This window comes from Aphelocoma coerulescens, chromosome 1A (assembly GCF_041296385.1).
Source record: "Aphelocoma coerulescens isolate FSJ_1873_10779 chromosome 1A, UR_Acoe_1.0, whole genome shotgun sequence".
Lineage (NCBI taxonomy): Eukaryota > Metazoa > Chordata > Aves > Passeriformes > Corvidae > Aphelocoma > Aphelocoma coerulescens.
Window position 1 is genome coordinate 23023839 of NC_091014.1, and position 111009 is coordinate 23134847.

The following is a 111009-nucleotide window of genomic DNA, read 5'->3' on the forward strand; positions in this document are numbered from 1 at the left end:
CACAATTTAAGGGGTTTTTTATGATTAACGCCATATTTCTGATTAGGAATTCCCACAAAGAAATATCAGTTTATAGGTTATGAAACATACATGTATTTATCCTGGTATGTCTAGGACATATTGGCCAGTGGAGCCTTGACTTGCAGTCAGCTGTGTTGGGTTCACTGGGTACTCTATGCTCAGGCCATTCTTGCAGGCACCAGTCATCTGGGGTATCCTTCTATCAGGGGCCTGGCCTAGATGCCTAGAAATTTTTCACAAGCGACTAAATTAATATTTTTCATCCTGGTCAAAATTTCTGGCAAAACCCCAGAAGTTATGTCTCAGAAAGCTACATCAAGAGTAGCCCTACTGAGGGCAGAAGGAGGAATTAAGCCTCCTGTTAAACCTTCTATGTGTCCCAGACTAGTAATTTTCACTTTTTCCATTTGCTCCAGTGAATCTGTCATGAAGAAGACCAGACACACAGAGGACTGATATAGCTGCCTTTGGAAGTGGAATTCACATCTCTGACTCAGAAGTGAGGTTTCATATGACAATGACATAGAGCAAATAAGGAGAAATTCTGAAGAACAGGGAGAGCCAGTTTAGGGGGGAAGACAGAAGCATACTGGAGCTGAGCTTTGGTTTTTGTGAATGTGTGTGTGATAACCAGCATATCTCCCAAATAACAGGCTGCCCAGAGTTGTTGGGGCTGCTCCATCCCTAGAAGTGTTCAAGGCCAAGCGTTCAAGGAGATGGCTTTGAGAAACGTGGTCCAGTGGAAGGTGTCCCCGCCCATGGTTAGGGGGTTGGAACTAAATGATCTTTAAGATCCCTTCCAACCCAATCAGTTGATGATTGTGGATTTAGCTAAATGGATTATGCCCTACGTAAACCCGACATCCACCAACTGAAATATCTTCTTAGTTGGGAGGGTTTGTATTTTTTTCTTTCCTCAAGATGGAAGGGATGGTAGAAAAACAAAAGGAGTTTGGTAGAACTCCAAAAGGGAGTTTTGTGAATTAAATATTCTTTAAATTTATTCTGTCAGATTTTTTTTTCCTCTAAATGTGCAGAAGCATACTGTGCAGTGAGTGCATGACAGCATGACTGAGGGCAAGTCTGTTCAAGCACTATCTGCCACAACTCTGAAGAAACCATAATTAAAGTTACAATATTTCTTAACCAAGGGGATATACTGCTTATTTCCTGGTTTGTTTGCACATCAAAATCTACTTTTTGCTTAAAAGGGCCTACCTAAAGTCCCTTAAATTTTGCCAAGCCTTGAAATATGCACACACAGAAGTTGTACCTGGGAGCAAACGCTTTGCAAAAATACCTAAAAATAATCATTTAGATGTTTGAAGAATTTTATATAGAACCATGATCTTTAATGTGTGAACTATGCTACAACACTTTGGATGAATGTGACCTGACATAAGTAATTAAAGTTTCCTATAATAAATTCTAACATTATTAACTGGAAGTTAGATATTTACCCAGTCTGTGGTATCTCTCTTCATTCTTCCTGTGTTTCTATGAAAAACTTAATTCTCATACTTAGAGGAACATAATCCATGTAATCTATAAAAACACAAACCACTTTTCCAGCTAAATGCTTCAATCATGGAGCATTAATAAACTCACAGAACTGAAACAGAGAACACATCAACTCATAATTCCAAAATCTGTGCAGAGGAATGCCAAAAGAACAGATTTTAAAGCAATTACAGAAGATAATTTAAACAAAGTCCTAGCAATGGACTTTAACAGTCAAATTTATACCTAGGTAGGTTACTTTAAAAGCCATTTTCTTCCATGTTTACCCTTTGTGAACCCTTCATTTATGCAAACAGGCCTGAAGGCAAAAAGAAGAAAAAAATTGCTGTGATTTGTGGCACTGTTTTGTTCAGCGGAAATACTTCTCTGGAAACACATTTACTCCACTGGTTAGGAAAGGAACAGAAATTCCAGAATCCTGCTTCATTATTTCTTAAAATTTCCTTCCCAAATCTCTAATATATGAATGCAAATATAAAACCACATTACGTACATCATTTTCTCGATCTCAGAGTAGAAAATGAGAAATGGCTATTTTATTTTTAGAGTGTTTTTCAAAAAGGATTTTGCCAGTATGTTAATTCTACCCAATAAACTAGAATGTTTAACTCTGGCTAATGAGAAGAGCAAAGTGAAGAGAAGCAAGGAAGGTATGTATTTACTAGTTTATCCTTTATTGAGGAAGTAGTCCAAGTTCGTGCTCTGGAGCTGGCTGCACAAAAGAGTTTCCAAAGATACCCTGACACATGAAGTCCAAACACATCTCTACATTATATCCATGGCTGAGCAACAGCCTCAGCATCATGTCACCATTCAAAGGATATCAAATGCACTGGGGAAATGCATATCATTAAGCAACAAAATTAGCAGTTGACATCTGCTCCATAAGATAGGAATAGCTTTACAATTCCATGGCTGTCAGCTCTCACTGCCACACAAACACATTTTAAAGGATCCTTGTTTGCATTTGCTCCTGCTTTGAGCAATATTCCGGTGCAAAGAATCTCACTGTTAGAAACAGCACAGTAAAGTGCAGTTTTCCTTCCATCCATCCTTCCTTCACATCGTAAGTATCTGAAGTTACGTGTTCGGTCAAGAGAGTGCTGACATCCAAACCATTTTCAATGACGAGCTCTAGAAACTGGTTCTGGCCATCTAGAGCTGAGTGAGCTGTTTGGGTTGTGGCTGCAATAAGATACTTCTTGGCCCTAAAAAAACAGTGAACAAAACTAGGCAGGTGTAATTTCCTTGCATGAGGAAAATAACCCTCATCCAGCTATACTCTGAATTACCAGCTAGACATTTTACAAAAGATCAAAACACAGGAACACCAGTTTTGAGCACTGTCAAATAGGATGTTGTGTTTAAGTTGTTTCAGTGGTTTTCACTTAATTCTAAGGAGAGTGTTTTGCATTTTGCTTTGATTATGCTAAAAATAGAAGTTTATTAAATCTAATCTAACACAGGTATTTCTAAAATATAAATTTATATAAATATGTTTCCAAGTTTACCACAGCCATCTCTGATGTGAGCTTGTGCCACATTTTTTCTTAGAGAAAATGTAAAGTCCAAGCTCATACTCACAGGTAATGCCCCCCACAAGCCCCTTTGTGTATGGGAAGCAGTCCTGCCTCATTAGGCACATTGCCACTTCCTCCATATTCCAAAAGCAGAGCTGTGCAGCCTAGACTACGTCCTCCAGCTGTTTTAAACAGTACTGATGCACAATCATCCGCTAAGGTCTTGACATCTCCACCCCAAAGGAGGACACAGAACTTATATTTATATCCAAAGTGATTTGTAAATCATCATAAAAACAACCCCAGAGTACTTTCCTCCTTATTATCAGATATATTTAAGTTAAAACTTTACTAAAACAAGAAATATTTTTTGTGGCAAATATAAAACTTGAAGGCAAAATAAGAGGTGTACAGATACAAGTTCAAGTGCTCACCTGAGTGGGCTCTGCTTTGACTGTAAGAATGGCAACTGAGGACTTTCAAACTGGCATATTTCAAAAACACTTCATTAATTAATACCAATATAATTCCATATGTGGAAGGAAAGATAGGAGGGAAGGAGGGATGGAGTGAGGAGAAACATAGAAGGGCAAGAAGGGCATGTAAAGAGAAATACAGAAGGGCAAGAAAGGCATGTATAGCAATTTCTCCTTGACTGAATTGCTTTCAACTCTGCCACTCCTCTCACATGCATTATGGAAAAATGGAAGCATCACTCCAGTCTAGCAAAAACACTCACCTGTGCTTCCTTTCCTTCTAGCTCATTTCCTCTTTCTTTCCTTTTCCATAATCACCTGAAAGACCTCATCAGTCAAGCAAGATGTATGCCAGTGCAGAGGTGTAGTTGCCCTTCCCTGACTACATAGGGTTATGATTAAGATGCTCCAGCACATCACAGTGACCACATTCAGCCGTAACCCCTAAAGGTGTTACTCAATATTCACCCTTAATGTTCACATTTCCATCATTTGTCAGAAGATCAACAATGTCTGTGCATCCCTGTTTTGCAGCTTCATGCATTGCTGAGCAATGTTTTACACACATCTTGTGAGTTTTCTAAGCTTTTCTAAGCTTTATAAAAGCTTTTCCTCATGTTTCTATAAGAGGAAATTAAAAAGACTTCCAGTCCTAGAAATATGAGAATCCAATATATGGTAAATAAACAGTAATGTCATCTGCTTGGGAAATCAAGGTACTCCAAAACGAGCTCAAAACTGCCTCAGTCTGGAGCATAGAAGGCAAAAGCCACTTTGATTCTGAGAATGCAGAAGCAGGTATATCACAAGGAAAGCAAAAATTAAAATCACATAGTATTCAAATATGGTCCTTACTTTAAAGTTGTTGCAAACATTACAGCGTCCCAGGAAAATTCCACTTGTGACTTTCATTCTCACCTTGCAGCTCAAATCCTAGTGTGCACTCTGTCATTGTCATCAACCAAAGTACTGTTGACATGTGCCACACTTAAAGGCCATATTCTGTTGTTTTGAGGCTCCATGGTTTTCATGGATAACTACTCTTGCAAATTATTTACATATTAAATAGTGATGCTGAGTAATAGTCTTATTTTACTTCTGAAAAGAATGAACTTCTGCTTTGGAATAGCAGATCACTCACTGGTGGAGCAGATGAGAGAGATCAGCACCATAGGGTTAGAAAATATAACTTTTGTGAATGTCCCATTATATAAGAAGGTTTTCAAGAGGCAACAGTCTTCATAATTACCCACAACTGCTTTGAAGTATAATATGACCAAATGTACCTGAAAGCCCAGATCATCCCACTAGACACATACTTCTTCAGCATTTACATTTCTACTAAAGAGACCTCTCATCAGAGTTTTAAAATTAAAAGGAGTAACTAAATCATGAGCATCATCTAATAAGTGTTAAGCACCTGATCCTGTATTTCACTGAAACTACACTTGAAATGTATGATGTACAGCAATATCTACATCCACATTTTCAGTGCTAAGCGACAGAAAAACACAAAAAGCATCACATAAAAAATAAACTGATGACAGACCTCACTTTCAGGAGTTTATACTGTATAGAGAAACATTTAGGAAACTAAATTCTCATTATAAGGGGAAAGACCTTTTTCAGCAGCTCTAATTAACTCTTTGCAGGATTCATTAAAAGCAATGGCTGAAAATAGCTGAAGTTTCATGGACTTACAATTATTGAAAATAACTGAAAGCAAGAAATTTCAGAAGAACACCTTATAAATGCCTCAGGGCCTTAAAATGGTAATACAGTATTTGCATTGGATGAAAGTTAATAAAAAGTTAGATAACTGAATATTTCAATAGTGATAATTGCATTACATTACATTTTCTCATATTAATTTCACAGATTTATTCTCTTCAGAATCATGAAGATATTTTGACATTTAACAGAAACTGGAAGCTAATATAGCTAAATTACTCATGTACAGTAAAACTCACTTAAGTCTACCAATAGCATAAAATCTTCCAAAGGAATCATCTTTCTTTAGAGTGGGGTATTACAGTGCAGTTGAAACTTGTTTGCAGCACAAGAGGGGGGGAGGGAAATGAGATGAGAGGTTTTTCAAAGTATCTGCCTACTCCTCAAGAAACCATCTGATAAAACCAAAAATCTCCACTAACCTCCAGAAAAAGTACATTCCAGTTAAAACAATGGCTTATTCTTGTATTCTACTTGTACTATAAGATGGTTGAATAGGACCAGGTTGATAAAGGTAGCACCTGACCATACAGAGAAAGTACCTTGAATAAAAAAATTGGTCCCCTTTTCTTAGCAGCAGCTCAGCAATCACCTAAAACATAAGGAGCATCTTAAAGATCAGCTGAGTGATCACCTGAAGCATGATGAGTGCTGAACAGAATGCTGGGTACATTTCACCAGGTGTTGGGCATTTAGTTTCATCTAAAGTAATGACCAGCATTTAAACCACACAAGGCAACAGGAGTGATGGGTTGGGTATTGAACAGAGAAGAAGTGCTGTTAGTCACGTTGCTTAAACCCAGACAGAGAAGGCAGTTACCAAGAAGAAGTGGAGTTTCTCCTTTGTAATTTATGATACTGGGATAAACACCCTTTTCCAGGATCATTTGCACATTTTTCGCACAGCTAGTTTTTGCTGCCAAAGTTAATGCTATTTTTCCATTGCATGTTTTGTATTCCCATGTTGATTCATAAGATGCTAGAGGTAAGAGAGTGAAAAAAGAAAAACCAAAATTAAAGCACAAGGCTGTTAACACATACACATATACCAGAAATCCTTAAATGCTAAGTTTTTATGAAAAGTACTTGTAATTATGTTTACCTAACAAGTACTGCCAAGCGCAATGAATGCTGAATAGTAATTTTTGCTTTGTCTGTACAAGTTTCTGAACAAAGTGTTAAAAATGGTCCAAGTTATTTGCTGGTGTAAATTGATGCAACTTTTCCAAACCCAGAAAATTTGCCTGAACGTTTAAACAACATAAGCAAGAGGCTTCATGGAGGACTTGGTCATACTTTTTTAGTAAATAGTTCTAGCCTGTTGGTGTCTTCATTGTTCTCAGTTTCTTTGCTGTTCCCCTTATCTTATGGGCTATTTTAACCTTACTTGCCATCTAAAGTGATTTCAAGTATTTGTGGAATTGGTCGAGCTGCAGCCTCAGGCAGTGGAAGCCACTCTCTTTGATCAGTTTCCTCCAAAGCACATGTCAGGTTCACAAGCTCTTGAAGCCCAGATACTTGACCTCAGAAACTCTACAGATAAACATGATGCAGTTGAAAAAATAATATGCCGAAAGCTCAGATTTGCAAAGGGACTATTTTATTTTAGTTGTTTTACCTTGTTTCATGGATGTTACAATTTTCCTATTGTTCTCACCAGGTGATACAAAGGGTCTCATCACATGTCATTAATTATCACTTTTAATGGTCCTTAATATGTTAAAACCCCCCAAAGCAAACCACACTCACAAATATTGCTTTATCTTTATACTGCCAAGGCACAGTCTATTAAAGAAGACAAAGGACTTTGGACTCTGCACTACTGCAGTTGTGAAGTTTAATGGACATTCACAGGAGCTCGGTGCAGAAGGTCAGGTGATGGTCAAGCCATGCCAGCTATTATTTTCAAGGTGTGAGAGTCACTGAAATGCTCAGTGGATTAACAACAGAGTATGCCAAACCTTTTAACTATAGTCATCAACTTAAATTCAGTCTGCTCGTATCACCAGCTGTAACTGTGACTTATGTTCACCATGCTTTTTCCTCATGATGTCACATCAACCAACCATCTTACTAGTAAATTCTCATTTTAACTGGAAGGTCAGGAATGTCACTCTTTACAACACCTTCTAGGTTTTTGAAGTGTAAAATGCAGTCTGTTTCTATTATAAAACACACAGAAGGAAAAAAGCTTTCAGTTAATATATGCATAGCCATACAAACCTAGGTTTTTCCAAATGAGTTTTGGGTTTTGATAGTTTCTCTGATTCAATGTTAGTGGCTTAACACATTTGTCCTGTTGAATCAGGGTTTTTTTAAAATTTTAAACTACTGCTCCCACAGTTTGTGCAGTCAATGTGCTCTTTCTACCACACTGAACACTTATCATCCTCAAAGTGTTGAACAAATATTAAACAATTATACTAAGTCCCTGTTGTATGGTTTTCACAGAGGGATGATTGTTCTAGTCATTCCGCAAATAGAGAAGGAACATTGGAAATGCTATTTGGAAGAAATCTTCTGAAACTTATTTTCAAGGGGAAATATTCATCAAGTTTCTTTTTAGACTAGTTTCTGCATTGCTCTTGTAAGCAGTAAGTCACTCAAAGTACCACAGCCAATATTATAATCCCATCTGCAAATACCTTACTACTTAGTATATTATGATAAAGCTTGCAAACCAAAATTAAATTAGTAAGGGCTTACAGTCAGATTGACTCAGAAACTAAAGGTCTCTTGGATTCAAATTCCCACATAATACAGTTTCTCACCTCTTTCAGTGTGTACTGGAACCATGGCCTGGGTTTTTAACTTCAAGGAAAGAAATCTGAAGGAAAATGTTAAAAATCTCTACTTGAATCCCATTTTCTCTGAAGGAAAAAATATTCAACTTTGGTCTTGAGTGCTATCTCTGAACACAAAAAAAGGAGTCCAAGAATAACAAAAGAACATTCACAAACACATTTTCATTTGGGGCTTAGAAGAACTTTTAGAAGACCTTTTTGTTGTTCATAAAGGACAAGCTTTTCTGAAGGTTTTCTGCTCCTTCCTATTGTGTCCATAGTCAACGTTATAGCATAACATGCTAAAAAAAGATTTAACACATAAGTTAGACTGATGAACTATTCATCACAATGTGGACACATGTATCACTCTCCCTCATCTCTTGTGGGCAATGCACTCCATTGATAGGCAGGAGAATTCTGAGGCAAGGTTCTTTTATGCATTTTTCCTCTCATTTTCATTAACACTTCTCTAATTCTGATGGCACCTTAAAGCTTCCATCATTTAACTCACACTCTTGTTATGTACACTCATAAACCTTTTAGAGAGCAAAGATAAAACCTCTCCTGGACTAACAGTTTCAGAAGTATACATCAATGAACATAACTACAACCTCAGCCTGCCATCAGCTACAAGGAAAGTACATTTTAGAATACATTAATATTTTGTTAGCAGCTAAGAGGTGCTCCTAATGAAACAGCTAATTTACATAAGATAATTTATTAAGGAAAAAATATGTAACATTCATAATCTCATTTCCTCCACAACAGCTTTAAGACAAAAGTTACCTTCCCTTTTTTCATACCTTCCATTTTGAAAACCCTCCACTTGAAGGCTTTGTGCCACTGATAAAGCTTTTTTTAATGAATCATGATCCCCCTATTGGATCCACATGGATGGACCTCCATGCAAGCCCTACTAAGTTGCTGTCCTTAGGAGAGTCGAGAATTATTATATTACAGCCCCATCACATCATACTTACCCCAGAGCCTGAACCAAGAAGGTTCACAAAGATCTATACAGGCCTTAGATCAGACCCTCACACTGCAAACTCTCTGAAAAAAGTCAGTTTAGTGTATTACAAAATCTTTTTAACAATGTACGGCCACATACGGTCTAGTCCTGCCAGATGACCAATACCTTCGCAACACCAGTGTTTCCAAGAAGAGTTAAGAACACTAAGCAAGATAGTTGTTTAGTAATAAAATCCTTTTATTTTCATTAAAATGTATTTCCTTTCTACCATTCCTTTCTCTCAAAAGATCAGAGGAATAAATCAGTTCAGAGGCCATCACAGAAAATTTTCTCTGGTCGTGCAGTTTCCATACCCATGTGGTCAGCTTTCTCCTGCTTTCCTATACTCCCCTGACTGATTATGCCACAGGCATCATAAAGCTCTTGAACACAAACTTAACCAGAAAGGTATCAGGTGAGCAATGTTTCAGAATTGCTGTGCGTACTCTTTTCCAATCGTCTTATCCCACAAAAATTCATATACTGTGAAATGAGAAAGCTGGTAAGGTAGCAAGTCACTGTGACAGGGTAGAGTAGGTGTACCACAAACAGCTCCCCAGAGCACAAGTGCTGGACACACTGCCAAGGGTCTGTCTACACACGCTTCGAGAGCCTGATCTGCTATATCACTGCTGGTAATACACTGTGCTGAGGTGACAAGGTCTGACCAAAGCATGGATGTTCCACAAGGATCACAGGGGAACATAACAGCGTGGCTGGTACACTGAGCAGCAACAGAAACATCCCTGCTACATTACGTGATGTGGCAATGAAAAGGCTAAAAAGCTCAGCAGGAAAATCTTCTTCCATTCACCCATGGCAGTTTCTCAATTGCCAGACCCACACACTAGATCACAGGAAACAACTGCAAATCCTTATTCTAAATGAGTTTTAGTTTTTTATATTACAAAGAATATTTTCATTAAACAACATTTTGAGTAGCCTGGTAATTTTCTTATATTTTTTTATGTTCATACCTGAAAAACTAGATATTACTTCTTGATGTTTTACTTAGAAAAAATATTTTCTCTCTAAGTTACTCTTTTTTCATTAGTAAAAAATATTAACTACTTGCTAATGATGGGAGTTGCATCCTTCCTTGGAAAGAAGTGTATCAACTATTCATTGCTTTTAAACACAAAGTTATGTGAGAGTTAATGTTATTCTAATTTCTTATCCTTAAAATAAACTAGACAATCTTAGCATTACTCTATAAATAGAAGGCCCTTAGGCATGCACAGAGGTTATTCACAGCAACAAAATAATTACTAGCAATCTAAATTTGGACTCAGTCTCTTAATTATTACATTTTTAAACTATTTTTCTTTTAGTCTAATTGGCGAGCATACCACAGTCTCACTATTTCAACCCATTATCTTGCCAGTGTTACTCTGGGGCCTGCATTTTGAACAGCCAGGACTGGTGCCCTGCAAGCTGAGGTGTCCTGTGATACTTCTAAAATTAAATACGCAGTTGCTAGATAAATTAAGGTCTGACCTTGTACAACTGTAACATAAGCAGACTCGACCCTCAGGAAAGTATTACACATGACTTCTCTAAAATCTCATCAAATGTAACACGAGGTCTGGGGGTACAAGAAGATTATCTGTGCCCCCATTGGTTAAACAACTCCCATTAAGAAAACTAATGACTTGCCAATTATTCTCAAGCACTACGTTAACAAAATATGGGGGCATATTTACATAAATCACAACAAATTTGAGAAGATTTAGCCTTTAACTAATTGCAGACCCCACCATATTACATCACCAAAAACTGATCTCTCTCTCTGAGGCTGACATGATGGAAAGCTTTAGAGATACCATGACAGACAATTACAGTACTTATTTAACTAGTTTAATAACTTGAAACTGGGCAAAGAAGCAGGAGGCATGGTACCACAGACAGCAGGGATGAAAATACAGAATAACCCCAGAGCATGATCAAGAACAGCAGTACCCAGCAAGCTAAACCCAGGCATGGGGTAAGGAAGAAGCTGGAAACATCACTGATTCAAAACCTCGGTCATGTTCTGGTTTTAACCACTTTAACTAATTAGTTACCATCTTTACCATAATGAACAGACAGTAAGGGTACACAACAAACTGAAAAAAACCTCCAAACTTCCAACTTCTCTTTAATTATTCTAATGAAATTAAATTTTACACTGTGAACTCTTCCGTGACTCTCGATTCACTTGCATTTATAGAACCATAAAAGTGTAAGCTTAACTAAGGCACTACATGCATTTCAATCTTTGAACACAAGATCAACAAAAACATTTAATGATAATAAATAATATTGACTGCAACTCTTTTGCCAGTGTGACCTAAAAGTGGCGTGCCCCTAAAAAAACCCAGTTTAACAGAAGCAGATAGAAACAATTCTGAGATCCTGCTCTACTGTTGGCTAAGAGATGATATGAACAGAAATATATTCTTATCTAATTAAAAAATAAAAAATACATATTTATAATACATATAAAGAACACAAATTTTTAATTACTTACCTTCAGTCCTTTCATTTCCTTTACATAACCAGGACACCATCAGAATTAGTACATATCGACATTACAGACATGGTATTGGTTTGATTTTCAGATATTTTTAATAACATTATGCAGTCTGCATAAAGTGCCTGATTCCACTCTTACATAATCACTAGATATAAATCCATCAATTATGTTTCATACTGAATAAATAGAAGAGTTTTGCCCAGATACCAAATCATATGGCAATTTGAAATAAAATACCCTGAGACAAATTCATTGGTGAGAAAAACATGGGATGAAGAGCTACAGCAAGGCATTCCTAGGGTGCCTACATACTGAATATTAACAGACAGGATAGTACTCCTAACAGAATCCCCAGTGTAAAACAGATAATAAATAAAATGAAATATTGTCTGGGTGGTTTGGAGGGGTTTTTTTGGTTTGTTTTCAAAGCCAGGGACTTGATTGTACACTGATAATACTTTGTAGTTTTCAGCTTTGTTATGTTTTAAAATAAATCATGTATTGAAACAGGGTTTGACCAATTTGGAGAATTTCTCACAGTACCACTCTGGGATTGATTTCATGAACATTTTCATCAACACGGCCTACTGTTTTTCACCCTTTGTTAGGATGTGGCAAGGACTCCTACGTGCTTAGGCTGTCTAAACAGTCACTCAAAACTACTGTTTGAACGATGCTGTCTTAAAAGATCACCAGGCACAGAACAATTTGTGCTGTGGTCTGTTAGTGTGGTCAGGAGAGAGATCATCTGATTGGACCATCAGAGACAAGGGGAAAATACAGGGCTGATCCAAAAAAGAAAAGGGAGAAACTTTTTAAGACTGTCATTTTGCAAAGAGAAAGAACTTCAGTACCTTGGAAAGAAACTTCAGCTCTTTCCAGCGCAATTGCAAAGAACGCAGAAGTGGGGAAACACAAACCCCGAATTCTGATGTAAACTATATTAACCACTTTGGTTTAGTTGCAGATTGGTGGAAGTGCATGTTTCCCCAAAGGACTGGCATCCAGGCAGAACTCAAGGACATTCTGAAACTCGGTCTGTTCAGTTTGCTTACCAGTTATGGGAAAGAGGAGCTCAAGAGCAGGGCAAAGGAATTAGAAAAAGTTTGTCCAGAGTAAGATATAAACTTACAAGGTATTACTCACTACGCAAAACTCACCCATTAAGTTAGCAACTAAGCATAAGACTTAATAGAGGACCAACTGCATCTTCAAATTAACATCCTGTTCACCTCCACCAGTAACTTGAACTGTCTTTTCACTGCTACTTTGTCCCGTTGTCTCTTATCTCAAGGCCCAAAATTAAGTTCTGTATGTTCTATTTTCTGTCTGTTTCTGTTTCAGGGCGGTTTTTGTTTACTGAGCGGTCCCATCACCGCCGACGCACCGCTCCGCGCGCAGCGCTGCCAGCGCCCGCCCTTCCCCACAGCGACAATCGCGCGCCGGCCCGCGCCGCTGCGGCGCATGCGCAGCCCGGCGCCCTCCGCTGCGTCCTCTGAGGGCGCCGCGAGCGCGGCCATGGCGGGGGCGCTGCGGAAGGTGAGGCACCGCCGGGGGCCTTGAGCCGTGTCCAGGTCCCGCTGCTGCGCGGGGTCGTCCTTTCTGGGGAGAGGGCAGGGGGTGTACGAGCCGCGGGGTGAGAGCGAGCGGGGCACCCTGCAAGGGAAAGGCCGAGGGCGGCGCAGGGCCCGGGTCCCCTCCCCGGTCCCCGGGGGCGGCGGGCTCGCGGTGTGGGGCGGCAGGAGGCGAGGGCACCGGAGCTGCCTCAGCAGTCACTTGGTGGGCATCGGGCACAGCATCGCCAGGCGGTCGGAGGAGGGGATTGTCCCGTTCTGCTCTGCACTGGGGCGGCCTCACCTTGAGTATTGTGTGCCGTTGTCGTCATCGCGATTTGAGAAAGATACTAAGCTATTAGCATACAAAGGTGGGCAAGAAAGATGGTGAAGGGCCTGTAGGGGAAGCCCTATGAGGAGCGGCGGAGGCCCTTGGTCTGTTCAGCCTGGAGCAGGCCGAGGGGGCACCTCATGGCACTCTACAACTTCTTCATGAGGAGAAGACGAGGGGCAGACACTGATCTCTGTGGTCACCAGTGACAGGACCTCAGGAAATGGGCTGAAGTTCTGTCAAGGGAGGTATAGTTTGGATATTATGAAAAGTTCTTCACCCAGAGGGTGGTTGGGCACTGGAACAGGCTCCCCAGGGAAGTGGTCACAGCACCAGCCTGACAGAGTTCAGGAAGCGTTTGGACAATGCTCTCAGGCACACGGTGTGACGCTTGGAGATGGTGCTGTGCAGGGCAGGAGTTGGGCTGGATGATACTTGTGGGTCCCTTTCAACTCAGGATGTTCTATGATTCTGATTCTGGTAAGGTGAGCTGCTCCCTCTTGGAGCACTGGAACTCTGGGATAATGGGGATATGGCAGGAGGCAGGGCTGGTGTTACAGAATGGTCCCTGTCAGGTATATATTGAGTCAAAACAAAATAATGAGTGTGGAAATGATGTTTAGGTGTGTTAAGTATGTTTATGCTCTCTCTGCAGACCACTGGACTTGTAGGATTGGCTGTAGCTGAGAACCCTCATGAGGTATGTCATGCATCTTGTTCTGTACTAATGGAAACTGTCAGTGAGATCTAAGGTTTTTGTGATGTGCTTGCATGTGTAGGTCTGCTGTGTATCTTAATCTGGTGCTAGCTTAATTAAACTAGTGAAACTGTCCACAGTGATAAAGGTTTAATGCGTGTCGTTGTGAGTTATTTTATGAACCAATATTTGATTTCTTTCATCAGTAATGCCAAAACAAAGAACTCTTTAAATTCAGTTCTTCATAAATATAATTCCTACTTCACAGGCAAAAAGATTTTTGCTGCTTTTCTACATGGTGTACCCAAGCACTGAAATAACTTATACTAAAGGGATAGCCTGATCTTAGATGATCGAAGCCAGCCATGTGGTGCAAAGTGATGTCAAGGCCCTGTGATGGCAAGCAGTGCTGAGATGGGAATTCAGTGGTACTCAGGAACTGCGTTAGGTGGTTCTTGTAGCAATATGTGGCTTTCTTTTTGCCTCCTCAGGCTCAGTAGTGTATGTTTGCCACATCGTGCTTATTCAGAAGGCATTAGCTTTGAAAGAACTTCAGTAAAGAACTTCAGTTCTCCACTCTGAAATTTCTTATTATACAACAGTTGTGTTTCAAAAATGCTTTTGACTCCAATACTTAAGAATGTTGTCAAAAAGAACCATTGATAAAATCACTACTGTTGGGTAAAAATTATTCCAGCTCAGTCTACAGCCTTGTCAGACACCTGCTGGGTGAGCTTACATTTCAGTTTTTTCAGTGACTTAAAGCCAAGAGTAAAGTACTAGACAATGCTTTAGTTGAAGCTCAGATTCTTTGCTAGTCTTCTTTTTGTTTCCTATTTTTTCTTCCTTGTATTTCTTTTAGTATTCTGCTTCTATTTCATATTGTTCCAATAGGATATCTGTTCCTTGTCAGTTAGACACAATTACCCGGTCCAAAAGTGTCAGTTTATTCACCACAATATGTCCTTTATCCCTGCATTTAAATCCAGCACTAAAAGATTCAGGTTTAATTTAAATCTGTTTGTTACTCAGAACTTTGCATCAGCATGAGGAGAAGTGACAAAAAAACCTCCATTATAATCTCTTTGTATCTTCCTCAGGTAAATTTTCAGAATCTGATGGGTTAGACATGAATTTGCCTCTTTTTGTTTTTTTTAAGAGCACTTTACAGCCTATATTGTTTTTTCATTTTGCATCAAATGTGTTCAGAATGCAACTGTCTTTTTCCTTTTTTTTTTACTTTGAGGAATGTAATGGTAATTTTTCAGTCCTGATAAATCCCTGTTTCACCCAAGATGGAGTTCAGTGGCTCAGACTTAATTCTTAGTTAATCTTACACTTCTGGATTGAATACCATATTTTGTGTATAAATAGTAGCTTAGTAGGTTTAGTAGGACAAGAAGTGAAATAACTGTAGTTGTGTATTTTAACCATGTCTTGTGATCACTTCAGCGCCTGCGAATACTGTACACAAAAATCCTTGGTGTCCTGCAAAACATTCCCAAAGATGCAGCTTATAGGAAATACACCGAGCAGATTGTAAACGAGCGATTTGATTTGGTGAAAAAAGTAAGTGCAGTGTTATTTCATTATAAGGCACATAAAAAAATTCCATAGGATGAGAAAAATGATTTTTGGAGCGCCTGGCTGTTTCTCAGGTGCACATGTAACTTCCTGCTATCAATTCAGAAACAATTGAAGTATCGAGGTTTATTTTTGTTATTGACTGGGATATTTTGATGGCATATTTAAAGGAATTGTTAATTTCCTGCTGATGATCTGTGAGAATTAGAAGCAAACTTTTTTTTTTTTTGAAAGATTCATAGAAAATTGGTAATTTTCACACACTTGCACACTTGAGGGGAAGCCGTACGAGGAGTGACTGAGCCTGTTCAGTCTGGAGCAGAGGAGACTGAGGGGAGACCTCATTGTGGTCCTCAACATTCTCAGCAAGGGGAAGTGGAAGAGCAGGGACTCATCTCTGGTGACCAGTGACAGGACCCAAGGGAACAGCATGAAGCTGTATCAGGAGAGGTCTAGGTTTGCTATTATAAAAATGTATGTGCTCAGGCCAATGCAGTATCTTAGAACAATCCTTGCGTTCAGTATTTAAAACCGCTTTTTGTTATATTAAGCTGTGCAGTACTGGTTTTGTGTATTTAAGATAATAATTAAAAAGTTGCATATGATTCTATAAAAATCTAAGAACAAGACTTTTTTCCAAGATATAAACTAAAGCCGTTACCTGCTAATACTTCTTTGGATTCATTAAATAGCATTCATTCTTTGTATTTATCATTGAGGGTTTGATGTTTGCTTTTCAGTAACAAATGAGTGTGAGATTTCTTTGATAGTGTAAAATTATATAAGCCAGCTAATTTGATAGTAGTTCTGAGAAAGACTGGAGTGTGATCTGGTTAAAATACTGTTTTCATGCTTTTTATGGGCTTTCTACTTCTCACTAAAACATTTTATTGTATGTATTTGAACACACAGGAGACCGATGTGCAAAAACTACAGGACAAACTGAATAGTGGTCAGATAGAAGAAGTCATTGTACAGGTAATGAGTGGAAATTTAAGACGAAGTACAAATGTAGAGGTGTTTTTTAGTGTTCCTTTTGCTGAGCTTCTGTACAGAAAATTGGCAGTTTTGTGTATCTTCCTTTGCTGCAAAACAAACAGTCAAACAGAAAAAAAAAAAACCCTGAAAACTAACTTTCCTGTCGTGATTGGGATGGCCATGCTAAAACTTCAAAAATTTACCAGTGTTTCTTGTATTATGCTTATAGATATGCATGTATACCTACATTGCTTCTTACAGAGTCTAAATTGGTGAAAAGGGCAGAAGAGCATTGAAAAACATTGGGGCATAATCCAAACAGAGTTGAAAATACCATGAAGTTGTCATTGGGAATGTCTTGCTGAACAGACTGTCTGTTTGGGGGTGATGCAATTTTTTTTAAAAAACAAACCCCAAAAATATTACAGTTCCTTAGATATTTATAGGTGAAATTTGTGGTAGTCTGTGATCATGGTAGATAATGACATCACTTAGGTAATTAACTGAAATAGAGGTAATTTAATATTTTGGCAATTGTATAGAATTTAAGACTTTGTGTGTGGTGTTTATTAACAGGCTGAAAATGAGCTGTCCCTGGCAAGAAAAATGATACAGTGGAAACCGTGGGAGCCTCTAGTTGAAGAACCTCCTTCTGACCAGTGGAGATGGCCAATATAATTTTCAAAATGGTGTAACCACTTGAAAGTAAAGAAGAAAAAATGAATTATTAATCTATTGTTACTGACAGTTGTCTTTAAATTAAAGATAATCACTTCATTAAAATATATTTTGTCCACTTAATATTTAGCAATCTAAAGACTGCTGCCAATTTCTTGCAAAAATGGTTTTAAGAAAATTCTTTGTGGCATTTCTACAACTTTTGGTTTATTTAATTTTTCGTATTTTAACAGGGTATTTGTGCCTTATGCTGAATTATTTTTATAATCTGTATTTGTAAGTTAAAAATACAGACATTGCAGGCCACTTGAAATCAAAATCCAGGTTGAAGAAAATATGATGACACTGTCCCGCCTTTGGTTGTGTATTTTTGCTTACCCCCTGACAGGGTCTTTATGGCCATGCAGATACTTGTGATGAGGGCTCTAATGCTTCCCAAAAATAACAGGTTTTTAGGTTTCAGCTGAATCCCTGTCCGGAACTGGCTGACCTTGCTGCCCACATAACTAAACACGATTTCTGACTTGCGGAAGGTACTGGGAAGATTGGAGAGGTGAGGGGGAGAAAGAAGACTACTACTCAAAAGTGATGGCAGCACTGGTTTCTTGTTAGCAGGTAGGTTACCATACTTGGCGTAACACCTGTGGCACAGGCTTTAGTACTGGGATCCTACGAAGTCTTTGTGTAGACTTGTGTTGGTGTATTGTTGATTTCACATCCTGAGTGTTAAGTGTTGCAGTAAATGGGGTGACATCAAGCTGGCTACTGGTCACTAGTTGGGTCCCACAGGGCTCCATCTTAGGCCCAGTGCTCTTCAGTACCTTCATTCATGACTTAGGTGCAGGACAGGAAGGGATACTAAGTAAGTTTGCTGATGACACTACTTTGAGAGGAGCTATTGTCTCCCTCGAGGCAGAGAGGCCTTGCAGAGAGACCTCAACAGATTAGAGAGATGGGCAATCACCGACCATATGAAGTTAAAGAGAGACAAGTGCTGGATTCTGCACCTGGGGTGGGGCAACCCTGGATATGCGGACAGATTGAGGAATGATATACTGGAAAGCAGAGCTGCAGAAAGGGACCTGGGGGTCCTGGTCAATGACAAGTTGAATTTGAGTCAGCAGTGCCCTGGCAGCCAGGAGGGCCAGGCTTGTCCTGGGTGCATCAGGCACAGCATCGCCAGCCAGGCAAGGGAGGGGATTGTCCCTCTCTGCTCTGCCCTGGGGCAGCCTCACCTCGAGTGCTGAGGGCAGGTTTGGGTGCCACAAGAAGGAAAGCTTTTAGAGTGTCCAGAGGAGGGCAGGGAAGATGGTGAAGGGCCTTGAGGGGAAGCTGTACGAGGAGTGACTGAGCCTGTTCAGTCTGGAGCAGAGGAGACTGAGGGGAGACCTCATTGTGGTCTTCAACATTCTCAGCAAGGGGAAGTGGAAGAGCAGGGACTCATCTCTGGTGACCAGTGACAGGACCCAAGGGAACAGCATGAAGCTGTATCAGGAGAGGTCTAGGTTTGCTATTACAAAAAGGTTTTTCGGAGGGTGGTTGAGCACTGAGATTAGCTCAGTTGGTTAAAGTATGGGGCTAATCACACCAAGGATGTGGGTTCAGTCCCTGGATGGGCCATTCATTTCAGAGTTGGACTTGATGATCCTTGCAGGTCCCTTTCAATTCAGAATATTCTGTGATCCAGGAACTCAGGATATTCTATGGTTCTTTTGAAAGCTTTTGTTCAGAGATTTAAGCTTATAAATCCCAGTTAAAATACCCAAACTAGATCTAAGGGTACTGTGCAGGTTTGCCTTTAGTGATGTTTTTTTCAAGACCATTAGTAACATTCCTGCAAGTTTAAAGACAGGAATATAGCTACATCACAAAAATCTGCAGTTTAATAAGCATTTATATATGCACTACTTACATTACACAACATACTTGGTCATGGCTGTTTTTTCATAGTTTTTAGGCCTATACATTTACCTGTGACATCATTATTATAAATTATTAATTACAGATTTATATAATATTTCTTGCAATGGTATTGGGGGAGTAGGTCAGTAGAAGAGAAAAACAGTATTCCCAGGGAATTCACTCCAGAAACGTTTTTTTCATATTTAGCATTGGGTTTTTTTTTCCCCCAACTATTATTACAACAATTACAGAAATTTTTAGATTCTGAAAATTGAAAAAGTGCAAAATACTTTGTTTCATTGTTTGGTTTTGAAGGATTTTTCAGTCTTGACGAAGGTAGAAGCTGGTCTTTACCTAAGTAAAACCACTAGATGGCATTCCAGAAGAGGACTTTGATAAAGTTAACAAACAATTTTCACGTGAGAAATATTAAGGCATTACAGACTTGAATGAGGGCCAGTGCTGTCACATGAGTAATGCAAATCAATGGATTTAGGTAATAAGTATTGAGCTGACCTGAGAGGAATCAAAACAAATAAAAAAAACCCCCAAAGTCTAGTATGAATGATACTGGCATGAAATACTGGAGGGGGAAGGAAAGTTGCCAGAATATGGTAGCAACTACTGGAATTCCTTCTACTCTTCCATAACAGACATTTGCTGAACTCTCTTCTTTTTCAGTTATTTTCTCCACTTCTTAAGATGTATCTGTCATGTGATTTAAAACAGCTCTCCTATAAGCTCATTAATTGTGCTCCAGGGGAGAGGAAGGTTTTTTTCTTGGCCCACTGCTGCTGAAATTCGATACATGGCCTTTAAAACTGAGTTTCACTGATAAAAGCATACTCTTATCTTCTCCCTTTCACAAATGCACATCTGTGTCCTCCATACAGGTCCTAATTTATTCCAAGAGGAATATGCTAGCAAGGCATAATTTGAAGGCTGACTAATGATTTTGCTTGTTTTTCTCCTTTAATTGTTGGAAATACATGATGATGCAAAGGATTTTATCATCTGTTGTAATATGGTAAGGTAAATCATTGCAAGCTTTAGAGTTAACAAACTTTAGATCTTTATGAGATCATCTGCTTGAAGTCATGGGAGTAAAAAATTATTTTATCTGCAAGGATGGGACGTGTTAGAGACAGAGCCTGTTACACTAGAAAAACAACTTTCCCATCGCCAGAGCAGAGCAAGTAGTGAGGTTTTTGTCATTCTGAACCTGCCATCTGTGCTGCTTAACCTATCCTGAGTGGCAGTGTTCTGAACCCAAAACCAAAACCAATAGGACATGAGTGAAAGCTGCTTTTTATTATTATTTTAATATTCAAAGCTTATATGCTGTTGCAATGATTCTTCATTTTTTTCCTAATGAAACTTGGAAATCAGTTTGAATGTTTAATCGGCTATATAACAGTGACAAAGTGACACAAATGACAGTATCTTTCTATAGGATTAATGGTGATCCTATTCTGGGAGTTCAAACCCCATGTTAGAAAAAAACAGCATTAGCAGTGGTAATGGGAAATTTCTGTAGTTTAGATGGGAAACAGGCCCATGATCAAATGCCTAACAATGTCTTGGAAACATGGTAACAGTGACCATGGCACACAATTACTGAGAATCCATATAAATTCAATGCCTGCTGTAATGCTTTGTTCAGGATTCTCCTGGAATTGCAACACAGAACTTGTGTATTTCACGTCTGAAAGTTGTGTGACTGTGTCCCCTCAGTTTTCTTGTAGCATGCTGAAACATTTGCAGGAGTTGGCACCTCAAACACCAGGAAATTCGATTTCATACGGTTTTCATTCTCATCTGCCTGTCTTTAATTTCCACTTAACAGCCTCAGTCCTCACAGCACAGAACCTCCAGGGAGCAGCACTATTCGGCACAACCCATGTCACGGGTACGCACTGCCACACAGCTCGGAAGTGACCGTGTGTGGTACGAGGGCTGGCAACACTCACACGCAACACCCCTTCTCGATATCCAACAGTTCTGGGGGGTTAGTACAACTTCTGCTACTGTCTACAGTATACGGATATGAGGAAAAACAGTGTTTTCATACATTAGGGTCGCTGTGGGCTGGTAAGAGCTCATCATCGCCCTGCTCAGGGTCACAGCGTAGGCACGGCCACTGCGGGTGTGCCAGCACTGGGGCCGCTCCAGGCCGCCAGCACGGGTTCGTGCAGCTGCTGTGGGGCTGGAAGGAACCAGGGGCGTTGCTCGTCCTTCAGCACCGCTTCCCTTTCCCTCCCCTCCCGGCCCTTCCCGTCCCTGGTGCGTTTCCAGTCAGCACAGCGCGGCCCGGCCCCGCTCCCCAGTGCGCACGCTCGCGCTGCCCGGCCGCCCGGCCCGGTTGCCGTGGCTACCGCGCCGCCGCCGGGGCGAGCAGTGCCCGCCCGGAGCGCCGCCGGGCCGCGAGGTGCCGCGGGGGCAGGGGCGGGGGCGGGAGGCTGCGCGGGTCCCACCCGTGCCCCGAGCGGCGGCCGCACGTCCGGCCCCGGTGCGCACCGGGCCAGGGGCCGCCCGGGCGGCTTGGCACCGCCCGGCAGCCGGGCTCCCGCCGGCAGCTGCGTCCCGGGTCGTGCGGGTTTGGTTGTGGCTTTTTATGTTCAGGAGTGTGGGCTTAGGACTCTTCCAGCCTGTGTCATTTCGGTGGCAGCTCGGAAAACCGTAAAGGTGTGCTGCCTCTGGGTAATGACCCCTTGGACCATCCCGTTCTATAGGCAGAGGACGAGAGGTAAAAAGAACTGTGCTGGCTACCTGCCTTGGAGTATTACGTTTGGTAAACACCAGCCAGAAGTGTTTTCTGTTTGGTGCAAGCAAAGGTCTCATGCTGTTCTCAATAGGCCTTTTGGGAATAGATACAGGAAAAGCTTTTCAGGACAGTTTAAGTGACCCACAATTCTAGTAGTACAAATGTATCAGTATGCAATTTTTAATAGACCCTGTGATTATTCTTGCAGAAAGGTTAAAAGTGTGCAACTGATGCTTTAGGAAATGGAAGATGCATCAGATAGTGGCTTTGAAGTTGTTACATCAGAAGGGTCAGGTGCAGAGCAATCACCTGCATTCTCACAAGGAAAAGCTCCAGTTAGCACATCACCTGAGATCACATCTCCTGTTACCAATGAGAATTACTGTACCTTATCTGAAATAAGAAATTCAGAAAGGGAAGAACAAACTTCTCAAAATTCAGTACTAACAGAGAATACAGCAAATGGGACAGAGACAGGTAAAGAAGTTGTTAAAATGTTGGGCAGTATTAAAGAGGTATTTTTTCAATTTGGTTATAGCTTCTTGCAACCCTAGACACCCTCATTCTGTTTATGCTTGCTGGGATTTGGTCCTGAAGTAGCTTTTTAAATTCTCATATAAAACATACTCTAAAGGTAAGAAATGTATTCTTTATCTCAGGCTGTACTAGTCATTTATAGATGGCATTTTAAAGAATGATCCTTATTTCCAGAAATGTGTATGAGTAGGTATACATATTTTGCATGTGCATTTAAATTAACGGTTCAGACTACATCACAGAAATCACCTTACTATTTTACCTTTCTTCGATTCCTCTGTAGCTTACCTGCCACCCTTCTTTATCCTTGTCTTTCTCCTGCAGTTCCCCAAAAGCTCCGTGATTTCCTACACCTGTTCCTGAGTGTTTTGAGTGTCTTCGGTCACTTCCTCTTCCCAATACAGGACCCCGTTTCCTTATTCTTCAGAGCAGAAGGCAGCATATCCTGTTCAGCACATGAGCACAGTGAATAACAGTTCCTAGTGTGGACCTGCTGACTACCTTCCTCTTGGCTGGGTTGCACTTGGATGCTCTCATTCTGAGTAGCTGGCTAGGAATGTCTTTAGTGACATTACATTAGATACCTCCTTTAAAATTGTATGATAATACTATTTCAGCTTTCAAATAGACTGTCTTTCCAGCTGAAAAAACTATGATTATGCTGTGTTGCAGTGCTATAATAAAATCATCCTGGGGTAAACTTGAACGAGTTATTTATTTGTTTGTTTTGAGAAGCTTCTCAGGAATGAATTTTGGTTTTATTTTTAGCAAGCATGATTGAGGATAATGAAACACTTAGGAAGACTGATGAAACTGTCCAATCTGAAAATTTGGAACGTTTTCCTAGAGAAGTCATTCAACAGGATTACCACATGCCTGATGTCATAACTGTCAGAGTACAAACAGGTAAATGCTGGTTTTGCATATTGATACATATATAATTATGGTCTAATCTAGGTGTGTTACTGAAAGAAACAATATTTCTATTTTGGAACTTCCATTTTAACAGATTCGGATTCATTTCAAGAAGTAGTTGTAAAAATTGAAAGACATACCTATAATAAACCTTTTCTGGGTGGATTTAGGAACATGTCAACAGGAGTGGAATTTCATAATGCAGGATCACAAACAAAACCCAAAAGACGACCTGACAAAGGAATTCAGTTATTTTGTAAGGAAACACAGGTAAAGGCTTTGTAGTGTCTTTTTAGGATGTGGTTTTTGCCAAATGGAATAGACTGCTTACACTATTTCTGATAGGAAAGAGGAAGTAAATCCGAAATAAATGTGCAAATGAAAGTACTTAGTGGACAAATATCATTAGTCTTGTGATTTTTATTACAACTAGCTAATTTTGCCACTTACTGTAATGAGGAAAAATATCTGTGTGTATTTTCTTCTAATCTGACATGCATTTTTTTCCCCAGACAGTTGTGGAAAAAAATAAGCAACAACAAACAAGAAATACAACATCGACACAGATGACTAAAATTGGCCTTTATGTGTCAAACATGACTGACAAACTAATAACTCCTGGAAAGTATTTTACAGCGGAGGAATACCATAAACGTAGACTTGAAGCAGTAAGTCCTTATCTGTTTGAAATTCTCTGTAAAGCAATGTATTGTGAAGGTTATCTGAATATTTAATGCGTGTTCAGAGTGTTCAAAGATTGAATTTAAAAGGGAACTGTAAAATGTCTTCTTATGCTCATCTTTTGTAATCTTTCAGATAAAGGGGAAGTGTGTTTGCTCTGTGGTTCTAGTGACATTTGATACCTTGCAATCTCTTAAATATTAAGAATTCTGAATTTATTGTTTTCTGTCTTACAGTGACAGTTAAGTTTCCATGTAGAGCATTAAGGATTGAAACAGGCTTGTTCCTACAACAAAGATCCCCGTGATCTTTGTGGAAGAACCTAAGCTACACGCTTAATGTATGACCTGAAATAGACAGAGTATTGGGTTAGGATTTAGGAGATCTGCATTCAGCTTTTGAGTTTTATGTTGTTTGTCTGTTTGGTTGGGTTTTTTTATCAGACTTGGCAGGTTACCTTGGGCAAACTGATCCGTTTTGGATTCTTTTCAAGCTCCCTGCTTTGACACTAAGGTAGAAACGGGCTGTTCAAACACAGGCAATGGGTCTGTGGGGTTTTCTGGTGCACTGAGTTGCCTCATGAAGGTAATTCAGGTTATAGATTCTGCATATTCCTTGTGCAGAGGATGCTATTGAGGCATTTCACATTGCCTTTTTGGAAACCATGTATTCCATGGCTGCACAGCTAACTCAAGTATGCCCTAAATGGTGTTAGGTGAGGTACTACTTTGTAAATGCTCTAGTTATTAATTTGATTGCTGGAAATAGTCTGAATCCAACTGGATAGAGAAACAGTTGATTACCCAAGTGTCTAAGTAGAATAATTGTATTAGTAATTGTATTGGCATGGTTGGCAAGATCTTTGAAATTTTCTGGGTAGACGTTTTCTGTAAGAACTTCTTAAATCAGCCATTTTTAGCTGACGGCAATGAGCATCTTGTAGAAATGGAACCCAAGCAGGGAATCATTTCCTCAGGACTACCAATATGTTTTACTGTGGTCTTTAGTGACACTTACTGAAATCTGTAGTGTATCTATTGGTAACTTATTATGTACAGTGGAGAGATGTCAGCTTGGTGTTGGTTCATGTTGATGGATTTGCACAGTGCAGTATAGGTCCATCTTGAAATACTATTTGAAGGCATATTCAAGAGAAGTTTTAGATTAAAATATTACCAGAGACAGTGTAACTGTATTAGTATGATTTTCTGCTTGATAGCTTTCAATGCTGGACAATGCTTAGTATCTCATGGTATTGATCTGAGTAAACTGCTTGTAGTTCAAGTGCTAACTCAGCCAGCAGAAGATGAGGCTTGGGAAGGTAGCTGATTTAATTTTCTTTTTTCATTTCTGTCATAACAGCATTAGTAATTTCACTTTCATTATTTGTTCATAAATAAAATGCAGTTGATTTTGTGTTGATTTTTGTATCTAGAAATTTAAAAGAAATTTTGCAAATGTGTCTACATTCCCACTATGTAAATTGGTAGTAAGATAAGGAAAAGAATAAAAGCAGTACATGGCAAAAGACATTTTTAAGAGGAGATTTGAAAAAGAAAAATGGGTATTTAAATATAGTTTATATTTTGATTTGATTATTTGAACCTAGTTTATTCACTGTACTCACTGGTTAAACTCCTGCAGTTACATAACTGAGTAATCATACTAGTGCTTAAACTACTAGTACATGACTGATTTTGTAACAAATTAGTTTCACTACAAGACAAATCTAAGAAAATGTAGTTAGGGAGCTGGAGAACAGAACAGTTAAGAATAAGATACTATGCTACAAAATACTATGCTGTTTTGTTTTAAATTCATGATTCTTTGGTATTGTATCACATATAGGTAATAGTATTACAGAAATATTTCCGTCGTTGGCATGCTATAAATTTAGCACAAAATCTGATGGAACAAAAGAGGTTAAGGCTGGCACGGGAGGCACAAGAAGAATTACAGAAAAAAAGGGAGAAAGAAGAAAAATTGAGAAGGGAATATGAGAAAAAACTGAATCCTAAAACAAAAGAAGACTTTGAGCTACTGTACCATGACTTGGAATGTAAGTTTTCTTAAAGGGAAATCCTTAAAGCAACAAAATAGTACCGTTTATTTAAAACAAACTTACATTTTTTATAGATATTTCCATGATTTTTTTTTTCACTTACAGTGGAATTTGTTTCATTTTAAAATAATTATTTTACTTTCATGTGTTACTAGAAACAGAAAAAAGGCTTTGATGCTCTGCAAGCACTGTTCAGCAATAACTAAACATCCCTGTGTCATCTACATCCAGCACCTTACAAGCTACTATGAGGAGAAATTAACTCTAGCCCAGCCAAAACTAGTACACCTTTTTTGGAAAAAACTGGCTTGTAGAATAGTGCTATTTGGCAGTTTTATTAACATTTTTTATTTATGTCTAAAGTTAAGGTCATCTAGAAGAACAAAAAGGGTGTTTTTTAGATCAGAGTTACTTTGATTTTTTACTCTACGTTTAGGACACTGAAAACAATTCTGTGAAGCAATTAGTATTAAGATCCATAATTCATAATTTGCTATAGACTTTTTTATAATGGATTAAATTTTTGCACAGAATTTTACAACATATGACAGAAGTTACTCCTTTTGTCTTAGTTGTCTTCTACTGATGCTTTTTCTCCTTTCTAGTTCATTCCATGTTTCCCAAAACTGTGTTGTCAAAAAATCTCTTAGGAGTTCTGCAGGACGTTCAGAAAGTCATACATTCCCTATTCTTGGAGTAGATGATGTCTAATACAGGCAAGCACCTCTAAACTTTTCCCAAAAAATAATGTGAATACTGCAGATAATTGAGATAAAACCTTACAGGAAACTAATGGTGCAAATTAAACAAAAAAACTTAAGAGTTTGGAAAAATAAAAACAGTCAAAAGCTATGGACTCATACGAGCATATAAGAAACAGCAAGACAAATTTTGGTTTTTCACAATGTCTCTTTTAAAGCCAGAGGTTTGTACTGTGACTTGTAACAACTCCTTTGTTGTCTAGGCTACAGTGCTGTATGGTCTAGCTCTTTTATAGTTTGGCTGTTTTTGTCCCTGTAGCAGAACTGACCTAATGGATTACCTACTTCATTGCAAAGCCACCTTCTCCAACTTAAACCATCTCAGCTCTTTCTTCAGTGGTAAATGGAGCATAAATTTGGTGGCATGTGTTATTCATAGAGCTTAGGATCACGATTCAAGAATTCCCAAGTTATACACTAATCTTTTAATGCTGTCATACTTTGTGTGGCATTGAAAAAATTGCTTTGTCTGAATTAATAAATGATTTATAAATATCACTGTTCGTGACAAATGTAAAAATTACTGCTTGTCTTAAACTTTGCAGTTGTTGGAATGGCATCTTCATGAGATTTGTGGTTTGTTTAACCCCCTCTTTTTCTTTGTAGATAGTTTGCTTTTCACCTCCCAAGAATCAAGCCCTTTTAAAGGTGTATCTAAATAATCAAAAGCCAAGGTACTCAGATAGTATTTTTTTCCTTGCAACTTATGAGAAGTCTTACTATTTGGCATCTGATTTCCTGCAATACTTTCTTCGAGAAGGTGTTTCCAGACTAATGTGCTATCAGATGTATGATCCACTTCTTTTTATTTTTTTTTTTAAGTATGAGGAGTCTTACTTGCAATAAAAACAACCAAGTACCTATAAGCTATGGAAGAGTGCTGATCTCCGTGATACTTTTAGAGTTGAAACTTATGGTTATGCAAGTCTCTCTTACTTAATTTAATGACTTTGGATTCACAATTAATAAAACTTTCAGCTAAGCATGTTCAGGAATTTCATATCTAGGCAACCTGAAAAAAACATGTGCCACTTCAAAGCAGAACGAATTCCAGTATTTGAGGGGTTTTTAATATTTTGTTAAATATAATGGTCTGGTATCAATCTCACTATTCAGTTTTTGTTAACTGGTGTTGACTAGTTGCTGCTCTACGTGGAGATTTGCAGTCATGCTCTTCTTTTTAATAAAGCTTAATGATTCTAGGAAGTTGAGGGGTTTTTTCCTACCTACATCTGAAACAACTTTACATTCTTATAGTGCCAACAGTTTACACAAGCTAAATCATTGTGACAGTAATAAAATTCAGCCTATTGTCCTCCAGGGATCTGTGAAGGTTATTGCTGCAATCACAACAGGGTTACTATTACAGGGTCAGCCAGTACAAGCAATTCCTGGTGGTACAAAAGTTTGTCTGTTGCCTATATAGTGCAAAGATCTATCTATATATTCAGCATGTCTGCATAGGTATTTATTATTTATTTGAAAAGTATGAACTATTTTATTTTATAAAAACTAGAATAAAAATTGTAATAAGTAAAATCCCTGCCTATAGAACAGATAATCTAAGAGGAGTGTTTTAACTTAGTTGCATGTATAAGGGGAATCAAGAGGTGAGTATCTGTGGTGAGTGACAGCTTCTTCATTTCTGAAAGTATAAAATTGCTTACTATATTTATTGGCTCCACCTTAGAAGTTGCTGCCTCCTTCAGGCATAATAAAGCTTCATGTAAATTAATTCTACATAATTATGTTGTTTGCTGAATTGACTTTATTTAAAAAATATATTTTTGGGTTCTCAGAACTTGTCAGACAAATGTCATATTACAGCCTGGAGAGCCTTAAGGAAATGAATTGAAATATTTTAAAATGGAAAACGTAAGTTATTGTAGATAAGAAGCCACAGGCAGAAAATAAGCCTTCCTCCTTTCCCTCCTCCTGCTTCTAATCTTACCAGATCCAGGATGCTACAGGCTTTTTCAGTGCATCACATATTGGATTGTTTTCTTTTGTGCTGGGTTTTGCTTTTGCATAACTGTTCTGCAATGATAACAACACTTCGAGGTATTATTCAGGAATGTTGAAGTTTTGGATCTTACAAAATTTCCTACAAAACTCCAGAGGTATTTGAACTGGATCAGACTCTTCAGAGAAGCCAAGAACTGTTACAGGATATGCAAAGGCAGTAAACACAGTTTGATTTTACAGACTTCTCTAAAGCCATGTAGTCTGTGTACGGGCAGTGTAAGTGTCAGGGGGTCAGATTATTACACAGCATGTACTGATCCATGTGCTGCCCTTATGACCATCCTGTGGCTTCTTCTGCGGCCACTTTCTCCCACTTAGGGTTATGTTGTAGAAGAGGAAAAAGAGCGTAAGGCAATGACTGTCTAGTTATTAATGTATATTCATCTGCCTTGGATGGCAAAAGGTGATACCACTGCAATATCCAGTGTAAGACCTGGAGTGCTAAATGTGACTGTCAGTCAGGTTTTATCTCGGTTTTGGAGGACTTCAAGCTTCTTTAGATTTTACTAATTTATGCAGGGAGAAGCAGTAATATTCTCAGCACGGAGTACTAGTGGTACCACAGTTAAGAAGCAGCCATTTCATCACACATTTCCACAGGAGCTAAATTCTTTTTCTCACATAGAGCTCCTTTTTCTCCTACTCATCCTTAATTTTGGAGTACAAATTGGCAGTCTGGAATCCATGTACACACACATACTCTCACAGAACATCTGTATAATTTACATTCCTTTCTAGGCCATCTCGCATGTATTGAAAATAACCATAACAATCAATGGCCTAAAATGGAAACTGGCTTTTAGTGAATATTGAGGGAAAAGTCAATTATGTTGTTTCTTAAATATGAAAGCAGAAGTTTTGCTGGAAATTGTCTTGTAGAAAATACCCCAAATATTTGTGTCTGCAGTGTGGATGCAGGAGGAGACTGCGCGAATTAACAGAACTCTCAGCGGAGCTGAGAGGAAGGCAGCACTTTGTGCACTTCTGGAAGAAGAGACAGAGCTCATTGCCTGCATTGGGATGCACAAACTAAATGCCAATGTGGAGAATCAACAAAAAGCAATACTGCAACTTCTGGGTAAGGTCAGTAATTAGGCTGATCATAAAGAATACCAAAGTACAGGAACATAAAATACACCTGCAAAGTACAAAAAGTAACTTTCGTGGTTTTTAACAGTTAATAATGTGAATGCTAGTTTTATAAATATCCAAATTATGTTGTTGTTCATGTCAATACAATTCAGTAGATTTCTTTTTCCAAGCTGAGAATTTCATAGCTCTCAGACTGACTGAAGGTTGAACAGTGCATCATTAAGACTGTTAAATATAAAAATATAAACAATAAATATAATAAATTATAATAGTATAAATATGTTATCCTTCAGGAAGTAAATCTGTCATTAATTTCCCAACTGAGCACAGGCCTCTGGTCATTGTATGTCTGTCTTTAAAGAAAGCATTTATTCTGTTTTCATTTATAAAGAAGAATTTGAATCTGATGTTGAACTCAGTTATTAAATCACTAACTTTAGTTCCCTTAGAATTTCACCTTGAGATTTCATTCTTTTATAATCTTGAGGATGATATCTCAGGTAAGCGTTGTTACTAAAAAATAAGCATTTCTTCATTCACAAAGATGATTTTAAATGACATTAAATTCAATGGTATCTTAATGTAAAATACAAAAAACCTTGTCCTTTTAGGCAGACATCCACCAATTCGAAAAAAGTAATAGTTTATTTTCTGTCTGTTTTCAAAGTATGTGACATGATTGTGAAAAGAAATACTGCCACAGAAATGATCTTTAGCTATCTAATTTTTTTATTATTATTTTAAAGTTTTGACTATTAAGTGCTCAAAAGTAAAAATGGCAGTTTTGTCCAAAAGAGGCTTTTTTCATTATTTTTATTACTGGTGCAGGGGAACCATACTGTAAGTGTGAATTGATAAAATATATTACATTTCTAATTATGAACAAATTGCTTATCTGAAATGTTGGTGGAACTATTACCACATTTATTGCTGTGGTGTGATTGTTTTCTGTTTTACTACTTTCATGAATGAAAATCCTCAGAAAACTAAATAATTAGGAATATTTTCAGAGCCTTGAATCATTCCTATGTTTAATGTTTGCTTCTATTACTTACAATCTATTCTGTTATCTTCTAAGAAAAAGAAACTTAGAACAGTCAAAGCAAATATATTTCTCTCTTAACTGACTCTGTCATTACTTCTCCCATGAGGATGATTTCCAATGTCCTACCCTGAACAGATTACTTCCAGCACATATTCTGACAAAAACCGTACAATTCTCTTACATCTAAAATCAGAAGCAAAGTACGAGAATTCTCAGTGACAGTTGATGTTTGGCGATTCAGGAGATGCATCAGAGACAACAGATATTCTGTCTTTCCAAACAGTGGACATTTTTCTGAAGCAGTTACTACTAATTTATTTATTCCTATTTTAAATGTATACATTATGTTTTTCATGAAAGAGGCTGTATTCTTTTAACATTTAAAATCTAATAAGCTTCTGAACTAGTGTAACTTTTCATGGTTTTTTATCATGTCAGCTGTAGGATTTTGAGTGTTATTCTAAACTGTTGACATAGACAGCAGCCTAACTCAGAGGTAGAAAAAGTAAAAATTTCTGCATTTTTAAAAAAGATAAAATAATTTTGTAAATCTCAAAATTAGATGGATGGTTTGCTATGACTGTAACAGTGCAATTTAAGCACTTTAAATGATAGTATGAAATTTATTGTTGAGTGTTTGATTAGGGATTATTTAGTTTTTTTCTTGAACTTTGAGCTGGTAATGTTGATCTGGATACTTGCCAGTTAAAGCTGGAATAACATCTTTCACATCTGAAGACTGCAAGCTGCAATGGCCAGTGTGGTATGAAACTTGCTTCTCCATGGAAACCTTTGTTCCCTTCTTTGCTACTTTAAGCATGTACCTCCACAGGCATGTGTGCTCTTACAAAGGTTGCTACTGGTTGTTTGTGCACTGTGTGCTAAGGGGTTCTTCTTTATGCTGAGCTCGTTCTTCTTCTGCATTTGTACTTTGGAGATGAAGTATTTGATTAAGCTTTTATGCAGCAATCGTATTTTCTTAAAGAAATTTGTGTAATTATTAACTGTCACTCAGTTCATACCCTTCACGCTTTGTACTATTTCTGCACACATCCTATGGATTTTTCTTTATTTTACTTACCTTTTTCTCTCTGTCTGTGGCAGTGTGTTTCTCTCCTCAGGCACTTAGTTTAGTAGCCTTGCTTTCTGAAGTAATACAGATAAAAGGGTTATTGTAAATTCCACAGCACTGCCAGCAGACTAAAAGACAAGAAAAAGCTGGCAGAAGATCTCAAAGTTTTAGTTTTTCACATGTCAGTATGGAGAACAGAAAAACAGTCCTGAATCACAGACGACTTGTGATTCCTTCTTTTTTCCATAAAAAGCTGCATATTTTTTTTTACATTTGGAAATGTTTTAAAGTAACACCCAGTTATGATAAGGTAGTAAGAAAAAATACAGAAGTTACGGATATATCTTCGAAGAATTAATTATAACACAATTGGTCTGTGTTAAGGGTCATTTGCAGAACAGGATACCAAGACTGCTTGCACATATTCGGTTTGCAAAGTTATCAGAAGAATCTAATTTTACTGACTATTTCCTAGGCTATACTCTGGCCATTGATTCTTCCTAGCATAAGCAAATGACCTTTCTGTGTTACTGTAAGTGATTTCACTGAAGAGGATCAAGTGTGGGTACTGAATTAACTACTACATGGAAAACAGCAGTTTGTCCCAGTCTAACATACAAAGGATCGACAGCATGATAGACAGCTTCTGAGTTGGTCTGAATTTTATTATTTGCAAAATGTGGGGGTTATTTTGTTGTTGTTTTGTTTTGGGTTTTTTTTAAGAATTTTTAGTCTTGTACAAAGATAGTAAAAAAAAATGAAGATACAGTAGAATGCTTCCTATTTATGGCAGAGAGAAAATTGCCTCACTCTAGTTTTGCAGAAATTCCAAGATTTCACTAAGGAATGAAGTTTGCTGTTTTGGGTTTTTTAGCTAATGTCTGGTTTTGCTATTGCATTTCTTAATTTTGGCTCTGAAATGTGACCTCTGGTTAACAGTATCGCCTTTAATTAGAGTTCTACCCCCCCCCCCCGATAGTGTAATTAAATATCAGTAAGTTGGTGTTAAATCCTTTTTAAAATTATTTTGTCTTTATTTTTCCCTACCTAACTTTATTTAAAAGTGAGGAAAAGTCTGTTTTGATTGTGGTGGTAACTAATGATTCCTCTTCTAGTTATTTAATATTCTTGGTATTTTTATTACTTATCACCATAGCAAGCCTATTTTGTCAAAATAATGATTGTCAATGCTGGGGTCATGTCCAGAAAACTACTAGGCATGTGAATGCTGCATGAAGGGTTGCTGTTGTTAGCGCACACTGAGACTGCGAGGTAAAGTCTGTGAGTGTTAGTGAACACTTAAGTTCCAAATATAGTGCAAGAGAATAATTAATACACAAAAAGAGGTTTCTCCCCATTAAGAAAAGGAAATGGAATTAAGTAACGATGGGGAGAAGCTTTTCAAAACTCTTTTTCTATTGGAATTGGATACCTATCTCCTTATGTAACAGTGTGATTTGCAACCAAAACCAGTCTTCTGGAAAGAAGAGAATGGTTGGACCTTTCAGGCCTGGTGGCACAGATGACATCGTGTAACCTCCTACTGTCTGGAAAAGTTAAAGATGTGCAAAGAGATAATTGAAGCATAAAGCATATGGCATGTGGTTAAGTTAGCAGACAAGAACCTAGGTGAAGTTTCTGATAAACTGTAAACACTTACCTTGCCCTAGCTCTAACAAAGTGTATTCCTTCTATCCGTCTCTGCAACTAGCATAAATAGAACAGTTCCCTGGAGATATTTTTTACTGCAGTAGACTTTAAGGTCTTAAATTTGCAATCTTTACACAGTCAACAGATCTATTGATTTTTACTGATATTTTGAAGGGATTTATTTCTGCAAAGTGAAATACAGAGCAAATGTATTCTAACACTACTGTCAGTAAATTCACTTGAAAGGAGTAGAGCATTTCCCTGTAGGAGAATATTATTTGCTTTTAATATCCTGTAAGTCGAAATGTTCATGACCCGTGGCTTTAAATAAAGTGAAAACCATTCCTTACAATTGAATGCTTGCTTTGGTGGAAGAGGTGCTATATCAATATTGACAATAGAATTAGCCTTTTGCATTCACATTAAGTCCCTATTTGCTCTGATGAAATTTGATGTAACATAATGCAATTGTTCAGCTGGTGGTCAGATTTTAATAGCTCAGAGTTCTACAAATTGTTTCTGAAGTGTGCACAACCTAGGAGGTGGAAAGCATTTGATGGAAAAATCACTGAAATGGATACACAGAACACGCTCCGTGGCAAAGAACTACTTGAAATCTACCGCAGCATTAGCACAAAGGACATCCCAAAAGATGAGAGAACATCTGTGCTGTTAACACTCAAATGTACAGTGAAGGTAAGTTTTAGTTTCCTATTTATTTTTAGCTTGAAGCTGTACTTTCCAAAGATGCTGTCACTTAATTATGTTGACACACAAGCAATGCTCCTGCTGGCAGACAAGTGCCATGATGATGGGCTGGCAGCAAGACAGCGCCGTGTACTACCTGGTGTGAGAGTGTACTTTACATTCCAGACACACTCTAAATTCGCGTTTCACTTTGTCACGTGCGTATTTGTCTTCAAGTCATGTTAGAATTTTAACCCCATGATTTTAGACTTCTTTGTATATTGATACATAATACAATTTTAGTACAAAGTTTACTACTTAATAGCAACCTTATGAGAACCATGGCAGAGATGTATGTGGAGATTACCATTTATTTTTTCTCAGTTCCTTGAAATACCTGTTTAGAACCTTATCTATCTGTCGGTTTGGATTACCAGTTTTATGGGTAGCAAATACTGATTTTTTTCTTCTTCTCTTTGCCCCTCACTCCCTGCCCCCACTCTTGCTGCCAGTGTTCCCAATGAATTAGAAGCTGGTTGCATTTTTTTAAAGTCTTTTATATTGGTTTTATTTATTTATTCATGTACAAAAGGAATGAGTTTCAAGGTCCTTTCAGGATGATACTGTTGACATCAGCCTAGAATAGAATGCTGCTTCCTGGTCTTATTTAAACAAACAAACATCTTGCTGTTTGTTTTAGTAGTGCCAGTATTTGATTTAAAGTCACTATGGCATTGAGAGGACTTCTGGTTTATGATCTCTTGCCAATCTTAATACAAGTCAGTATTGCTGTAGTGAACAAGCGAATTTCTGTTATTAGCACTGTCTTTTACCTGAGAAATCACTGAACTCATTCACCTCTTACGTCTCTCTCTCTCTGGCAAATCTCCTGCCAAGCATTTGAAATACTGAAGTGACTAACTTCCAGGCCTACTGTCAGAGTCCCCCATGCCTTTTTTGTGGTGGATTTTTTGTGTTTACTTGTGGTATTTTTTTAAAACCCATCCACATTACACCTTCAATCTCACAGCCAAAGGAAGCTTCTTAGGGAAGTAATTCCTTGGGTTTTTGAAGACTTAAAATTTTGCACTTGTTGTGTACCTCTGCTAAGCATCTTTTAGTGCTTCCAGGCTTCCAGTTCCTCACAGCTTTAGTATACATATACAGGCCCCTTAAAACAGAATCTGTAAGCATTCTCACTTTTGGAGTTCTTTACAGTTGTTTCATTGGAGATTGTTTCCCTGAGACACTAATGGGTTCTGTGAACACGTTCTTACATTAACTTACAGAGGTAGGAATGGTAACGGGCATAGAATCCATAGTTTGCTTTCATATCTGCATTGAATGATTTTGTTTGTTTGCTTCTTTATTGTTGTGGAGTTTATTTTCCTTTTTTTTTTTTCAGGAACATGAATGTAAATTAACACAGGAAATAGTGTCATTAATTGACAGGGAAATTGATCTTATGTCAAGAGAGGTGAAAGAATGCAACTTGGAAGGACTGAGGAAAAGAATTTGTACATTATTTCTTCAGTATATTAAAATTCCAGAGTTTAACCCTGAAGTTGCTGGGTTCCTTAAGGTATTATTCTTATTTTGCAGCCTTACATTGTGGCCACTGAATTAAGGAGAAGGGGAATGGAAAACATTGAAAGCTTTTTTATTTTACATTTTGCTGTAGAATTGGTGGAGGAGTTCCTCAAGAAGTAAAATGTAGCAAGTATATAGGCTTCAGACAAATAAATAAATTTATTTAGTTATATTAGGAAGCATGGGGAATAGACATGGTTATAAGCACCTGACAAAGTGACTGGTAGCACTAAAAGAGCCCAGGAGCTCTTGTGTCTGAAGTAACAACTCTGAAAGTTGTAAATGGTAGATCTTATAGGATGGTATCAGCAAAGCAGTACCAATATACTGAGAGAACAATTCATGTTTTTTCTACTGGTCAAGAGGCAGCATGCCATGCATCCAGAAAGGAAGAACATTGCCCATGACAATGTCTAGTGAGCTTGCACCTAAGCCTTCTGTTGTAGAATCAGTTGCTATTGTGTGTGAAGAAGATGTAGTTAGTTTTGTGTGATTGTTTTTCTTTTCTGACTACACATTACAAATAAAAATATGATTCAGTATCACATGTTCCTGCTTTAAGTAGCAATGTCTATTTTTCATCTATCAGAAGAGCATTCCTCATACAGTGGTCAGTGTTACCTCAGGAGTAGAGAACCTGTCAGATTTAGATGCAGATGTTAGATTTAGAACCAACTAACCATTAATTTTACACTAGGTTTGTTAGCAGATATATCATAGCAGAGACTAAAGATTATCAGACTGCTCAAACTATCCAGTTACAGACTTGGTCCCTCTGCACAGACTATATTATATTCTTTCCAGAACCCATGAAGGAATATGGGGATGAGGAAGTCTCTGTCAAGTTCTGTTTATTTTCTTCCCCTGTGTTGTTTCTGGACATGTGGGTCTGATGATTTTGTATTCTTATGCCAGAATATTAATATGCCCATGATCTCAGAGTTTTATATTTGACATAAAGGGCAGATTCTACATGAAAAATTAAATGCAAAGAATTTAGTTTCTGTGTTCTCTCTGTTGTCATCTTTCCAGAATAACTGACAATCTGCATACATAAAAGCACCAGGAAGAGCACTGGAACATAATGTTTAGGATCTTCATATAGCTTAAAAATGAATTGACTGATTTATATAACTGATTTTAACAAATGCAGTAAGAAAATACAGTGACTTTTGGTATCCTATCTAAGAAAAATCACAACACTATTGGGTATTTTAAAATAAATACTTCTAGCTTTTACATATTAAAATACTTGCATGAAGATATGGAAAATGTATCCTGACAGAGTTAGAGTGACATACAAGTAATACAAAGATACCTTGTGGTAAATGAACTCTCTTTTTTTTAATTTTTAGGTTCCACAAGATCCCTTAAAGCTTTATAAAAATGTTTACTTCTGTCATAGCTGCGAAAATTACTTACCATCTACTGAGTTTCCCATTCCTGCAAATTCCTACACCATTGGCAGATGTCGCTTATGTTACCAGCTTGATAATGAGGCTCGGAAACGAGAAGCATATTTCAAGTACAGACTTATACTAGAAAATCTCAGAAAGTCTGAAGTTGATTATCAGGATGATACTAAAATTGTTTTCTTAGTTCAGGTACTGTTGGAAAGAGCTTTGCTACTCACAGTAACCAGTGGCTTTGACTGTATGTCCTTTGTTTTGTGTATGTTGTTGATAGGTTGAGAAAAGGGCTAAAAGCTGCAACTTCTTCCTGTGATATGTGATGTTCCACACCATAAAGCAGCAGCCTTTAAGCTCTTGAAGCATAGATGTACTTTTAGAGGTGGTTTGCAAGCTATATATCGAAAGAAATCTAGCTGATGGGTCAAACAATCAGATGTTCCAACAGCTATGCTAAAAGTATGTATATGTATGTCAAAATGCTCTTTTAGCCAAGTGATCATATGACATGTGCATAGAATTTCTTTTTTACCCAAAGCTTTATTTGGATTTTTACATGGGTGCAAGACTTGTAGAATAAAACACGCTTCTTCCTTTCTAACCCTGTCTTTCATTTCAGCTTCCAGATATGCAGTACCTGATTGAGAACATATGGAACTCACAGTCAGCTCTCAGTGCCTGCAGTGACCTGTATGAGTTGGTTATGATCAGGTGGGATAAGCAGCATGAGTGGTCTCCATGGAACACTATTCTCCTCACTAAAGAAGAGGCAGATGCACATCTTAAGCTGTGTAACCTTCAGAAGGTAAAATTCAGTGGGCTTAATTTTTTACATTATTTTGTTAAGTTTTAATAGAATCCTGTGACTAATTATGTTGGGCCAAATTTAGTCATTACACTTGTCCATGTTTAAATTGGCTCATTGTGACTATTTAAATGATCCAAGGCATCTGGCATGTACAGCTCATTCTGTGTACCTGAACTCTGGCCCCAGTTCTCCCTCCTGAAATGCAAGAAGCTAAGTGGCCTCGTCCGTGCTGCCTGCTGAGAACAGTGCCCCGCAGGCGCCCTTCCCTCAGAGCAGATCGCACAAGAGCTAGCCTGGATGAAAAGCACACTAAAGACTAACCACAAATACTGTGACAACTGCGTGCCTGTGCTCTTGCACATGCTCTGGCCTCATTAGTTTCTGGTCTTCTAAATTTCTCATCAAATAGAAGAATGGTTCTTTGTCTAGAACATATCCATTTGTCATCATAAAATTTGTCACTAATTTCTTACATAGATGTCAGCTAAGTATCCCTTACAATGTAACCTTAGACATTGCAATTAAGCAGTAAAAACATAATTTCTCTTCTGAATTCAAAACACTCATCATCATAACTGTATTTTTACACCAATCCCCCCAAATTCCATATTTAAACATGGTAGTCTCTGAAATATCTCTCCACTGAACATCATGTATCAAGAGTATTTTTGTAAGGCATGGGGGAATCCTGTGAGTTGTGTTTGTCCTGCAGTTAATAATGGATTATTAAGCCTTTCAGCTCCAGGTTATTGATTTATGTAAGTAGTGATCTACAGTCATTGTTGCCTAGTGTTCTTTTGTTCAGGGTGTTCTTAATTCAATTTTTAACTCTACATGTGTGCATCAGAAATGCAGCTTCAGCTGTTATGTATTGCCCTTCTTTTTGGAATTCTTAAGAGGATGTGATAACTGACAGAGCAAATTAATTGCTCTCTTTAAACATTTGCTTTATGGATGAAATACATCAGGGAATTCTAAAGGTGAAAGGAATTCTGCCATCCATTGTATTTTGTGTGTGATTTCCCAGCTTGTGTCTTCAAGCAGACGTGTTTAACTGAGCTTTAGCTTTAGAAGGTAAAATCAGTTTCAAGCTGGAAATCCCTTTATTGACTCCTCTGACTCACTGTGAGTCAACAAGGCTATTCAGACCATCTGAATCTAGTGATGCTCCTCAGCATCCATAAATTTCTGTTACCAGCATTATGGCAGGCAAAGATCCTGATTAAGCACTTCTCTGGTTTGATGCCATGAGTCTGGATGTCATAGTCAAAGAAATGCCATTAACTTAATTAGGTCCAGAGCTTCAGTGGATGGGGGAGCTAGGTCAAAACAGGTAAGCTACACAAGCCTACCTAAAAATCATGAGCTATTTTCTTTAGCTCTTGCAGCAAAAATAGAAGTGAACTAGCTGTAGTGAAGAGTCACCTTTCTTCACTGGTAATGACCAAATCTTTGTTTCAAAAAAAAAAAAAAAAAAAAAGGAAAGAGTGTGAAATAAGGAAAATGAGGCAAACATAGAATGTTGTAATTTGAATCAAAGTTTCTCATTCACTGAAACAAAAAAGGCATCTCAAGACATTTATTTAATAGCAATTATTTGTAATGATGGCTACAGCAACAGCAAAGGGTTTTTTCAACTAAATATTTTGGTTATTTATTCCATCATCCAAACTACTACTAATCACTAGGAATTTGGGAAAATGTCCCACTGCATGCAAATGCTCACTGAAATACTTGCTGCCATGATAAGTTGTAAATAATGACTCTGATTCTTATCAAGGAATGCCCCTACAGTCTTCACCTTGCAAATGTTGATATCTAAGCATTGCCTTACTTAATTTTCAAATGTAAGTACAAATGTTCTTACCTGAAAAAAAGAAATAAATAAGCTTTATCGTGAATGGATAAAAAATGTTATTCTGGTTTTAAAACATGACTAATATTTCATAAGGAGCAATTTCACTACTGGGCCATAAGACAGTAGTATAGAATTACAAAATATTTCATTATGTGTATATATAAATAAATTATCTGCCTTAGTTTATTAAAGGGTCACTATTTGTAATGTATAAAGTATGTCAAAATGTTTATAATGTCTGACATATGAAGCAAAACATAGATTTCTAGATATTTTAATTGAATTTATGGGATTTGAATTTATTTTTCTTTTCAGGCTTATGAAGCTCCATTTATTTACAAAATAAAACAAAAGCATATCTGGGCACAAAACTACTTTGCTCAGTTTCCTGCGATGTCATCATTTTTGCATAGAAGTAACAATCAGGCTAATGCAAATTCCTGCAAAAAACATAATTCTTCGAAGTTAAAGAAGTGAACTAAATTCCAAGGTTTTAAAGAAATACACTTTTTCATCAGCACCTTAATTGTATTACAGAGATCAGAATAAACTTCTGAGGATAAAATAATTTGATCTCAATCAGTTAATGTAACTGCATTTCAAGTTTTGTAACCTCATTTAAAACACAAATAAAATGTTGTTAAAGAGCTTTGCTAAATTCTCAATTTTTAGAGCAACGATTGTTTTTCTGTGTATTCCTGCATTGCTTGAAGCATTCTGTCCATAGTGTAATATTCCTGTTAGGAAAATTCTGTTAATTCTTTGTCACCCTTTAATTAGAAAATTAATACTATAGCACTGTATTAAATTAATTTTTCTTGTGTTAAGCACATAAGGCAGAAATCCCCTCAAACCATGGATTCCTACAGAACAACAGAATAGATATACCTTTGCAGATATAGCTGCTTTGCCCTGCAAACATTTGTGCAAAAGAGTAACTTTACTTTTTGTAGCTTGATGTTCACAGTGGAACTACCAGCATGTAATTACTGTATCCAAGGTCTTGAAATTATTGTAATTATTATAATTTATCACTCATTATAATAAATTATAATGAATATTATTTATCATAATTTGTAGTACACATTTCAGACTGTTTGAAATATGTTTACTTTTGAGGAGTTTGTATTATTTGAAGAAGTAAATTCTCTCTATAGCTAAAAAAGTTTATGTTTGATCATAGTTACAGAGAAAAACATGATATGGTGTAAATTCAAAAATCCAACAGAAAATTGCAAGGTTCTTCTTGAAACCTCTGTTACAGATGTGGTTTTGACCCAGCCTTTTGCTCTGACAAATGAAACTGTATAGGAAAAAGCAGTAGCATTTACAAAGAGAATAAGCACATATTTGGCACGAAACAGCTGAAAACTGGATTGACTCCCTCAAAAGAATATGAACTGTAGAACCAGTACCTGGATGACCAGTGCATTTTAACATCAGTGGAACCTTTCTATTGATTTTACCATTAAATTCAGAATTTTAGTTTAATTAAATTCTAGATTTTAGTTTAGTAATGAATTAAATTGTAGAATTAGTTAATTGTAGAATTCTACTAATTGTAGAATTGCAGCACATGAGCATTCCAGTTGACTTATGTGCTTTCTGACATCTGAGCCTTAGGATAGGAATGGCTGCTAAGTCTGAACTTCCTCCAGTGATAAAAGGAGTTTTGAAGTAAATTATGGGTTGAATGGCAATGAGTCACATAGAATCTGCCTCTTTATAGATTTGTTTCCTTTCTTTTTAAGCAGATTTTAAAAAAATGTAATTTACAAGTCCAGAAGGATGATTTAAATAAAACAGTAAGGAAATAGTTCAAAAAATATGAAAAGGTGGTAGTCCATTGATTTCAATGCAATGCAGTGTTGGAGGTTTTTGGAATCCTAGAATCATTTTGGTTGCAAGGACCATTAAAATCGAGCCCAGCCATTAACCTGACACTGCCAAGTCCACCATTAGATTCATGGTTTAAGTTCCACATCTATATGGCTTTTAAATACCTCCAGGGATGGTGACTCCACCACTCCCCTGGGCAGCCTCTTCCAATGCTTGACTACCCTTTCAGTGAAGAATTTTTTCCTATTATTCAACATAAATCTCCTCTGGTGCAACTTGAGACCATCTCCTCCTGTTGCTCTAGACCCTTCACCAGCTTCACTGCCCTTCTCTGGACATGCTCCAGCATCTCCATCTCTTTCTTTAGTGAGGGGCCAAAAACTGTATTCAAGGTGCAGTTTAATAGTGAACAGCATTTGAGGTGTGACCTCACCAGTGCCAAGTACAGAAGGACAATCACTTCCCTAGTCCTGCTGGCCACACTATTTCTGATAGGATGCCATTGGCCTTCTTGGCCACCTGGGCACACGCTGGCACCCCCAGGTCTTTTTCCACTAGGCAGCTTTCCAGCCACTCTGCCCCCAGCCTGTAGTGCTGACTGGAGTTGTTCTGACAAAAAGGCAGGACCCAGCACTTCACTTTGTTGATCTTCCTACATCTGGCTTCAGTCCATTGATCCAGCCTGTCCAGATCCCTCTGCAGAGCCTTCCTACCCTCTGTCAGATCAACACTCCTGCCCAGCCTGTTGTCTGCAAACTGATGGAGGGTGCCCTCGATCCCCTCATCCAAATCATCGGTAAAGACATTTAACAGAACTGGCCCCAGTACTGAGCCCTGGGGAACACCACTGACTGTCTGCCAGCGGGATGTAAACTCCACTCACCACCACCATTAGCTCTTTCCTGGTAGTGCTGTTTAGCCACACTGTGAAAATTTTGTGTAAATAGTTAAAAATTTGTGCTGGAATTACAGTGAGTTGGATGCTTGACTAATATTTGGGACATGTCTTTCAGCAAAATAAGTGCCTTGTAACTAATGTCATCCTTCAAATCAGTGTCCAAAAATGGCATTTGAAAGCATAGAAATGGAAAGTTTTAGGACATGTTGTATGGAAAGAGAGCTGTTGCAAGATAGAAAAAGTATTTTCAATACTTAGAATAGCTGAGGTATTTGTTAGGGCAAAGCCAAGTAAAACCAACATAACTGAAATAGTATATATTTTTTTTAAATGTATCATAATGGAAATTAGCATAAAAACCTTCATGTTAGTGGTCTTTAGCTGCTAATTTTGATTATTATAAATGTTTTGTTGATATTGTTACTGAATTTAAAACCAATTATTTTTTACAACTTTTTGTCCATAGCATTTATAACTGTACTGCATTTTGAGAAGGAATTAATTCTAAATTTTCTCTAATAGTTACTGTATTGATTCACCTCTATATGTAGCTTATATATGACATTTAAAAAGGTACTGGACAAGTATGAAGAATGAAAATGTTCTCTGTGTCAGACAGTGAAGAATACTGGGAAAGCTAGCTGAAAATATCAGTCAGAGTAAAAATACTCCATTTCTAGGAGAAGTAATTGCATTTTATCAGGAAAAGAAAACTGTTCAGCTAAAGGATTAGACCTGCCTAAGTTTCTAATAAAACTGAGTAAATTCTTTAAAAGCACAGCTGATCATCTTTGCTTGTTAGAGTTACTCAATAGATGGTTTTAGAATCTGTTGGTAAAATGGCCTTTTGGAGCACAGAGCCTTCCAGGATAATGAGAACAAATGACTGCAAAGTGTCAGTACCTCTTCAAAGAACAGAATGTGAGGTGAAATCCTAACCTCCATTCACTTCTGATAAGTGGCTGAAGTGATAAGCTTATCAAGTCTCTTAAATCATAGCTTAGAGGTTGAGCTCATGAGGAATCCATACTCCTGAAACACTCCGGAAGGGCTGATTAGAGTTGCTGGGATTGACTCAGTTCTTTCCCAAAGACTCTCCCTCCCAGGTAAAGGGGATCAGCCTGAATGGTGTGTAAGGTTCCTTCTGCACTAGTAAACACACAAGGCCAATCAACAACTTCTCTTACTTCACAGGATTCTTGTGAGCAGGAGTTTTCGAGCATGAATCAAAATTTGCCTTCTCCCCCCCCACCTCCAAGACCACTGGCAATCCATTTCCAGAGGGAAAGGTTCTAGCTTTCTTCCCAGATGTACAAGTGATTAGTATGGTAAGGAAACACGTGTTTTACCTCCCCTCTATCAAGATGAAAATCCATGCTTTTTTCAGGATGTAAATTTTCCTCTTTATATCTCAAAGGAGGAAGAACTCAAGAGTAATTTTCTCCACTTCCTTGCCCCAAAAAGATGTCCAAATGAGCAAAGTATTAGGTCTCTTCATAGATAATAAAATTATTGCAAACAGTGATAAAGCAAGATTCTAAATTAAATATGTGAGGGTAGCAAAGTAGTTGCTGATTCCCATTTGGCATATGGAAAATACATTTTCAATAGGAAATTACACTAATAGTAACTGAGATAAAAACCAAAATCATTGTCTTGGGTTCTTTTAATTATTATTTATTTTTAAAGAGCTTAAATTTAAATAAGCCTATTAGCTGAGCTGGGAGAAGTTCTTTAATATGCTGCTGTAGTACCATGTTAGCTCCCAAACCTGTTGCCTAAGGATGAAATTTGCATGCAAAATTGATGGGAGTTATTTTTGTCACCTATATATAGATAGTGCTCCTAGTTTATCTTGTAAAGTGTCCTTATCCCAACAGTCATCTCTGGCATGTCTTGCAGGCCTAAATTTACCTTCATCATTCACACTTCTTTTTTAATCCAAATTTTTTACATCAGGAATGTAGAATTCTGGAGTTGAGAGTTTTGGTGAGGTTTGTTTGTTTGTTTAAAGAGCATTGGCAAAAGACATTAGGCTTCCATCATCTTCATCTTTTCTCTCCAATTATTTTTTATGAGTCCCATCTTTCAACTTCAGCAGGATAAGAAATACAGATGATATGTGATAGGCATACAATTGTAAAAGATAGCATGTAAAAATGGGTAGGAGTAGAATGTAAATACAAAGTATGTCAATATTACAGCTGCTTTTAATAAAATTTATTTAGTTAACTGGGGATGCATAGTAATAGAGATATTTCCTTCTTAACTGCCATTTCATAATGATTTCACCGTAGTTTGATTTTCAGTATTTCAAATCTGTTTTGCATTTAAAAAAATCTTCATAATAAAGCAATTCTAAACCTGGACTCAAGATCACACATGAATTTTCAAGGAAAAAGCCCCGTGGAAATGCAACAGTAAATTGTGTGTGCTTTTGTGTATGCCAACAGACATTAATAAAAAGTGGCCTTAGGTTCCTGCTCACAGATAAAAGAACCACTTTGATCTTGTCTTATCGTAAATAAATGAAAGAAAAGAATATTTTTGTTAAAATCTCTTTGCAATAGGTATATTTTTTCTTACCATTTGGCAAAAAAACACCCTTTATTTTTAGGAGTGAAGAAAAAGAAGGAGAAAATATATGCAGATATATTTGTGAGCTAAATTTACTTAGTGAGGCAAATTAAAATCCCACTCAATAGGTTCTCCTCATTCCTTTTTTTTTCAAAGCTTTCTTCACTTCAGTTTTTCCCAAGCTGTGGTTTGTGGAAAAATATTAAAAAGGAAAAGTCAGTTTGTTTTCAGCTAAAAGTTTGTTCATAAGTGATACGGTAATCTGAGAGAAAACAATCTGGTTTTGTTTCAAGAAGTTTTAAGACTGTTTCTGTAGGGAATGCATGTATTCAGAGAATAGAGAGTATACCCACCAACTGTGCATCTCACTTGTGTGTGTTGGAAGCTTGTAACAGGGAAGAAACGGCGAAGCTCAGTATGTGATGACGGGGCCGATGGTGATCAGAGCACGTACGGAGACTGGGTGGAGTCCTGTGGTTTGTGTTGCCACGGCCATGGGGAGGAACAGGAAGTGAGGCTAGAAATCATCTGCTCATGTTCTACTTGTTGCCCAGAAATGTTTTGTACAAACCAAGTACACCTCCTACCAGGAAATATTCCATGCAACACAACAGCACAGAATGGTGGGTTTGACCCCAATCCCACTGACAGTGCTTTGCACAATAGTGGTTAATAAGGTATAAAATGTACCTCAATTTTGTACCTCACTGGGGAATGAGAATTTGACAAAAAATTTTAAGGGACAGGTGGACAGGTTTGTTTTTCTTGCCCTCCACAAAAAGGGCATCTTTTGGTAAGTCTTGGGCCCTCAGTTATGCTGAGTATTGACCTGGGAAATTAAACTTGTGATTGCAGTCTTACTATTAATGCTATATATTCTGCAGCTACTGCATTTGTCACCAGCAATCCCAAATAACCATATAGGCTGCATTCAATAAACCATGTGATTTGTGAACCCAACTGGCTCTTCTGAATGTGACCAGGCCTGCAGACTATTTGTGCATCTGACGTAGGACCTAGGGTGATGTTCTTGCAACAGTGTGTGAATCGGTTAGTGCGTCAAATACTGTCTGCAAAACTTTCTGCAAAACTGAGTTTTGTTGGAAATTCTGTGATTCACTTATTCTGCCTAGGTACTTCTGTTTCTACCTCTGTCTTTGTGGTCTGGTTTGCTGTCTTAACTGTACAAACCCCTAAACAGATGAACAAACACTGGCTTGGTAAAGAGAAGAGGTAGGATTTCTAATATAGCTCTGAGGAGCAGAGGAAAAAGTACAGCTAAAGAGTTAAATTCTGTGTTATGTAAAAGTAGCATGGAGAAGAAAAGGAACATGACAATGTTTTATTGCTGTCTTCAAAATTATTAGTGTTTTTGTCCCAGAAATCTGATTTCAGATTGAGTTGATGAACAAATTCCCTTATGTTAGGCAACCACACTATAACAATATACTGTAAGTTAAGGCAAATAGATTTAACTGATCCAGCTACACGTGCTCAGATTCAGACACACGCCTTCTGACCTCTGTTAGTGTCTTTTTGTACAATTTTCATTGTGCTTCCTTATTTTTCTCTTATCACAACTCGTTATAACAGAGCTCAGAACTTCTTTTGTGTATGATCTCTAATGTCCTGTTCTGATGGTGAGGAGGCATTTGTGCCCAGAGCTAAACACGTGCTGAGACTGCTGCTGCCTAATGTAGTCACAAGGTGTAGGAACAGCTCAGTGTTTGGCAGGCACAAAAAAGTGTGTCAGGGCAATTTGCTTCCTGGCATGAAGGAATTTTCTAAGACTATTTTGATCTTGCATGAGACTTGTGAAATACTGAAGTCATGTCACATTCTGAAGTGATTATAATTTGCCCCTGACTTTAGATATTTTTGATTTCTGGGATAGCATCACTGCATGCTAAAGATAGCTTAACAATTCTGTGTTTCAGTGGCTCTGAACGTGCCATTTTCTCTCCTCTCTTCCTTCTTGCTGGAATCTGCAGTTTGTTGCAGATTTCAAACCTGTCAACACCCAAATGTGTGACGCCAGATCTCAATACATGTGAAAAACTAAGCCGAGGGACATGATAATATGTAGCAGGGGAAGAAGATAGAAGTTCTGCAGAATACATTTTGTACAGTACAGAAAACTTTTCTGTAAACTCCATTTTGAAGTTGTATAACTCTGTTATCAGCCTGCCTCGGACAGGAGTTTGGACTTCACGACTCTCCCCTGCACTTGAAGGTTAGAGGAAACTGTCAGTGCTTTCACTGCAGAGAGTTTTACGAGCTGCTTAAACCACAAACCTGAAAGCATTAAAAACACGAGTGACTCCCAAGTTCAAGTGAAGGAAGTTCACGTTTTGAACCCCCCCCCCCGCTGTCGGAGAGCAGCGCCAGCCGCAGCCTGGCTGAAGGCGGCCAGCAGCAGCCCGGGCGGGAAGTGCAGCTGTGCACACGCTCGGACTCTCCCGCTGCAGCTGCAGTTCCGCTGCCCTCGCCTGGAGCCATGACACGGCTCTGCCCTGCTGCTCCAGCCCCGCTGCTGTGCACCCTTGCTGTGCTGCTCAAAACCTCCCTGGCAGTGGATCATGTGCCGATGCTGCTTTGGTCAACTCAGAGGTAAGAAACCGAACAAAAGTATCCCTGCTTATGCTACTGCTCTGCGTGTGTGTGCACAGAATGTATTGTGCCATCGATGGTGGTAAATCAGCTCTGGGCAACGAAATTGTCCAATAAATAAATTTGCACCTTGGCCATCAAACAAGCCAACAGATGATTTTACCCGTTTTGATTTATAATTTTAGTGTTCTACATTCAGCAGAAGGAAGTAAATAAATTCTGTAATCTAAAAATCTGAAGTAGATGTGCTTTATTCACCCTAAGGCATCTTTGAAGTCCACTGTTAGAGATGATGTTGACTTAAAGCCACAACATAAGGCAGTGACACAAAAAAAGGAGCTGACCAAAAACTGTGTGGCAGTTTTTTAAGTCTTGCATTTCCTAACTTCTGAACCCTGGCTTTTCACTTTAATGTTCTTTTTAATACAGGTTCTGAAATACACTGCTGTATGTATATGCATCACTTGTTAGAAACAACTGCAGTCTTGACAGATCCAGAGACACATGAAATTCAGGGGTTTGCATATACTTATGAAACAGGACTTTGAAGCTGTCTTGAAAGAACCAGATGTAGACCTCTTCTGTCCAACCAGGAATTTTATTCATGCTCACTTTAAGGATTTTGTACCATTACTTGGGATTTCCAGAAATATGGCAGGTTGGGCAATGCGGTAGTTTCAGGTGGATACTGGATATGAAAAGTTTTCAGAAAACTATGGGTCACTTACTTTCCACCTTTGCCATGATGTTTACTCATCTTTTATGCATTTCCAGAACCTGAAACTCTGCATATAGAAATCTGCAAGTTTTAAAAAAAGTTTGATTTTGTAGCTTTCACTTTTTTTCCCCCTGAAAGAAAAAAAAATGGATGTTTCAATGTCAAAGCATTTTTATATTCAAAATACTTAGTGATTCACCATTATATAAGACAGGCACATATATGAGTATTAACCCCTGTATTTAAAAGCAAAGTAAATGTTGGAAAGCACTGTTCTTAGGTTAAAAGTGATCCTAAGCATCCAAGAAAACATCAGTGCTTCCTTTGTCCTACTTCCTGGTTTATATAGAAAACACACCTGCTGCAAATATAAACAAGATCTTACCATTAAATCCCATGTCATAAAAGTAAACTTTCCATCAAGATGCAATTAACTCCCTGTTCTACTGCAGATTTTTCTGGTTTATACAAATCTATGGCAAGAAAATCTGTATACTGGACTGGTAAACAGTTTCATGTTTCCAGAAATAGAACCTTTTATGGAAGAAGTGTTCCTCCTGCCATGATATTTGCATTTTGAAAGGGGAAGTTCTTGTGGGGCCAAAATTAGTTCTGGTGAAGGTCAATGAAGCAACTGAAAAGAATGTCTTTGTTATTTTATAAAATAAAGTAACACTAACAGCAAGTTGGTTGCTAACCCTTAACTCTGTGCTTTACATCTTGGTGCTTCACAGAGATGCAACGTTTGCAGTGTGTGTTCTACAGGCCTATGAAATTTGGAAACTACTATTAAGAGTTTTTGGAAACTACAGAATTGCAGCAATTACCAATGGATTTCTGTCTACTCCATAGGAACATATCCCACTGGTTTAAAAGTTCAGCTGTTCATTAATCAACAGAAATTGCCATTCACTGATCTATCACCCTTTCCCAGGGTATCTGTTAGGATTTGCCATTGAATAGTTGAAGGATACTGCATTTTGTTGTAATTTAGAACTAGCCAGAGTTTTCCAAGCCATTATCTCAGGACAGCTGTATTAGGGAATGTAACACTTTAAAGTCTCTCTTATGCATTATTACTGTACTGTAATCATGGTATTAAAGATAATGATAGATGCCAGATAGAGATGAAACCTGCAGCTGACAAACAGATGCAGTGCACAAAGCAAAGGGAAGTGTGGTATCAGTTCTTACAGAGACATTAGTAAATCAAATACCTCTTTCCTCTAGAGAGAAAAATGCAGATCCCTACTTGGAGAAAAGTGTGTGTTTTTTAAAACACAACATTCTTTCTCAATTTAACTAGGGAATAACTCAGTATGTCATACTGTCCTGTTTTTCACAAAAGAATACATCACTGAATATATTTCAAATAACTTTGGTGTGGAAAAGTTGACCTTTATTCTAAATCAGCCTTTAAGCTAATATTCCCTGGTTGGTTTTTTGAAGCAGTAAAGATTGAGAGGCTCTTCTTGCATATGATACATACACAGAAGAAATTTGATTTAGCCATTTTGAACCAATATTCAGAGGAATTTCTTTCCCTCCACAGATAAAGAAAAGGAGTTTGAGGAAATAAATTCGTTAAAATTAGCTTTTGTGATTGCCCCCTCATGTGTTTGTTTTAGGAATGATTTTTTTGCCTCCAGTATTTTAAAATATATTACTTCCTTTTTTTTTTTTAGTGCTGTGCTTATATATGGAAAATAATCCTTTTCTGGCAAACCGAGATTATAAGTGACTTTGAGAAGATGTTAATGCCTTTGCACTGTTTCCTAAACTACAAGGACTTTACTGAAAAATCTGCTGAAAGAAGGTGTAACATAAAAGGGAAAAATTTTTTAGCTGTAATTTTATTGGATGCCTATGGAGACAGTGTGTGCCAGCATGAATGCCAGTTTGCTTCTGCTGTGAAGGGGAAAATCTGGTTTCTTAGATGGTAATCACAAGGTGACTGATAGAGACAACTGATAAGAATAACTTGTAGGAGTTCCAAAGCCAGCTACAAAGCAAAAATGTAAGGTCATGAGTTAGAGTGATAGAAGTCTTGTTATCTTCCCATCAGCCTTTCTGGTGGGTTCAGATACAGGAAGTCTTGAAATCTTTTCTTCCATCAAACCTAATTGCTCAAATTCCAGAAAGAATACTGTTCAGGGAAGAATCTGTATGCTTAGTGTCAGAGCAGTGGGTTATAAGAATGAAGCAAAATACCAAGCTAAGCTTGCTTTCCTCACTCTCTTTAGTGCATTGTTGGATGGTTGGAGGAAAGAGAGAGCAGTTGAGTTTTAAGTTTCCTCAAACTTAAAGCTTCCATGAGATTCCTTAAACCTGTGTGGCCCTGCACACACATTAAAGCACATACATCAGCAGAGATACTTGTCATTTTGAGCCCTGATGGTTCTGTGGCGGGGAGTCCAATGCACTTGGCACAGGGATGAGTGTACGAGGCTGGGTGTCTTGGGACACAGGGTTTTGTGTGAGCAGTTGATAACAGCAATCAGTATGTGTGCCGGCCTACTGCCGGCTTCACACCGTGCCATCCGTCACTGAGGTGAGCAGTGCAGTGCGATGAGCTGGGTGACTGCTCAGGGAAGCACATCATCAGTGTATCTGTGACCTGTGGCACTCACAGATCTCCATTTCACCTTGCACTTCACAGTAAAGCACCCAGTAAAACATACTGACTGGGCAAGGAAGCTGGTGGGGGGCTGGAGCACAAGTCTTGTGAGGGGTGGCTGAGGGAGCTGGGCACGTTTCGCCTGGAGAAAAGGGGGCTGAGGTGAGACCTTATTGGTGTCTGCAACTCCCTGAAAGGAGGTTGTAGCCAGGAGTGGGTTGGTCTCTTCTCACAACTAGCAAGTGTGTGGATAAGAGGAAATAGCCTCAAGTTGCACCAGGGGAAGTTTGGGTTGGATCTTAGGAAAAATTTCTTCACTGCAAGTGTAGTCAGGCATTGGAACAGGGAAGTGGTTGAGTCAACTGGAAATGTTCTAAAATCACATGGATGTGGCACTTAGGCACATGGTTTAGAGGTGGACGTGGCAGTGCTGGATGGATGGTTGGACTTGATTTTAGAGGTCTTTTCCAGCCTAAATATTTCTATGGTTCTACTTCCTGTCTGAACCACACTGAGAATGTTGTTGCGCTGAGCGGACAGCAACAGCCCCCTCAGGGAAGGATGTAGCCTTCCCAGCTGCCATGCACAGGGCTCACCAGACTGTTTAAAAGAAGCAAAATAAATGCATGCATGATATTGTGAATATAAGTATTAGGCAAATGCTGCATTCTAATAGAATTATTAACCAACTGATGTAGATGTTTTTTATGATGATGAAGTTACTAAAGTTTACTGCTTGAAAGTTAAAAAGTGTCACAAAGGGTTTTTTCAAGGTTAGATAGATAGCAAGAACTGCTTCAAGGAACAGGGAATTTCTTAGAAGCAAGTATGCTTTAAAAGAGGATCATTAAACTTCTGAGATTTTGAGTTCACAGCAAAAGCCTTTACCATTGTGGTGCTGCAGATAATTTCATTTTGTTTGATGTGCTTTCTGTTACCTTTTATTCTTAATTGCAAGTCCCCAAAGCTCTCAAAAGCTTCATTTTTTCTTCTAAGATTAGGTATGAAATGGATTAATTTAGTTATTTTTAAAAGAAATATACTAAGATATTCAGTGTCATTTTCTTTCCCACAAGCCATTTTTCATCATCTCTTAATTTGATCTATCTGCTTTTCCTTTAATATCGTTAGTATTTTGGTGTGGCCATGCAAGGCAAAAAGTCAGTATGAAAGTCAGTTCCTGAAGAGTCATTTCAGAATCTTAGGGACTTTCTGTGTTTTCAAATCTATTCATTTTAAAGATTGTATTTAATTTTTTTGAAATGGTGAGGTTTGTCTTCTCTGAAAAGTTGAGGCATGCCTGTTACAATTTCTGAATTATGTTCATAAATATATGTTAATGTGGTTTTCCAAGCAAAAATTAACAAAGAAGTGAAGATGCTGAGTAAAACTAAGAAAATATCAGATAATTTCACCAATAAAACCCCATTTTGTTCCTCTCAGCAAGATTTATTTCTAAAGCTTAAAAAGTGACAGGCAAAAGGTCTACTAGAATTTAATTTTCACATCTGCAGCATGTTGTCCTGAAGGAGCCGTCCACATAAGGAGTTTGCTCTAACACTTTCCCAAACCCCAGAGTCTGAAGTGAGAAAGGTATCACCTGGTGCTGCAGGACTGTGCTGGTTTTATCTCTGCCATGGGTGCAGTTTGAGGTTTTCGATTCACTTTCAGCAATCTTCATTGGAATTAACAGGGAAGACTTGGAGTGCAATATAGATTTTCTTTATCCAAAAAACAACATTGAACCCCACCTATGTGTTCATTAACCCTGTTCTGCCTCCATCTTAAAGGACTGCAGAGGTTGTTCTCATTCATAAAAGCTTACTGTGCAAGGGTCATTTGCAAATTGCTTTGGGTTAGAAAATTTAATTTGTATCTCAACTTGATCAAGTTGCAGTCATATAATAGCTGATGCTAGAGCACACAACAATTGCCTATATCCAAGTCTTTGTAATTAGAACCAGTTAGAGTGTCTGGAATACCTGTTTTCTCAGGCTTTAGCAACTGATGTGTACCTGGGTAAAGGTGGGAGATTATGCATCAAGGTCATGGTTTTCCATAGACAGTTTTCATTAGTCAAAACACCAAGGATACAAATGTTCATAAACATTTTCATCCATATAGACCTGTGTTGTGTACTGTTAAAATCCCAATGAGGTATTGAAAGAATAATGCCACCTCTTGTTTTGCCTGTTTTCTGTAGCAGCAAAACTAAATAGATGAATTATTTCTCTGTCCCGTCCTCATAGTGAGAGGTTCACAAAAGAGTGTAAGCTGGGTGCCTTGAGTCCTTCCATTCAGAAGAACTCCTGCTGCTGGGAAGGTGGCTTTTCTAAGCAGCTTCTGTAGAATGATTCCTTCATCATGAAAACCTTAGGAGAAAACTTACTTACAATAGCACTGAAAGGACACTTCTACTAACAAATATTTTATAAAAAAATACTACTTGATGACAACTTGTGATCTAGTCTGAGTTCTACTCCTCTTGACCTTCATCTACCAGCACTGCAAAGTGTTTTGGGAGTTAGGATGCCCTCTGGGAATTCTCTCTGGATGTTTTCAACATATTCTTCTTCATTATACTTAGCAAGTAACTTTTTTTGGAAAGATGCAACTCTGCTGTTGTACAGAAACAAGAAAATAGAGAGACACATTAGCTCTATTATTTCTTAGTGTAACACAGTCAATTTGATGTGTAACACAGGCATAAGTGGGCAAGTTCTTTTTCTCTTGAGTAGAATGAAAGTAAACTGAACTGCAAAGTTGATCTTAAACTAGAAATGATGATTTCATTACCTGCTGCTGCATATTTAAAGACAGAAGAGGTATCATCATTGGCAGCAAATTTTACAGAAAAGGAAATTATTCCTTTATAGATCTCAGTGGAATCCAGGCCCTGCTGTGCACGAAGGACACGTTGTCTCAGCACAGGAGCTGACGGAATTCTTGCAACCTCTTTTTACCCAGAACTCCAGAAACCTCGTCTTGTTCCTGCAAGACAGGGTACGTAAACCATTTTTTTTTCTCACCAATACTGAGCACGAGTCTGTACCTAAATGAGATGCCATGGCTCCTTCTCACCAACCTACTCTCTTTGTTTTTCAGCTTAGCATAGATGATTTCACATACTTCAGTGAATCCTATGGCAACAAGAATCCGTTTCAAAATGTTCAGGCAAGCATTTATCTCTTTTATTTCTTTATGTGCAGTATCTAAAAAGAGAAGTAAAAAGAAAAATAAAGATGTAAGAAAGATGCAAATAGAAAATAATTGGGAGAAGGAAACTGAGTTGCAGAAGTTTTCCTATTTAAATTTTTGAGATTATTCCGGTTTAAGCTGGTGTGTTAAAGGAAATCTACTGAGTGTGCAGATATGTGCTTTGTAGCTATTATATTTTTAAAGACTGAGTTGTCAAAATTGTTCATAACTGACAAAATTGTTCTTAAATATGATGCAATTTTCTATTGTAAAAAACAATATAAACTTCAAGACTAGCACCCCAAAATTCTGTTTTGAAGCCATAGGAAGAAAAGAAGTTATAGGAACCAATCATTTTTGTCTTATTTTCAGAATTTAATACCTATTTTGTTTCCACAGAAATTGAAGCTCATTTAGGGAGTTAACTGTTTTATATTTGTATTAATATATCACTAGATGCTGTATTGCCTTAATCTTGATGAAAAAAATAATGCTAGTTGATTAATTTGAAATAAATTCCAGGCACAGAATTTAAGATGGAATCCTCCTGAGTCAGTCAACAGCTTCAAATTCTGTCCTCACTGAGGTTTATGGATTTTGTTCACAGCATCTATGGCTGTACATGACAGTTTATGGAAATGTAATTAGACAAAATGTTCACTTATGGAAGTCATAAAGACATTCCTGGAGGCAGGAACAGAACTATTACTAATGCAAATGGTATCAGAGCACACAAGGAAGTGTAAATTCCCAAGCACCACACAGCAAGCACTATATGTAATTAAATACATAAATATTCACATATTACCCCTCTCTACATCTATACTAAGAACCTCACATCTTCCTTGTATGACTGGAACTGGAGATATTAGTCTCTTTGTCATATAACAGCGTTTTAACACTGATGCTGGAAGAGAAAAAATTATTCAGAGTATCTATATGGGTTTTCTGAGGAATGAATGGGAGTCACAATCATCTCCACTGTAAGGATCACTGGTTGTGTCTGCAGGCACAGTTCTTCTCTGCTGTGCCTTATCTTCTCAGGGTTTAACATCTCTGCAGTGCTGTGTCTGGGGCAAATTTTTGTTGCTGCCTAACTACAAAACCGGTTTAATTTCAGAAGCTGTTTGAAATGCATTGCAATGCATGATACTGCAAGTTCCTAATAATGTGGTAGTCTTATTTAAGTAGGCCCTGGATGTTTAAGAGGAGGGATATAAAAGTATTTAACACATTCTTTTTTTGCCTTGTAATCAGGACTCTGTCAGCACTGTATATAGAGATTAAAGGCTTTAAAGTCTAGAGATGAGTCCAGAGACTGATGGGTTTAGAAATCAGCTGGTGTACAAGGGGATTTGGGACCTAGTGAGGGCTGGTGAGGAGGTCCTCAGCTAAACAGAATGTCATGTTTAAGTAAATCTTTGTCTGTACCTGGCAGGTCAAAGATTTATACCCCAGTTTTTAACAATCTGAATAAATGTAATCAACTGTTTTCTTTCTGACCTTGCCTCTGTTCCCTCTCTGTCTTGGAGCTGAGAAATCTTTCCTTTTTATGGCTTCTTTAAAACTGAAAAGTTTATTTTTGCAAATTGCTCACCTTAACTACAGCACTTCCTACATTTGTTCTGTTGGATTTGGCAGTCTTAATGCTTTTCTAGTGTAGTTTGATGGAGGTGAGGTGCTGTAACATGAGTGAAAGAAAATGAGATGTATAAATTACATACTTCTTTTTCAGCTAGATGCCCATAGGGAGAGTTTTGTCAATATCTATTGCATAGGGTTTAGTTCTTAGGGCCAGAAAAGGAACTTTATAATCATCCATATGGATGTAACAGAGTCTACAAAAAATTTCTCAGTTGCTATCATATTACTTGAACTCCACTTGAGATACTTTGAGTAAGAAATCAATTCTTAATCAGTATATGAAAGATTGCAATAATATTTACACAACACAGGACAAAGTGAAAGTCAGGTCTGAATTTTCTCACTGGGGAAAGTAGAATCTTTGATGTTACATGATCACAAGTTTTTTACCTACACAGTCCATATTATACAAATGATTGGTGAAGTTATAATAAATTTTCCATTGCTCTCAAGCATCCTCCTTATGAACTTCAGAAATCAAACTTATTCATAAACCTAAGCTGGAGATTTCATTTAGAATGTATAAGTGCATGTAGCAGCATGTGTACTACAAGAAGAAAGCGTTATTTGAAAAAGAGTTATAGGCTTGTAAACCCCAGAAAGATTTGCAGATATTAGATTTGTTCAGCTGCATTAGCAGCTGTTCTGAATTTTTGGTATGAATGAGTTTGCATGCAATGAAAGAGTCTTATTTCTAGTTAATACAAAAGGAATCTTATAGGTAGATCATTTATCTTGAACTTTCAAACAACTTCTAAATTAAACAAAAAAATACAAAGATTAGCATTTGGGGAACTTTGTCAAGCAGTCACCTACCCTACCAACTATTTTTCTTTAATATTAGTTTTGGTTTTCCCCAGACAGTGCTCAGCTCCTTAGAACTGCAGTGTGTTGTTAACACACTCCAATTAGTGGCCAGCTGTGCAGCTACATAATTATGACTGTAAGTCATTGCCATTTTTGGTCTGATAACTCCATCCTATCCTCACTCAGTGGTCATAGACTGAGCAGTACTGTTTAGTCACGTGTGATACAGAGGTTCTAAAAAAGTTTTGATTGTCTTTATTTTCTCTCTTTTAGTTTTATTATATTATTTCTTGACAAGGGAACATGGCCAGAGCTGCATAATAATCAAGATAACAGTTCATAGATTTATTCAGTGATATGATGTTTTGTTCTCCAGCCTTTTCTAAAATATTATTAATATTTAATTTTTTCAATCCTAATCAGTATCAGCTTCTGAATTACCATTTTCAAAGAGCTGTTGTAATTCTCAAAGTTTCATTACTGAAGGGTAACACTCAGTTCTGAGTCTATTACCTATTATTGTGTATGTAAAATCAGGTTTGTTTTTCTGTCACCCTGTACTGCGCTAAAATCAATTTACATTTAATCTTACCAGTTATTCAGTTGCCCAAGACGTTGTACCAGAAGCTGCTTCTGTGGTTCATCAGTCAGCCACTGCCTTTACTAACTTGAATAATTTGGCATAATGAGCAAGTTTCATTAGCTCAATATATATCTTTTTATCAGATAGTTTAGGAGCATATGGAACAGAACAGACCCTAGTGCAGTAACAGGTACTTTTTTACCACTTTCTTGCTAAATCTTTACCTATCCTTTAGCTACCTTCATGTGAAGACAGCCTCTCTCTCGCCAAAGCAGCTTAGTTTCTTCAGTAGTCCTTACCTCAAGACTCTGCCAAATGCCTTGTGTGGGTTCAAGTAGACCCTCTAGACCTCCCTTTTGTACATGCCTGTTGATTCCTTTGGATATTTTCAGCGGAATTGTGAGGCAGAACTTTACTGTGAAAGCTACATCAGGTATTTTCCCCGATATAGTCCTTCCTCATTGTTTTAGTCTGTATTTTATTCTTTGGAATGCTTCCTCCCATTCTTGGACTTCAGGTTTGCTTCTCCACAGTCCCTTGGATCTGTCTGTAACCCTCAGAAAAAAAAATTGGGTGTCATGTTTCCCACTGTACAGTACAGCATGGAGCTATTATTGTTCAACAATAACTCCTGTAGCTGCAACACTGTTTATCAGGTAAAGTACATCAGATCAATTTTCATTAAAATTATAGCTTACAGCTTTATGTGTACATTTGACAGCAACAGCTACAGTGTAAAAGTTTGTGGGATAGATAATAATTGGAAAGTGAAAATTAAACCTTCCCCTTCCTTTTCCCCTTCCTCTCTCTCCCTGTCCCACTCCTGTTCCTAGCTACTGTGTGCTGCTTTCCTTTAGCAGAATGCAAAATCAGATGTTTTTCAATATCCTCTTCATACTCCACCCCCTTTTGGAGTTTTCGTGTCTTGAACAAGCATGGTAGCTGAAATCCTGAAATGTGTAAAGCAGCATATGAGTATTGTAAAGAAAAGTGCACAGCTGCCAAATGGCAAGAAGAACAAAGCAGAGGCAAGGGATCAGATTGCCTACCTGAGGCTAGTGAATTGATACCCAGCTGTGTCTACCCTTCACATGAAAAACAGCTGAATACCAGGGGCTGGAAGCTGAGACAGATGGCAGTGCAGCACTGGCTAGGAGCAGAGGCACAATTCAGATATTAGTCAGTGATACACTTTATATCTTATTATACATTAAATGAGTAATGTGCTTAATATATATCCTTGGATGAAGTGGCTGTTGCCATTCTGGCTACTGCTATGGGACAAGGGATTAAAATATTGAAAATAAAATCATTGAATTGCTTAGAATTTCAGGTCTAAATTCAAATCTATAAACAAATCAAAATGAAATGTTTCATCTTTCTCTTCCCGGAGGTGCTAAAAACACTACTCAAAGACCTGTACACAAGATCAATGCTTTCTGCTCTATTTTAATTTCTGCAATTATTTTTCTATCAGTCTGGAAAATCAGACAATGCTGCATAATCCTCCCTTATGAGCATTTATAGAAATGTGAAAGTACCTATAGCCTTTGCCTAAGAAGGAAAACATGAGCAATTAGAAAGAAACAGAGCAGGTCAGAAAAGTGGTAATCAGGTGAAGAACAGACAAAAAGGAAAAAAGGAATAGTAGGAGAAAAGTGTTAGGATCACTGTAATTCTTATGTTTTATTTTCTCTCCTTTGTATAGTTGAAGGGAGCAATGATAAAGCATCTTTGGTTGGCACCTGGCATCAGGCCAGGGTCAACCCACCACAATGTCAAATATGGGCTGCATTAATTTTGATCATTTCCAAATCTTCATCTAGCATTTTGTTTCCCCAAATATTTCAAGTTAATTTTATTATCAAGAAAAATGCTTGGAAAGATGTTTTTTGACTATGCAAGTTCCAAACTTTTAGAATGAGAATGTTTTTAAATTCATTTCACTCAAGTATCTTTACCAGAAATTCAGCTATCAGAATTTTTAATAACGTGAAAGATACCCTGATGCTTTATCTGAACTAATTCAGCCTGAGCTTTATAATTTGTACTTTGAGTATAAAGATGGAAAGTTTAGGACATGAATTTTTTTTGTGTTTGTCTGGAGGCTCTGTAGAGCCTGAAATCTGCAGCTTTCTTTAATTAATTGTTACAAATTAAACACTTTCCTGTACCATGTGCTGTACCACCAGGATGTACACAAATGCAGGGTGTTTATTATGCAAAATATGACTCCTAACTGAATGGAGCTGCTGGAACTGGAGGTGTCTGACATTGATCTTTCTTACCTCCAAAGGCATTTAGTTAGACAGTCATCTGAGCTTTGCTTCTGGCAGTGTTCATAACCACTACTTAGCTTGAGAACTTCTACATCATCTGTCTCTCCTCTTCCATCACACGTGGAAAGGACAGTAAAAATTTGGTATTACTGAGTACTTTAAGCTTGCTGCAAGAAAGTTCAGGAGCAGCCTGCAGCCACCATCAGGCTGTGAAAATTCACGTGCTGTTTACTGTGGTGGTTCTTCGCCTTGAATATTAAATTAAGGATACATTAAAAAAACGTTGTGTTTAATTATTAACCAGCTAAATATTAAGCAAGTCAATAAACTGTTCATAAATTTGTTACAGGAAATTCTTCAGTCTTCTCCTTCATCTTTAGTTTTGCCAGCTGTTGACTGCAAGGCTACCAAGTATCTCCTGAGCGTTCTTCAAGAATCAAGAGATTGGAGGTTGACACATGTAACTAATCTCAATGTTTCTCAGCTGGAAGTGAATGCATCTAACCCAAACTTACTGGTGGTTCAGCTACAACCACTTGCCAGGTAGGAGCTTATCCCGAAGAAGAACTGACCCACATGTGTGTGTGATTTTTAGAGCTTTTGAGAATGTCGGTTGTATTCAGGAAATTCGAAAAAACAAAGTGGAAGCTTGTAGGGCTGTCAAAATTGTTTCTCTTACAAGGATGAATTCAGTGTTTTTCAAAGTCCCCTGATAAGCTTACCAGGTGTAATAGATGAATTATGTTGGGAAGGGCGTCAGGCATTCCTATTTTGTCTGCCTCATTATATGAGAACAAAGGGGCAGCTAATAAAACTAAATGGCAACACACTTTTTAGCAGAAAGGCTCAATTACTTTACTCAACACATGATTAACCTGCAGAATTAATTGCTAGAAGGCATTCCAGGAGTCAAAAATACTGGCAGGATAAATAAGCAAGCAAATAAACCTACAGACAAACCTGAAGCTGATAAAGAGCCTGATTTTCCATCACTGTAGAAGAAAGAGGAGGGCTATAGTTCTTCATGTTTCCAGCTCTATGAGGACTGTGACCTAAGAGAGATAGGGAGAGACTGTTCCTTCAGGTGAATGTATATTTAGAAAATACAAGGCATGGTTGCTCAGCTTCTTCTACTTACTCTTCTTCCCAGCCTGTTGCTTGCTTGGGCTTTTGTACGTCGGTGTAAGGGGCAGATATCAACGTGTCCTGAAGAAATGCAATTCTAGCTGTCATGTCATTACACAAAAAGAGGCATGATGATGACTATTTTAAGGAGCTCCTCTACAAATGTTAAACAATGGGCCAACACCAAATGAAAAAACAGCTTCCCAGAGACTCATCAAAATAGTGTCAGCAGTATGGCTTCTCTGCTGCCTAAGTAGTTTGAGGGGTTTAAGAATCAGCTGAAGATGTGGTCCTTGTATTTTTAATGGCTTTGCAGAAGAAAAGGGTCATTAAGAGGAGATGAAAGAATGGCAGAGGGATTGACAGTAATCCTTTTATCAGTCAGTATCTTCATACACTTGATTCACATCATTCTTGCCTAGAAAAGATTTTTAATTATTTCTCTCCCTCTTTTTCTCTAGTGGTTTAAAAGAGATTTCCACCCTGGAAGCAATTGCTGAAAATGGTAAGTAATATTACCTAGATATAACTAACATTTCATCACTTGTGTTTTCACTTGAGTAGGGTGTATTCTCTACTCTCTTACAACTACTATTTAAAGGTTATTATCCCACTCCTCTTCTACAGTATTTTTAAGATGTGGTTGTCTTAGTGTTGGGATACTAAGTGTCTGATTAAAAATCCACGTGGGTATAGCTCTGTGACTTGAAATGTCATGATAATTCACTTCTGCTTCAGGCCTGAGCCTTTGCTCATTCTCTGAGCCCAAACCCTGCATCTCTGTACAACTTGAGCTGCCTCCCTCAATCTCACCTTGCAGACTGGCAGCTGGAGGTGCCAGGCTCTTCTGGCAAATCCGAGGCCTTGGTCTCAACAAAGGGTGTCTGTGTGAATAGGAAATGTTTTTCTAATCTTTATAAAATAATACTGATGGCCTTCTTTGCCTTTGGTACAGTCTTTTATTGGTTTTGCAGTTTTAATAAACACTACTTGTTGAATCTCTCCATATAAGACTATAAAAAACTTCTCTTGCCTAGCATCTGGTTGAAAAAGAGGTGCCATACACAAAAATGGCACTGAGAGGTATCTCACTGCAGAGCTTTCACTTACTACTCCAAATTAGAAATTGAATTATAAAGGGCAAATCACCGAAGTGGTAGTTTGGGGGGTTTACAGTGTAGTGGGCTGATAATTAAATAGTGTTTTTAGTGCCTATGACTGTTTCTGCTCACAACTGGGGTTATAAAATCAGAAGCAGATTTGAAAATCAGGGGAAAATACCTTAGTACTGAAATCAGTTTTGTATCCTTTTCTCTTTGTTTTTGCACTAGTCCAAAATGAGTTGAGTTTTATACTAAAAGCAAGCAGTTGGATTTTCATCTCTGAATTGCAGAGGAGTTATTTTGTCTTCTTTTCTTTTCCCCGGAGCATATTGGATAGCTGAGACTTGATTTAATGTTGGTCTTGGCTGAACAGCAGCTTTTTCTTTATGGGACATTTCTTTCATCAGCTGCATGGATTCAAGAATAAGCTTCCCAAGCCCTGGGATCATAGTATCATAGAATATGCTGAGTTGGAAGGGACCCATTGGGATAACTGAGTCCATCCTGGCCCTGCACAGGACACCCCAAGAATCACACCATTTGCTTGACAGTGTTCTTCAAATGCTTCTTGAACTCTGTCAGGTTTGGTCCTCAGCCATTTCTCTGCGGAGCTGTTCCAGTGCTCTGGGTAGAAAATGTTTTCCTAATATCCAACTTAAACCTCCCCTGACTCAGTTTCCTGCCATTCGTTGAGTCCTGTCACTGGTCACGAGTGATGAGGTCAGTGTCTGCTCCTCCTCTTCCCCTCACGAGGAAGTTGTAACTGCAATGAGGTCTCCCCTCAGCTTCCTCTTCTCCAGGCTGAACAGACCAAGTGATCTCAGCTGCTCCTCATAAGGCTCCCCTTCAGAACCTTCACCATCCTTGTTGCCTTCTTTGGATGGTTTTTAATTGCTTAATGTCGTTTCTATATCGTGGCACCCAAACCTGCCCCCAGCCCTCGAGGTGAGGCCGCCCCAGTGCAGAGCAGAGAGGGACAATCCCCTCTCTTGCCAGGCTGGTGATGCTGTGCCTGACACACCCCAGGACAGGGCTGGCCCTCCTGGCTGCCAGGGAGCACTGTAGACTCATGCAACTGTTGTCTCAGGCCACTTTGTTTGGGAAAGCAAAGTTAACAGGTGACCTGCGGGAGGCTGGAAGGAAAGGTATGCCAGCTTTTTGGTTAATATCAACTAGATGTTAATCAGGAAGGAGGTGTGTGGATTAGGGAAGACACGCCACTTTGCAGGGCCAGGTACAAAACCTGCACTACTGTTCCCATGTAGGCACCTAATTTAGACGCTTTAAAATATGGTGGGCAATCTTTTCTTTGGAGGATTTGAAAATACTTCATAAGAAAGGCAGAGTTCTGATCACAGGCAAACAAGAATCTATATCAATTCTGTTGTCATAAGGATGTTCACAGAAGCTTCTCTGGAAGAAGGAATTACCTCTAGAACCTTCCCAAAGGCAAGAGTTGTAGATGTTACTGGTAACTATAGTTACATGTAGCTTCTTTCTGAAGGGAAATGCAAATAACATGTTATTTCAGAAAGCTGTTGGTTGCTTTAATAAAAGAAAACCCAAAGTCAATCTCTGCATTTTTATATGCATTGGTTTTTTTTTTTTTGTTCTGCATATTTTTGCTAAGGCTGAGGAGAATTTCCAAAATATTTGAAACCAGAATACAAAATCTACATTATATAATGCCTTGGATCTCCACAACCAATGTAATTATGGCAGTAGTTTTTAGGCAGCTTTTTTTCTGAGTAAGTACATTTCGTATAGTAGATTCTCTTAGCAATAATTCTTAGTAGGAAACTTCACATAGCTGTGATTCTTGACTGGTATGAGGAAATCAATTCAGTTGAAACCCTACAGGAAAGAAAAGTATTTTCATTCTTAAAAAAGCCAAACATTTTACTCAGCCAGGACACCATAATTACAGTAAATAGAACTGGTTAAAAAGGGTAATAATATAAAGTCTTATTTTCAGCACATGCAAATAAAACACAATTTCTGTAAAGTATAACCTCGAAATCTGAGAAGTTTGTATGTCCAGGTTATAAAATATCCATCCATCAGGCTAGTATGTGAATGAGAAGTGGGAAGGCCAGAAAGAGTAAATGTGAGTCTGCTTGCTTGCTTCTCGAGCAGTCCCAATAACACCACTAGTAAAGGTTCATGATTCACAGCTGTTATGCTCCTTATAAGCAGATGTTCATGTTTCTGCATAAATTTTGGAAGTGTTTATCAGTTGGAAGTGTTTATTGTAACTGCCTGTGGTTTCAGAACTAGAGGAGCATCTTTTGTAGAGGCGTATTTGGACCTCTTTGAAAGGTTGTCTCTTCCTTATCTGACTTTTCCTTCCTTTTTCTGAAATATTCCACCATATTTCTCCTTTGGCCTCCAAAGTAATCAACAGGAAGATTTTCTGTGTCCTGTTGGGGGTGCTGAAGAAGGCTTTAAATCCACAGAAGGCAAAAGAAATACTGCTACCAGTATTACACATATCATGCCCCACACTAAACACCATGTTTTGAGTGTTTTTTCTCAGTGGTAGTTACGTGTATTTTGTAATTCAAAGAATAATACTGCTTAAATTTTATTATTTACTTATTGACTGGTCACTTGACTAACAGATTAAGAGATCCTGTTCACATCTCTTAAGTGATTTCTTCTGCTCTTGCTTTTAATTCCCTAAAGTTCAAACCTTAGGGTATGTTTTCCATTGTTTTACTTTTCAGTTTCAAAATCCCTCCTTTTTCTGAATTGTTGTATTTTTTTTATATTATCTCAATGAAACTGTGCATTTTTCAAGACACTGAGCATGTCTTATCCCATTTGTACCTATATGGAATGAGCACTTAAGTTGCTTGAGTAGACTGAATAAGCTTAAACATCTAGCTCATTACTTCTCCAACTACTGTAGAATTTTAGCTTTTTGATCTTGCAGAGTTTGTTGAATTATACGTGTTTCTATTTACAGACAAAATAATTGGAAGAGTGACCATGGATCTGCAGGAACGAGGGGTTCATTTTTCAGTAATTTATACTGCAGTGAGACCTTCAAGGGTGAGTAATCTGCAGTGCCTAGAACTGTCAGATTTTTATCATCCAACAACTTAATGTTTACAGAAGAACTCTGTAGATTATTTTCAAGATTATACAGGCAGGCAATCTATATTATATGAGGTTTTGACCAGAACTGATTGCATGAATTTTCATATATGATACCTATATCACATAACTATTGAAGTTTTACTATTCTAGGAGGCTATAAATCTGCCTTTGTCTGTAGAACTTATTACTGATTTTAAGAACTGTAAATTAATTTTTTTTTCAGTTTAGCTCTAGTGGTTTTGTAGTGAGTTCTATGTGGAACATTATCAAGCTTCCTAGTGTGGCAGGTTAGTATAGACAGAGGGTTATTAATTAACTGAAGGCTACTAAAGTATCCATTTTAAAATTGATTGGTTCAATTTCTTTTAATCAATACTTGGTATTTACAACTGCAAGGTAAAATTTTCACCCTTGCTTATAGTCAGAATATAATTTATAGATCGCATCATATCACATTAACAGTAAGCAGCAATGCAGAATAGTTATTTATGCAGAGTTATCTTTTTGTATGACATACAGGTTGCAATCAAAAAGTATTCAATTTTTAATTTTAATGTGAATAAATGGAAGACAGTCCTGCCTTGGGGAAAACAAAATAGTTTCCATTAAGAAGAGAAACATTTGAAACATTAGGGCTGAATCCTAAAAAAGGCAACTTTGAGAGAAATATGTCTATCTGTTTCAGCGTTAACACATCTGAGCTCCTAACATGATAATAGAATCACAGAATCATTAAGTTTGGCAAAGACCTCCAAGATCATTGAGTCCAACCTTTGACTGATCACCACCCTGTCAACTAAACCATAGCACTATGTGCCACATCCAGTAATTTCTTGAACACCTCCAGGGATGGTGACTCCACCACCTCCCTGGGCAGTCTATTTCAATGCTTGACACCCCAATCAATGAAGAAATTCTTCCAGATGTCCAACCTGAACCTCTCCTGGTGCAGCTTGAGGCCATTTCCTCTTGTCCTATTGCTGGTTGCCTGGAAGAAGAGGCTGACCCCCCACCTGGATACAGCCTCCTTTCAGGCAGTTGTAGAGTGATAAGGTCCCCCCCTAGCCTCCTCCTCTCGTGGCTGAACAACCCTAGCTCCCTTAGCCACTCCTCATGTGACTCGCTCTTTAGACCCTTCACCAGCTCCATCACCCTTCTCTAGACTCTCTCTAGCCCCTCAATGTCTTTCTTGTTGTGAGAGGCCCAAAACTGGACACAGCCCTCGAGGTGTGACCTCACCAGTGCTGAGTACAGGGAGACAATCGCTGCTCTAGTCCTGCTGGCCACACTGTTGCTGATACAGGCCAGGATGCCATTGGCCTTCTTGGCCACCTGGGCACACACTGGCTCATGTTCGCCTCCAGGTCCTTTTTACTCACATAGATTTGTGAGTGTCCAAGTGGTACAGTGGGTCACTAACTGCTTCCTCTTGGATTGCAGGGTTCTATTTTGCTCCCAGTCGCCGTCTACCAGCTCAGGGCGCAGGTTGCCCTGAGGATAACCGGTCTTGCTGTTTAAGACTGAGGCAAAGAAAGTATGAGTACCTCGGCCTTTTCCTCATCCTTGGTTACAAAGTTCCCTCCCCTTCCCCACATCCAAGGATAAAGATTTTCCTTAGCTCTCCTTTTGTTGTTAATTTATTTATAAAAACACTTACTATCTCTCACAGCAGTTGCCAGATTGAGTTCTAACTGAGTTTTGGCCTTTTTAATTTTCTGTCTACGTGACCTAATGACACCCTTGTACTCTCCCTGAATTGCCTGCTCCTTTTTGCAAAGGTCATCAACTCTTTTTTTTTTTTTCTCTCATTTCCTGTTCAGCAGGTCGGTCTTCTTCTCCCACTGACTCGGTCTTCTTCTCCCACTGACTCATCTTTTGGCACATGAGGATTGCCTGATTCTGTGCTTTTAAGATTTCTTTCTTAAAGTATGTCTAGCTTTCCTGGACTCCTTTGTTATCAAGGACTGTCCAAAGTAGAGGTTTTGTTGACCCCCTTCCTCCCTTCACCAAGAATCGAAAATTCTGTCATTTTGGGGTCACTTTGCCCAAGACAGCCTCCAACCACCAAATCTCCCACCAGCCCTTCTCTGTTCGTAAACAGCAGGTCTAGCAGGGTACCATCCCTGGTAGGCTCACTCACCAGCTGTGTCAGGAATTTGTCTTCCTCACACTCCAGGAGCCTCCTAGACTGCCTCTTCACTGTGTCGAGTTTCCAGGAGACATCTGGCAAGTTAAAGTCTACCACAAGAACAACGGCTAGCGATCATGAAACATCAGCCAGTTGCTTAGAGAACATTTCACCTGCCTTTCCTTGGTTTAGGCAACAGGAAAGACATTTGTGCAATTGTCTAGATCTAGCATGAGAAATGCTGACAGGATCTTGAGAGGCTGGAAGGTTTTCAGGAGGGAGCACAATGAAAAATGCACTTCTATTCTTATCACAAGAATAAAACCAAGAAAACCTGTGTTCAGTGGATATGGAGGAAAGTTCCTTTATCTTATCTGAAAGAAGAGTAGGAGGCCACATAAATGGACTTCATAAATGCTCTTTAAGCCAGTAGTGGGTGAGCCCCTCAAAGGTGTTCTGTGTTTATTCAAAAGTAGTATGGGTTCTTGCATGGAGGCAGAATTTTGAACCTCTGACTATCCAACAAGGTGATCACAATAGTCCCTTCAGGCTCTGGGACAAAGGCTAATTCTACTGAAGAAAAACGAGAACTTTCTTCAGAAATTCACCCTGTGAAATTCATTTCCAGAGACTGGATTTTGAACACCAAACTTAGAATAAAAAACATTACCATGAGGAGGCAAGCTCACATTGATATTCTGTGTACTGTGTGCTTTTGTGGCAAAGGACAGAATATTTGTCCAGAGCATGTGATCTGCCTTTTTTTCTATTTCATTTTTTAACAAAGATCCAAAATAAAAATTACTTAGTTATTGTGGCTCTTTACTGTTTGAAATCAAAGGTGCATGGGCATTCTTAGCTGAAAATTGCATTTAGAACAATTGGAATGAAAAATATTTTTAATTAATGAAAGAATTGGAATTCAGAGAAGGAATTTTTTGATAAATTTTAGAAGTTTTTTGAATTTTAAATCTATGCATATTTCAACAGTCTTTCTAAATTAAAGTAACTTAGTTTGAACAGCTGAAGCACTTCTAAATAATTAAAGCAATGTATTTTAAGATGTTCTACATTTTTAAAATACAAGCAATTTAAACTTCTCTCGATTGTATAAATTCAATACTGTATAAAAACATTTGAAGCATTTTGTCCCCTCACAATAACTTTAAATTATTTCAGTGCATTCAAGGTTATCAACTTCTGTACAGAGCTATAAAAGGCAAAGCAGAATGTACTTCTGAGGGTTCATGACTGTGTATTAGCATGTAACCTCTCCTTGGTATGTATTGCAGATCTTTGGCTGTGCTTGAACTGCAGAAGGTATGAACTGTTTCATAACCATAAGTGAAAGTACTAACTCCCTTTGCTTAAACCATAAAGACTATATTGCATGATCTAGAAGTTACAGAATCACTCCCCAGTGATAGCCAAGATCAATATATATAAGAAGTAAAAGGCTTTAATCATGCTGAGAATGATTTTCAAATGCACTATGTAAACTCTATAGCTATCATTCACTATGGAAGATTTGCCTTTACTAGTAGCCTTATTCTTAGTGATGAAGGAAATTGGCTTTAGATATTACACTTAAAAAAAAAAGGTAATCTCCTTCTAGTTACGTAAGTTAATTTTGTACAGTGAAGGTCCCAAAAAAACGGTGGTTTTGGGATGCTTCTCTTCTGAAAGGTCTACCTACTTGCTCTTGGGCTATTTGTGGCTTAATAGCATCACAGTGATATATTCGTTTGTTTTTCCATTGCCTCAAGCATAGAAAAAGAAATGTGAGAAATGCATGTATTGGAAAAGGTTCCAGGCTGGTACTGGCTTCAGAGAAAGTGAATTAATGAGCAAAACTCAGCTATGATTGAGCGTCTTTTCTTGATGAGCAAGAGCTGTTTAGTTTAGTCAGTGCAGACACAGATACCTTTAGGCTATCATAATTATCAGTTCATTACCCCAGTGCATGATGGAGATTTGTTCAGGCTGGCTCTCGTTCTGTTCCAGTTTCAGCATGATTGGAGGGCTAGAGCATCTCTTCTATGAGGAAAGGCTAAGGGAACTGGGATTGTTCAGCCTGGGGAAGAGAAAGCTACAGGGTGAACTAATTGCTGGCCTTCCAGTACCTGAAGGGAAGCTACAGGAAAGCTGGAGAGAGACTTTTTACAACAACATGTGGTTATAGGACAAAGGGGAATGGTTTTAAACTGAAAGATCGTAGGTTTAGATTCGATATTAGGAAGAAATTCTTTGCTGTGAGGGTGGTGAGACACCAGAACAGGCTGATGCCTCATCCCTGGAAGTGTTCAAGGCCAGGCTGGATGGGACCCTTAGCAACCTGCTCTAGTAGAAGGTGTCCCTGCCCATGGCAAGGGGCTTGGAACTAAATGGTCTTTAATGTGCCTTTCAATTCAAGACATTCTATGATTCTATGATTTGAAGCTGGAAGACAGAATTAAGACTCTGAATGAGACACCACTTGGTGACCTACCCGAAATGTATTCACTAACCGGTTGATGATTCCTCCCACCATCTCATAAAGGAGCTGCCTTCCTCCAACAAAGCAACTGCTGAGTCTTGTGGCTCTTGTCCTCAAATGCTTTACCTTGTAGGTCTAGCTGAGTTGGGATCTCTCTGGCTGAGAGAGAGATTTGTATCACCTAATTCAAGTGAAGTGATATCTATAGTGAAGTGAAGGCAAGTGAAGTCTATATGTCTGCATCTGAAGTCATCAGCCAGGGTTCTCTTTACAATCAAGTACTTTTTAGGGTATGATCCTTTTGACTGTTTAGTAGGGGACCACTGCAGGATGAGATGAAATGCACCCTTAAAGGCAGTCATCATGCTTAGGTTAGATCTTGACATGTACATATAGTCAGACAGCTCTCACTCAACATTTCTCATATTTTTTTCCATTAAAAACCAGAAACTTTTCCCAAGATGTCAGGAGTGTCCAGCCAGGGTTTTCCTTCCCTTTGAAAATAATTTGATAGCTTATTTTTCTTCATGAGAACCAAACCCCCTGCAGTCCTTGTTCTACTCTTTCATCAGGAGTTCTCATGAATATGTGAATTTCTGTGTTCTTGGGGAGTTTGATCAAGGTCACCTCTCTACTTGTGCTTTCTTCTGGTTAGTTTTTTGGCTTATGGTTGTGATGCATAATTTTACGTTGCTGTTGTAACTGGAGAGGTTAAAAAGGCTGCTGTGATTTAAAGACACATACGCTTCAAATCATAAATCTCATCAAGTTCCCCATACTTCCGATCCTCATAGGTGTCCCTGTAACATTTTTACTAGATTTCTTCTGAAACTGCAAGACAGTTTTACAGTTGTTATCTTTTCCCAGTGAGATTGAATGCTGAGGGACCACATATTGCTAAAAGGAAATTTATGGCTTCATCCCAGCTGATACTCACTTTGTTGACTCCACTCTTTAGAGATGCATTGTGAAATGCTGTTTAAATTTTCTGTATTGCCATTTTCAGAGAGCTTCAGTTATGATCAGCTTTGGACTCCTTCATTCTACAGGCTGTCTGCTCTGGTTGGTGTTTCTGTATGTTGAGTCTTTGATACCACTCAGAGCCAAGCAGTATGAGTTATAGGAACTTCATACGGCTAGAAGTAACACTGGAATCTGTCGCACAGGTGGTTACTTTTGAAACTTAAAAAATGTCTCTTGGAGGTATCCTCAGGTGCTACTGATATGGACCCCAGCTGAAAAGAATATGGAAAGTTTTTATCTGCTTTGACAAGTGCTTGTGGTTATGTTTACTTTGTTTCTGCCTTCTATCTAACGCATTTTTAAAAATGCATCGTATTTTGCTGTTGCATCTTCCACTTACATCCAGCTCCCCTCTGTTTTGTTGACTATTCAGTTTAGCACTCTGAGGAGACTAAACGCTGCAACAGCCACCCTGCTGACTTCACAGCTTCTGGCTAATGGAATGCTTTATGACCATTTAATATACTCAAACATTATATAACATGAGGTTGCCGTGAATAAAACATTAGAAAAATGCTTATAATGCCATTTCAGGAGTTGGGGTGTAGATTAAATATCCTCACACATCCTTGAATACAGGAATTGCTTTTTTCATTTAGTCTTGTATTTTTATATTTGAAGGAGCAACTGTAGTTTGACATAGCATAATAAAGCATCAGTGCTTCCAGCCTAAAAGAAGAAGTAAAAGGAATTCCTCATCCATTGGTCCTCTTCTCTCCCCACTTAATGAATGGCATTATAATAAAACATAAACTTTAACGTAGATGAAGAATGTACATTTAATTATTTCCTAGCTAACTCAGTTTTGAGAATTTTTTTCTGACACAGAGTATTTTTAAATAACTACAAAAGAACTGCTTAAGGCAGGTTGAAGCCAGTTAGTTGTCACTCTAGATGAACAAACATTTAGCTAAATTAGTTTCCAAATTGAATGATAAAGATGTGAGAGATGCGTGTTAGCAATTCTGTATGATTCATTCCATGTGTTAGTGGGGAATTCAGAGAAATAACTGAAAACTAGTGTTTTACCTTTAAGTCTAGACTTTGCACCAGGGTGAGTTAAGATGTACTTACTTTAAACATTTTTACAGATTTAGCTTAAATTATATATATATATATATATATATAATGTTTATGCACTTCAGTGCTGAATGAGAGGCAGCATGGAACTAAGCTATTATTTTTATATGATCAGGACAGTTTTGTTATTTTCAAATGCTAAGTTTTTAAGGCATAGATGAAACCTGTACAGATGTTCCATATAGATCAAATTAGAAAGTTGTATTTATTTTGCATTTTAAGCTAAGGACCAGGAAAACTGAGGTGTAGGAGTGGGATGGTAGAGAAGGATACAGGTGAGGATGAAATGTTTCTTACAAAAAAACCGCAGAAACTGGTAAAATATAAGTATAAAAATTGTGATGAGTATTCTAGAAGTTACGGTCATATATAAGCAGAGGTAATAAATGTAATCACGCAAAATGAAATTAAGGTATATGGGTAAAATAGGATAGAATAAATGGAATGTATAACTGTAAAAAAGTGTATTTATATGACGTTGTTTAGGCATGCTAAACACTTTCTGGAAGGAAAATGCCTGGGTAAAAAAAGTGCTGGAGTGACAGAATAGAGCTGTAAAGGACTATGTTGTGTCTTGAAGGAACTTTGGATTCCAGGAGACAAAGATAAATATTCTGAGAATTCTGGAGACCTATTCTAAGAAGAGTGTTTGAAGACTGAGGCTGAACACAGCATCCAAGTGATATGTCTTTAACAAAAGGATTAAAATAATCCATCTATCTGTGATTTGATAACTTGTCCAATAATCTGCACTAATTATGTTGACTGACACTGTTTATATCTGGAATACAAACTGTTTTAACACAACATATTAAAAGGGCAAACTGTATCAAAAAAGGATTTTCCCCCACACCTTCCTCCCCACATGGAAACATCCCAAACTGTGTCATAATTAACAGAGTGAAAGAGGTGAGGCTATTAAAAGTAATAGTCGTGCTTCAAAAAGCATAGTACTGTACGATACAGAAAATTAAAAGGAATATAAATTCTTGCAAATTTAGTGTAATATAGGGCAGACCTAAAGAGATTCAGAGGAATGGGCACAAGACCCAAAAACTATTCATAAAAGCTCATCAGACAGGAATTCGTTCAGAGAGCACTGGATCTAATAAAAAAGAGGAGCTCAGATAAGTGAGTGACAATGCAAAGCCAAATGTCCTGTGTGTTGATCATTGCTGTGGTAGAACATAGAGAAGTTCTCACTTCAAGCACTTTGTCAATAGTCATTGAGCCTCAAAACATTTTGCTGCTACTCAGCTGGCATTAGAAGAGATTTCAGAATAGATCAATAAAATTAATAGTGTCATATCATCAAGGTCATGTATTATTCACCTAAGTTTAAACTAAGAAACTGCCAAACTTTCATCATGATTTCTAATGTGCAATTTTTGAATTACACATTTATAATATATATGAAAATTATAAAATAGTTTAGCTTTCATCCTAGAGGAGCAGGTTCTTTCAAGTGTGAGATGGGGCTTGAGAACAAGCTCCTTATGTCTGGAGCAATACAACCAGGAAACCTACCTTCCATACTGACAAAAATGGTTGAAACTGTAGTTATAAATATGTGGAAGAAAATACAGTGTGGTTTCAGTGTTCTCCAAGAGGCGTAAGATGTGCAAGTAAAAGTGACTGTGTTGCTAGAGTAAAAAGGGTAAAAAAGTAGAATTATTTGGTAACAGGAATAAAAAATTTAAAGGTAGGAAGGAAAGGATTAAAATAAAGGATTCATATCCACAGTGGGGAGTATTTGCCAGTGGGATTCTGTGGGGATTGATGTTGATGCTTGTGCTGTTCAGCAGAGTCATTAGTATGGAAAGGGGGCTGAAATCCAAAGGTGCCAAAGTTTGCTGATGTGGTGATAAAAAGACAGACACAATCCAGTCTAAGGAAAAGTTACATGTAAGGAAAACCTTAAATATACATATTATGCTGTAGTGAGTGGCTGCTGTTTCTCAGAAGAGGGATTGCAGTACAAATGTGGGTAGATCTCTTAGAACATCCCAGCAGTCAGCAGTTGGATGAATAGCAAGCAGAGTGCTACCCACCATTTGGAAAGGAGAAGGGCAAAGCAGCACACATCAGCTCACTAAGCCCTTGGTGAGTGCAAGTCTGCCAGTGGAATGGCACATGTGGTTCACCCCATCTCCAAAGGATACAGTAAAGCTAAAAGATTAAAACATTTCAGCTAGGAAAAGTGAGGGAAATTCAAGAGGGAAATAATAAGTAAAGCCACCAATTACATGGACAGGCTGAACAGGAAATATTACTCATTTTCTCTGGAAAATATCCATGGCAATCACCACTCAGACCATAACATGGGAATTTAGGGGAAGTAAATTCCTTTAAAGAAAAAAGTCAACTATTTTTGAATGACAAAAGCACACAGATTTCAGTGATTACATAAACTAACTAATGGAAGAAAGGCAGGAAAGATGGATGGAAAGAAGATCCTATTACCTGTGTTGATTTGAATGCAACCTTCAGCCTTGAAGCTTTCTAACTCAAAGATTACAGAAGTCAAAGAGGGCATCCTAGGACAAGTATTGTTTGTATTTACCCTTTCCTTATTTCAGCTGCCAGTTACTATCAGGAGCTCTGGCTGTGAGCTTTGCCCTCACACAGTTTAGCTGGTCTCATATCTTGACAGTGGAAGGTTGGGATGTTGACATAGCATTTCTCTGGGACAGGAGTGTGAAAGGTAATATGTAACTTATTTAACTAAAGGCCAAGAGCCAGAAGAGGCAGTCAACAGAGTAAGCAAAGCTTCATTGTAAGAAGCTCATGGACTTTCCTCCTCATGCTTGCCTGTTAGGTTGTTGTAGAATTGCCACCTCTGAAAATGAAAATAATTGCCACCTCATAAAAAAAACCTGCTGCACATAAATAATTGTTCTGCTGGCAACCAGGAAATCCATCAGGAGAAGTGACTGTGTCAGCTGAAGATTGGGTAGGTGGGAGCTCAAGCTTGGTGCAGTCTTCCCTACTTTCAGTGCAGTGAAATGGGCTGGATTCTCAAGAACCATGTGATTAAGCATCTGCAAATTGCCTCTGGGAGCTCTGAATCCTTTCCCCGTTTATTGCTACTGGTGAGCACAGAGACTTGTGTCTTCAGTGCCTTCTCCAGACACAAAAGCCCACAGGCATGATCTTTTCCACAGGGAAATATACGTTCCCATTCTAGGGAAGCAAAGGATTAGAAATGGGAAACGAGTACATCTATGCAGAGGATGACAGTGTATGTGCATCCACCCATGAGATACCTGGGGCTGAAAAGCCAGGACCTGAGAGATATGTGGCTGTATGGTTGGTTGGGTGGCTTCTGCATGTGGTCAGAACTGCCTTATGCTAAATATCTACCTGCAGTACTTCTTGTCTTCCTTCCCTTCATATGAAACTGAACTAAAGCTTGTGAGAGAAGAAGCTGGTGCCGTCACAGGGATGCCCCATGCATTGAAAAAAATTTGTATCCTGTATCATTTGTTTTGTACTGCAGCCTCTGTTGTCTGTGCTAGAGAACTGGCCATTAGAAGAACAAAGACACACTTTACCAACACATGACATAAAAATTTGCTCTTAATCAGTAAATGCAGATCACATTTTCTGGGAAGTGTGAGATCTGATGGCAAAATAACAAAGCCCTAAGTTTTAGTCCATCCAGTCTGTAATACAGATGGAACTAGTTAGAAGAAACCTGGATTATTTCATTTTCATTTCAAGTGAAATTTCATATTCTGTCTTTCTTTTCACTTTACAAAACTTTTTGAAAAAAATTATTTTCTTTATGTAGTGCCACAGAAAGTTTTGATTTTGGAAATTCAGTGTTTTGTAGTAGGAAGACATTTTGTTGTGCTGTTCTAGATCTGCTATATTTATGCATGTAGTGGCTATGTTTTTCTCTACTTTTTAACTCTTACCCTGAATGTGATCCCCTGAAGTATTAGACTGCTCAAAGCCATCAACTAATAATTTCCAACCATTTGTAAAAGTAAAGAGGGGCCATCATTATTCATACATAGCCACTGTGTATACAAAACCATGGAATCATTAAGGTTGGAAAAGACCTCTAAGATCACGGAGTCCAACTGTCAGCCTATGCAGCCATTTAAACTCCTAAGTGCAGCACACAGGCCTCTAAAGTTGGCATAAAGTATGATAATTTCTTAACAGAATTTTCAAACATATTTATGGTTTTAGCAGAGGAATGTATCTCTGCTTTAGGGATGGATATTGAAATGCTCTCTCTAGAAATTACTTTTATGAAATCTAAGGTCTTTTCCATAAAAATCTGTGAACTTGGAATTGCATGCAAGTCTCTTTTCAAAGTTTGTACATTAGCGTTCTAAGCATACAAAGCTAAGAAATAGCCAGTGTGTCAATAAAAGGTTAACAGACTGCTAATGCAGTGTTTTGGTATTGAAACACAGAGCTTATTTCTTTCTCAAGACTCTATTACCCATTCCTGCTAGCTGACAACTTTAAATTGAAATGGATTTCAGTCAACTAATACATGATATCTTTCTTTTTAGAAAGCTGTCTAGTTAGAAAATTGACTGATAAAAGAAAGCTGTGGTATTAATATCCCTTGATAAAACAGTCCTGTATGGTCAGACCCCTGTGAAGTACCAGCAGAGCTAGAGGCAATGGTGGGAGAGCTCTGGGACTTGCCAGTGCACCCCTGGACTGTTAGCTGGGGATGCTGTGAGAGAAGAGGCGAATTTGCCCTGGGTGAGGTTAACAAGTCACTGTTTCTGCTGGGATCCAGCCTAGTACTGTAGCACTGCTCTGAACCATGCCAGCCTGCCAACTCTCTCCAGCTTCACATGGGAATCTTTGTTACTGAGCTGCTGTGTGACATTTGTCCTTAGCGTCACTGGTAGACCAGAAAAAAGGCAAGAAATGAATCCCTTTCCTGACAAAATGCCCTAGGCATATTTTTTAATTTGTTGGTGGAAGCATTGCTTTAAAAGCTGTACATAAAGTGATGCCTGACATCAAATTTGATGTTACATGGCATATTTTGTTCTTGTTCTGTATTTTTTGTTTTATTAAAGCCTCAGTGTTTACAATTTTATTGAAACACTGCAACTATTTTTCTGTTTTGTGATTTCTAATTTAGGCCAAGTAATTGAGCGATTTCCTAAATTGATATTTAATGTATCAGGAGAAGTACATTCTACTCTTTAGTGCACTACAGTATGAAAGTTAAACATCAGTTATTTTAACAGCTAGATATCTCTTCTTCTGGGGCTTTCAGCCAAATGACTTGCAAAATTCTGCAACAGAACAGGGAGGGTGTCTTGCCTTATGTTGAGCAGAACTTTTGGAACGTGAATGTTGGATTCTGCTGTGCCTCCTCACTGTTAAAAACTACTTCCTTCTCCCCAATACATGATTTCCTTATGACCCTAAAAATATTCCTTGCTCATGATCCACAGTTCTCAGAATGTGAACTTCCAGCAGGAGTAACTGACTGTGGTTGAACCAAATCCGCAGCCAGGCTTGCCACTATCTGGCATTGAAGCTTGGATATGATATTGGAACAGCAATGGACATCAAGCTGCTAAAGCAATTCCACAAGAATGCTGGAAGGAAGCTGGTGTTTGTTTCTTAATAAGCCTTATGTTATAAATTTCCATTTTGCAAAGTTTCATATTAAAGCATCGTAACAAGGATCCATACATAATTAGCAGACACAGAGGTGGTAGTTCCACCTAACTTCTGGGAATGATTGCCTGCTTTGGTCTCACTTTGGTTTAGTTGATGGGCTAGAGACAGGTAGGAGAGAAGGAAGTTATGAAATTGAGGTTGATGACATTGGCTGAGGTGTGTTAACTGGGAGATTTAACTAGGTTTTGGTGGAATCATGTCTATTTTGAGAAAAACTTGAAAGAGGAAGAAAGATTTATCAAGAGAAACAAAAGCATGGAAATCTTAAAAAAAGCATGGATATTATTTCTGAGATTAGCTTTGTCTAGACTTTCTGATGTGGATTTCATTTCTATATATACACCTTCTAGCTTACATACCCTACTGTCAGAAAAATTATATGGATATTAAGTGCAAGAAAGCAGAGTAGAAGTTAAAAACATTTTTACCGATTTTCTGTGAAAAAAATGCTTGTTGTAACTTCTCTGTCAAAGAGATCCAATCTGCTAGATTTATTGGCCAGTTTTGCAGATTAGTCCTCCTAAATCCTGCAGGATCAAAATATTAAGTAGAAAAAGGGAGAATTTTAAGGGTCTTCAGATTTTTAATTTCCCTGTGACTAGCCTACATGTGGGACAAACAGTGCTGGCAACTCTCCCAGCACTATGAGTAACACATTTTGGCTGCTGTCTGCATTTTTCAATTAAGTAACCCACCAGACCCCCATGCAACCTCTGTACAACTCTCACGGCGTATCTGTTCCATTTTATTGCAGCAGACACTCCTCTATCCTTTTTCACATCTCCCATAGCAACTTGAATTCTACATATGGACATAAGAAAGTGGGGAAAACAACCAGTTGGAAGTGGGTATTCCCCTAGCAGTCTAAAAATTAAGCAAAATCTGTAGCTTCTTTTATCTCTACGGCAGAATTGCCTGAACAGGGCCCAAAATCTAATGCTCAACCTGGGGACATTTGCATCAGCAAATATTCCTTGAATGATACATCTGGTAGATTCTTTTCAGGATTAATTCTGTTTTACAATGCAAGTTCTTAATACATTTCTTTTTCTCTCTTTTGTATACTGCTTGCAAAGTCTGATTTACTAAAAAGGTATAAGTTAGTTTTAACACTTTTGAAGATGACCAATACATTGTTTTCATTGAAATAATTGTGTTTGGGTTATTTGTCTTAACTATAATTTAAGGTGGTGAATTAAGTGTAGTAGCTCCTTCCAGCTGCTATTCCAGCTTATACATATTCTGTTTTGCTTTCTAAAATCAGGATATTTTTATAGTTAAAATTCCTGCTCTTTCTTAAGTTAGATGAAAAAGTTTGGTATAAAAATCCATTGAAAATTGTATCAAGAAAATAACAGGAAATAGACATTTCTTCAGAAAATTTGGACTACATTTACAGGTGTGCAGGTATGTGCCATAGATCGCCTTGTTTTGAAACCTTTCAAGTGGAGTGGTTTTCACAAGTGCCACATCACAACACCCTGCTCTGGGTTCTGTTGCCTGCACGGTCCCTGCTAACTCTCTTGTCTTTGCTCAGTGTCAGTGGCACAGAGTAGTTCCATTCTCTGTAAATGACTGTCAGGAGATCTTTTATCCAGCCCAGTGCTGCTAAGGGACAGGCCTGTGAAGAAGCACATCTAGCCATAAATACATGAGCTGATTCTGCAGACTGTGTTTATGCAGGCCATTGAACTGAGCAGCCTAGTAAATACTGCAGTTTTATTGTCTCTTCTAACAGAAGATCTTGAAGTGCTTGCTCATGACTTGGGTGCCCTCCACAAGTCACAGCAGTTCTATCAATTATAAAACAGAACATGATGTTTTACAGTGACATCATTATCTCTTACTGTAAGACATGCATTTTGACTTTAACATTTGTGTCCAAGCCTTGCTTTTGTGAAAAACCCTGAGTGATGTAGAACACCAGGTACAAGCTGATTGTCACAGCTGCCAAGTCATTTGGCTTGCTGGTAGAAGTATGCATGGTTCAACAGGGAAGCCATCAGATACTAATGTGAGACAATAAGGTTGGTCATATGTCTTGCAAGGCACCAAAATGATAGTAATCATTGTTAAAAAATGAATGCACATTTCTTTGCATTCTTTTTCTCCTGCTTTATCAGAGTAATAGTAGAGGAAAATATAGAGGGAAGTAGAGTCAAGGATTCTTCTGAGAAAAATACTATGCTATTGAAATGTATTCTGATGTCTTGTTTAGGTTTACAGTTGCTGTACAAGTACATGAAATAGGGCTGGAAGGGACCCTAAAGATCATCCAGTTCCAATCCCCATGCCATGAGCAGAGACACCTTCAACTAGACCAGGTTGCTCTAAGCCCCATCCAACCTGGCCTTAAACACTTCCAGGCCTGGAGCAGCCACAAGTCAGCCTAGAGGGGAAGTAAAAAACAAACCCCTAAAACATTAGAAATCATAAAAATGTAAACAGTTAAAACTTTCAAAAATAGAGATAATTGGTAACTCTGCTTAATGTTCTAGATTTTGACAGTTTAAAACACTGTTATACTGCAGTCTTCCCCTGACAGGTAAATGACTAAGTCCAATCAAATAGATTTCTGTTCGCTGCGTGTGTGATTTTGTAAAGTTGACACCACAAAGAACATTTTTACAGTTATACCAAATTCTAATGCTTGCCTTTCAAATTGCTGACCTTTAGCAGTGTGATTGCCTGCGCTGCAGGTTCGTGATGCACTATCCTTCAGGAAAATGGATATATTAGCAGGGGTGGTGGTGATACTATCCATAGTGAGACCATGATGCCACATCAAATAGAAAACATGGAGGAAAACTGATCTGGTTTTGTGGGAAGGAATATGAAATGACAGTTTCAGAAAAAGCATTTGAAATGTGTGGATACTTGGCTGGGGTGTGAATGCTGAGTGGCTTCTGATATGGGACAGCCAAACCCCAGAAAGAAGCATGATCTGCCCTGCACTGAGCACATGGCAGCCTCCAAGTGTCATTTTTTAAAGGTCATCTTGCAAAAAGAAGATTTTGATGGTCCCTGTTAAAGCAAATTGAGAAAATGCAAGCATACAGTTCTTTTGGTATCCTGTCAAAAGAATTACAATTGGTACACGATATGTAGATGCAGTTCCATCTACCAAACCCAAAATCCAGTTCAGATAAAAGGTATTTGTCTTTGAGGTGTTATTGTAGCAGTTGCAGTGCCTGCCCTCCCCTCCTTGGACCTTGCACCTCATGATTTAGGCCATCATATGTGACTCAGGAAGATTCTTTGTCCTCATTTTTACAATGTATTTTGAGCTTGTCTCTACATGCAGTCCCTAAATATTTTCAGGTGCTTTTCTTCATTTGTGCTATGCTGTGCAATGCTAATAAGCAATATCTGGTTCTGATACTGCACTTCTTTTTTTTTTTTTTTTTTTAAGTAGAAGCTAGGATTCTTATGTAGTTTTGCCATACTAACAACTGGTTTAATCATGTTATGACTAAATCTGGAAAAATTACCATTTGCCATCTAAGTCGGGTATATACAGAGAATGCACTGTAGTGCACAATGCAGTATGGATGTATGGACTAAACTAAGATACAGCCTAAAAAGAGAAGGGGAATGGACCCTTCTGCCTACTCACCTCCCTCCTTGAAAAGTACAGAAATAGCTTTTCAATAAGAGCAGTAATCCAACAGAGAGGATTTGGTCATAAATCTATGCTGTTAGAAATTAAAAGGAGCAGCAAGCACCACCAGGACATTTTCTTATTCTTGATGTGCACACCTTAACATAGCAATAAGAGGTCAAGAAACACAAGGTTGAAATAGAAGACACAGTCACCTGTTGAACTGATATTAAAAAATCCCAAGTTGTAACCAGTGTAAAATTTAGTCTGTTTCTGTTGTTCATTACCATTCATCATTTCAACAAATGAAAGTTTCATTTTTGCAGTATTTTGTATGGTTCTCATATGTGTTTACAACTGTTTGATTTATATTTGTTTTCAACTGTAATTTCAAATGTATAAAATGGCCCCGAATCTTTTTTCTTGTCTCTAGCCACTCTGTGTTGGAAGAGCCAACAAAACTGTGGCAACAACAAAACAAATGAATAATTTTGGATGTGAGGTCTGTTTGCTTTGAAAAGGATTAGTATGTTTGTGTACCAAAATGTTGCCAGATCTGCTTCCTTCCTCCTTTCCAAGAGAGATGATTCTGAATTAGGAGGCTTGAAAAACAGATCAAAGGGAAGAATTTTGTTCAGGCTACCTCTATTGCAGGTTCAGTTAGTAATTACAGCATTCAGTTCTGGTCTAGGAAAATACAAGTGGCACCCTTTCTTTTCTGTACATTATTTAATCAGGTCTTGCTGTTGTTCACTGCACGACTGAGATCAAAAATGCCATTGATAAATTCAGAGAACAGACAGTGACTCACACATCCCTCAGTTCAGATTAGGTGAAGGAGAAGGGCACACTAAATAACAGAATTAAATATGGTTTAATGATTGGCAACGCTTCCACGATGTATTGTTCCTAAATAATCTAATTTGATTTACAGTAATTCAGTGTAAATATAATCCATTTGTCAAGGAAGTGTCTTGTAATTTATAGTTTAGCATGAAATATATGTCATCAGAGAATGATTTTAATTCAGTAAGCTCATGTTTGTGGAACCACAAAAGAAAAGGAAAATGTTCCTTGAACAGCGAAGCAGGGACATAGTGGACTGCAGTCACCTGGAAGGAGAAACTGCTGCCCTCTGGTCTCCAGTGGGTCCCAGGCTGGGCTGTTTCAGACATCCTCCTTCCAGCCTGAAGACTAAATTTTTTAAAATCTCTGATTTCGAGTGTGCTTAATTCACAGAATCACAGAATATGCTGAGTTGGAAGCAGATTGAGGGATCCCATTAGTGCTCATTTCCCCAAATTTTGGCACACTATCTCATTGCTCATCACTGGACACCCTGGTTTTGTGCCTTTCTCCCTTCCAAGCTCGTTTAAAGCTTTGTTGTCAAGCCCCAGGAGCTCCCGTGCTAGAGCTCCGTTTTCCCTCTGAGACAGGTGCATCCTGGCAGGTGTCAGTGGATCACGCGTTGAGTAGATCAGCCCGTGGTCAACAAACACAAAATTTCTCCACTGACTCCAGCTTCAGAGCCCTGCATTGACCTGATGGACCTGCCTATTCCTATCAAACTAGTGGATTTTTTTGTTCCTGAAAGCCCTTCTTTCCAGGTTTACAATCTTTTGATTCATATGCTTTCTGAGAGAGAGAAGGGAATCTCTATGTAAGAGCCTCATGGCAAAGTACTGCTCAGAGAGCAACAGAAATAAAGCTGTAGTCTTATGATTATATTTTAATAGCATTCTTTTTATTTTAAGGTACTTCAACCTAATCCCCCAAGTTATCCCAATCACAGTATCCAATGTAGCATTCTTTTCAGCTGTTAGCAGGTGGTTTTTAAAGCCCTCTTTAGATGATACATGGGGCCCACATAGTGAAGTCAATAGTTAGACAGGATATAATTTAGACTTCAGCTTTTCCTCTCAGTTTGAAATAAAATGATTACATTTCAGGAAAGCCTAAGGCAAGATTTAAAGTTTTATATCAAAAGTTGAATATTTTCTTTTGTTGTACCCTGTTCTTTTTAAGAAAATGGTATTCATTTAAAATAATGCTTGTTCTGATGTATTTGAAAAGGCACTACTCTGAATTGAAAAGAAATTCATAAAGTATGCATGTATGGGAGGGGACGATTGCATTCTTTACTGGAGCATGTAGTCAAAGGGTTTTAAAGCAGCCCATTCTGCTTAACTGATAGAATGAGGTACCTGCAAAGACAAGCTGTAACAGATGGCCAGTGGTGTTTACAGAGCAGCCATTAAGGTGACAGAACCTTCTGGGGCTCCTCTCCACATCCAGTTTATAAAGTGATATTATAGTCTCTGTTTCAGACCCAAAAATGGTCTTTGACTGTCTTTAAACCAATGAAAAGTAGTTCTGGGCAATAGCTCCACCTAATTACAGTTCTTGTAACCGTTGTGATGCCTTTCATTTCTTGTACCCTAAAGTTATACAAGGGTAGAGGCCACTTGTAGCATACAAAATTGTAAAGCTGATACGGGACTCAAAAATAGGTGGAATATCCCAGATATGAATTGAATAAGAAGTGAGGAGTAAGATAAGAACAGGTAAGGTTGCTTTAACTGTTGATATCCGTGGGGCTGCTTTATCAAGGATGCCCTGGGCACATTTTTTTAAAAGCATTACCTACTAAATGGAATTCCTGGAAATATCCTAAAAGCAGATGTGTCTCTTGTAGGAGTTCAACACATCAGCCAAATGAGAAAAGGTCTTCTTTTTCCAGAAGCCATCAGAAGAGTCTAAAAATAAGCTTGCTGTAGCTAAGTAGACTGCTCTCGTGCTTGTTAAAATGGAAGACTGCAAAAACCATTATTGTTACTTAAGGGAAGAGTGTCACTGAACTAGCAAGTTGAAATTTTCTTATGATTGTATTGCAGAAAAAAACCTTAAATTTCTTTCAGTATATTCTTCTGGGGAAAAAAAATAATTCTTCTACCTGTTAGCACAAATGAATATTACTATCTTAAGGCAACGCTACCAACATGGTTTTACATTCATTTGCCTGAATTCCGTGGTGCTTGTTTTCACGTGTGGATACTTGGCCATGGGAACCTAGGTTAACATTACCTCATTAGCCTTCACACCACCAGTTAAAGAAACAGACAGTAATAAATATTGAGGTTGATTGGGGGTTTAAGACCGGGTGCTCATGGTACAGAATGGTGAAGGGCTGTTTTCACTTGAAATGACTCTTAAAAAGGGATGAATTGTTAATGTGCTGTTATTCCAGATTTCTAGAAGAACTGATGTGGTGACAGAATTAAGACGACAATTAATGGCTGCTGAGGAAGAAGACAGTTTATCATATCCTCCTCTGAATGTGACCACTGGAAATCATACATGCATCCTTTTTTATGCTAGTAATTTCAGCCTCAAAGCCAGCAGTTCAGTTTTAATAGATTTGACAAATGCAACATTTGTAACACAGAATGTGGATATTTCTGCCTCTGAGTGCTCAGACAGCAACACAACGTGAGTAGCACAAGAAATTTCATATAATTATGTGTGCAATTCTGAAAACTATCAGAAGTGTTACAATGTAAAATTAATGCTATTTTAATTTTCTTCTTCTAAAGCATCCAAAATTAAAAAAAAAATTGTATTCTTAGAAGAAAAAAGTTAAGACCACAAAAATTGTTCAGAAGAGGCCTCTTATTTTCAGTTCTTTTCTTCTTATGTTCCTTACTTCCTTGTTTGTTTGTATTTGATCCAGGCAGGTTTCCCTGTGTCTGATCTCACAATCACAAAAATCTCCACTGGCATTAATGAGATCATAACTTCATTCCCTTGAAGGGGAGTACTGCCAGTTAGGAGGTAGTAATTCAGCTAGAAGTACATTAGTGAAACATGATCTCTGTTTTCCTTTACTTTGAAGCACCTGCTCTTGGGTAAATAAAACCCTAGAAATATTTAGTCATATTTTTCTGTGTACTGAACCTTTGCTATATGACTTTTGTAATTGCCTACTGATTTAGAATATTCCCTCAAATTGAAATGTCACAATGATCTAATTTAAGCTGACTACTCTAACATTAAAAATCTGTTTCTTATTCTTAGACTGTCATTAAAATACACAAAACCAGTGAATGGAATCAGCAGCCTAGAGATAAGGTAACTTACGATTTATTTTAAATAGATCTTTTGTGGTTTACAATGCCTGTTAATAAATTAGGAGCAAAAAAAAAAAGGGGGAGGAGTTAAATGAAAATATTTTTGAATTTGTTATTTTCTGTCTCTTCTGAGGAGTCACTATGCAGGAAAACAATAATACAGTCTTTATACAGAGAATATATTCATGTGCTCAGGCAAAGTTCTGAAAAAATATTGTAGGCAAACATCCATACTGTAAGGTACTGGTATATGCAGCTTCCTGTTTTACTGATAGGATCGGTCCACAGTCCTCTCTCAGGTGAATCTAATTGTGATTTGTAGGAACCTCTAGCAGTTGAAGTCTACCTGTATAGCCAGGGCTGTATTGAGTACTAATGTGGATTGCTAGTGCACTCTATTAGTCCTAGCTTGTGGTTAATGAGGGGTGCAAAAAGTCTTAAAAAGTCCTTTTTGCTCCATGGATGGGGACAAGACTGTATTTCTCCTACCATGACAAGAGGGAAGAAAAGCTAGGGAATTGGAAGACCTGTGAAGAAAAATCAAAGGGAGAATCATAGAATCGTTTGTGTTGAAAAATATCTCTGTGGTCATTGAATCCAGCCTTTAACCCAGCGCTGCCAAGTCCACCACTAAACTATGTCCTAAGTGCGACATCTTTTAGATATCTTCGGGGATGGAGACAAAGCCACTTCCCTGGGCAACCTATTCCAAGGCTTGGCAACCCTTTAGCTGAAGAAATTTTTCCTAATATCCAACCTGGATATTGAACCATCCCTGGTGCAATTTGAGGCCATTTCCTCTTGTCCTATGGCTTCTGACTGGGGAGAAAAAACGAACCCCCACCTCACTACAACCTCCTGTCATGTTGTTGTAGAGAGTGATAAGGCCTGCCATGAGCTTCCTCATCTCCAGGCTAAACACCCCCAGCTCCCTCAGCCCCTCCTCATAGGACTTGTGCTCCAGATGCCTCCCCAGCTCCATTGCCCTTCTCTGGACAAGCTCCAGCCCCTCAATGTCTTTCTTGGAGTGAGGGGGCCCAGAACTGGACACAGGATTTGAGGTGTGACCTCACCAGTACCAAGTACAGAGGGACAATCACTGTCCTGGTCCTACTGGCCACACTGTTGCTGATGCAGGCCAGGATGCCATTGGCCTTCTTGACCACTTGGGCACAGGCTGAGTCATGTTCAGCTGCTGTTGACCAGCACCCCCAGGTCCTTTTCCAGTGGGCATCTTTGCAGCCACTTTGCCCTGAGCCTGTAGTGCTGCCTGGGTTTGTTGTGACCCAAGGGCAGGACCTGGCACTTGGCCTTGTTGAACCTGATACCATTGGCCCTGGCACATCAATCCAGCCTGTCCAGATGAATGCTCAAGTGAATAAATGCCATTATTTACACTGAGACAGAAGGACATCTTGTGTATAGGTAAAAGGACCCCAGAAGAACTTGTGTAGAGGAGAGTCAGTGATGTGTTTGAAGTAGTATTCAGAGTGCATAGAGACACTTGCAGTCATTATCAGAGATCATGACAGGTGGCAGAAAAACAGACTTAAACTGTTATTTAGCATCTCCTCCCTCAAACATCTAGAGCTTTGTGGAAGAACGTAATATACAGATAAGATTGCTGTTAGTATAGTATTTTTAATTTTTTTACTTTTTTTACTATTAAAGTGATCTGTGTATAGGATCCCTGAGACTTGTCCTTGGTGATGGTGTCAAGCATGCCTTGGTCTCAATATTGTAAATTATCAAAGGGACATGTATTTCCCTAAACACCATGGGGAATTAAAAAAATATTTTTCCTTGGATCCCATTCAAAAAATACTGATCTCAAACCAAGACTCTACCCAAGTTGTATTTTTCCTTTTACTACAAATCCCAAAATATCACTTTCTCTGGTGCTGCCGTGATGCACTTGTGTCTGCTCTTTAGTGCTCCTGTCCCACTCTGATAGAGACAGACCCTCCAAAACACTGCTCTGATTCTCATTCTTCATCTTTACATATCCTAGCACAAGTCTTAGCTGGTCTGCTGTAATTTCTTTCTCTATGAATGAATCTGGTTGTTTCCTACCTTTGTCCTGAATATGGCTGTCCTCAGCATAATATCATCCTTTCTAGTAAAATTAGAGTTCCAACAAAATAGTGTAATTCACAAAGCATCCTATGGAGCATGGCACTGTGCTTCAAAACTAGTTTACTGCTAGATCTTAAAGGTGTTGTTTCTTCAGCAGTCAAAAGGCTTCACTTAACTGTACAACAGCAAATTGCAAACCTTGAGACACTACTATAGAAACAAAATCCTCTGAAACATTTATCTTAGATTTTTTTTGCTGCAGCTGGCAGAAAATCAAATGTGATGTTAGTACACACATGGATTTAGTGAGGATTATTTACGTTTAGCCATCTGTTTATTAAAAGAATTATGATTTTAATTAGTTATTGGATGAAAAATTTAATGTGGTCATGAATCTGAGTTGCATCTGGAGAGAAGAAATTTGAAGCAACTCTGCAGACAGACTAACGGTAATTTAAAGGAAAATGTCAGTACAAAAGGTGAATGGTTCACATTTTCTTTCTTTTTCAGGAAAAATTTTTCTATCCTTTAAGCCTGTTGTAGCAGAGGTAGAAATACTCACAAAGTCTTTCTTGACCTGTGCTTCTACTTGAACACATTGTAACTAAATACCAAAATGCATAAACAGCCCTTGAAGCTGGAATAAGAAACTCAGGCTCCACAATAGGTGAGGATTTGAAAAGATAGCTCAGGTAAGGTCCTGAACGTTGTCATGCCCAGCAAGTAAGAGTAGCATAGGCTGGCTGTGTTTTGCAGAATTTGATTTACTCCATTGGTCCATGTGTAATCCAGGTTTTTAATAGACCTTCAGGGCATTTAAACACAAATATGTCTAAATCGATGAATTTTTATGTATGACACAGGTGCTTAGAAATGTAAAATGGAATAGAGGAAGAATGTAGGGAGTAGCTTCCAGGGTAACCATTTCTTGAACCTTCACCATGCATTGGCCTGTGTGTGGGAGGTAGAGAGTGACTGCTTCTGTATTGCTTTTTTCCCCTCTTCCCTTTACTTATTAAGCTGTCTTTATCTTGACCTACAAGTTTCCTCATATTTGCTCTTTCTGTTCTCCCCCCTGTCCTGTCAAAATGAGCAAACAGCTAAATGTGTGCTTGGCTGCTGGCTGGTATCAACCTCTAACACCTCAGAGCCTTTATAAATTAAAAATAGTTCTAAAGACTCACCCGTTTATTTGTAGTTTTCTGTTGGATTGTCACTTGATGGGACAATGGTGTCATTTTAGGCCTCTGTTAGCTACCATAATTCAGTATTGCATGCTATATAATGCAAATAATAAGATACATGGAACAGAACCAGAGCAAGCTATTGACATTTTTTCATGATTTGCTAACACTTTATTCACCTTCTGTATCTCAGCATGTCTCTTTTCAAGAGCTTCCATAGAGATACATTACAACCTCTGTTTTCCCCTTTTGGTTCATTTTGAGTACATTTCTTGATCAAGATTACTCCTTGGTAAGATCATGGTCTGCCTTCACAAACAGGACACAAGCAGGGCAAAGAGGTGGAAGGAACAGAGCTGAGAGCCATGACTTCACTTTTTGCCTCTGTGAAGGCCATATACTTAAGTGTAGGAGAGCTTATCTTGAAGACAGAAAGTGAGGCCAGAGAGGACCATGTTCAGGTAGCTCAGTTTATTAATCAATAAAAGAGGTTCTAACTTCAGCAGCATGAGCGGGATCCAGAGTCTGCCCCCCTTATCAACACCAGTCCATGCCCACATACGAGCAGCTGGTCATATCCCACCTCCCACTAACAGCTGCAACTGCTGCTTCAGCCTGTGCACACACACAGCTGTCACCTCCCTCTCCCTCTCTGTAGCAAAAGTTACAGTTTTATTCATCCTCCTGCTCTTGCACTGGGAGATGAGCTGTTAGGGAGTGGCTGTAGGGTGTTGTTGTGATAGTTCTAGAAAAGGAAGCTGCTGCTGCAGCAGGAGTGGGAGCAGTGGGCAGTAGTTCTTTGCTGGAAGAAGTACCATCTCAGCTCTCTCATAAACTGATCCAGCTGTTTGAGCACTTGTCTGTCATTTTCTCTGGGTAAAAGTGTCCAAATGAATGGAAGTGCAGAGCATTAGTATTCCAAACTTACATTGATACATACTTGACTGCTGTTGTTGCTCAGTGTATAGAACAGAATAGAGCTGACCCAAAAAAACATGTTTTAAATTCTTTTGCTTAACAGTTGTGTTTCTCTTTGAATCTTTGAAACAGTAATACTAGCTATCTTCTGCTTCAGAAATACCTCTGCTTGTAATGATTAGCCACATGAGACATGATCGGTGGTGGTGGCATTCAGAGTTCATACAGTTATCTGGCACAAAGGGAACCTGGCCCATGACCAGGAGTGTTCTGTGCCACCCTACATAAAGTACATAATGTCTCTAATGTACATAATTGTCTCTAATGTTTAACACGAACGTAACATTTCCTTAAAAAGCCAAAGTACTTTCAGTTCTGCAGATAAAACCTTTGTTGTCTCTCTGCTCTGTGTGATTTATTTGCTATAATGTGCTCTTTCTATTTGCTATCCACTCATTTGAGAAAATGTTAATGAAGTAATTCTATAGATTTTTGTTTTTTGAATGCCTTTTTTTCTTGTAATTTAATGAACTATAGGTACATCAGTTATCAGTTAAGTGTGTGCTTGTTGGAGGCTATTCACTGTTAGTTGTTTGGGAAAATGCTAAAGATAAGAGCCTGTATTACTAAGTTAACTGTGCTCAACTAGTTAACCAATTAGAATATTAATTCCCATAAGTCTGCAAGTAACACAACATTTTAGTCTGGTGTAATCTGGAGAGACAGCATTCCCTTTCACTCATGTACATGGCCTTATAAAACTTTTTGTTCATATGGTCAGTTTACAAGGAATTTCCTTCTTCACCACTTTTCTCATCTTATCAGCAAAAGTACAGACCAAGCCCAGCCTCTGTGGTTGGCATAAACATTTAAGTAAGCTTCTCTGTGTTTATAACTGGCTTTCAGCTAGTGCCTCTAGCATTGCTACTGGGACACCATGGAAATTCTGTTCAGATTGTACTGTAAATCAGGAAAAGGTTTCTTTCTTCTAGCAATAATATCAAAGTTTTAATTTTGTAACTGTGTAAGAATAGAATATTTTCTATATATGTTTGTGAATGTGGACTGGATGGAATTCAAATTTTTTTTTCTTTTTCACTGATGCTTGCAGCTGAATGTTTTATGGATAGAATGGCTCAGGCTTAAAACATAAGGAATGCCATAAGACAAAACATCCTTTGCTCACTTCAATGACACTGTGTTCTAGAATTCCTTCCGAGCATTTTGAACCTCTTGAGGATTCTGAAGTTCTATGAATCAATAGCCACAGATTCTTAATAATTTTTTTTTTAAAAAAGTATCATTTGTGGTTAGATTCTATGTTGTGTGGTTGAAACAATATTGAAAGTAACTAATTTGAGCAAACAAGCAATACTCTACAGAGAGAGTATTCTCTCTATATACGTATACCCTATAGAACATAAAATAGTCTATATTGTGACGCATTTAAGATGACTGTACTTTTTTTTCAAACCAATCATAATTGCATCTAAGTTATTACTTCGTATTTTAAAGTCAACATACAGTGTTACCCATTGTGGATAGACATATTAGAAAACTTAATTTTGTAGCAAGTCTCATTTATTGCTAAATAGATTTCTCTTCTAAATCTTTTGTGGCTATCAATAATCAAAAGAAATCATCAGCAAACTATATAGAGGTACACTTGCATTGACCAAGTAGGGTTAAAGTATTAAAAAATGTACACTAAGGAGAAAAGTTTATAATTTCCTTATGAAATAGCTTGAATGCCTAAAAGTAACAGTATAAAAAGTGGCAAAGATTAGCACATAGTCCTGATCTGTAAAGGATCAGGATGTACTTCTGGATGTCTGGATGTTCTCAGTTGTTTCTGTTGGGAGCTGTTCAGACTGCATTGGTAGTAACACACATATAAATTCCATGATTATAAATTGCTGGAAACTGCTGCAATACCACACATACACAGATGCTTTCAAAATAAGAAAATACTTTTTTGTGGCTAGCCTACTTCCAGTTGTGAAACTAGAACTGACAATCCCTCCCAACCCTCTACATCAAATTCAGACCTTTGCAAAGGAAATTGCCATTTAGGCATTTGAGCTAAGAAAGAATTGCAGTGATAAATTAGAAGGGCTATCATGCTTGTACCGATCATAAAAGCAATTTTCCAAAAATCCCATGAAATGTTTATTCAGAGGCACTGCAGTCTTACTGACACTTTCTCAGCTTCTCCTCTGCTGGTTATAAACTGTTGGTAACTGATGAAATATGGCGCTGGCAGAGGGCCTTGAAGAATGAAATTGCGTTTGCTTCTTGCCTGCCACATCTGTAGAAAGCTGTGCTTGTGAGATGAAACTCTCAGCAGTAAAAACATTCACAGAATGTCTTCACTTCTCAACCATCTTAATGACATGGGAGGCCATGTCATCATCAGCTGTGATGTTTGCAGCCAGCAGTAGTGAACCTTTATCTGCCACCAGTACTTTATCAAATGTATATTAATTTTTTCCTTCTAACCTTTTGACTTTTTTTTTTTTGTCCTCTGTTCCTAGGTTTTTAATGAACAACAAGTTCTATGAAGGCTCAGCCAGAAAATGGTCCACTTTAGATACAGTTGAGATTGTACAAGATGGAGAAAAGCTTGCTAAATTTAGTGTTTCTGCTATCTCTGCCCCTGCAGAGTATTCATTTCATTGTCAGCTGGTGGGAACAAGCAATCTCTATCCTGCAAGGCTAGTTCCATTCAATGAGGAGGCAAAAAATTGGGATGTTTTCATTTCCAAGTTGCAAGTGAGTATGCATTGCCATTTCAGAGACAACTCCAAAAACTATTACTATTGTAGGTGCTGAATGACACACATTCAAAATGCCCTTACCTTCATTTCAGCCTGGGGGGAAACGTAAAAGAAAAGCTGTTCCCCTAGGTGAGCTATTCAGTAGAGGGGTACAAAAGACACCAGTTGCTGAACAAGGAGAACATGAAAGCACAGCTTTGAAAAACAAAACTATGAAGTTGTCCACAGGAAAGAAAAAACAATTAAACCAAATGCGCTTAATCAGGCAAAGAATGACTAAGTCCTCATGCCTGTTTAATGAATTGGGCTGCTCTTGGAAACAGGAGCCTCTTAGGTGGGTGGCTTTATGCTGCTTACTTTGTTTTTATTTGATTTCTTGGCACTTTGTTTACCCAGGAAAGTACAGCTCAGTGTGGCTGCTGTTTTCAGTGACATGGACATGGACTGTACTCCTGCAGCTAGAAACAAAGCCCAGTGCAATTAAATTTAATGGGAGGTTTGCCATGGACTTCAATCAGGAATGGTACTAGGTCTGCATGGCCCAGAAGGAAAGCAGCTGGCTTTTTTTGAATGACACAAAGCTTTTCTGCATATTTATTACAGTAGTACAGACTACATATGTGAGGTGTAGATGATTACACCTTTACTGTTTTGAACTTTGTTCTTGACTTAAGAGAAACAACAACATTTATATCTTAAAACAATACTGCACTAAGGGATCTCTTTGATTAAAGAGATCATGAAAATAATAGGAATAATTCCAAACTGTACTCTATTTGTCAAACATGAGCTAACCTCATGATAACTGGATACAAATGCTGATATAATTGTATTTATAATTCTGATAACAAACCAAATCTCAATAATCTGACTCTAGACTTAACATTTCTGCTTAAACAATGGAAATCTCAAAGAAAGAACATTGGTGCTTAGATTTATTTTCCACGAATTCCAGTATCAAGTCTCACCATTTTTTGAGAAACCATGTTGCAATACATACTAATGTTGTGAAGGTTCTTTATGATGGTATTTTTTTTGTAAAGGACTGAAAATACCATTGTCCATGCAACTGTACTTTACCTAGTTAACTCTTTGGAGTTAGGCTTTTGCATCACTAAGGTATGAAAGGACATGGCCTGTGGAATTACAAAGTGTTCACTTACCATCTGTCTTTTCCTTGAATTTCTATATTAATGCCTTCTTAAAGGTTCTTTAATAAGCCTTGCTCCAACTCTAGTAGGAATCCTTTCATTGTGGTCTTAACCAAGAGTAGAAGTAATAGGTTTCTCATCTTCCTTATTGATCTGGAACAGCAGCTGCTTCCACTGTCCAGACAATAGAACTTCCAGTTCCTCTTGAGAAAGGGCTTTTTCTCTGATCATTTCCTAAAGATGGAACACAACGTAAAAACTCCCAGTCTGATTTTTTTCTGTTGTGTGAGAAAACAGAAGGTCATGATTCTGGGCTCATTTCCAAGTTCTGTCTGACCTAGATCATACTTTTCCAGGTATCTTCCACTGATACATACTGAAAGGTGATCTCAACATCAGTCTTGTTATTGCATAAGGTTTAGAAACCCCTGAACACTGTTGCATGGTGAAAAAAGCATGTGGGATGTGCTCAGTAGTTGCAGCCAGCACAAAATCTTGTTGCTGAAACTGAAGAACACGATTTTCATGTCAATGTTACGCAATGAATTAGAAACCAGGATCCAGTGCCAATCAAACTGGCACAGTTGCACTTTGCAGTGCTGGCTGCTGGAAGCTAGATCACAGTAATAGAGGGACAATCACAGCTACAGAGGGAAGCTTTGCACAGCTTGTTCCAAGGCAAGGTTGAACTGGTGTAGCCTTTTACTTCAGTTCTGGAGCTGCCTCACTCACTACCACTGAAGAAGCTCTGTGGGATGCTGTCCAGGCGTGCTCACAGCGTAGGATGTCACTACTCCTGTCTCACCATACCTGTACAGAGCACCAAAACTGCTCTGGGTTTAGTGGGGGTTTTGTTGGTTGTTGTTGCTATAGGAATGGTTGTTCTACCACAATACCTTTTGTCCTTTTGAGGATCTCATGTTTGTCAATGAACCTAAAGAGGAGGCTGCCACCAAAAGCACTGCTTTTCTTTAGTATGTGTGGTTTATAAGCACTTTGAAACCTATGAAAAACTGCCAAAAACTTTAAAATCAAGAATATTTGGATTATTTGTAGCTAAAATATCTCAAAGTTCAAAAATTAGAAGTTTGGTGTGCATTTAAGAGCCATAAACCCAGCATATTTTGCTTGAACTTTTTGTCAAAGGTCATATGATGAGAAATGTCCATTCAAAAATATTTAAAAACAGTAAATACAGACTTGTATAACAAAAACAAATGACTGGTCCAAACACTAAAATTAGGACTTCCACAGTGCAGCGGCCTATATACGAAAGGCTTTTGCATTCTTAAATACTAGAGAACCACGCATAAGTATTTTTAACTTTTCTATATATGCTGCTAAGAGTCTCATTATTATCTCCTGCCTGGTGTCTTAACACCCCCACAGAAAGGATGAAGCTTCAGAAAAACAATAAAATAACTCTGCGTATTCTTCATCTCCTGCCTAAAAGTAGACATAGCATTTTAGGAATGTAGAATTGAATCTTTCACCTAGGCGGTTCAAGAAGCATAATGCTGTTTTAAAAAAAAAAATAAAAGGAGAGGACCACTAGAATGAAAATAATAAATTTCAGTATTTCTGGCTCTAAATCAGGAGTGGCAAAGCTCTTCTAAACTGAATAAAGTACTTGTTAAGTACTTCAGAGAGTTCTTGTAAATGTGGTAAGAAGTGTGTATTGTCTTCTAGAATTTCAATCCAGTTTTTTGAACACAAATTACTTAAATCGTCACCTGCTTTCTTTTTTTACTGCCAGTAAGTCTTTCAAGCTACATTTCATGACTCCTATTTACATTCTCACTTGTGGTCAAAGCAGTGGCTTAACAAGAGAAGGCTTTTGCAATCACATGTATTCTCTAAAACTGTGCAAACAGTTGTCCAGCCCTGCAGCTTACTTTCACTAATCCTGCTTTAATCAGAAGTCTGAGAACCTTTGATGAAAGCTGACAGTCTTTGTGAGTTAGCTACCATGATCTGACTTGTAAAGATTCTTCTACAAGGCCTAGAAAAGGTTGAATTGCTAAAATTGTCTACACGTTATCTAAAGAGCCCTTAGTTCTTCATATAATAATAGTTTTATTAATCATCATTCTGGAAGGTACAGACATTGCTCATAAAACACATATTACATAAACATTAACTTTAGGCACCTGAGCCATGACTTAATGCAGACCCAGAGTGTTTACTGGTGTAGCATGGTAGAGTTGTTCAGTTTGTACCAACACCTTTCCTAGGAAATACAAACTCTTTTATTACCACAAATAAACTAAAGCTTTCCATTTATTTTATTGTAAACCATAGAATAATCATGGAGTGGGAACACATAAAGGAAATCCATGATCTTCTGCTTTCTTGCTTATTGCCTGGTGGTAGAAGTGATTGAAGTAAAACAATCATTTTTAAAAATTTTTATTTGATAATATGTATAGAAAATAGTAATTTTTAACATGTTGTTTCTTTACCAGTGGGTTTGTGATATTTGGTGCTTTCCTTACACATCCATTTCAAAGATTCTGTAAATGCATAAGAATCCCAGTCTTCATTTTTCTTTATAAAATTTTTTAAGAATGAATCAAAATGAGATCAGATTAATTCTTTCCTTCCTCTTCCTCCACCAGTTATGTTCCCTTCCTTCTGAAGGAATCGGTGCTTATGCCATTATGTGCGTGTTTGTAGAGGTGGGGATTGTCTTCCCTTTCTTCATAGTTTTCTAATCCTTTGACTGGTTTGAACAAAATTTCTAGAAAGTTAGTGATCTCAAAGGCACTCAGTTTGTTGCTATTTTTGTACAATTGGGATCTAGGCAGAGAATGTATCTCCAAATTTGTTGATTTTTCTGAGGAGAATTACATGGTTGGAGGTCAGTCAGTGGCAGACATTGAGAATTCAGTCAAAGCAGAGATATTACAAACTTTTCTAACTGCTTTTGAAAAGTTTATATAGGTTTCATAAGTTAATACACAACACATATCCCATACCTCAATAAAGCAAGCCTTCCCTTCTGTTCTGAGTCTTTGATGTCTAAGGAGGGAGGAAGAAAGGTTTCACAACTTTTTTCTCCTTGAACTTTCACTAAAACTCAGCCAAAAAAGGTCATCTTTATTAGATGCATTTTAAAGTAGGTTCCAGGAGTTTTGTTTGTCAAGGAGCTATGAGCTAAAACTGTCAGATTATTTCAACAAATCTCATGATCTGAGCAGCCTTAACTCTCATGCCTTTGAGTGCTTTGAGTTTCCTGGTTCTGAAGTGGTCATTGAGCCGATGATCAGTGAATACTGATATACTGATTATGTGAATGCAGAATACCGATCACATGTCCCCTCTGGGACTTTACTTCTAAAAGTAATACAAATTTCTGAAGTGGGAAACCTACTTCTTACCAAAGAAATGGATTCTGCATCTTTAATTTCCTGGGTGAAAAGGAGATTGTTTTGCAGAGGATTTTGTTCTCACTCTTTTTTTAATGGGCAGAGTATAATAATTAAAAGGTGTGGGTTTTTGTAATTACCATGTATATCCTGAAAGTAGGCACTACGCCCCATGCTTAATTGCACTCATCTGTCTACCTTTCTTCATTTTCAGATTCAAGGCTTCAACATTATAAACAACCAGTTTTCCTACGCAAGTGACTGTACAGGTTTCTTCACTCCTGCAATCTGGATGGGCTTGGTAACATCTATAATTTTACTGTGGATCCTGACCTATGGAATCCATATGATCATGCAGCTCACAACAAACAACAGATTTGATGATCCCAAAGGTCCAGCTCTGTCAGTTCCTCAGACGGAATAGCCATGGATTGACTTAATGACACTGTGGCTTTTCCTGGTCTGATGTTTATGATTTTTATAACCTTTTTACTTCATAATATATATAACTTGAAAAGATATCATAGGAAAAGCAGATCATTAACCTACGTTGGCAACAATAATAATTCTATTTGTTATTACGATCATTTGTTAACAGCTTTTTGTGTTAAGGTTCTGAAGTGAGACTGTAGAGGTTATTACTGTCTCTGGCTATTAGAAAGGCCATTAAAAACTTCCTTCAGATTAACTTTTATTGACAAAGAAAACATACCACAACATAGATAACTGGGAAGGATAAAATATTGTTGATGGGAAACTATATATTGAAGATACTGGTATCTCTAAAGGCTCTTCAGTAAATATGTCATGATGATTCTACAACTTAAGAAATTTTAACTGTGTTTTGAAATTTTATCTCCTGAGTAAAACATCCAGAAATGTACAGAAGTAATAAAGTGTAAGTCACTAAATAAATGGTCCTGAGAAGTCCTTTCAAAATTTCAGTTTGGCTTCCATCTAATGTTATCTTATGCTTGTGAGAATTAGATTGGGTAACGCTGACTTGTGTTTGCTTTAGCCATGGACAGTTGATGGGGTTCTAGGCAAGATAGGTCCTTGTCCAAACAGATCACAAAATGAGATTTGGTGTCATGGCAGTGAATGCAAATTTCAGGTTCAGAACCTATTATGATTCAATGTGCCAGTGCAGAGAGCATCTTAAAAGAGATAAGGTCATTTTATTAGCCTCCTCCATGTTCCAGGCATCTTTGGAGAAGTTATGAAGTTCATACAAAAAAAAAAAGGAAAACTAATACATAAAATTGTTAGAAGCACTGTGCTAATGTACTGTTTAAGTCTGAGCATTTTATGGTCATCTCAGTGCTTCTAGAAGCCTGAAAACATTCACAGTGTGCTGTGTTCTTCTGCAATTAATAGAAACACTGTATCTTTTAATTGGGTAATCTGATTATGGAGTGAATTACTAAATTTTATTAAGAACAAGGAAACAGTAAAAGAGCAATGGTAAAATGGCAAAAAAAGGTAAAAATAAGGCTCTTATTCTTTCTTCTGGAATGTTTTGTTATGACTGGTCATGTTCAATTAGTAGTTAAAAAAAAAAAAGGCATTTGGACAAAATTACATTTGTGGAATGAGAAAAAATATAACTTTTCTGATCCTGTACAATGAAACAGAGGAAAGACAGTTGGAATCAACTATTTAACTAGACAGACAATAGTTTTTATTAATCATTTCTGGGTGTCACACTTTTATTATGCAGTCCAAAAAGAAAATTAAATGCTGTCTGAAGCTATTCCTTCTGAATCAGTCAACCCTGACCTAGAAAACAAAAGGAAAGTGTCATATAACTAGCAGAGGTGTCTCCTGTGCTGTAATATTTTTCCCAAATGCTTTTCAGAACCTCAGAGAATGCATTTGATCTACACAAAGCCTCTGTGTTAGAAAGGCATATTTTCTTTGCACAAATTAGTTGCCAGGAGACAACTGGACTTGTTTTATTAATTCTCCCTTCAAAGCAAGTTGTATGAATGTGACAACAGAAAATTGACATAATAGTCATGTAACTATTGCTAGGAGAGGGAAAAGCTATACAAAGGACTTGCCTCGTAGAAGACAGCTTTCTTAGGACTTTTATCTAGTTTCAATAAAATTTGGAATAGATTTTGTTCAACGGTGGTGATGAAAAGAACTGAAGAACAGCTTTACCAGGCCACCTAACTTAGCATTCTATCTCCAGCAGTGGTATGAGTATGGTGAGCATCTAGTAGTGCTCCCTGCAGTTGTTCTCCCATTCTCCACCATTTAGCTCAGGTACTTCCTCAACTATAAGTGTTGCCTTTGTACTTAATAACTCTGGGTATAGCTATAGCCCATGAATTTATCTGGCCTCCTCTTGAGCCTGTGGGCTCTCCTACAGCTCACAGTGTCCTGATTATAGTATGGTACTGGGAATGCTTGTATCCTCTCTTGCTTGCCCAGGAGGGACTCTGGAGAAGAGGGAAACAGTCTCATATTGACTGTACCATGAGGAAAAGATAAGCCTCTTCCAGAAGAGCTGTTTGCTGTGTTTGATATTACACATTCCAGGGTGAAGGCGAAGGCATTTTTAACAGAGAAAAGCTTTTCCACCTTCTCTCACAGCAGTGATACCATGCTTTGGCAAGTAGGGCCTGTGGGGGCATGTAGTCTGTTTCTATAGTGACTTGGGAAATCTTTGTAATGGGGAGATCAAACCACAAGCTTATCCTTGTGACGTCTGTGCTGGGAAACACATCATGAAAAGAAAGGAACTATCTACAGCTCTAGCTGTCCTGGGGGCCAGGTGGACTGGGCTCCAGGGACAGTGGCCGGTCTGTTGTGGAAAGGAACTGCTCTCTGTCCACATGGGATGGGTTTACCTTCGTGCTTGGGCCTCTTCTCACAGGGGCCACCCCTGCTGACAACACCTGTACACAGACATCCAAAACCCCTCCTCAGAGGGCCATGTAGGCTGCTGGAGTCCCCACGCCCTCGGAAACCCTTGCAGCTGCACATCACACTGCCCTTGGAGACAAAGACAACTGATCACTTAGTTCAGCAGGGAACTTCATTCTTTGTATATATGACTGTGCCTAAGACTGTGCCTCAGGAAATTCTAGGAGGATTTTGCACCTGTCTGTGTTTGTTTCCCTTTCTGAATAAAGTTAAAACCCTGTCAGGGGCCTTCCAGTTCTGCGTACTTCTGATTCCACAATTCAGCTTAATCATAAATGTACTTGTTAAAACATGCCTGTTTTGGGAGCTGTTCCAGACAGACTATTAGTTCTGTCTGGAAGAGTGTGAGCCTTTAGGACTTCTACCAGAGTTCTCTGAATTCATCAGAAGTACTGACTTCTCTGTGTGTTAGCTCATTTCTCTACCAATTTAAAAAATATGTAGTAAAGATGAAGGGGATGATAGGTAAGAGTATAGTTAGAAAAGTAAGAGCTTTTTTTTCATTTTTATATATATATATACATATAAATTAAATTTTGTGAAAAAGAATCAGGATCTTTAAAAAAACTGTGGCAAAACTAAAAAAAAAAAATCAAGTTAAGTCTGAAGAATCAAGATTAAAACCAGATAAACCCCAAAACTAAACGCTAATATTCTGAAGAAATAAGGTATTTCATCACAAAATTCAGTAATAATCATTTGTTGGACAGGATAAATGAGATGGAGCTAGAATCTGAACCTCCTGATTTGTGTCCTGGTCTGTTGGTTTCTCTGCCTGCAAAATTACTCATTTCACAAATCATACAGAAACCCAGCAATGACTTATAATGACACAGAATTATAATAGAAATAGTCCAAGGATAGTATTTTTATGTAGGCAGTAAAGGAAAATAGGTTATCCTATCTGCAAGGGAAAACTCAGTGAAGTAACTAGCTCCACCTTTCTTTTTGTTTGACTAATAAATTACATGCAAATCTAAATCAGCTGAATTATTAGGCAGTGCCCAGGCATTAAAGAGTTCTGTACTGATTTCAGCATAAACTGAGGTCAAACAGGAGAAGCTGTAGAGGCTGAAAACAAGGAGTGGCCTCAAAAAGCTAATTCCTAAGATAATCAGAGATACAAGAAGAAGTCTGAATGTTGGATACTGGTCACTGCTGGCAAAAAAATTAGCAGTAGTGGTGATGACTTTCGGGGTAAGTGTGGTGGCAATCTTACTGTTACACCAAACAAGAGGAAGACACAACGCACAAGGGGGGCAGGGAGCTCCTTTTCCTGAAGGCTGTTTTTCAGTCTTGCATTCTGTCATGGGTTGACCTTGGTTGGCTGCCAGACACCCACTTGGCTACTCTCTCCCTCCTCCTCCTCAACAGGACAAGGGAAGAAAATACGATGGAGAATCTTGTGGGTCAAGGTAAAGACTGATACCATTTAGCAGTTACCATTATGGGCTAAACAGATTTATGGAAGATTAATTTATTTCCAATTGAAATAGGTTGGATAGTAAGAAACCAAAACAAAACTAAAACAATGCCTTCAGTCTGCACAAATGCCAGAAAATCCCATGGTGTCTAATACCTTCAGTAAAAAACCCTGATCTTCAGTTTGCTGATAAAGATTTTGTTCTCAGGTTAGTCCATTAGCTATCAAAAAGTAATGCAAAATCAAGGAGAAAAGAACAGTTTTTCCAGAACTCAGATTTCTAAAGGCTTAAACATTTTTGAAGTACAAGGGGGTGGGGTAAAGGGAAAAAAAAAAAAAGAGACCTTACCAAGGGGTGGTTCCTTAAACAAGTAGTCTCTCCTTGCCGGAATGTGGGCCAGTGTCTTTCTTAATCTTCCTACTTGTGTAGGTGGAAAGGGGACTTAAAACAGTGACTGAGCCCAAGAGCAAATCAGCTGCTACTGGCATCCCACAAATGAAGTGGCTTCCTTCTCTCTACCACAGCTTTTTGTATGCCTCCTGTGGGAACACAGGTTCCCTGCTCCAGATTATCTGGATTTCTATATAACCCCTGGAGCTGGTATGTTCTTGAATTATTATAGTTGAGCTTCATTTTAGACTGTTTTTTATAACATTCATCATTGCCATAATAGAAGATAGTTTACTGAATGGTTGTGTATTTTCTGCTTTGCAAAGAACAATGTAAGCATCCAGTAGAAGACTGAGAAACCCGTTTTTAGTCTTTCCTAGTATTTCTTTAACTAAATGTGTACAAGTAACATAAAATGAATGGTGCACAGTCACCATGACATCATATGCAACTAACTTAGTTAATGAAAACTGCAAAAAATAATGTTTGTAACATAAAAACAAACCCCTAACAAATGTTTTTATAAAAGTAATTTAGGAAGGTGGATAAGCTGAGGACTTTCTGATGTAATATTTGAATTATAACTTTGTGTATCCTATTTACTGTGGGTAAATATGGATGCATATGGATAGCAGAGTGATCGAGTTATTTAACAGATATCTTTCACTGAAGTGTGATTTAAGATACTGCTGTCCCTGCCTACCCTGCCTTTCATTCATGTGTATCTGTGCCTCAGCTGCCTGTTAAGCGCACACTGCTGCACTCTCCTTTTCCACCAAAGATGTATCAGATTTTGTACTAGAGTAGCAGATGCAGGTTCTTGTCTGGGTCTGCCATTCCTGCTGCTGAGTAATAAAATTCTGGCAGAGGGGCAAAGCAGATAGCTGCAAACATTGATGTCTTAATGTATTATAGCAATACTGGGGAAAGATTTTTACTATAGTTATCAAAAGGGGAAACATAAAGGATGCAAATAGCCAAGTGGCTTAGCAGGAGCAACATTACTGATAGCCTGAGAGGCAGGACCAACTCCAGTTCAGGGAATGTGTTTTCTGTCTCCACATGCCTCAACACACTTCAGCTAATAACCTATGTCAGGGCAAGTTCAGGAGTGCTCTCTTCCATATCCTGCTATGAAGACCCTAAAGGCTATCTATGGCAGAAGAGAGCTAGAGAGCACCAAGATCCAGCTGTGGACACTTTCTCTCATTCTGTATCTTCAGACTGCAACTGAACAGGGATGGCCCAGGCCCCCAACAAGTTTCAACCCTTCTCCTTAGTAAAAAAGAGGAAAGACAAATGTGGGAGAGGAAGGGCAGTACAGATCATCATCTTTTCCTTGGTAGTGAGAATCCTTGCACTTCTGAGTGATTTCCAGAGTCCTTGCCTGGAAAAGAAAGGCTAAAAACAAAGGACCCAGCCCGTTCTAGTGGAGGTGTGCACATGGTGATGCTGGGCTGTCTTGGAACATTGCTCAAGTCTTCAGCTTTCTCTCTCAGCGCCATTCTTTGGGGCTGTCTGCGAACTAAGGCAGGAGTCACTGCTTTGGCTGCCCTCCAGAAACCCTGAGGAAGCTGAAAGGGAGTGTAAGGAGGGTACTGTGCAGCTACATCGCATTTATCTTACCACCTTCATGAAGCATCAGAATTGTACCCCAGAGTGCTTGAAACAGAAAGTTAACTCCTGACTAGAAAAATCTGATATTTCATCTATCTTTTTGTAACTAAGTAGTATTACAATACCAAAATAGTGTGCTTTTGCTTGTAGAGCTTTCATGGATATGTACTTATACTGCAAGAGTGGAGCAGTTCCATCAGTTTTCAGTGATTTAGGTTTTCACAGGAGTTTTTGCCTGTGTACTGATTAGTTTTGACATCAGAATTTACACCTTAATGGCTTACTGCTACCAGTTTCTGTGGTCTAACAGTGATTAATAGAAACCTAAATGGAGGTAAATTGGTGTGGTGGGGTTTTTGTCTGGGTTTCCCCCCCCCCCTTAAATAACACAAAAATTCTTTACTGGATATATCAGGGAGTTTATAGTTCACTCATGTTTTGACATAATTTGAACCCTTTTCTGCTATAATTGCTTTTATAGCACTCTGAAGTTCGAGGGGTCAGAAAGGGTTTTTTGGGGTAAGCATGCTTCTGGCAATGGGTAAATGAGCTAAAGATTAATGATGAAATTCTGAATTGTAAAATATGAAACTCTCCTCTGTATAAAACTGGTGTCTAAGAATTAAGACATAGATTTTTGCCTAATGAATTACTATCTTCTGTTTGTTATGAAATTCTTGGTTAACAGTTGATCTAGTTACTTTTATCACCTTACTTTATCAGAAAGCTGAGGGCCTCCTTCAGTAGGATCACTGTTTTCTTTTGGAATAGCTGGTGGTTTCACTTCAAAGATTCAGTAAGATTGCGTGTTCCTCATTAAGTAAATCTGCCCCTTGTCTAATCAGGAGTGTATGCATCTGCTGCAAATCCAGGGCCAGATTCAGCTGTTCTGCAATGGGACTCTTGTTCCAGAAGTGCTTTATGTTGTATCTGGAAATTACATAATGATCAAAATTACAGCTTGTGTGCTCCTCCAATAGTGTAATAATGTAGGGCCTCCTGTCTCAAAGCATCAGCACAGTTCAACTGCTATAGAATCTGTGCTCCAGCACTTTGCACCCTAAAGGGCACTTGCAACAGAGGAGATAATGCCTGCCATTAGTGCTCTAAGTGAAATAATTTCATTATTGTCATTAGAAATTATTGTTTTAGTGTATTTGGAAGGAGGATGATCTTTCTGCTTTAATCACTAAGGCCAGTGTTAATTTCTTACTGGATACTTCTTTTAAGGAACCTTGTACCTTCACTCTACTGGTGGTGCTGTGTTGGTAGTCATTTCATACCAGATACTAATACAAGATTCTGATACAGAAAAGGTCTCCAAATCAAGATTTATTAATTGAAATCAGTTCATGTATACATAAAATCTGCAGGTTTTTTGTCAGAATACAGCCTCTTTTTTCTGGTGTGCTACAGCATGTTGTCATATATAAGCGTGTATAAGCTACAGCTTATACCTGAGATAACACTGGTTGTGTAGACCCTATCGTTTGTCCAAGACCATAATATTAGCAGTTCTCCCCCCAAACCCTAGGGGTTAATGCAAAGATTATACAGATTTACGTCTTCCTCCTCTGCAGTGTGGCGCTCCTGCCATGTCTTTCCAAACAGACAAAATATTATCATGCTACCTAACAGGCAGAAGTGGTTTGGCATTTAAATATTGCACCTTATTTTGCTTCATCATTTTTGTTCATGGGCTATGCCATCGATCTGGAGATCTGGCTTTAAGCTTTGCCTGAGCTGAAACTTACATAGTTTCTCTACTTCTCAATGTTTGCAATGAACCTTCTTTGCCAGTAAGCAACAGAAGTGAGGGTTGACCTGATCTGATTGGGAAATACTGTGAAGTGTGAAATATGAGATCCCTTCTGTCCACATGAGGCAACACCTTCTAGCTGGTCCTTCCTGTTAGGTGACCTGATTGCTTAGAGCTGAGCTCTGTGCTTAAAAGCATTTGGCAGGTGCAGTGCACACCTGAGAGTAGCACAAAGCCTGCTTACAGCCCTTTGCAGAGGAAAGCTGCTTATTTGTTTAGAAAATAGAGGCTATTGCTTAACTAGCGGTATTTCAGTCACTTCCATAGCAACAGGCTCTGAGAGACAAAGTAGGTCTTCACCAGAGCACACAGCAGCTTGAAAACAGAATAGAGAAAATTTTACATAGCAACAATATGAAGTTTCCATTAACTTTTGAATTTTACCTGTTAGTTAGCTGATGATTTAATCAGTGAAGTAATGGCTATTTTGCTAACCAGTTATGAGCAAATTGGCATTGATTTCTTTCTGTTGTCAGGCATCCCTTGTTTTTGTAATGACTGGGGATGTGCCAGCACAGTGTGGTGCCCCCTTCCCTCCTCTGCCCACACAATCCAGCAGCTGCCTTGCAATGATTACTGTATTTAAGGGGCATAACATTTAGAAATTATGGCCTAGTTCAATGGTACTGGAATTTTTCCATCTATTCCCAGAAGTCAAAGGAATCTGTACAAATACGTACATCCATGTTTGTGATTAAATATGAAAAAATATGAAAGTAGTAATGGAAGTAATGGAACATGGTTGATTTGGCCTTTTTATTGTCCTCTCCCCCGATTTTTTTAACTGGTTCTTGAGAAGCAGAGCTAAGCCTCAATAGATCTTCACAAAATTATAGTTCTGCCTCCTTTTGCTCATGGGTGTTTGTGCCCAGTATTCCTAGAAAGCATCCGGGAAGAACAAGTGTCCTGATATTCAAGTAATGGGCAAATGCTGATATTTTATCTTCTTATTTTATCATTGCACCCTATTTTGCTAATGATTGCATCAAGATGGTAAGAACATAAAGTACCAAATTCATAATCTCATGTTGTTCATGCTTTCAGGTAATGTGGTAATTTTTTAAACACAGTTAGTGTTGAGAGCTAAAAAGGAATCCAGTTTTAGAGCAGAAACCCCACAATACTGTTGTAGTCCTATTAAGGACTATTTAGCCATAGGGTAGCTACATAAAATCCTGGATTTTGGACTGAAAACAAGGTGTTCTTGAAAACTACTCTCTCAATTATATTCTTTCAGTTAAATATGTAGGCTATTTTACATAAATTTTTGGTGAAACAAAGGCTGCTATAGAAGCCACTGGCTCAGCAAACAACATGAAATGTTCTATCTATCTATACATCTATATATCTCACAGAATCACAGAGTGGGTCAGGTTGGAAGGAACCCCAGTGGGTCATCTGGTCCAGCCTCCCTGCTCAGGCAGGATCATCCCAGAGCTCATGGCACAGGACTGTGTCCAAATGGTTCTTGAGTATCTCCAGCAAGGGAGACTCCACAGCCTCTCTGGGCAACCTGTTCCTGTGCTCGGTCACTGCACAGTAAAGAAGTTCTATTTCATATTCAGGTAGAACTTCCACCCACACACCTTGTTGTTGCTTAGACACAGAAACACCACCTCTGCTTTGCCATTGCTGCACCCAGACACACACAGAGCCACAGCAAAAGCTCCAGGTGTCGTCATCTCTTGTAAGGATTCTTATCACCATTTAGAGTGTCCTCAGACCTTGCTTCCACCTAGCACTCCCATGAACTTCCCTGAATATCTGCCCTACTATCGCATTAGTTTCTGTGTAAGGAACAATTCATAATTCCACACATTCAGAACATTTTATTTTCTTCAATTCTTTCAGTGTGGTTTTCCTTGGCAGTAAGAAAATCAGATCCTTAAACATCTAATATTGTTTCTTATACAATTTGCTGAGATGAAACATTCTAACTTTTTAATTGTATATGAACTGAAAAAAATTAGGAGAAGCTCTGTAAACAGTCCTGTATTCAAAAGATTTTTTTACAGTTCAAAGTGGAAAAGGTCAGACACATTTAATCCATTACTCTTTCTTCAGGAGAAGTTTGTCGCTCTCCTTCACCCTTTAAACAAGCAATCCCTCAAGCCTGGTAAACATTAGAATCTCAGGACCACAGTACTTGTTATATTTCATTATCTGAAGAATGAATAGAAGTTATTAGGGCATTTTCGTAGCTAGATTAGAGACAAATGACATAGAGCATTCAATTTTTGTGAAGCCTGGATATTTTCAACAAGTCAGTGAAGCAGAGTCCTTTGAAAAGCCAGTATTGAAAACTTTTCCCTTTCTCCTGAGGTAATACTCTTTGCCTGACTGTGACAAAATTCTCACTGTGGTGAAATGACTTATAAGGATTCTGTCCTGTTAAGTGGGAAAGGAACCATTTTTAATTAAAATTTTTCTGTAGTTTAGCCTGCCAGCAAGTCCACTGAGGAGCAGAAAAAAGAAAGAGAGCAGAGAGACAGAAATGACAGGACATACCAAAAGTGAGATGAAAAAAGGAAACACTGGAAAATTTCATTCTTCCTGTGAAAAAGTTGCTTCTGATACAGCAAACAAGGCTCAGCTCCACTGTCCAGAGGCAGGAAAGCTGAATATATGTAATAATTACAGCTGGATGAATACCATGGATAGTCATTCACATTCTAAATGGATTTGCTTTGATTGTATTTATGTCATCTTTTTTGTTTCATTTTGGTGGATATTCTGTTGAGGTTGTGGTAAACAGTGGCTAGCAGCTGATTAATGTAAACTCCTTGGACATACATATGAGCTTTAACAATATAGTACTAATAATTCAAAATCTTTATCAAAAGAGATATAAACAAACATAAGGTACTTTCCCTCCCCGCCCAAAAAAAAATTCTTTCTTCTTTCTTTCCTTTGGGGTGTGATAAGACACACAAAAATATGTATTAGTGAAGATTACTGAGAATTCTTAACAAAGAAATCTTTCCTTTTATGTACTAACAGTGCACTGTGTAGCCCCTCAATAATCCTAGCAAATCCTCCCTAAGTGATAAATGTTTTATGCTTATAAAGGTTTGAAAGTTTAATGCCTTTAGACTTCCACTGACCTTTGCAACAGCAGAGCTTATGAGAAACTTTGAGTATTAAAAATAGTTGCTCTTGTTGCTTTGTTGTAAATTTGAATTTGGCACACACTTAAGTTACAAATGCTGCATGTGCTTTCTATAAAATATAGTTTTACTGCAATGTATTAATGGTCTGTTTTCTTTGAGAAACTTTTGTCAAATCATGCTACAGAAAACAATGGAGAACCACTGCAAAAAGAAACCTTGCCAAAAAATAACGTAAATGCATAGTTAGTTAGAATTAAGTGAATAAGTAGGAAATTAGGAAATCATGTATACAGACCTTTGAAACTCAGAAGAAGAACACAATGTGTGTTTTGGGTTATACTCAGCTATAACTCACTCCTGCCTGAATTTGACACAACCACTGTTTGCAACACATCAGTCACTTGCTGTAAACCAAGTGTGTTCAGCTCTAGAGATTAGTCAGTGTTAAATTGCATTAGGTAAGGAGTTTCCTCCCTAATTACTATATTTACAATCCCATTGCTTGCAGTATCGATAATAGAGGGTATGGACTTAGCAAGAACGTTGTTTTGCAGCTTAGTCTATTCTGATTGTGAGTTTTAATTGGGGTGTTTTTTGGGTTTTTTTGTTTTTTGGGTTTTGTTGTTTTTTTTTTTTTTTTTTTAAGAGATGGGCCTTAATTGCAATGGCCATTTCTGCGATCCCCCTGACTTCCTCCACTGGTCTGCATGTTCCTCTCTCAAAGTGTGATGATGCCACTGAGATTCAGGGGATCCTATGAGCGCTTTTGCAGTCTGTTTGCAGGGAACAGGGCTGATGTGTGTCACCTCGGTCTCAGAGAAGGCAGCCAGGGTGCAAAGCAGGCTGCTGAGGTGACCAAAATGTGGCAGTAACAGCACAGCCCTGGTGATGCTGCCAGGTCTTTCTGCACAAATGTATGAGGTTGCTGAATTTACTGTGTGGCCTGTCAAGAGACAAGACAGGTGAGGAAGATATTAACAGAATTAATGGCTTTTAACAAGGCTGTGGACAGCACAGTTCCCTTTGCCCCCAGGGCTGAGCAGCAGGGCCTAAGTAATCTAACCCTGAGTGCTGGCCACCAAAAAGCCAGTTGGTCCATGCAATTGAGAAATTTTGACCCAGGCAAATTTAACACTTGATTTGTTGCTACAGATGTATTTATGATGATCACTTAAATAGAAAGTTAATTGGCTGCAGCCATCTGGACAGAAGGCAAGATGGGGGAATTTGCTCATGAGGGAGCATGCTGAGGGACTGGGCAGGTTCAAAAGCTGTCAGGGAGGGATCAGGGCACAGAGGTGGGAACCTTTAGCTCAAAGATGGGAACCGCTGCAAGGAACAGAGAGCAGCTGGCCAGCCCTGACAGGCACAGAGGGAAAACTGTCCACAACAGGGGGGGCTGTGCAGAATTTTCTCTGGTCAGGAAGCCAGAAAACTACCTAAACCAACATCAGAATAAAGGACTGTTTTGGAGAGGGAGAGGTCTGTATAAAAAGGTAATATTGATTTATTTAATTTTCTTAGCATATTAAGTAGTTGACTTTTCTCTGTTTAAAATGTTAGTTGATTCACTTTATATTATAATAAAGTCTGTTTGGTATATGGGGTTGTTTGTTTGTTTGTTTGTTTGTTTGTTTTTTAAAGCTTTCAAGTCACTCAGTTGTTTTTGAGGAGACTTGTAAGAAAGTGGTTTACCAAGGATACTTGAACACTGTAGAAAGCTTACAGTCTCATCACACAGCTGTGATCAGCTATTCCCTGGCCCCACCACTACTAACTTGAGCCTGGTTGAAGACCAAATTGTTATAATACAGATTATTTCTCTTCTTGGTTGCTCTGCAACCAGCAACAGCAGGTTTCCTGTTGTTAGATCACCCTGACACTCTGCAAAGGAATGTGGAGGCATTGAACCTTGTGACAGAGGAATTTGCAGACTGCTTGAGTAGCCAGGAGAGTTTTCAGAATCTGACAGAAATTCTCATTAGCCTCCCATTGTCAATTGTTCAGAATACCTGGGGAAAGTGGTGTTTCTCTGCATAGCCACACAACATATTTATCTTTTAGGAGACATCATGACCACTCTGCCTGCTTGGCTGCAGTAGGTTAGCAGTACTTACTGTCTGCACACAGCTACTGCACAAGGACCCGAAGTGAAATGGGAGCCCCTTATGGGGCTGTTAGCACACATGGCAGAGATCTCTATTCCCAGCTGTCTTGACCTCAGCAGCCAGAAGAGACCAGTCTGATTTTGAAGGTCAAGCTATCAGCCCTGCTGTGGACCAGGGCTGCAGAGCTGGCCTCTGCACCCTGCTGGCAGCTCTGGGCAGGCAGGAGGAATGTGCCTGCTCACCAATGATTGCTGTTAACCAGCAGCTGCCTCTTCTCGGGGGAAAGCAGCAAGCCCGGTGACGTTGTCCCATAGGAAAAGCTGATGTGTGGGATGAGTCAGCATCGAGTTGTGCCAGTCTTATTACTGGAGACAGAAGAAGGGCGTTGTATTGCCCTCATCAAGGGTTAGAACAGAGAGAGCCCAAACAGTTGGTTCTGTATCAATCTGGCCTTGAGTACCACAGCTGGGAATGAATTTGTTTTCAAGAAGTATTTCCTTTGTATTGATAAATAATTGTGTTCTAAAGAGATCTTAAACTGATGAATCAGGTGGAAAACAACAATTTTCATGGCATAAGGGAAGTTGACCAGGAGTGTTACGGGGTTTTTTTTCCATGAAAGCTGCTGTATCACACATCAGGAATGTAAAGGAAAGGATAACTT

General features: G+C 38.3%; 4 protein-coding genes and 1 long non-coding RNA gene across 11 annotated transcripts; 3 read left to right on the forward strand and 2 right to left on the reverse strand.

The window, feature by feature from the left end:
• Window positions 1–1501: 1501 nt before the first annotated feature.
• On the reverse strand, window positions 1502–6948 carry ASB15 (ankyrin repeat and SOCS box containing 15). The gene is given in 12 exon segments (XM_069003763.1): window positions 1502–1633; window positions 2205–2236; window positions 2239–2367; window positions 2370–2408; window positions 2411–2591; window positions 2594–2750; window positions 3127–3300; window positions 3931–4150; window positions 5459–5479; window positions 6090–6248; window positions 6661–6792; window positions 6888–6948. Coding segments are annotated over 12 exon segments (1437 nt in total).
• A 6071-nt stretch (window positions 6949–13019) lies between these two features.
• NDUFA5 (NADH:ubiquinone oxidoreductase subunit A5) lies at window positions 13020–17526 on the forward strand. 2 transcript variants are annotated; one of them, XM_068996355.1, is made up of 5 exons: window positions 13023–13121; window positions 14122–14166; window positions 15616–15732; window positions 16660–16725; window positions 17302–17526. In XM_068996355.1, exons 1-5 carry the CDS (start codon window positions 13047–13049, stop codon window positions 17401–17403), a joined length of 405 nt encoding a protein of 134 aa, XP_068852456.1. In that variant the 5' UTR covers window positions 13023–13046; the 3' UTR covers window positions 17404–17526. The 2 variants fall into 2 exon arrangements, with proteins under 2 accessions (XP_068852464.1, XP_068852456.1); XM_068996363.1 differs by lacking the exon at window positions 15616–15732 and having other exon boundaries at window positions 13020–13121.
• An 89-nt stretch (window positions 17527–17615) lies between these two features.
• IQUB (IQ motif and ubiquitin domain containing) lies at window positions 17616–41255 on the forward strand. 6 transcript variants are annotated; one of them, XM_068996316.1, is made up of 13 exons: window positions 17616–18018; window positions 21152–21313; window positions 22278–22546; window positions 23375–23512; window positions 23616–23791; window positions 24034–24189; window positions 26051–26261; window positions 29958–30133; window positions 34435–34605; window positions 36002–36178; window positions 37542–37790; window positions 38215–38400; window positions 40577–41255. In XM_068996316.1, exons 3-13 carry the CDS (start codon window positions 22312–22314, stop codon window positions 40736–40738), a joined length of 2037 nt encoding a protein of 678 aa, XP_068852417.1. In that variant the 5' UTR covers window positions 17616–18018; window positions 21152–21313; window positions 22278–22311; the 3' UTR covers window positions 40739–41255. The 6 variants fall into 6 exon arrangements, with proteins under 6 accessions (XP_068852417.1, XP_068852447.1, XP_068852408.1 ...); XM_068996307.1 differs by lacking the exon at window positions 17616–18018 and adding an exon at window positions 20039–20332; XM_068996338.1 differs by lacking the exons at window positions 17616–18018; window positions 22278–22546 and adding an exon at window positions 20043–20332.
• A 6717-nt stretch (window positions 41256–47972) lies between these two features.
• Window positions 47973–97887, forward strand: LOC138099243 (V-type proton ATPase subunit S1-like). The gene is made up of 10 exons (XM_068996377.1): window positions 47973–48185; window positions 54397–54523; window positions 54626–54694; window positions 60381–60574; window positions 61618–61661; window positions 65228–65313; window positions 84590–84831; window positions 85417–85470; window positions 92182–92419; window positions 97158–97887. Exons 1-10 carry the CDS (start codon window positions 48073–48075, stop codon window positions 97365–97367), a joined length of 1377 nt encoding a protein of 458 aa, XP_068852478.1. The 5' UTR covers window positions 47973–48072; the 3' UTR covers window positions 97368–97887.
• LOC138099252 (uncharacterized) lies at window positions 58509–61109 on the reverse strand. Its single transcript, XR_011146693.1, has 3 exons — window positions 60992–61109; window positions 58802–58902; window positions 58509–58702 (listed from the first exon to the last, which is right to left on the reverse strand). It is a non-coding gene; the product is annotated as an uncharacterized lncRNA (long non-coding RNA).
• Window positions 97888–111009: the final 13122 nt, after the last annotated feature.

Excerpts from the sequence above, each read along its gene's own strand:
- IQUB (XM_068996316.1), top strand. The coding sequence starts at position 22,312 with ATGGAAGATGCATCAGATAGTGGCTTTGAAGTTGTTACATCAGAAGGG. Across the intron at positions 23,513-23,615 it reads AACTGTCAGAGTACAAACAG|ATTCGGATTCATTTCAAGAA; the intron begins GTAAATGCTGGT and ends CCATTTTAACAG. Across the intron at positions 26,262-29,957 it reads ACTGTACCATGACTTGGAAT|TGTGGATGCAGGAGGAGACT; the intron begins GTAAGTTTTCTT and ends TTGTGTCTGCAG.
- LOC138099243 (XM_068996377.1), top strand. The coding sequence starts at position 48,073 with ATGACACGGCTCTGCCCTGCTGCTCCAGCCCCGCTGCTGTGCACCCTT. Across the intron at positions 84,832-85,416 it reads TGCTCAGACAGCAACACAAC|ACTGTCATTAAAATACACAA; the intron begins GTGAGTAGCACA and ends TCTTATTCTTAG. Across the intron at positions 92,420-97,157 it reads TTTTCATTTCCAAGTTGCAA|ATTCAAGGCTTCAACATTAT; the intron begins GTGAGTATGCAT and ends CTTCATTTTCAG.
- NDUFA5 (XM_068996355.1), top strand. The coding sequence starts at position 13,047 with ATGCGCAGCCCGGCGCCCTCCGCTGCGTCCTCTGAGGGCGCCGCGAGC. Across the intron at positions 15,733-16,659 it reads GATTTGATTTGGTGAAAAAA|GAGACCGATGTGCAAAAACT; the intron begins GTAAGTGCAGTG and ends TTGAACACACAG. Across the intron at positions 16,726-17,301 it reads TAGAAGAAGTCATTGTACAG|GCTGAAAATGAGCTGTCCCT; the intron begins GTAATGAGTGGA and ends GTTTATTAACAG.